Source organism: Artemia sp. Qi Xiang Cuo, chromosome 7, assembly GCF_049724085.1.
Source record: "Artemia sp. Qi Xiang Cuo chromosome 7, ASM4972408v1, whole genome shotgun sequence".
In the NCBI taxonomy this organism is placed as follows: domain Eukaryota; kingdom Metazoa; phylum Arthropoda; class Branchiopoda; order Anostraca; family Artemiidae; genus Artemia; species Artemia sp. Qi Xiang Cuo.
This window is the reverse complement of record NC_142800.1, coordinates 55860612-55994481: the sequence shown is the minus strand read 5'-3', so window position 1 is coordinate 55994481 and position 133870 is coordinate 55860612. Positions and strand designations below refer to the sequence as shown.

The 133870-nt window shown below is 35.2% G+C and overlaps 2 protein-coding genes across 5 annotated transcripts in view; both read left to right on the top strand.

The window, feature by feature from the left end:
* Window positions 1-26311: 26311 nt before the first annotated feature.
* Window positions 26312-78223, top strand: LOC148950464 (histone-lysine N-methyltransferase SMYD3-like). The gene is made up of 5 exons (XM_089091870.1): window positions 26312-26328; window positions 28696-28870; window positions 30204-30273; window positions 55296-55422; window positions 77406-78223. The coding sequence occupies exons 1-5, from the start codon at window positions 26312-26314 to the stop codon at window positions 77425-77427; spliced, it is 411 nt and encodes a 136-aa protein (XP_088947996.1). The 3' UTR covers window positions 77428-78223.
* A 26242-nt stretch (window positions 78224-104465) lies between these two features.
* LOC148950463 (beta-galactosidase-1-like protein 2) overlaps window positions 104466-133870 on the top strand; it is a 147807-nt gene continuing 118402 nt past the window's right edge. Inside the window, exon 1 of one of the 4 annotated variants that reach the window (XM_089092416.1) lies at window positions 104466-104543. In XM_089092416.1, the coding sequence (XP_088948542.1) occupies window positions 104495-104543 (49 nt within the window). In that variant the 5' untranslated portion in view covers window positions 104466-104494. Of the gene's footprint in view, window positions 104544-125453; window positions 125482-125517; window positions 125552-126182; window positions 126192-133870 lie in introns of those variants that run through there. The other 3 variants (XM_089092418.1, XM_089092417.1, XM_089092415.1) reach the window with 3 other exon arrangements.

The following is a 133870-nucleotide window of genomic DNA, read 5'->3' as shown; positions in this document are numbered from 1 at the left end:
TATAAACTCAGAAAAGGTGATACACATTACACCGCAACTGTGGCCGTCTTGCTGTGGGTGAAATTTGTAGCATAGCTCATTCAACTCCTCTCCCTGTCCAAGCAATCTCTTGCTTCTCATCCATTTCTCGAAAGCTGCCTTTTCTTCTTTCATTGAGCATGTTGTTGGATCAAACAAAACCACATCTTTTGACTTCCTATCAATTATTACTAGCCTCCAGTGATTGTGGCGTACGATTGGGAAAATCCAAATTTTCTTTTGCAGAGGCTTTAAATTTGTCTCTTTTCCGTCTAATACTTTGTCACCTCCAGAATACGAGTAGAGACTAATCACATCGTTAAGACTTTAGCTTTTGAAACTTAATTGTGATGGTACAGTCTATTATAACGTTATGTAGATTCGCTTTTTCGGAAACTGTTACGGCGTCCTTAATACATAATCTCTCAATTCCACCACAGACGGGTACTCTTCCTATGATTAGTACTGCTTCTCAACTGAATACTTTATATTCCTTCATAAAAGCATTGCATCGCTTTTGCTCACTTATGATGAAACTGCTATCGATTGCCATTTCAGTTTTTGGGTTCTTATAACTTTAAAATTTTTCTCCATTTTTTTCATTTGTTTTTATCAAATATTTTACATCAACTTTTATGTTCTTGGCTGGTGGCATCCAATAAAATTTGGAATTATTTATGTACACTTTTCTTTTCTTGTGCCACGATTCTTCTGTTTTATCCGGACTAGGGACTTTTTCAACACTTCCAGTTGATTCAGCTGATGAGTTCAAAACCGTTGAATTGTTAAGGGAAATGCTAGGGAATGACCTACACTTCATTTCGTTTTCCATGTTTTTCATCTCGTCGTGGTTTTTATCGCACATATTTATTCTAATGGTGCAGATATCTTTCACATTGACAAATGCTTTATCAACGAATAATGCGACATGGATAGGTCGCAGTGCTACTTTGAGGACCTGGTGTTTCAAAATCTTGAAGTAGTTTTCAACAGAAGAGTTAGTTAATCGATCTTTTTCTAATTTTTCTTTGGGCTTAGAGTTTGTCATAACTGCTGTAGAAAGTGGACAAGTTCTACGATAAGTTGCTTAGCCCTCTTGAAAACGTAATCGCTTTTGAATTCATTCCTCTCTTTTTTATCAGTGTTACATTTTTCTTCTTGGTAGTCATGATTTGAGTCGTTACTGTCGTCGTTCCACATATATTTATTAAACTGATTGTTGCCATCTTCTTTGGGCAAAGTAGCCAGATCGACCAACTTTGATTCTCTCTCCTGAAGATCTTTGTGATCATAGAAATCACTTGGTGTTTCCAACTTGGCTTCTTTGTCTCCTATCAACTCCTGAATATCTCTAATGTACCGCTTCGGTTTTCCCGTTATGGTCTCCTCTTGTAGAATCTATGCGAGTCTGCACCACCAATACTTGATTCTTTTGATGTTTTCCTGCTGTAATGTCCTGACAGTGCTGAATATGATAAACTCGCTGAAAACCCGTTGGTTATATGTTCTTCTTACGAAGTCACTTGTGAACTTCACGACGGGAGTGCCACAAAATATAATTCTGGTGATTGATGTGAAGCTGGATGGTGTTTCCTCTCTTGTCACAGTTCTGTAGCAGTGCTCCAAATAAGCTCGCACACTCATTTGGTTACATGCAAGGAGTAGGCCGTAAATTATTGCCCAAGAGAAATCGGTAACAGTGACTTGTATTTGGATTCTTGCAACTTGTCTCAGTTTTTTAAGGTAAAATCCCAGAACATAACTCATTTCTACATAATCGTGGTCGCTTAATAGGCAGTCGAAATAGGATACCGGTGGATTCCCTACTCCTTGTTCTGGCGAAACAAGGCTTTAAAGTAAAATGTGCTTACCTATATCTGGAATTTTCCGAACTACACTTCCAGTCGCGTCAAAGTTGAGAACTAAATTTTTTTTTCTTTTAGTTCCAAAGCCGCTAATCTTAGTTGTATTTCACAGCGTAATAGCAGTCGAAACGGGAGGCGGGACAATTGTTGAATATAGCCAGAAAGATGCTGAACCAAGTTTTCTGATTTTGCCGGTTTGAGGGCTTCGCTGTAGGTGGTTGATTGAATATAAAGCCACTGGAAAATGTCGTACTGTTTCCGCGCTTTCACATTGGCCTCATGCAACGCTTTTGTGTATGCTTTTATTGTGGGTGGACTGATTTCTTCATTATTTGTAAGTATTTCTGCTTTGTCCTTTACGTAGGTTTTGTAAACCCTCTCTATTTGAAGTTCGTTTTGCTTATCTATTCTATTAACACCAGTTAACAGAGTTTTTGCATTTTCGCCTCTAGGGTGGACAGTTTTACCTTTTCATTTGACATAGACGTCTAAATAATTTTGAACTCTATAAGTCTCACACGGGACTTCTACCAATTTTGCAAAAATAGGAGGCAGAGCAACCGTTTATTGTGCACCTACCGCTAGCAGTTGCATATCCCTCTCGCTTATGGATTCTTTTAAAAACTATGACACACCTCGCGCCGTTTTCAGCCAAACCGTTCCTAATAATTGACGTCCACTCTCTTGCCCTAATATCTCCTTTTTGGTCGAGGGCCCAGTTTCATTTCCCACTTTCAATAGATCTGCCATATTGGTTGAACTCCTGTAAAAAATAATAAAACGTTAAAGCAAACACTAGAGTTATGCTCTTCATTGTATGTGGGAACCAGAAGGACAGAATGTTAAAAATCATCAGACATATGATTGACCATTCAATTTTTAATTTCGTATTTCTTTATGCTGACATATATCACGAAATTAGATAAAACTAACATTTTTTCTCTGGAAACTGGGGTCGAAAAAAAAACTTTAGTTAACAAGAAAAGAAATGCTTTCTCATTCCTTATACCCTTGTTTTTCCCTGAATTACAGATTAATCGCGCTGGAGCAGATATTCAACTCCAATTTTCTTCCGAACCTCATGGCTACTCAACCACTTTTCTGTTGAATTATTTGGCTATTTTCACGTTCCACTTGACGCATGGTCCAATGGCCGACGTAGTCTGAGGGTCATTTGCAACCCAAATTTCCGCTCTTCTGACAACTTTCAAAATGCAATGAAAGGTTTTCCACATGTTTTTGAAATTAAAATGATAGTCTAAAAACCAGCAAAGTGCAAGGCAAAATTAACACTGCATGCCATCAGCATAATTTCTAAATAATAATTTGCCTTTTTGCTTTACTTAAACTGCCTGTCAAGATTTAAGGGGTGATAGTTTTTGTTCGTCTCAAGTTTAAACTCCGCTCTTTAATTTCATAGAAAAAACAGTTTTTCCTATTAATTATGTTTGAAGTTTTGAAATATTTTCTTTCCCTCTTCAGACACCTGTCGGACGGTGAAGGCGTCAAGTTAAGCAAAATATTGTCAGTGGTGACGGGGCATTTCACTCACAATTGCTCTGCAGGAAGAAGCTTTCTAATGCTAACAGAGAGATATCGATACCAAACGCTTGAGGAACTTCATGCTCATTGTTCAAAATTGCTTGAGAAATTTCGCCCGCTGCGGCAAAAGATCAAGTTACATCGAAAAAAAGTTTTCTGTACAGGAGAGATATATCCACTAAAGCACTAATCCCAAATAGATAATTCTAATTATATATTATCTTATGTAACTAAATGTGTCATTGTCTATCATCAAATTAATCCCTATTACGCAGGTAAATTGTACGATTGGATTTCTAAACTCTCAGGGTCCACCCCTATTTGAAGTGACGGCCAACCATTTGGCAGGGTGTTAATAGTTTGAAATTTTAACACTTCAAAGACTTATCGCGTATGCAAATTATGTGAATGATATATTCTTGAATTACCATGAAAGATTAATTACACTCTTGAAGGGTGAACCAACTGTAAAAAAAAAAGGTAAAGATTGCAGTTTCCAGCCTCAAACGTCCATACTGACGGTGCTAATCCCAGATTCTCTGCCCTCAGCCGGGAAGTGCAATGGGTGGTTTTTTTCTCCGTACCAATTGGATCTGGTTCTGCCACCTTTTTAAAATTGTCAATATATATTAAACCTTTTATTGGAAAATTTTCCTTGTTTTCATCGTCCATTGACGAAAAATTTTGAATTTTGCCCCTCCTAGGATTTTTCCGAATTTACGCAACTGAATCTGAGCTGACCTGACCACAGAATACCTACAATCTGCATGGATCGTTTTATTTGATATTTTCTATATAGGCTTCTGGTCTTGCGCAAACATGATGCATATTAATAACCAATGTAACCCTCAATCGCAAGCCTACGCATCCAGTATAAAAAAAAAAAAATAAATAAAAAATAAAAAGCTTTCCTCCAAACCTTTTTTTGACAACTCTCTGGATGGTTTTGGGGTGATGAGTGCAAGGTGCCGCCCAATACGTCAGTAGCATAGGTAAAATGCCAGTAAAATACGGAAAAGTTGTAAATTACGAAAAATGGTGAAATTGGTAAAATATCAATTTTAAGGGGAATCGATAGAATTACGGTAAAATAGGTAAACCTGGTACACCCCCCCCCCCTAGATACGGCCCTAGATCTGAGCCGGTGATACGGAAGACGACCACCCCTGGGAAAAAATAAGTTCACTCCTTACTTGCTCTACTTATATGAACCTAACTCACACAGATAAAAACTGAAAAACTGGGGCAAGGATTTGAAAAAGATTAAAGTTACAAACTTCAAATTTTGCAAATTTCTTCTTTCTCTGCCGCCATGGACTAGAAATCGGTATCTATTTAAAAAAAATTTATGTTACGGATGTAACTCAAAAGCTCGGTGACCTACACAAAAAGCTTTCTGCGGAAGCAGTGTATAAAATTGGCCCTGACCATGGTCTTTTTCAGTTTTTTTCTCAGAATAAGTTATATTGCTATTGTTTTGTTGAAGTTCTTTTTACTTTTTATTCTTTTCACTATATGTTTATACTCCACTTGTACTACTTGTTTTCTTGTAGTTGTGGGTAATAAATAAATGAATGAATGAAAAAGCTTACGAATAAATATTATTGTTGTTTCTTAGGATAATCCTGGTTTAGATTTTCTAGTATTGCCGACGTGATTTGCATGTCAGACCTCTGTCACGAATTTTGAAGTTGAATAAACCACCATCCAAATGTATACTAATTATGGTTGAAATTCTTGGGCTATTTATTTCGAGAATGAAAACAAAAGAACAGATAAGAAATAACGCAGCTACATACCGACACTCTACATGCTGGATCATGTTGCCGAGAAAATTGTTTATTTCAAAAACACATTTTTTAGGGCAACGGTGATAACTTTGATTAGAAGAACTTTAAAAAAACTTGGATCAAGAATGAACATAAATAGCTGTGGTGGCATCAGGTGCATTGGTGATGCAGTTAATTGTTGATATTTTTAAACAGTTCGTGGTAGCAAACTGGAAATAATGAGCGACCTGGCTCAATAGTATCCGAAACTCTGAAAATCGAAGTTTTGATAACAGTAGGTACATCAAAAGAATTAAATTTTTATGTTGATTTCAAAAATATAAGTATCATCAAGTTTAGTTAACCCATCAAAAGTTACGAGCCTGAAAAAATTTGCCTTATTTTTGAATAAAGGTGGAAACACCCCCTAAGAGTGGTAGAATCTGAATGAAAATCAAACCATCAGATTCAACTTATCATAAAACCCCATTGCATTTGTTTCAAGCTCCTAGCTTCAGAAATATGGAATTTTGTATTTTTTTTTTTGCCATAATAAATATCATGGATGCGTGTTTATTTTTTTTTTTTTCCCAGGGGGGATCGGATAGATCAAGTAGTCCTATTATATTATTAGAGAGCTCATTCTAACGGAAATTCAAAGCTCTATTGCCCATTTTGAGTCACAAAAGAAATTGGAGAGCAGCTTAGCCCCCTCCCGTGCTCATTTTTTCCGAAGTCACCTTATTAAAATTTTGAGATAGCCATTATGTTCAGCATAGTCAAAAATTTCATAAATATGTATTTGAGGATGACTTAATCCCCCATAGTTTCCGGGAGAAGGGTTACAAGTTATGAACTTTGCCCAGTGCTTACATATTGTATTAGTGTTTGTGACGCATAAAGACGTTTTCAGGAGGGATTTGTTTGGTGGGGGGGGTCGGAAGCAGGATACGTGGGAGAATCTTGAAAGGGAGGCTGGGTCCTTTGGGGAAGGAATATTTATATGAAGGGGGCGTCGGATTTCTCATCATTATTTAAAAAACTATCAGAAATTAAATTGAAAAAAGAACAAGTTTTTTCAACTAAAATTAAGGAGCAACTTTAAAATTTAAAACGAGAAGAAGCTATTACGTATATAAAGGGTTATCCCCCCAGTCAATAACTCTCTCTTTACGCCAAAGTTTTTTTTATTCTTTTAAAAATATCGATCTAAATACCAGGCCGGTGTTTCACCGGGAGATGTGATTCTACAAAAAATATAACTGTAGCGTAAAGAGCGAGGTATTGTCTTGGGGTTAAACCCCCTAATATACGTAATAATTTCTGTTTGTTTGAAAATTTAATGTTGCTCCTTGCTTTCTTGCTCCTTACTCTTTTTTTATTTCATTAGTGATAAAATTGAACTCGGCCAGTATGTGTCTCCAAGCCACATATTTGACCTTAAAAAAAACAACAGAATGGATTACACGTTTAGCTAAGACTCCATGGTGGAGAATGTTTTAAAATAACTAGAAATATCAATTACAAGCAAAATATTTTTCCACAATATATATATATATATATATATATATATATATATATATATATATATATATATATATATATATATATATATATATATATATATATATATATATATATATATATATATATATATATATATATATATATATATATATATATATATATATATTATAGATGTCAATTGAGGAAAATGACATTAACTTAAGGCAAAGTGAAACAGAAAGCACGAAGCTCAGTATGTTAGCCACAAAATGCTTAGATTAAAGTGGAGTTTTTTCCAAAGATATCAACTTCTGACAAGCAAAAATGACCACCCGACGTCACTATGTGAGTGCCAGCTGGCACGTCTTATATATATATATATATATATATATATATATATATATATATATATATATATATATATATATATATATATATATATATATATATATATATATATATATATATATATATATATATATAAAAAATATATATATATATATATATATATATATATATATATATATATATATATAGGTGAGAAAACGAGGATTTTAAACAATCAGACAAGATCTAGCCATCCGAAGGAAAGCTGCCTTCTTTTGAAAAATTTTCTCTTCCAGGAGAGCTGCCCTTTTCGGATGTTTTAATTATACAAAATACCACTAGCCTTGAATTTTCTATATACAAAAAGTTAACCCATAATGGTCGGTACCCGCATTTCCTGTCAAATCACCCTCCATCTCTCACAAGAGGAGTAATAATTCCTTTTTTCAACAGTTCTAAAAATCTGTTCGCATAATCATGTAAAATCTGAATTAAATTATGGCAAAGATATACTATTCTGCAATGGCTACCCAATTAACCTCATAAAAAATATCATAGATAGACCATTAAAAAAAAGATAAAACAAGAAAAAGGGGAGCCCGTCCCCCTTGATTCAGTTATTCCGGCAATTGAGAACAAAAATTTCACCGCCTTACCATACATCTTAAAACTTGAGACAAACAGAGAATGTTGCTGGCATTCGGCGAGAATATGGGCCACATCTTTAATACTTATATTACATCTGGGGCAAGAGTAATACGTATCGACAAAGTATGCACTGTGGCTTAGCAATAGGGGAGGGGGGGGGGTCTTTTGTATTAGCATTGAATTGAGAGATCAGTACTCAGACAAGATCCAGAACCGTGATCCAGTACAAGATAAGATCCAGAACCGTGACGCATACGCAGAATCTTCATTGCTTGCAAGTATTCGAATGGGTTTATTTAAAAGAAAAAAAAAAATGACTTTACAACATCGCTAATCACTTGTACTAAAAGATGTTTGTAAAAACTCCGAATATGAACATTTATTCTATGCAATTACATGATAATTGCACTTAAAACAACATTGTTCCAAATATTGCCATAATTAGAGCTCAACTTACCGGACTCGAAAACCAACGAACCTCCAAACAACACCCAACGAAATTATAATTATTATAATCATATTCAGCTGCAACTAAACCCTCCTCAAAAACAAAACTTAAGTGGCGTGGAATAATCCATTCAAAATATACACATCAAAACAATGGTTCTTTAGCGACTTACGAAAATCCTGCAAACCCCCAACATTCCTCAAATCCTCAGGCAAACTCTCCCAAACTAACGGAACAACATGGCGAATTGAAAACCTAGACCTAGACGTGACCATAGCTGGTCTTCGCACCAACTGAGAAGATCGTGTCAAATGATCGTGAGTAGAGACCAGACTAACATTCCTGAAAAACATGATGGTAACTCCGAAGCTAAATATTTAAACATAAACAGAGCATTATAGAAGACACATATTCCTGCTAACGGTAGAATTTTATACTCGCGGTAAAGATGCCTCACCGATACAGATAGGTCAATGTGATTACCATAAAGAACTCTAATTGCCATATTCTGTGTTACGCAGAGCGGATGGAGGTGAGTTACGAATGTTTTCGACCAAACCATACAACAGTAAATGAGATATGGTTGAACCATAGAAAAATACAACATTCTCAGAATTTCACACGGAAAAAGATACCTAAGTTTACGCATAATACCAATATTACGAGACAATTTGCTGTTAACAGATGCAATATGGTCATTAAAACTAAGGCTTTCATCAATTATAACACCAAGGTATCTAATACTAGTAGATCTTACAACAGTATGGTGCCCTACTTCTATACTATTAATCCATGGATAATGTCCAGTAATTCTACCATAAATCAAAAAATTCGACTTATTATGATTCAGTTTCAATTTATTTACTCGCATCCACTTTTCAATCGAAGAAATACCTTGTTTCAATATAGTCATCAACTCATTTTCAGTTCTAGCAGCTACGGTGAAATGGGCATCATCAGCAAAACATGGTAGAATTCCTTTAGTACCGTAAGTATCTAGGTCTAAAGAACAAGACACATTACTTGAAGCTCTACAAAGGTCATTAATATAAACCACAAACAACAAAGGGCCCAAAACGGAACCCTGGGGTACTCCAATCGAAATATATTCAATTTTAGATGTAACTCCATCCATCACGACACACTGAGTCCTTTCACTAAGAAAACTAACTATCACATTTAAAAAATCACCACGTATACCACTACTATATAGCTTTTGAACTAGTATATCATGATCAACCGAGTCAAATGCTTTAGTAATATCCAAAAATATCGAAGCTATCTTCAGACCCTTGTCTAAAGCATCATTAATAAAAGTTGTTAAAAACAAAACTCCATGCTCTGTAGAATGATGACTCCTAAACCCAAACTGACTAGAACTAAAAAATTTTCTTTTCTCGAAAAAACTTACCATCCTACTATGAATCAACTTTTCAAATACTCTAGAAATAAATGGCAGTAAAGAAATCGGTCTATAATCACTAAAACAATTCTTATCCCCTCCTTTAGATATCGGGATAACATTCGCGCACTTTAGACAATCAGGAAATATTCCAGCTTTTAAACAATTATTTATCAGTCCTAAAAATGACTAGATATAACAGGTAATATCGACTTCAAAACCTTCAACGAAATAAAATCGCCTCCTGATGCACCATTTTTCATATTATTTATAACATCAAATAATTCATCAATAGTTACAGATTTAAGGTACGCAGACACATCACAATCTTCAGGTAGGAACTGACGAAAATCTCCATCTTGATCAAATACTGGCACCGATGATAACACACGCTGCCCAATAGTAGCGAAGTGATTACACATCTCATCTGCAACATTATTATTCATTCCCATATTATCTGGACGGATCAAGACGCTACCAGGGCAAGTCACCGACATAATCAATTTCCAAGTCTTACTCGGGTTACCCTCAACTTTTTTAAATTTAACCTTATAATATTCTACCTTAGCCAGTCGGAGTGCAGCTTTTAACCTACTATTATAAAGTCTATATATTACTTTATCATGAGGATCATTGCTCCTTGTTGACAACTTATATAAAAAACGTCTTCTATTAACTGACTGTAACAAACTCTTTGTAATCCAAGGTTTATTCGGAGACACCCTTCTCTTCTGTATTCCTGACACTTCACAACATTCCAAAAACGTATCCTTAATCTTACCATACCAAAGCTCAAACTTCAAATTTAAATCTAAGTCTTCTTGTAAAAATTTAAAGTCTAACTGTTCTATCCTAAGCTTAAATCTTGAAATAGTATTTGAATCAACTATTAATTTCTTAGGCTTAGGGCGAGCATCACAATTAATATTAATATTCCTAAATATACCCGGAACTAATATAGCCAAACCAAAGTGATCCGAAACCTCATTTAACACAACACTCGACGAATCATGGGAAACATTCAAAAATACATTATCAATTAGAGATGAAGATGAATCCGTCACTCTAGTACAAATATTTACAGCAGGATGCATCCCATAACCTAACATTAAATTCAAAAAATTCCGGGCTTTTAAATTAGATGCTAACAATTTCAAATCAATGTTAAAATCTCCACACACAAAACACGGCATGTTCTTACGAGTTAGAAGGTCCATTTGTTGCTCTAATAATTCTAACAAACAATCTACACTAGCTGAAGGGGGGCGGTAACAAACAGCAATAAAAAATGGGTCACCATTCTTATCAACCTCCGTAACAAAACACTCAAAAGCCATCTCTTTATTAACAGACAAATCATCCCTAACCTTCACAGTCAAAGCAGTTCTAATATACAGGGCAAGTCCTCCATGCTGATGGTGAGTACGGTTCTTAACATACATATTATAATCTAAAATATCCAATAGTCCAGAATTATTATTCATTAACCATGTTTCAGTAAGTGCAAGAATATGAAAATCAGATAGCATACACAGCTCCGACAAATAATCCAATGTATTATTTAACCCCTGACAATTCAAATGAAAAATGCCAAGTTTATCCGGTGCCAGTCTAGTATGTAAATGAACTGGGCACTTATAATTAACCTTTGGAAAAACATCATCTACCCCCCTATCAAAATCCCTGTGAAGTACCCCTAATCCTAAATCCGAAACACTCAATGGATTATTCTCAAGCCAATCCAAACGATCATTACGAAAAATTACCATTTTTTATAAATATATATATATATATATATATATATAAAAGAAAAGGAGGGTAGTTGCAACCAAACCTAACCAACTGAATAACTTACTATAACTCGGAGGGTCGGTGGTCCCGTTTCCAACGTAATCGAAGCTCCAGAAAAAACACAATATAACCTAAAAATAATAAGAAACATATTAACAAAATAGCATAAATAAACAAACGAATACAAAAAAAGTGAAAAAATTGACACTAACACTAGCCTGTCACAATACAGGCTTACTGTTTCCATTACTGAATTCCAGAAAATTATAATTGAAGAAAACACAATGCTCTACCACTTACCCATTCTAAATTCTAACAAAAACTAAATAAATGAGGAAAAAAGAACAACTTTTCATTTTTTTTTCCATAAACACAAATACAAAAAAAAAAAAAAATAAAAATAACTTAACAAACTCTTAATTCATCATTCATGATATAACCATCTATTGGTCACATAACTCAGGGATAGGCTCATCTTAACCAAATTTTGCCACCACACCACCACGGTCGATCTGTATATATGGTGGAACTGTATTAGAAACCCATGATGAAACTCCAATAGCATTTAATCTAGATTTCTTTGCATACAACTTCCTTCGAGCTTCGCGAACTGATATTGGTGCATCATCACTAACAGATACATTTTTATGGTGTTCAATAACTTTACCTCGTAATTTCTTTCCGTTCTTAAGTACACCGACCTTCACATCTTGAAAACTAATATCAACTTTAAAATACTGTTGCTCCTTACGGATATTACCAACAACTTGAAACCTCGGGACCATGGACACACTTAGACCCTCCAAACACAACTGGTAAAAAAACGTTTCGGCTTGGGTGGTATTTTCGCAGGGAGCATTCCAAACGATAATATTCGTCTCTGTATGTCGATATTCAGATGCCCTAAGCCGACGAGACAGATCTGCACTCCCGGTTTCATACTTTTTCGTTGCACTAGCGATAATTGACATTTGATTTCTTAAGTTTAGAACATCAGATTCAAGCTGTGTAACACGCGAACTCGTAGTATTAACTTCTGATTTTAGCTCAGACTGTGTATTCTCCACTGATACCATACGATTTTCTAACATTTTTATACTATCGTTTATAGAGTCTAGTTTTTTACCATTTTCAGTAAGTATTGTTAGCATCTTAGCAAAATCATCCGCCAGGGTCTTCAGTGAAGCGACATCGTTATTCCCTTCAGATGAAACGGTCGAATTCAACAAACTGTTCTCAACAGACTGGGATCCTACTTGGACAGTTTTAGCAATCTTCCTTTTTGGCCCCATGGCAAGTGCAAATAAAATAAAATATGTAATCTCTCTTACCTATTTTGGCACCTATAATTTATCCACGTCGATGCGGACGTGCAGTTCGCTAAGCCACCGTTAATTTGGGCACGGCTAACACCCCTATCTCCTGCACCGACGACTTCCAACAGCGTTAGAATACCGACGCTACTTTAGGAATCACAACCAACTTTCAGGAATACTCTGTAGCGTTTGCAAAATTCAACTAATCAAATATTTGCATTTCATTCCATTCCTCAGGGCAAGCGGTAAAGACACCTGAACTACTCCTCAATCAGAGCTTGATTCATTGACTTTGGCCTATTTTCTTTTTTTGTCATAATTAAATGACGTAATCCAAGGTGTATAATCCCAAGCCAATTCAATGTTTCGCAATATCTTCACTGTCTAACAAATACACTTTTTACAAACCAATTAAATTCAAAGTTAAATCCAATTTGCGTTCTCACAGTTCAAAGGCTCATTCAGTACTGAATCAGTACTGAACATTGCTTGAATTATTTGAAGGAAAAAAAAAGAAAAAAAGAAAAAGGCTTTACAACACGCTAATCACTTGTACTAAAAGATGTTTGTAAAAACTCCGAATATGAGAATTTGTTCTACGCAATTACATGTTAATTGCAATTAAAACAACATTGTTCCAAATATTGCACTTATATTGAACCTTAAATTATACGAATAAAAAAGAAAAAAAAACACGATTCGGATATTTAGTATCCCTCGCTGGTTTTCCTATTTATCTTCTAAAAACAAACACGGTCATCAGGGTCGTATCTAGGATTTGTTTTCGAGGAGTTTAAAAAAAAATTACGGGGTGGCGAGAGAGTACAAAAAAATATCCTTTTTTGAAACTAGCCCAACGGACTTCAGCAAGATTACCTAACGGACTTCAGTTAGATTAAGGCACTTTTAAGATACTTTGAATTTGCGAGTCGAAGAAGTTTTTTAAAGGGGGTGGGGTTAAAAACCTGGTATCCCCCCTGGATAAGGCCCTGATGACCACAACTAAAAATATGAACACATGGATTTCGACTTCACATATTCAGGGCACACTGACGCTAAAAGGGGCTTCCTGGCAAAGAAAACAAAGAAAAAGCATTTCCACATTTCCAGGTATCGAAAAAAACCACACAAAATAGGACTAGTAGGAACCTTCGCAAACCAATAAAAATAAATAAATCAATCAATAAATCTTATGAAATAAATTCTAAAAACTTATAAACATAAATAAAAAAAATGAAAAATTATTTAATAAATATATAATTTAATAATAATTTGACAAATAATTAAAATAAATCTAATAAATTCATATCTAATAAATTTCAATAAAAACTAATGTTACTAAATTATAATCCACTAATAAACGTAAATGAAATGAACAATCCGAATAAGTAAATCCAATGACGGTGAATCTTTGAGTCTGCAAGGAGAATTCTCTTTTTCAAAGATGCCAGTTGAAAGTGGCGGTCGAACCTCATGTAACTTTATGAATGAAATTCCAATGACGGTGAATCTTCGAGTTTGCCAGGAGAGCTCTCTTTTTCAAACATGCCGGTTGATGCGACAAAGACAGCTACGAAACGGACTTAGAAGCTATGGAAGAGGTTGCCCTTTGGTACTAGTCAAGCATTCAAGTCGACGTGCTTGTGAATATCACACTGAAATAATTTTTCAAAGAAGCTCACGAACTGAAGAAGCCTAAGAACAAATATTGCATTCTTGACTCACCATAAATTTCATTACGGAATGTAATAATAATAATAATAAATTTATTATAAGCCAAAAAATAGGCCATACAACACAGTATTCTTAATTACACTCCACAAAAAAAATAACATGGAATCTAACTTCTCCCCCCCCCCAAAAAAAAATAAAAATAAATAAATAAAATAATTAAACAAATAAAATGAAATAAATAAATAAATAACTAAAAGAAAATAATAATAATAAATAAATAATAATCAAGTTTCACTTATTGCTGTCAACGCTTCATTTACATATTTACATAACTGCATGATTGTCCTTTTTACAGTCGTCTGCAGGATCCCCGGGAACTCCAAGCTACCACCCTCAAAATACTTTCCCCTTAACAGAGAAAGTTGCTGGCACTCGGCAAGAATATGGGCCACATCTTCAATACCTATATTACATCTGGGGCAAGAGTAATCCGCATCGACAAAGTATGCAATGCGGCTTAGCAATAGGGGAGGGGGGGGGGGTCTTTCGCATTAGCATTGCATTGAGAGATCAGTAAAAGTTCAAAAAAAGTTCAGTAAAAAAGGCATGGATCATTTAACGTTTCTCTTTAATAATAGCAAGCAAATGGTTTGAAAACAAAGATCTCTGCTGCGATGTGGCGAAAACTTCGACAATATAACTGTAATAGTTTGCCTGAGCATTTTTCGATTCTGAGCATTTTTTGTTTTCCCTCCAAAATTTACCCCCCCCCCGTCGCCTCGGCCCTCAGAAATGGGGGAAGGAGGGGCCGCTGAGCCTTCCCCTTGAGGCAGATCCCGTTTATTTTCGATTCTGAGTATTTTTGGGTTTCCCTCCAAAATTGACCCCCCCTCCCTTGCCCTCAAAAATGGGAGAAGGAGGGGCCGCTGAACCTTCCCCTTGAGGCAGACACTTTTATTTTCAATTCTGAGTATTTTTGTTTTTCCCTCCAAAATTGACCCCCACCTCCCCTGCCCTCAGAAATGGGGGAAGAAGGGGCCGCTGAGCCTTCCCCTTGAGGCAGATCACGCTTTATTTTCTAGTATGATCAATTTTTAGTGTCTCACCCAAATTTTCCCCCCACCTCCCCGGCCCTCAGAACTAGGTGCAGGCGGGGCCACTGAGCCTTCCCCGTGAGGCCGAGCACGTGGTATTTTAAATTCTGAGCATTTTTGGTTATCTCTCCAAAATTAACCCTCTCCCCTCATAATGGGGAGTCAGAGGGGTCTACGAGCTGTCCCCTTGACGCAGACCACAGTTATTTTCGATTGTTAGGTTTATTTTCATTGTAAGTATAATTTTATTTTTAAATTGGGTGCCGGATTCAAAGGTAAATATAAACCTGTGCTTGCTTGGGCCTTTGGGCGTTGGCCGTGCTTGGGCTTATGATGCCCTATAAAGTGTTTTTATTAAGTGAAAAATAATTAAAACTTACAATTTCGGCCAAATAAGTATTCAAATAATCAATTTATTGTGAGTATGATTTTATTTTTAACTTGGGCGCCAGATTCAAAGGTAATTATAAACCTTTTCTGAAACCGGATCTAGCTTCCAGGATCAAAGCCACATTTACTTTAGCGCCCAGGAACCCATAGGGCCCACAGCTCCCAACTTGGAAGATAAATACAAGCACACCAAAGTTTCAATTCATAAAACCAAACATTAAGTTATTTTACTTTTGGTACAGCAAATTCTTCCTCCTTCTTTAAATAGCGATTTTTACTGGAGGCAAAGAAGAAAAAGCGCAAGGTACTCGCGAACTCGCAAAATCCCATGCGATCTGGTGTTTATTTACCTTTGAATCTGGCGCTCAAGTTAAAAATAAAATTATACAGACAATAAATTGATTATTTGAATGCTTAGTTGGCCGACAATGTAAGTATGAATTATTTTCACTTGATAAAAACACTGTACTGGACATCATAAGCCCGAGCAAGGCAAACGCCCGCATGCATGTAATACAAGCATTTTTAATTTATCAGAACCCAAAAATGAATGACATTTGAAATATTTCTGAACACCCAGAAAGAACCCAAAGTTGATCTCTCCTGTAATTTGATATGTCTCTGCGAAATGTGTTTGCCGACAGAAGCCAAATATCATATCTAAAGTTAGCAAATCACAGAAGGTGCGGGTATACACAAAAGAATTCTACTGAGGGGGAGCCGGATTTTCCGCCATTATTTCGTAACAATCATAAATAAAATAAAAAAACATTTTTTTCCATCTTTTTTAAATTCATGCAATAGATTAGACTTAGAAAAGAAGCTGAGTTTTTTTTCAAACTCTAAGTTCAGTATAAGAAAAAATTGATTGCACAGGGCCTCGAACCCGGATTTCCCGCCTGACAGTCACGATCAGCGACCCTTATACCGTTGAGACACTAAGAGACTTATTCTTTTAGCTTGCTGTATCCATTTTTGACGCAAGCAAATTCCCACAAAACTTGATATTTGGTTTTTGGAAAATAGGGAAGGAAGGATCAGATTGAGCTGAAATTTTGAGGATAAGCTCCCAGGCCCAAAGTCTAAAGCTCTTTTTTGATCCTGGGCGCTTGGACTCAGGAAGCTGAGGAGCTAAAGTATCAAAGCTATAATCCTGGAAGCTAAATCCGGTTTCAGCAAATGTTTATATTTACCTTTGAATCTAGCGCCCAAGTTAAAAATAAAATTATACTGACAATAAATTGATTATTTGAATACTTATTTGGCCAAAAATATAAGTATGAATTATTTTTCACTTAATAAAAACACTGTATAGGGCATCATAAGCCTAAGCAAGGCCAACGCCCGCATGCATGTAATACAAGCATTTTTAATTTATCAGAACCCAAAAATGAACGACATATTTGAAATATTTCTGAACGCCCAGAAAGAACCCAAAGTTGATCTCTCCTGTAACTTGATATATCTCTGCAAAATGTGCTTGCCGACAGAAGCCAAATTTCCCTTCTTGTAACTTGATATGGTCTCTCTATGTCAAGTACCCTTTCCCGACACATTGGTTTGCTGACTCCAATCTTTGTGACTAGTAGAATTCTTTTATGCATGCCAGCATCATCTGTGATTTACAAACTTAAGTTAGGATAATTTTTTAAATCGGTATTTAAAGAAGAAAGAAAATTTTGCTGTACAAAAGGTAAAATAACTTAATATTTGGTTCTATGAATTGATACTTGAGTGTGCTTGTATTTATCTTTCAAGTTGGGAGCTGTGGGCGCTATGGGTTCTTGGGCACTAAAGTAAATGTTTTGGGTTCTTGGGCGCTAGTGGGAGCTGGGCTTTAAAGTATCGTTGGTCCCTGCAGGTAAGTCAATAAACTAAGAATTTCAAGTCTCTGATCTTAAATAATCTTAATAATAACCATATTGATGCATAGCTTAGACCTATATATGTCAACCTACCAGAATTGTGCTACTGGCTCACTATACTTTAAAACTAGGCTAAACAAAAAGGCAATAGGCCTATATAATATTCAAAAAAGTTTACCAGACCGGAAATTTTCAAGTCCCTGTTGAGGGCCCTGAAAATACCAACCCCTTGACACTACTTAAAATGTCCGGCAGGATATGAATATGGGAGAGTGATGAATATGACCAAAATTAACTCAGTTGTTCACTAGACCCGTTTTTTAGCACTAAAGGGCTGGGCACACGTAGCTGATTTCGGGAACTGATTTCCAAATCAGCGCCGATTTTAAAAGAAATCAGCGTCGATTTGAGGTTGAAAAATTTTCTAGTTTTCGGCGGCGATTTTCATCATGATCATCACCAAAAAATACGGATACAAATAAGTCAGCCAGAGATGTCTGTGGTGAAAGACTCCGCTACTGAGCTGAGAAATAAACTGAAAATTAAGCTGAGATCAATTTATGCAACTATTAATAAACTCCAGTTGACTATTTGTGTCCATGATTTTTTATTTTGAAAATCTTGCGCAAAAAAATTTTTCCTTCAAACAATTTTTCTTACCGCTATCGTTTGTCCACTGATGCTGAAATTGGTTTCTGAAATCAGCTACGTGTGCCAAGCCCTTAATATCTTTACATCTTTCTGCAAAGATTATCGTTTTTTAACTCATCTTTGTTCTAAGATCATACAGCTCACGGATGTTAGCAAAAAGAGTGAAGATCGCCACTGTTTTGCCATATAGAACAATGATGAGAGAACTTTGATGATCTACTCATCATTGTTTTCAGACCGCTGATCAGAGCAGAATGATGAAAGACGCTTGCAAATAACCGACAAAATATTTAAAATATTTGTTAAAATATTTCAATTTTAAATTTTTTCTTAAAAAATATATAAGATCTTAGGACTTTTTTTAGTGTAAAAACGCCCCTGCTGTGTTTCCAATTATCTTTTCAAACAATCTGTGAAATCTTGACAATTTTCGGAAGAAAATCGGGAAATGGCTCTCAGGATTTGGGAGAATATCAGAGACGGATCTATGATATTCTTGGTTGAATTTTCAGTAATATTGGTTGAATTTTCAGTAATATTTTTTTTTTGTTATATTTTTAGAGGTGTTCGAGTGATTTGCGAATAAAGTACAACATTTTAAAAGTTCAGAGTGCAGGTTTACTGGAGCCAGCTGTGATTCCGGAAAGAAAACTCGTCGATTAACTTTGTTAAAAATAACAAAAAGAAGCAGCTAGAAGCTTGAAATGTATTTAATTTTGAAACTAAGTGCAGTCATATTTATTCAGACTCTAAAGCTGTTTAATTAAGACATTTTTCTTCATCTACACCTAATTTTCCTCGTACTTGGAGGCTCAGCACGTCAGCCCGCTAAGTTCAGGACGGGGACAGTAAATTTGGAAGAATTACGGACACCAGGCCTGTGACCATTGAGTCTAAGCTAAGCAGATAATATTTTTTTACCACTATCCCCAGAGTTATTCACAAATGATAAAGAAAACATGCAAAGTCGCAGTTCATTAGTATTCATATAACTGAAAAAAACTATAAAAAATAGCAAAACATTTAGAGACCGCTTTACACTCATAATCTGTGTCTGTCATATGGCTTTTTAGATGAGCAGCTCACTCTGGTCATGTAGTAACTCAGCTGTGCTGCGGACGCCACTACTCCTTTTAGCCTCTTTCTGATGGGCAGGTCAACCGTCAGTGTTTCTGCTGTGACTCAGGCTCGTTTCAGTCTAATTTTCGTCTGAATTGTGGAAACCAAAGTTACTGTTATAAATCGAGTCCTTCTGTCAGTCCTTACTTTCTTGAGTAAGCTAAAAAGTCTTTCTAAAGTTACATTCGAAAATGGTGATGAAAACAAGTATTTTACAAACTTTGCTAAGTTTGGTTTTCACGGTGGTCCCTCGCACTCAAAGCCAATTGCCAGCAATCCATGGCTGTAAGAGTTACTGTTTTATCATCGTTGGCACTACTCTTTGTCAATGGTGCTTCTTGACCACCCGGGCAATGAATGGAATCTTAAATATGGGCCAGGGGTGGGTGGGTTTAGTGACTTAGCTTTTTCGGGTTTAAGCTTTTTCGTTTTCTTTTACTGGTTGTTAATGATCCTCGTTTTCATCCTTTATTCATGATTTTATGCTTTATAATACAGTGACAGGCCATGGCGGACTATATTCGTCAATTTCTGCTTACCCAATGTTACTTCATCAGTAACATTCTTATGCGGCATATTTTTCAGGAATGGGATTAATTTGTCAACCAGCGAAAATGGTAAATTGTTTTTAAAATGCTGAAAATTTGGAAGAATTACGGACACCAGGCCTGTGACCATTGAGTCTAAGTTAAGCGGATAATGTTTTTTTTTTTACCGCTATCCCCAGAGTTATTCACAAATGATAAAAAAAAACATGCAAAGTCGCAGTTCATTAGTATTCATATAACTGAAAAAAACTATAAAAAATAACAAAACTTTCAGAGACCGCTTTACACTCATAATCTGTTTCTGTCTTATGACTTTTTAGATGAGCAGCCCACTCTGATCATGTAGTAACTCAGCTGTGCTGGCAGACGCTACTACTCCTTTTAGCCTCTTTCTGAGGGGCAGGTCAACCGTCAGTGTTTCTGCTGTGACTCAGGCTCGTTTCAGTCCAATTTTCGTGTGAATTGTGGAAGCCAAAGTTACTGTTATAAAACGAGTCCTTCTGTCAGTGCTTACTTCCTTGAGTAAGCTAAACAGTCTTTCTGAAGTTACATTCGAAAATGGCCATGAAAACAAGTATTTTATAAACTTTGCTAAGTTTGGTTTTCACGGTGGTCCCTCGCACTCAAAGCCAATTGCCCGCAATCCATGGCTGTAAGAGTTACTGTTTTATCATCGTGGGCACTATCGGAATGTTCCTGCCACTCTTTGGCAATGGCGCTTCTTGACCACCCTGGAAATGAATGGCATCTTAAATATGGGCCAGGGGTGGGTGGGTTTAGTGACTTAGCTTTTTTGGGTTTAAGCTTTTTCGTTTTTTTTACTGGCTGTTAATGATCCTCGTTTTCATCCTTTATTCACGATTTTATGTTTTATAATACAGTGACAGGCCATGGCGGACTATATTCGTCAATTTCTGCTTACCCAATGTTACTTCATCAGTAACATTCTTATGCGGCATATTTTTCAGGAATGGGATTAATTTGTCAACCAGCGAAAATGGTAAATTGTTTTTAAAATGCTGCAATTTTCGTCTCTGTATCTTGTACTCGATCATTTGATGCAAACCCCGTCAGATTTACAGAGCAACTGCAGACAAAGTCTAATTTTTTTTCATATTTCTTTAAATTTGTAGTAGTTTTGGATCATTTTGAACCTACTGAATCAGCTGGATCGAGATAGTGCCAGTTCCCATCTTCTTGGTGCAAGCCGACACCTGTGGCTAGTTTATTAATTGAAAATAATTATTTAATCACAAACCCTGAATGTGTTCAAATAATAAAAACAGAATAATCAATGCAACCATTGTGAAATGGATAAAGGGCAATGTTCATACATATACCAATAAATTCAAATCGCGCGGCCTCAATTGCCTTGGGCGCTGGGGAAAATCCCTAAGAGACCAAAGACAACAGCCAGAAAAAAAAAGAATGACCACAAAGCAAAATCTTCCAGGGATCAAGTTTTCTTAAGATTTTCGGGGGATTCGGTAACTTCTTTTTTGTCGGGAGATGGATTAGAAATTCAGTAGATCTCCCGAAAAATCTGGAGAAGTGGAAAAACTGGCTCATTCAATTGAAAATTGGAGTGGCTAGTGCACTTTTTAATAGTCGGAAGTGATTGGAGGGCAACAAGCCACCCCCCCCGACCCCCCCAAACGCATTCCCCGAAACACATCCAATCAAAATTTTTAGATAGCCATTTTGTTCAGCATAGTTAATTTCCAGATAGAAAATATATTTTTGAGGAGGACAATCCCCCACAATCCTCAGGTCAAGGGTTTTATGTTATTCCCTGGGGGCATATAAGAACGATGTTGGCACAATGTATTATTTTATATTTTTTTTTCCTTTAGACCAGGGCACTTCGTATCGAAGATGTTGTCGCAGAAACTTCCAAAAGGGCTCGTTCAATTGAAAATCGGAGTGGCTTGTGCCCTTTTTAATAGTCGAAAGTGATTGGAAGGTAACTAACACCCCTTCCACGTCCACAATTTCCCGAAACACATCCAATCAAAATTTTGAGATAGCGATTTTTTTCAGCGTGGTTGATTTCCAGACAAAAATTATGTTTTTGAGGAGAACACTCCCCCACAGCCCTCAGGGGAATGGTTGTAAGTTATAAGGTTGTAACATATAAGGGTTTTATAGAAAGTGTTGTCGTAGAAACTTCAAAAAAGGCTCATTCGATTGGAAATTCAAAGGGCTAGTGCTTTTTTAATAGTCGAAAGTGGTTGGAGGGCAACTAACCCCCCTCTCACGCCCGCCATTTCCCCAAACACATCCAATCAAAACTTTAAGATAGCCATTTTGTTCAACGTAGTTGAAAGCTCTGGAAATTAGGTCTTTGAGGATGAAAACCCCCACAACCCTCAGGGCAAGGGTTTTAAGTTATGCCCTGGGGTCAAATAAGGTTTTTATAGAACGCGTTGTCGTAGAAAAAAAAATGGTAGAAAAACCAAAAAAGGCTCATGCGCCTGGAAATTGAAATGACTAGTGCCCTTTTTAACAGCTGAAAGTGATTGGAAGGCAACTCAGACCCCTTCCACGTCCACCCTTTCCCAAAACACATCCAATAAAATAGCCATTTTGTTCCACGCAGTTTAAAGTTCAAAATTATACCTTTGAGCAGGACACTCCCCCCACAGTCTTCAGGGCAAGGGTTATAACCTATGCCCTGGGGGCATATAAGTTTTTATTGAAATCTTCGTCGTAGAAACCTGAAAAAGGGCTCATTCCATTGGAAATTCAAAGGTCTAGTGCCCTTTTCAATTGTCGATGGTCCCGAAACACATCAAATCAAAATTTTGAGACAGCCATTGTGTTCAACTTAGTTGCAGGCTCTGGAAACTAGGTCTTTGTGAGTGACAACCCAACCACAGCCCTCAGGGCAAGGGTTATGAGTTATACCCTGTGGGCATATAAGGTTTTCATAGAAAGTGTTGTCGTAAAAACTTCAAAAAGGACTCATTTGATTTGAAACTGAAATGACTAGTGCTCTTTTTCATAGTGGAAATCGATTGAAAGGCAATTAACCCCCCTCTCACGCCCTTTATTTATCCAAACACATACAATCAAAATTTTGAGATAGTTATTTTGTTCAACCTAGTTGAAACTTCTGGAAACTAGGTCTTTGTGGATGACAACCAAGCCACAGCCCTCAGGGCAAGGGCTATAATTTATGCCCTGGGGGCAAATAAGGTTTTAATAGAAAGTGTTGTCGTAGAAACTTCAAAAAGGGCTCATTCGATTGGAAATTCATCTATCCAATCGAATTTCATCTTTCCAATTCGATGCCCTTTTAATAGTCGAAAGTGATTGGAAGGCTTGACATTTTTATAGTAAAGATCAATTTGGGTACAATGTATTATTATTTTTTTTTCTTTTGTTTAGACCAGGGCACTTTGTATCAAAGGAGTTGTCGTAGGAACTTTGAAAAGGGCTCATACGATTGAAAATTGACAACAAATATACTTTGACCTCATTTCACTCACTTCCGCTGAACTCTGCATCATAGTCAGATTTAGCTAGTTGCTCCACCCCGAAGGACTGAACAAGCAAAAATTACATCAAATAAAATGTATCAAATATGTATCAAAGCAAAAATGTATCAAATACTTTGATACATTTCTCAATAAGAAAAATAGGAATTGAATATTGACAGTGTTATAATGCACCAAATAAGAAAAAAGTTTCAATGAAGCAGAATTCAACTGGCCAAAAAAGCAAATAAAAAGAATAGTTCCATATAAAGAAATGAAAAGGACTCACTTGCCTTTTCAGCAAGTAATTCCATATAAAGAAGAATTAAAAAAAAAATATATATACACGAAAAAATGCATCGGCTAAATATACAAGTGCGCGTAAATTTGTTAGTATGCAATACTGTCATTAAAACCCAAGGATGTTCTGCAATAGAAGGTCCTCTTCAGTGTAGGTGCGTAAGCGGGATTCATTTAAGTCGTTTATTCCACCATTTCTCTTTTGCAAAGACAACAATCTGCAGATAATTCAAATTCTTTGCCAGTGTGTATTCTTTCATCTATTAACGATTTTTTTTTCTCCTTGTTTTCAACAGTACAGTCAAGATAATTGTCGAAACATCGATCTATTTATTGATTATTACCAACTGCAAATGAACAGTTAACAAGTGAAAACTTTGGATTCTTGATGATCTTGAACTAAAGCAAAGCTCATCAGTTTAAAAATCTTTAAAAAAGAGTAATACGGTCCCAATGTATTTTTTTTTCTGACCAAGGCACTTTGTATCAGAGCCCGACCAATAAATCTGCTGTCTGAAATTATTGGGTAGATATGGGGATCAGTTTTGGACATCATAAAAAAAGTATAAGATACTGGCCATTTTTTTTTTAATTTTGTTTTTACGCAACTTATTCAGAAGATGTTACCAGACTTCCTAATGTAATCTTTGCTTGTCCAGTCCTTGGGGGTGGAGCAACTAGCTAAATCTGACTATGGTGGAGAGAGCAGCGGAAGGGAGTCAAATGAGGTCAAAGTATATTTGTTGTCAATTTTCAATCGTATGAGCCCTTTTCAAAGTATTTGAGAAATGTATCAAAGTATCAAAGCATTATATTCAAAAGTAATTGGAGGTCAAATAGTCCCCCTCCCACCCCCACCCTCCCATTTGCCCATTATTTTTAAAAACTAAATGTTCCCTTAAGATTAAATCAAAATGCACTGTGTTAATGATAATTCCTAATAAGGTATCTCAGCACTATCCCAAGAACGACAGAGGGTATTATGTTCAAACTTTCGGGGCTACTTCTGCTCGTAAAATTTAACCAAATCAAAATAGTGTAAGTGTATCCACGCTATCAAAGAAAGTAAACAGATTTTTTGCAAATGGTATCAAGTTTTCTATTTCAAGTCAACCAGACAAGGTATGAAACTAAATTAAACACTACTATTTGTTTCCAGTTTTTCAAAAGGTTATATGTTGTTAAAAATTGCTGAAAATTTTTTCTCCAGCATACAAATAGCAGGCAAAACTATAAAGTCTTAAAAAACGAAAAGATTTAAAGTATTATTTTCTTTGTCCCTGAAAAAACTATCCCAATATAAAACGAACAGAAATTAATTAAAAAAATTCCACAAAATAAGTTTCCAAAGCAAAGTAAAGAACTCCATTAAACCAAAAATGGGCAAAATTAAATCAAATAATCTACCAAGCGTGGAACTACCACAAATCAGTATCGATAAATAAATGAAACCCAAAACGAACAGAAATTACAATAAATAACCGAGTCAAACTCAAAACGAGCAGAAATTAACATGAGTAGGGTTCAAAACCCCTATGCCTTCCAAAGGCCAGAACATAATTTGCACTTTACTGAAAAAAGATACAAACGAATATGCGTTGTTCCCGGAGCACAACAGATCCAGTATGGACCTTAATTTGCTCCGAAGTGCGAATTAAGGTAATTAAGGTAATCAGCCCTGATAAATATAACATTTATCAAAAACATCAATAAAAACATTGATCAGCTCTTAGGAGCTGGCAAGGACAAAATTCTTTAATCCAACGGGATTGGGCTTGTTAGGAACTAATTGCTTGAGAGTCGACATACCCTGGAAGGGTATCATATGTTCGTCAATTGAACAGTTTCCGTCACGTGGCAACTGGACACAGATATTCCTGAAGTTGTCAAGAATCGGCTGCACTTTCCGAATTCTATTTTTGTTTTTTTCTTCGTCTGAGATTTCTGAATCAACAACGAACTTCAGGTTTGACCGGATTGTGAAGAATCTTTCTCGCCTCATCTTTTACGATATGGTTTCCACCCTAATCTTCCAAGACCAGTACATGCAGATTCGAGGAAACTTGAGGTTCCCTATCAGGATGACAAAAAATTTTCAGCTCGTCTGGAGTTACATTTAAGCTTTTGTGGTGGGCCAACTGATAGCTGTAGTTCATGCAAAAAGCTGTTCGTTCAAAGAAGCTCTCCGGGTAATATTGCAAAAATAATTGTTCTGTACTCCAGTTGTCGTGCTCCTGGAAATGACCGGGGCCCACGTCCAAGCCACGATAATGATCGAACTGTATAGACTTCCTTCAGGACAAGGTTGTTTTTACTTTGTCAGCCTTCAAGCGCTTGGCACGGGTTGCTAAGGGTACGTCATCATCAGATTCTTCACTTTTAACATCTGGAAGAACAGCATAGCTGCTTGATGACGGAATGGCAGCAATAGCTGGTTTACCAGCAGAGTCTGAACACGACAAACAGTGGTTTTTTATCCATTCCTCATCATCATCTAAATCAGAGAGGTCCAGGTCGCTCTCATCGAGCATTCCGAGGGCGTCATCAAGGGAAAACACAATGAAGGAACAGGTTCAGTAAGCTTAAAACTAATAGGTTGTTGCCAATTTAGTAAATAAAACAATCACTGGCATCTGCTATCCCCATGAAAATCGAGATTTGAACTACGAAAAATCAACCCTAGCTTTTTACTCGATTGGAACCGCCTGTCCACAGACGTGGACATGGAGGTTTTCCAAGTTCCAAAAGATGACACTTACCAAACTAACTGCTTTTAACACGATCTAAGCACTGTCTACTATCAAAAGAGTACACCTGATTTTTTTCACAACTCGTTCTCACCACTTTCTTTTTTTTTCTTTTTTCTTACCTTTGCTTATTTTCATTTCCTTATTTTCGCCTTTTTTAGTTTGTAAGAACACCACAAAAAGTCGCAGAAACTTTTTGAAAAATATCACAGATGACATTTCAGGTTCAAAAAGTATGTTGAAACAACGAAACCTTTGCTAGATGATGAGGCCTTTGCACAAAAAATATTTTGCAAATGATCAATAAATCTATAGATACAATGAATGAGCTATTCAAATTATACAAAATTCTAATTTGAATCTCTATTTTATAGTCAAAAACTAAATATATTAACACATAACCAAGATGGTCCGGTTCGTGCTTTTAAGATTCGTGCTTTTGAACTTACCTTAAAAGGCGTGCAGGTCGTATATATTATGAAGTAGAAATTTGACTAACATGATTGACGAGTCAGAAACCTGTCCACACATCGCATATACCAGCAGTCATATTATGGAATCACTCATAGAATCATAGGTGACTGCACCCTGGTAAGATGCGACTGTCCTTGGTAAGTCAATGTACCGGTTAAACCGCACTGTATATTCATGCCTCAGGTGTAGGAATTATTGTAGGGTTCATATTGTGTATATATCCTTGTAGGGTTCAAACTGCATACACTATCACTACTAATTTCTGTTCGTTTTAAGTTTTAACGTCGTTCCTCACTTACAGTTAAAAAAACTTGTTTTTTTTTAATTTAATTATTGAACGTTTTTTAATTAATTCAGGTTTTGATTTTGGCACACCGTACATGAATAATTAAAACAAAATTTGCATATTAATTTTACTTTTGTTTGGTTAAATAGCTTTCTCGAAACTTGTTTAATTTTATTTACGAATGTTTTTATTAGTAATAAATATACATAACTTACGAATTAACTTACGTAACGAACTTCTATATTCATATAGTTTTAATACGTATATTAGGGGGTTCACCCCCTAGTCAATACCTTGCTGTTTAAGCTGAAGTTCGAATTTTGTTTCAATTTTGTAAAAAATGACCCCTTAATCACAAAGGCCGTTAATTAGAATAAATAGCTCTTATGAAAGTACTAAAAAATCTTTGGCTTAAAGAGCGAGGTATTGACTAGGGGGTGAACCCAATCATATATGTAATATTTTCAGTTCGTTTTAAGTTTTGATGTTGCTGCTTACTTTCAGTTGAAAAACTTGTTTTTTTTATATTTAATTTCTGGCCTTTTTTAAAATAATGTTGGGAAATCCGGCGTCCTCTACATAGCAATGTTCCTTCCCCCATGAAAACTTCCTTCATGGAAAGATCCTCCCATGTAACCCCCCACCCACTCATCCCCCCACTACCAGAAAAAATCCCCCCTGAAAACGTCTGTTTACTTCCCAAAAACCAATACTATATGTTAACATTGGGCAAAGTTCATAACTTTAAGCCCTCCCCCTGGGGACTTTGGGGGATTAAGTCATCCTCAAAGACATAGTTATCATATTTTAGACCGTGCTGAACAAAATGGCTGTTTCAAAATTTTGATCGGGTGACTTTGGGAAAAAAATGAGCGAGGGAGGGGGCCTAGTTGCCCTCCATTTCTTTGGTCATTTAAAATGAGCACTAGAACTTTCAATTTCCATTCCAATGAGCCTTCCCACAATATTCTAGGACCACTGGGTCGATACGATCCCCCCTGGGAAAAAAACAACAAATAAACACACATCTGTGATCTTTCTCATGGCAGAAAATGCAAAATTCCACATTTTTGTAGATAGGAGCTTGAAACCTCTACAGTAGGGTTCTCTGATGCGCTGAATATGATGGTGTGATTTTCATTAAGGTTCTATAGCTTTTAGGGGACCTTCCCCCCTTTTTTCTAAAATCAGCCAAATTTTCTCAGGCGCGTAATTTCTATGGGTAGAATTAAACTTGATGAAACTTATATATTTGAAATCAGCATTGAAATTTGATTCTAATGATGCATCTATTGGTATCAAAATACCGTTTTCTAGAGTTTCGGTTACCATTGAGCCGGTCGCTACTTACTTAAAGTTCGTTACCACGAACTGTTTGATATGCACTTGTATAACATGTACAATTTTCAATCATACATTATTAATTCTAATTTCAGGCCAACAAAGGTTTTTAGATGTAGTGGCTGTAAGTACATCTATTATTGTGATCGATCATGTCAAGGACAGGCATGGAAGACCCAAAAAGATGAGTGCCCTTGTCTGAAACAAGTGCAGCCTTGTGAAGTCTCAGACACAGTTAGACTATTGGGCAGGATTTTGTTCAAATTTAAGGTAACTGTTTGTTGTGTTTGTATTCAATTTTTTTGGAAAAATAGCATTTCGTTATGGTGTTCTTCCTAACTAAACATTAGGAGCTGCCAAATAATCCAGGGAACAGCTGGATTCAACCATTGTTTTCTAATAGTGTATATGCTATTGTACTGGATGATTAGTGATGTGAATGGTTTCAAACAACAAATAGGTTCAAGTAGTAAAAAATGATACAAAAAAAAACTTAATGAACAAACTCAAGTTGTATTCTTAAGTCCTTAACATGCTTTTGCTCAAGTCCTTAATATGTTTTCTTTTATTTATTCATTTATTTCTTGGTCGTTTTCAAGAGTTAGATTGTTGAGTTCAATGCACTCAACAATTACGAGCTCACCTCTCTGTTGGGGGCGTATTTTTTTGTCATTATGTTGTATTGTATTGACTTAAAACTGAATTCGTCTATTCATTCCCTCCTTTATAATTCACTCCAATTACTCCATTGCACCGGAATATCTGCATATGTTACATAGTGCATAATACCACAACAAATGTTAGTGATTCACTAGTATCACTACAAATTGTTATATTTCGAAATTCTAAGGAGTCATTGAGCAAAAACTTCATCTCTGTGTCAGGAAACAAAATCCACTAATTCTGTTTTCTCATCCTTAGACTATCAAAATGTCATCAGTGAGCTTTTAAAGTTCAGGCAGGCATAACACAACATATTCTAATTACAAGAAAGTCATTTTTAATCTCAAGTCTACTAATAAATGTAAGGAGGATGTTTTGAGATAAGCATCATATCTGTAGAAATAATTCCAAAATCAGACTATGAAGCATGCTAGTTAAGTTTGATGTGGCTAATGAAAATTTGAGTTTAAATGCCAGTTTATGTTTGCATTCTTTTCTGTTTTCTTTTGTGCAGCTTAAAAATAACGGAACATAACTTATTCTGTTGATTAATTAGGGCAAATTCAAGTTGAGACCTCTAGCAATTTCTTGAAAAATCAAACCTGTACCATGTAGGATTTCAGTAATTTATTTGATTGGTGAACAGAACTGCTGTAATTGATAAATTACAGGTTAAAACAAAACTTTACAAAAATTTGCTTTCAATAGAACTGATTTTTCTTTGGGGGGAGGGAGGGTGGATGAAGTGCCGTAAGATTTAATTTTCTTGTGACTTTCCTGAAAGTTTGATTAATCTCATATTCAAGTCAGCAAAGATCAGGATTTCAGCAGAAGTCTACACATTCTTGAATCCTGCTGGGTTCAACTGTGGGTTATAGTAATAGAACTTTCAGCTCCTAAAAGCCATAGTCTATTATCATTAACCGAATTTTTTATTTAGCGGAATGGGGACATGGAGGAGAATCGTATGTCGAATACAAGATCAAGACGATTCAAAGATCTTATGTCTCGTAAGTGTTCATTTTCTTTATTAATAATAACTTTTTCAAATTAATATCCATGGCGCTTGAAACACTAGGGAAACATGATTTACACAAATGTCAAAACTAGGCTCGAAAAGGTGTGACTAAAAAAAATGCACTAATTACACGATGATTGAAAGTGATAATATAAGCCAGTGAGGTGCCACATCACATTATCATCACACATTTTTATGCTCTAAAGCTTATAATTTTCTGACTTTTCTTTTTACTCAATTCGTTTAAATATAAGTAAAAACTGTTAGACGATAGAGGATTTTTTGATGGTAGAGAGCGTTGAGGAATATTGAGGGGAAAGTTGAACTAAATCGAAACCTACTATGTGCATACAGATTGTCAAAAGGGAGTATCTTTGGAACAGCTTATCGTATCAAGCTGAAATTTCTAGGGCATCATGAGGGGATGTTCAATTGACCAAAAGACAATATGTTCATACTACTACTGCTGCTGAAACTACTGTTACTACTTCTGTTAATTCAACACTGCTACTACTACTCTACTAATTTTACTATTACAATACTAGTACTACTAAGGCTAAGGGTATGAAGATGAAAATTTAAGAGCATTTTGAGTTGAAACTTGAATTGAATTAAAACGCACTATGTGCATACTGGTTGTTAAAAGGACGTATCTCAGGAATGGCTTAGGGATTATGTTGGAAGTTTCACGGAATGCTTAGGGAGAAGATTAATTGACCAAAAAGGCAACATGCGCATGCTACTATTATTATTAAAAACCACTACTGCTACTACTGCTACTCCAACTAATACTTCTATTGCAGCTACTACTAAGGCAAAGAGTATTAAGGTGAAAATTTCACGAATTACTGAGGGGCAAGTTGAAGCAAATTAGAACACGCTATAGACATATAGTTTATCACAAGGGCAAACTGGCAATATCAAAGGAACGACTTATAGTATTAAGTTTAAACTTCCGGTTCTGGATGAAGGGGATATTCAACTCATCAAAAGGTAATGTGTGTGTACTAGTTCTACTACTACTGTTAGTGCTACTACTAATCCTACTGTTACTATTACTACTAGTACTTCTACGATTACTACTGTGACTACCACAACAACTAAGGCTAAAGGTATGAAGGTGAAAATTTCTGGGAATATTGAGGGGGGAAGTTGAATTGAATCAAAATAGATTTTGTGCATGAAGGTCACTGTATCAAGATAATTAGCAGTAAGTTCACCGCAGATGATTTCTGGCTCTTCATTCTCGGTGCGAACAAACAGCTCCTTCCACACACTCTTTCAATAGTGCATACAAACAGCTCCTCTCATTTGATATGCCATCAGCGGTCCAATTACCCTGGAACACGTATTTTGGTAGAAACTTTTCTCAAAATGCCTTTGAAACCGACTCGAGGCTTCGAAACCTACTTGTAATCAGTGTTTCCACTTATCTTTTCAAACAATCTGTAAAATCTTGACAATTTTTGGGAGAAAATCGGAGGATGGCTCTCAGGATTCGGGAGAATGTCGAGAGAGGGATCTCAGGATTCGGTAGAATTTTCAGTAATATTTTATTCTGTGTTAAGTTTTTGAGGTGTTCGAGCGATTTGCGAATAAAACACAACATTCTAAAAGTTCAGAGTGCAGTTTTACTGGAGCCAGCTGCAATTCCGGAAAGAAAATTCATCGATTAACTTTGTTAAACATAACAAAAGAAGCAGCTAGAAGCTTGAAATGTATTTAATTTTGAAACTAAGTGCAGTCATATTACATTCAGTCTCTAAAGCTGTTTAATTAAGACATATTTCTTCATCTAGACCGAATTTTTCTCGCACTTAGAGGCTCCACATATCAGCCCGCTAAGTTCAGGACGGGGACAGAAAATCTGGAAGAATTACGGACGCCAGGCTAGTGACCATTGAGTCTAAGTTAAGCAGATAATGTTTTTTTTACCACCATCTCTAGAGTTATTCACAAATGATAAAGAAAACATTCAAATTCGCAGTTCATTAGTATTCATGTAACTGAAAAAAAGTATAAAAAATAGCAAAACGTTCAGAGACCGCATTACACTCATAATCTGTGTCTATCACATGGCTTTTTATATGAGCAGCCTACTCTGATCATGTAGTAACTCTGTACTACTCCTTTTAGCCTCTTTCTGAGGGGCAGGTCAACCATCAGTGTGCTTGCAGTAACTCCGGCTCGTTTCATTCCAATTTTCGTCTGAATTGTGGAAGCCAAAGTTACTGTTATCAAACGAGTCCTTCTGTCTGTCTTTACTTCCCTGAGTAAGGCACCTCTAGAAAATACTGTAGACAACCTTGACAGCAACGAAAAACGTTCAGTCTATACCATAAAGTTCATTATCCATGCTTCACAAAACAATACTTGTTTTTGGATGAACAAAAAGCTGCTTTTACTCGGCCGACTTTGCCTGAAAAAGCCATGATCAAGACAAGGTTTCATAAGTCACATACTGACTAGCAGAGACTAGAAGGCTACAGTTACAAAAGAAAGCTGTTTAAGGACTCATTTAAAAGCTAATATTTTTTACCTAATCGCTTTTTATAAATTTGACTTGATAGCATATTCCCACAAAGTACACTTACGGTTGTTTCCCTCATTTTTTCAAATGAAAAACGTGCCTTTTCTAATGAAAAGACAAAAAAAAGGGGGTTTGAACTTAGGCAGGAACAAAAAGACTAAGGGGACAAGGCCGCCTTTTCCCCTCAATTACCGCCATTAAAACTAGCGCACAGACTTCATCGCAGAGTGAAGTTTGAAGGTTCAGTTCAAAACTGTTGATCATTCAAGCTAAAAATTTGGTTGATTTCTAGTTGAAATATTTTTATTTTTAGTTGATTTGTTTTCGCAATAATCTTTTACTTTTAAAATGAGTAGGCGACTTATGAAACTTACTAAGAGGGTCTGGAAGGGGGAGTGTATGTGAGGGTTCTTATAAACCTCCAATTAAGGGCTTTAGACCAAAATTATTGCAATGGTACTGTTATATGCTTCCAAACTCTTCCTGTTAAGAAGTGGCACCAAAAGTGCCATTTTTAGTACTATATGGCACTTATGGATGATAAAATTGATAAAAAGCACGTAGATACGAGTAAAAGGTATAAAACAAGCCTTCCCTGGATATGTAACTAAAACCCGCTGGTTGTTGTAAGGTTCGGGTATTACCTTTCCTTTCATCTCCATGAAGTTACAAATTTCTTTCTTTAAATAAAAGAACCGTTGAAGCATTGATCGTTGGCTTAGCTATCTTGCTTCACAGTAATACATCACGTCTCCATTTTCAGCTTCCACATCTTCAAAAAACTTTTCAAACGGTATCCATTATTTCTCTCCACGATAAAACCTTGCAACGCAATGCTTCTTGATGGACAATACAGTGAAATGTATATGGAGCTTCAGGTCCGGACTCCAGAAGTTTGCTGTTGACTCTTCCAACGACACCTTTATTATGACCACGCATGTTTTTTTCCACCGTCCATGGTGATTCTGTTTAATTTATCCCAGCTCAAGCTGCATGAAACCAGAGCTTGTTCTAAGTAGTGAAATAAATCCTCCCCATTTGCAAAAAAATTCATACGCATAAAATTCTTCACAAATCCCTCGCCCAAATATTAGAAATTTTTCCGTATCCACACGTCCGTACTTTCGTCCATCGCAAGAGAGAAGTACGTAAAAGACTGCGGTTTGTCCTTAAGCTGTTCACACAAGTTAGCACCCAAGTCTTCGGTGCGGCGGGTGCAAGTTCTAGTAGAGATTAGTGTTTTCAGAAATATTTTTCTGTTCTGGGAATACTTCTTCCACAATAGCTAAGACACACTCTATGACAAGTTCGCTGTCGGTAGATTCACTGTCTTTGTAGCTGGCACGTAGGTGCAATTAGATGCCTAGTAAATCCCAAAACAAACAAATCCAACATGTCGTTTTTAAGCTTTTCTTCATGACCTCTAACAGTGCCAGTTATTCACTGACGCGTCGTCAAAGCAACACCTACCATGTTCTTTTTTTTATATCCTTTCTTTTTATAGGTAATTTTCGGTAATCGCTTTTAACCCGCGGCTCCAAAGCGTCCTCTACTTCTAGTAGGCCAAAAAATTCCTTATGAACTTTTTCAGTAGAGTAGTTCCATCATTTAAAAATCAAAACAAGAAACTTTGCTTTTTTTTATTCTAACACTGCCAAATTTATTTTCTGGCAGGAAAAATATTATTCACACTAATGAAACATTTGTCTTAGAACATTTACTTTTATGCCATCTTCAAAAAAAAACTTTGAAATAAACGACAGATGCTGCTGCTAATTACTGCATCATATTTATGCACTTATGGATTTATACATAAAATATATCAACAAAATACAAGAAAATTGAAAATATCCGTCCAAAACTGGTATTAGTTGTGCTAAAAAGGTGTTAATAAAATGATTTTGCACCTTTTTCTTTGTAAAAGAGATTTTATAAAAATTTCTTTATATACGAAGTCTAACGAGCCGTTTGAGATTGAGGTGTATTCTGATTCAAGCAAAGCCAACGCGTCTATGCTCTTGCAAAAACTGTGTGGGGGAGTGGGGTAAATTTGAATTTTTTTGGACGAAATTCTGATATGATTTTTCTATCTTGCTCCAAATGTTAATATTCAAGATGAACAAACACGATTTTTTGGTTTTTTGTAGATCTCCGTCAACTATAAGTTATCCTCAGTATCAAAGTACTGTATAGACTAATACTAACCTATGTCATTCAAAAAAGAAACATAAAAAACAAAGATACATTCATCAGCAAAAAGAAAAGACAGTATTTTACAAACTACAACAATCATAAATCAACCCCTTTAGGCTATCAAACTTTAAATGATCAGAAACTACTTTAAATGAAGAAATCGAGGGAAAAAACTTGAAATGATCACAACTACGATTCTCCAATAAAGTTCACATATCAGATCCAAGGTTTTTTTCAGGGATAAATTACAGATTTTGAAAAAATAACTCATCAAATTTTTTTTTATATGCATTTTTTACGTTTTACGAGTCCAACAGTTTTTTTCTTTTGGGGGGGGGGGGTCATTGTCTCTTTAATAAAGACGAAATATTTTGAACTGAAAATATCACTTTGACAATTCATTTTTCTGTATGAACAATATTTATATATATATATATATATATATATATATATATATATATATATATATATATATATATATATATATATATATATAAACTAAATATTTGAAATATTGGATTATTTTATAATTATACTTCTATTATTTAAATAGTACAGACCAATAGCCGCTTAGATGCAATGCTGCGACAAATCTTAATTCCAGGATTTGGACTCGTCGACATCACCTTTCCAACTGACTCAATCTTTTGAGGGTCTCTCAGTTATTTGTAAGTGAATTTATATAGAAAATTCAGCGAAATTCCCAGCATATACTGAACTAAATGTGAAAATGGCGTAAGTTCAATATTTCAGAAACTCTTACATTCGATTGAAACTACCCATAAAATGGTCAGGAGGGGGCCAAACGAAATCAATGCACTCGTGCATTGAGGAGTGGCGCCCCTCGAGGAAATTATAGCCTAGTAAACGACAGAGCATTCGCACGGGATTCTGACTAATGGACAATTCTTCTGGGATTGGTATGTTTTGATGGGCGTCTTGACAATTCTGATGGGCTGAAAAACCTCTTCCTAGCTAATTTATCTATTACGGGTTGCCTCCCCGTAGTAGCATAATATTTGTAGGCATGAATATATAATGAGTCGGAGGTAATAGGCTTGAGATTGTCTGTGCAGGATTTCGACTCTTGTTGATAGAAGAGCATCGCCAAGCGCTGAAAACCATGTTGTGACCAAAATGGGCCCAGGATTGCACAAAGCCTCCATTCATGGAGGTCCCAGGGACTTCTTGCTGTCCGGTTCTAAGCCGGCTTAAGCACTTCGGTGTAGACTTGAGAAGATATGTGATCTCCGTCCTGCACTGGTATCCGGGATCATTGCTTTTCCTGAGGCGAAACAAATTTCAATGATTTAAAGAACATGAAAATTGGAACTTGGAATGTTACGACATTAAAAAATGACTGTCGTATCGACATTTTGACTGACGAATTCAGACAATTCGAACTGGATCTATTAGGAGTTTCAGAAACTCATATCCCAGGGTTAGGAAGTATGAAAATAGGTGATATAGAATTTGTTTACTCAGGCAGGAAGGATGGGTTACATAGACAGGGAGTAGGGCTCATGATGAATAAGGAAGCTGCTAAGTCTTGTTTAGGCTGGGAAGGTATTAATAATAGAACACTAATTGCTCATTTTATGACTAGAAAGTTCAAGGTATCAGTTATAGTAGTATACGCCCCTGTAGAACCGACTGATGGAGATACTAGTGACTCAGATGAATTCTACTTACAGTTACAGGAGCAAATAGACAAGGTCCCACGTAGAAATATGATGTTATTGCTGGGAGATTTTAACGCCCAGGTTGGTAGAAATAAGGATAGATGGTATCCCAGCCTAGGTAAATTTGGTGTAGGAAAAGAAAACAGTAATGAATACAGACTTTTGCAATTTTGTAGGTATAACAATCTAGTTATAAAAAAATACGGTGTTTGGTCATAAAATGGCTCATAAGCTAACATGGTATTCACGTGATGGTAAGACAGCAAACCTTATTGATTATGTTATAGTAAATCGAAGACTGGCAGGATCAATACAAGATACTAGGGTATATAGGAGTGCTGTTATTTATGTTAAAAGTAAAGATCACCATCTAGTAGTGTCAAGGGTTAATTTAAAGCTGAAATATCGGAAGGGTAATTACCTCCCGGGAAGTTATGATGTTAGTAGACTCCAGGATAAAAATTTAAGAGAAACTTTCCAGGAACAGCTGAATACTAAACTTAAGAGTTTAAAATTTGATAATGTGGAAGATGGTTGGAATAATTTTAGAAAAATAATTTGTGAAGTTGCTGAAGGTGTCTAAGGGAAGAAAGCAAGAACTGCATCTAAGAGTATTAGTGAAAAAGCTTTAAGTTTAATAGAAATGAGAAAGGACTTGTACAAGAATTATCTGAGTGATAGATCATATGAAAACAAAAGGAATGTAAAAAAAGTGGAGAAAGCAATAAAATATGAACTACGGAGGTGTGAAGTGGAGGCCATGGATAAAACTTCCGAGGATCTAGAAGATGCAGCTAGACGGCATAATAGTAAAATATTGTACTGGCACGTTAACAAATTGAGAGGTAGTAGTCAATCCGGACTTCTCCCAGTTAAAGATAGGAATGGGGTGGCAATTAGCGATAAGACAAAAGCTAAAGCGAGATGGGCCGAACATTTTGAGAATTTGCTTAACCGAGATAGAGTTGCTGGAAAAAATATAGAGGAAAATGAATAAGTTTGTGATACCTTGGATGTGAAGGAAGATTTGTTTTTGTGAGGAGGAATTAGAAACAGTACTAAAAGGATTAAAGAATAATAAGGCTCCAGGTGCTGATAGGGTAGTAAATGAGTTTCTTAAATATGGTGGCTCTTAGGTTAGAAATAAGTTATTGGAGATTATGAATATGATTTTTGAAAAAGGGGAAGTACCTAACGATTTTAGGAAAACCTTAATTAAGCCACTTTATAAGAAAGGTGATAAGAGTGAGTGTGGTAATTATCGAGGCATTAGTCTGGTCTCTGTAGGTAGCAAATTGCTTAGTAATATTATACTTTTTAGACTGAGAGATGAGCAGTAGACAAAGTTTTAAGAGAAGAGCAGTGCGGTTTTAGAAAAGGTAGAGGATGTGTTGACCAAATTTTCACTCTTAGGTTAATAATTGAGAAGTGCCTAAGTTTTCAAACACCTTTGGTCCTCAGTTTTATAGATTATGAGCAAGCGTTCGATTCTGTTGATAGAGGAGCTTTAGTAAAGGTTTTATCCTTGTATGGTATACCAGACAAATACATTAAAGTGATTAGTGCTATGTACGAGAGTAACACTGCTGCGGTTAAGGTAGGAAATGAGGTTAGCAGCTGGTTTTGTATTAAATCAGGAGTTAAGCAGTGTTGTGTTCTATCCCCCTTTATATGGATTATTTTGATGGACTTTGTTTTAAGGAGCACAGGAAAGGCAATGGGAGACCACGGAATCAAATGGGGAGGAAAAAGTCTCCTGGACTTGGATTATGCTGATGATTTAAGCATCCTAGATGATAGTGTGAGCAAAATGAATGAAGTTTTAGAGGCTTTGCGAGTTCAGGGTGCTAGTATTGGTTTGAAAATTAATGTTAGGAAGACCAAGTCACTAAGGCTAGGAATAAGTGAAGATGAAAACGTGACGTTGGGTAATGAAAAGATTGATCAGGTGGGCAGTTTCACTTACCTTGGTAGTATTATTAGTAAAGATGGTGGGAGCAGTGAAGATGTTAAAAATAGAATAGCCAAGGCTCAGGGTGTTTTTTCACAGTTAAAAAAAGTCTGGAAGAATGGGAAGATAAGTCTGCAAACCAAGATTAGAATCTTAGAAGCTACAGTGATGACAGTGGTCAAATATGGCTCTGAAGCATGGACGCTCCGAAAAGCGGATGAAGATTTGCTAGATGTTTTCCAGAGAAATTGCTTAAGGATTGTTCTGGGTACCCGGCTGACTGACCGTATTTCAAACAATAGGCTATACGAAAAATGTGGTTCAATACCGCTTTCTAGGTCTATAATGAAAGAAAGGTTGAGGTGGTTAGGGCATGTTGTTCGGATGAGGGATGACAGATTGCCAAAGATTGTTCTTTTCGGCCAACCATCTAGGGCTAAACGGAAAGCAGGTCGTCCCGTCTGGGTTGGGAGGACGTCATAAAGAAAGATTTAAAGGAAATTAGAACTTCACGGAAGGGTGTAAAAAGGGAGGCTTTGAATAGATTGGGATGGAGAAGGAGCGTGCGTAGCTGTGTTGGTCTCAAGCGGCTTGGTGCTGAGCTGAGTTATTAGTAGTAGTAGTAATAAGGGTTAGCATCTGTCAGCTACTTTGAATGTTTTTATAGGTGACAGAAAAATAAAAATACCGAGCGAAACATTTCTTTGTACATGAAAATCTTTTTTTTTCCGAAATGAAGCGATTGACGATGATATCAGAAAAGATTTTAAACTTTAGAAATGTTATATTTGTATGAGAAGGTAAAATAAGACAGTGAAGTGAGGTTCCAAAGGTGTCCCCGCTCCCCACCGCCTCTCACCAGTGCATTTAAATCTAAAAAAAATTACACATTTATTTTGGCTATAAAGGTGTTGATGGCATAAAGTTCAACTCCAGAGAGGGGGGGGGGGATCCAAGATACAATAATGCTAAAATTGAAATAGTTACATCCCACCTCCTAACACAATTCATCGCTAGTCCGAACTTTCAACTTCGAACATGTGTCATTACTGGCTGATGGCGTAAAACCATGTTACCAATTTCCATAATATTCCCATAAATGATATTTCATATCTTTGCTACTATTTGGCAAAGCTAATTATTTATATATTAATTGTTTGTTTGACTTTATTTTTTTATTAAATTGTCTTAGTCCATTGATGCCAAAATTTTAATATTCGAAAAGTTCTTTAAACATATAACTTATTCAACGATTGGTCTATTTTATAATTATTATTCTATTAATTTAGCAGTATAGATGAGCGTAAACATACGGTACTTCTTTTTCTAGCATAAAAAAATTCTACGATTCCAAAACTATGATTTTGAGCAAGATCACCTTCCCAACTGACTCAACCTTTTTATCAGGGCTCCTTAAGTAATTCCTGACTCTAGCAACAGTAAGTAGTGAGTATATGATAAGCTATAAGAATACGAAATTATAAAGTTTTACTTAAACAAGCTTTTCAATATTTATTTAGATAAAGAGTAAATAAAATTTTGAATTTATTTTCTTGTTTACTTGTTTGTTGATTCAGGATGCGATTTCTTGGCTGAGAAGCAGAAGAGCTTGAATGAGCAGTAAATTCGTTTAGTGAAGGATGAGTAAAAAAGATAATTTATTGAAAAAAGGTAAAGGGTTCTATTTCTTTTAAAGTGTAAAAAAGGGGAGAAAGAACAAGAGGCATAAACAAGAATTTTACAGAGAATAAAACTAACTTAAGGTTAAGAACCCCTGATTTTTATTTTAACTTTACAATTACAAGAAGGCTGATCTGTTGCAGCAACTTTTTATGTAAGAATAAATGCCATTACACAAACAGACGGGCAACAGATAAAAGCTTACACTGATTTTTTCGAAATTTACTGCTTATCTCTTTTTACAACCTTGAAAAGAAAAAGGGCTTTAACTGATTGTATTTTAAAGACATGTAAAGAATTGATAAAAAAATAAATAAACAAAGAACAGGACTAAAACACATAACTGACCCTAAAAAAGAAAGAACCAAATTAATATTCAGTCTTCAATGAAGTTTGAGCATTAAAATGCTCAAATGGTTGACGGCTTCCGTCGAACGTAAAAGATTATTGCGAAAAGCAGAAGAACAAACTTTGAGAAACACAAAAGGATACTTTACTCATAATTATGACAAGGCGTCTGTCTATGAGTTTATAAAGTAAGCAAAAGGTTAAACATATTATATATATTCGATAATTAGGGTTAGATGCTTCTAAGGGGTGCTTAGCAGAATCATAAAACAAATGTGCATCCAATAATCGTTAGCGTTGACTATCAATGCTCTTTTCCCCTTCCATTTGTTTAGAAAACTAGAATAGACAGAATTTACTGGAGTCACTATGTATATTTTGATGAATTATGTTTTTTTTACTATTGAAAGCCATGTCTATTGCAACTATTTTTTTATGTTAAACTGAACGCCATTACACAAAAAGATGACAACAGTATAAAAGCTAACACGAACTTAGTTGCAAAATTTACTGCTCAGCTCATTAATTTCTTATCCTAGAAAAGAAAAAGGAAGTTAATCGATTGGAGATAAAAGACATGTAAAGAAGTGATAAAAAAATAAATAAACAAAGAACAGGGCTAAAACACATAACTGACCGTAAAAAAGAAAGAACCAAATTAATGTTCAGTCCTCAATAAAGTTTGAGCATTAAAATGCCCAAATGGTTGAATTCTTCCGTCGGACGTAAAAGATTATTACGAAAAGCAGAAGAACAAGCTTGGAGAAACACAAAAGGATACTTTACTAATAGTTATGACAAGGCGTCAGTCTATGAGTTTATAAAGTAAACAAAAGGTTAAAAATATTATATTTGTTCAATAATTAGGGTTAGAGGCCTCAAAGCGATGCTTATCAGAATCATTAAACAAATTTGCATCCAATAATCGTTAGCGTTGACTATCAATGCTCTTTTCCCCTTCCATTTGTTTAGAAAACTAGAATAGACAGAATTTACTAGAGTCACTATGTATATTTTGATGAATCATGATTTTTTTTTAGTATTGAAAGCCATGTCTATTGCAACTACTTTTTTATGTTAAACTGAACGCCATTACACAAAAAGATGACAACAGTATAAAAGCTAACACGAACTTAGTTGCAAAATTTACTGCTCAGCTCATTAATTTCTTAGCCTAGAAAAGAAAAAGGAAGTTAATCGATTGGAGATAAAAGACATGTAAAGAAGTGATTAAAAATAATAATAATAAACAAAGAAATATATATTTATACATATTTCGAAATACCTAGAAATATATATTAAATGTATCAGAAGAAATATGTATTCTCTTGAAATATGTTTTCATATTTTATGAGGTTTAGGGAAAACAGTATTCGGAATAGGGCTGCATGGGGGAAATTTAAGCCACAGTTGACGATAATTTTTTTCTAACGTTTTTTTCTTGTCTTTCTGCCCTTACAAGAAGATTTTTCCTCAAAGTTTAAAGTTTTATTTCATTGTTATTCATTCAACTAATATGTAATGCAGGTGTTGTCTTACAAGTAAACCATAAACCTAAAAAAAATATCATCTGAAAACAATTCTGTAATAATAATATTATAATATTTTTTTTAATTTAATTTGTTGAAAAAATTATAATTAATTTACCTAAAATTTTGAAATTCCGCTCTGAATTTTTTTTTTTTAGAAATTCTGATAAATCAACAAATCAATCAGTTTTCTTCCGCTTCTGGAGCCTTTCCTATCTTTTTAGAAAATTGAGTATTTCTGACCTATTTTTACAAGCTATCCAACAAATCACTCTACAAACTATCCAAAGAGATGTTGTGTATCTTAAAATGGACTTGACGAAGCAAGTCCATTTTATATTTATATATAAAATGGACTTATGTCTATTTTTAAGTTAGCGCCTCTTAAGTTTGAGTGAATTTCGGTTTAACAGCTTAGCTAAGCTTAAAGAAAAGATAAATGAAAACTGCATTAAAGTAATTGTAATTAAAGTTCATAATCACTCACCAAATGAAGTTTTGATTATAATCTCCGACAGTTCGGAGAGCCCTATTGAGTTGTGGGCTCTAACGTGGATTAATATTTTGTGTCAGGTTCCAATTCCTCCAGTTGATAAGTTACCGTTTCAGGATCTACTTCTGTTTTAAATATCTGTCCTGCTTGTCTCCAATAGGGGTCAAAGGTAGTGTTTTGGATCTGAGAAAGAAACACATTAAAAATGAACACTAATCGTCATTTTGTTATATACATAAATGTATATATATATATATATATATATATATATATATATATATATATATATATATATATATATATATATATATATATATATATATATATATATATATATATATATATATATATATATATATATATATATATATATATGTTTAGTCTTACCCATTAAACGTTATGCGCCTTAGAAAATTTGACTTATTTTCGAACAAAGAGAGAAACACCCCCTAAAAGTCATAGAACTTTAATGAAAATCACACCATCGGATTCAGCGTATCAGAGAACCCTATTGTAGAAGTTTTAAGCTCCTATCTGCAAAAATGTGGAATTTTGTATTTTTTGCCAGAAGAAAGATCACGGACGCGTGTTTTTTTTTATTATTATTATTAATTTATTTCCCCAGGGGTGATCGTATCGATCCAGTTGTCCTAGAATATCGTAAGAGTCATTTGAACGGAAATTAAAAGTTCTAGTGCCCTTTTCAAGTGACCAAAAAAAATTGGAGGGCAATTTGGCCCCCTCCCACGCTCATTTTTTCCCGAAGTCACCCAATTAAAATTTTGAGATACCAATTTTGTTCAGCATAGTCGAAAATATAATAAATATGTCTTTTAGGATGACTTAATCCCCCAAAGTTCCCAGGGGAAAGGCTGCAAGTTATGAACTTTGCTCATTGTTTACATATAGTATTGGTTATTGGGAAGTATACAGACATTTCCAGGAAGGATTTTTTTCTCGTGGGGGGGGGAGGCAGGGGGCTCGAGGAGGAGGTTACTCGGGAGAATCTTTTCTTGGGGTAAGGGACATTTATATGAAGGGGGCGCCGGATTTCCCAGCATTATTTAAAAAACGATCAGAAATTATATATAAAAAAAAACACGTTTTTTCAACTGAAAGTGAGAAGCAACATTAGAACTTAAAACGAACAGAAAGTATTACGTATATGAGTGGGTTCGCTCCAAGTCAGTACCTCGCTCTTTTCGCAACAGTTTTTTTAGTGCTTTCAAAAGAGCTATCTGTTCTAATTAAACGGCCTTTGTGATTCAGGGGTTTGTGAATTAATTTTTTTTGACTTTTAACGTAAGGAGCGTGGTATTGACTAAAGGGAGAACCCCCTCATATACGTAATAACATATACGTAAAAAAAACAAAAAAAACAAGCGATACGGCTCAATAGTAATCGAAACTTTTAAAAACGGAATTTTGATGTCAATAAATGTATCAAAAGAATGGGCTTATAATGCTGATTCTAAATATATAAATTTTATTAAGTTAAGTATTACTCATCAAAGGCTACGAGCCTGAGAAAATTTACATGATTTTTTATAGAGGGGGGAAACATCCCCTACAAGTGAAAGAATTTTAATGAAAATCACATCGTCAGATTCAGCGTATCAGAAAACTCTATTACATACGTTTCAATCTCATATCTGCAAAAAACTGCAACTTTGTATTTTTTGCCAGAAGAAAAATATACGAATATAGAAGGTCGTTACGTAAGTTAATTTGTAAATTACATCAGAATCAAGTTTAGAGACAGCCATTTAGCAAAAGAAAAGTAAAATTTTTATAAAAATTTTGTTTACTTATTCAATGACGGTGAGCCAAATAAAATATGCATTAACTAAAAAATGATCAGAAATTAAATAAAAAAACAAGTTTTTAAACTGAAAGTAAGGAGCGACATTAAAACTTAAAACGAAAAGAAATTATTCCGTATATGAAAGGGGCTGTCCCCTCCTCACCGCCTCGCGCTTTACGATAAATTTTTACTCTGTCTCACAACTTTATTTTTTAAAACAATAAAAAACTTTAGCGTAAAGAGCGAGGCGTTGAGGAGGGGAAAGCCCCTTTTTAATGTCGCTCCTTACTTTCAGTTTAAAAAACTTGTTTTTTTATTTAATAAATAAAAAGGATTCACCGATGGCCCATTCTTTAGAGGGGTTTCCGAAGTTTCAACGCCATTTAGCGTTTGGTAACAACTGACATTTTCAACCTCAACGCCATTTAGCGTTTGGTAACAACTGACATTTTCTCAAGCCTCGTAATCGTTTCTCTGTCAGAAAATGAGAGCAGATACCTATTACTACCCTTATCGTACCAATTAGACGGTTAAATTATTTATTTCTATTATTCAACTGAAAAAAAAAACATAACTAGTAAAACTTAGATAGTAGATTTAAATTAAACGAGAGAAAAATAAAAGCCAACACCCAATTTCCCAGATATCTTAGAAAAGCAATCTAATTTCTAATAATTTGGGCCTGATGGATATTCAGTTTTGATGAGACTTACACCATCAGGAAGTGTAAATTTTCTTTTTCCTATTAATCGGAGCAGAATTTTCTAATCTAACTTCAGGAAAAGTCAGTCCCTAAAAATGTTTTAGCCTACCTGCTCAAAAAATACTGAAAATCAGTTCAAAGGAATCATTCTTTGGTTGATCTGGTCACTTTGGGAATTCCTGTCCTGTCACCCACCTTGATTGACAGATAAGCCAAGAAAAGGTAACTAGATTTTTATGTCTGTATCCATACTTGTAAGCTTCCCGCTTTTTCAGTTTTCTACTTGAGAATCCAAATATTGGATTCTAAGTAAAATTTTGGACACAATTTGATTATTTAATTAATTCAACCGAACGCCTCCAACAAGAGGCCCGTTCGAACGCCGCCGAAGTGTCGTAACACCGCCGGCGCGCCGCTGCCAGTAGAGGCAGCGGCGTTTGGTCGACTTTAAATTAATTTTGCGCCAATTCTTTATTGCGTCAACCGCAAAGTCGGAGCTTTTCCTTCTCGTGTGGTTTAGTATTTCGATTTTCATGATTAGAAATCAAGCAGGGCTTTCACTATCCCCAAATTGCCGGGTATTTCCCCGGAAATCTATGCGTCACCCCCAAAAATCACGCAATCACGGTGTTGCCCCTAGCGATTTATCACCAGTGACTTTCCCTGCCAAATAATACTTTGCATACCATGATTCTTCACTGCTCTCTTGTTAATTAATTTTTGTCTCTTTTGTTACTTTGCATAAAAACCAGACAGATGCAATATGCAATTGCAAATATTGCAATATACACAGTTCTTCATATGTTGACAAAAAAAAGTATCGCCTTATGAAATGAGTTTAAATCATTTCGAATCAGGTTTCCCAATCGCTATTTCTTACATCATTCGTAGTCAAGAATTTTATTTTCAAGTTGAATAGAATTATAGAAGGCATTCACTACTTTACAGCTTCAGCCTTCACTTGGATTTTGAAATTGACAGCCGACAGATTGTTTCTACTGCTGAATTTTAAATTTGCAGATTTTTTTTGTGTGCTGTTTTTAGATAAGATTTTCTTAATTTTTAATACTCAAATGTCGAACGCCTGATAAAAATACAATCTTCTTTCTGAAACATTTTTACCCCCTCCCCCCCCAAAAACAACCTTCTATTGAGACGAAATTTAGCTATAGACTAAGCTAATGTACAAGGTTGGGGAATTAAAGATTGAGCCGGAAGTTACACCAAAAATATGATTCATAAATAAATTGTAAATTGCCTACAGGGGGGGGGATAGGGGGCTATAATTTTTAAATGATAATACCTCCTTTTTTTATTGAAAGCAGGGGTGCCAAAAAGATAATTATTTTTTTCATTTAAAGTGGAGACAGAAGAAAATGATATCAAATTCCCTGGGAAACCATTGAAATATTTTGATAGACCCAGGCCCCCCCCCCCTATTAGGACTTTTTCATCGTATTGGGTATTTTCCAAATTCTCACAGGCTACTGGCCTAATATGACTTGTGTGTGTGCTCCCTTTTAATTAGATTCTTTGGATCTTATTGAATGCCACGGCGAATCTATGACTCAGTTTTCCAATAATTTGAGGTATATCTAAATAATTTTGTTGTTATCTTTGTACCCCTTTACTGTTACCCTCAACTTTTTTTCAAGGAACAATAAGCTGTTTAAAGTTATTTTGCGTTTTTTTTTTAACCATGTAGTGACCTATTTAATCATTAATTAAATCATTTTTCTAATGAAAGCTGAAACTTTATACTATCAAGGTGGTATCCAGAGGGGGGGGGAGTAGGGATGTATTACATTTAAATGATAATATCTTGAAATTTTTTTTTATTGAAAGAAGGGATCCCTAAAAGTTAACTTTTTTTTTTATTTAAAGCAGAGACGGCATCCTATCAAGGTGGTATCCAGAGGGGGGGGGGGGAGGGGTAGTGAGCTATCATATTTAAATGATAATACCTCGATTGATTTTTAGAGTAGGGGTGCCTGGTCCAGTTCCCAGGTTACATTAAAAGGCCAGGTCATAATAAAAGCTTTTAGTTTGGGAGGTTCAAGGAGGATTCTTTGACAGTCTTATGACATCAGGGTACTAGATGTTGCAACGTTCTTACGTATCTACAGTGGTTTAAAAAATTCAATCACCCCACAAATGATTACCAAAAATATGCACAAATATAACAAATGTAACATTTGGAATATTATAACACTTTTTTCAAAGCTTTGAAGAAAAGCAAAGAAGGCTAAATACCCCTAACTACACTTCAAACCTATTTTAAAAAGAAACTCTTGGGAGATTTCCATGGAAATGACCATAACAGAAGCTTTGAGCCTGGGTGGGGATCAAAGAGGAGTCTTTTGAGTATTTTGATCACAGGTGACTTATTGTTGCGACTTTCTTAAATTTTGTAATTTTTGTGAGCATTTGGAAATCAAAGCTTAAACTCAATAACTGATACTAAGTATCCTAACATTTTGCTTGGATTAAAAGCGAAAGACCAGGATGAAAATCCTCACATCTTCCTGGAGCTACTTCAGTCTGCATATTATTTCATTTAATTACATTTAAAACGGATATGCTTTCATTTTTTACCTAAGAAAATAGCTGGCACTTCATTATTCTTCATACCAAATAAACCATTAAGTGTTTTCTGTGTCATTGTAATTGAAGTCTTCTCATGTGCAGTGTTCATCATATATGTTTCAATTTGATAAATTTACTCCTTTTATATGCAGTTTATAATTTTACTGATATTATTTATTTATCATTTTATAATTTGTAATGAATCCCCCCCCCCAAAAAATTTTTTTTTTAATAATATCCAAAAGAGCAGTCAAAATTACTAAAACAGCAGCACTTCAGCCTTAGCCTACAGGACATATAGTCTATAAAGAAGCCAAAAAAGGTTTAAAATTTTTTTTTTTTAATTTGTTATTGAAAACTAGTTTTTAATACACTGTTTTTTACAGTAATTTTTCTCTTTTATTATGAAAATTTTAAATGCATTTAAGCCAATGCATAGAATGTATTTAAACATCAGAGAACACTACTGTGGAGGTTGTGATGCCTTCAGCCACATAGAAGACTGTCATACAGAACTTGCATCCACATGAACATTAATATCAGTCTCTGTCCACCCAAATTTCTTTAGTAAAATCATCATACAGAAAAGTTGAGGCATTATGCTTAAAGTGGTTGCTCTTACCTGTCACATTTTCGAAGGTAGCTCGAGCAGGTGGTTCAGGTGGAGAAGCTGGGTTCCAGGAAATCCAATTTTCCGCCTTCACTGTAAAAAAAAATGTTTGATTTTTAACAAAATGTTTGGCTGGAATTTATACAGCTCCGATAGCATCCTATCAAGATGGTATCCAGAAGGGGGGGGGTAGTGATCGAGAATATTTAAATGATAATACCGCGAGTTTGTTAATAAGTTAATTTTTTTTTATTCAAAGCAGAGACGGTATCCTATAAAGATGACTCAGTTTTCCAATTATTTGAGGTATATCTTAATAATTTCGCCTTTGTTGTTGTTGTATTTGTACCCCCCCCCCCCCCAAAAAAAAAAACCTTATATTTAGACTAAATTTAGCTACAGACTAAGATAATTTACAAGGTTGGGTAATTAAATATTTAGACGAATGTTACCCCAAAAATATTATTAATGAATAAATTTTAAATTTTTTCCTATAGGGGGGGGGGGAATAGAGGGCTATCATTTTTAAATTATAAAACCTAATTTTTTTTATTGAAAGCAGGGATGCCAAAAAGATAATTATTTTTTTAATTTAAAGTGAATACAGAAGAAAATGATATCAAATTCCCTGGGAAACCATTGATATATTTTGATAGACCCTGCCCCCCCCCCCCTATTAGGACTTGTTCATTATATTGGGTATTTTGCGATTTCTCATATGCTACTAGCCTAACTTGGTTTTGTGTGTGCTCCCTTTTAATTAGATTCTTTGGATCTTATTGAATGCAACGGCGAATCTATGACTCAGTTTTCCAATAATTTGAGGTATATCTGAATAATTTCGACATTTTTGTTGTTGTCTTTGTACCTCTATACTATTACCCTATTGACTTTGTCTCATAACTTTATTTTTTAAAACAATAAAAAACTTTAGCGTAAAGAGCGAAGTGTTGAGGAGGGCCCCTTTCATATACGGAATAATTTCTGTTCGTTTTAAGTTTTAATGTCGCTCCTTACTTTCAGTTTAAAAATATTTTTTTTTTTTATTTAATCCAATAAAGGCTGCATTGGGTGAAAAATTGATAAGAACGATTCGTCCATTAATTTCAGTACACTGAAAAATACTGCTGCTTTTATTCATGATTTAGACAACATCATGCAAATATATAACCAACGACCTCATCGATCTCTGTCCTATGTTAGCCCTCAGGAAGTTCATTGCAGTGAAAATACATTTGACACTTTTCTTAAACAATATTCCAGCGAAAAAAAAAAAAATTGTGAAGAAAAAATTCGATGTTGGCAATTCTGTTCGAATTAATAGAACCAGCAATATTTTTGAAAAGAGGAATTATTTATGGAGCACTGAACTTTTTAAAGTTACAAAAATCCTAGACATCGAGCCCACGACATATCGGCTGCGAGACACCAAAGATAAAGAGATTCTCGGTGTTTCTTATGAATATGAACTACAAAAAGTTAGAAACAGTAGTCAAATTTATCAAATTGAAAAGATATTAAAGAGCCGTACTCCTAGGGGTAAGAGACAGTTGCTTGTTCGTTGGCTAGGATACGACTCTGATTTTGATTCTTGGGTTGCAGTTGAAGACGTTAGCAAACCCAATGACATAGATATTTCTATGTGACATTCATATCCAATGTCTACAACCCTCTCTCCTACTATGAAATTCGATGGCTCGTATGAAGTGGCTCTTGTCGACTGTATTCTCAAAAATACCAATGATATCCTGAGAAAAGATCGCAAATACGATACAAAAATTAGACCCTATGATTGGCCGCCAGCCAATCAGGATGTAAATTTGGCACAATTTAAGTTTAAGGGACTTCTTGCTGTATTAGAAGGTAGCTAATTTAGGTAAATGGTAATGGTCAATTAAGGCTAATTCAGGATTACTTCAGGAAGATTTTGCTAGTAAATGAATCGAGCTTATAATGTTTAACAATGAAACACAGAACCAGCAGAAATTACAATAATTGTATAAAATCGTTGTTTTTCAATTCCACTTCCTTTGGTAGCTTTTTGATAATCAGAGTACTTTTTGCGTATGACATAAAGTACAATCCAGGAGTCAAGCGATATTCAAGAACGCCAGAAAAGCTGGGTTGCCCTCCATTCACTTTTGAATCTTACAAAGGACACTAAATATTTTCATTTCCAATTGAATTAGCTCTTTTTGAAGTTTTTACGACACCCCCTTCTATACAAAATGCATTGGCAAAACAAAAAATATTGTGTCAACATCGTTTTCTACTTCAGCAATGCTAATGCACTTCATATGATTTCTGTGGTGGTCGGTGTTTACGCTCCTTCCCCAGAATTCCTCCAAGTGGAAAATACCCCCCAAAACCACGTGCAAAATACCCTCGAGGAAAATAATCCCTTGGAAAATTACCCCCTCTCCCCGAGGCTGGTTGGTCTCCAATCACTTTTGACTTATAAAAAAGGACTAGAACTCTCAATTTCTGATCTAATAAGTACCTTCCGAAGTTTCTGCGACCATGAGGTGGAGGTTTGAACGAGCAAGGGGAAGTTCCCTGTCTATACGCAATAAGTTCGGCTCATTTTGGGGTTTAGTGTTCCTCTTTACTAACAGAATAACAGCATAGACCAGAAACATTCCCAGAAGTCATAAGGGAGTAGATAGTAATTTCAGATTTTGTTTATGCGTCTTTTAAAGTTTCTTTTGTATTTTCAACAGCGGGGGGTGTATTTTACACGAATTGATATTTTTCTGGGGGATTTTCCCAGGGAGAAAACGCATAGAACTGGTTTCAGGTCATTTTGAATTTTAATTATTATAGGAATTTATATCCGCTGAATTTATTCCAGGATTGTTATATATTCTTTGGACTATTTTGTGCAAAATGGCTATCTCATAATTTTGATCAGATGTATTTGGGAAAGAGAGCCGCAGGGCGGAGAGGAGGGCTTTTCCTCGAATCATTTTTGGCTCTTAAAAGGGAACTACAAATTTAAATTTCCAATCCAATAAGCCTTTTTCTAAAGTTTACAAAACCCCCCCTCCCATAAAAAAACCTTATAAAGGTCTTGTTATGTGATCTTTGGAATTTGTTTTGAACAAAATGGCTATCTCAAAATTTCTACCAGATTCATTTGGGGAAAAGATGAAGTGGTGGAGGGGGGGTGCTAGTTGCTCTCTGATCATTTTTGATCTTTATAAGGGCATTCGAAATTTCTTATAGTACTAATTTGCAACTATTAAAACTTTTAACCCTTGCCCTGAGGGCTTTTGAAGGGGGTGTTTTATCCACAAAGACATAATCACTGGCCCTTCAACTATGTTGAAAAAAAAAATGGCTATCTCAAATTTTTTATTGTATGATTTGGGAGAAAAATGGGTGTTGAAGGGGACTGGTTGCCCTCCAATCAGTTTTGAATCTTAAAAAGGGAAGTAGAACTTCCAATTCTCAATTGAATGAACTCCTTTCAAAGTTTATACGACAACTTCTTCTATACAATGTAGGGCCCGACCAATATGGATTTTTGGGGTCCGATACCAATACAATACCAATGTTTTTTTACAATAAATTCCCCTAAAAAAAAAAAAAAAAAAAAAAAAACATCATCTAAAGTTTTTAAAAACAATCAAACCAAATGAATTTCTAGGCTGGACCATAGTTCTATTTGAAGACGGTTTAATTACATTAACACAAATACATGACAATTTTATTGAAAGAGGCGAAAGAAATTTATTGAAACTGGTTGTTCGAAACACAACAACAATATAAATAGTGGAAATTTACATTTTAATCATTAACATATTAGTCAGAACCCTTTACTTTACATTCATTTGATATGGTCTCTTACTAAGAAATCAATGGTAGGCACATTGGATACAGGGGTGCAACATTTTAAGTTTGGAGGAGGAATCTAAAGGTTGTGTCGACAAGATTGTCTAGTATGCCAAAAAGTACTGACACATGAACTAAATTTCCAAACTGCACCCCTGACTACATGTCATGGTTTTAACCGATTTAATCCTGGATATTTCACCCACGCAGCTGAACATTCATTAAACAAAAATGTATTATTTATTGTAGTTGTTTTAGTAGAAGTTGTACGTTCTTGAACCCACCATATTTCGAACATTGCTGGACCAGGTCCAAGTGTGTTGTGTATTGACAAGAAATATACTTCGACCTCATTTGACTCACCTCCGCTGCTCTCTCCACCATAGTCAGATTTAGCTAGTTGCTCCACCCCTAAGGACTGGACAAGCAAAAATTACATTAGGAAGTCTGGTAACATCTTCTGAATAAGTTGCGTAAAAAAAAAATAAAAAAAAATGGCCAGTATCTTATACTTTTTTATGATGTCCAAAACTGACCCCCATGTCTACCCAATAATTTCAGACAGCGGATTTATTGGTCGGGCCCTGATACAAAGTGCCTTGGTCAGAAAAAAAAAATACATTGGGACCGTATTACTCTTTTTTAAAAATTTTCAAACTGATGAGCTTTGCTTTAATTCTAGATCATCAAGAATCCAAAGTTTTCATTTGTTAACTTTTCATTTGCAGTTGGTAATAATCGATAAATAGATCGATGTTTCGATAATTATCTTGTCTGTACTGTTGAAAACAAGGAGACAAAAAAATTGTTTATAGATGAAAGAATACACACTGGCAAAGAATTTGAATTATCTGCAGATCGTTGTCTTTGCAAAAGCGAAATGGTGGAATAAACGACTTAAATGAATCCCGCTTACGCACCTACACTGAAGAGGACCTTCTATTGCAGAACATCCTTGGATTTTAAAGACAGTATTGCATACTAACAAATTTTCGCGCACTTGTATATTTAGTCAATGCATTTTTTCATGTATATATATTTTTTTTAATTTTCCTTTATATGGAATTACTTGCTGAAAAGGCAAGTAAGTCCTTTTCATTTCTTTATATGGAACTTCTTTTTATTTGCTTTTTTGGCCAGTTGAATTCTGCTTCATTGAAACTTTTTTCTTATTTGTTGCATTATAACACTGTCAATATTCTATTCCTATTTTTCTTATTGAGAAATGTATCAAAGTATTTTTTTAGGTGGGGGGAGGGGAGGGGAATATTTCAAATATTTGAAATTATTCGAAACCCATAAAATCTTTAAGCAAATATTTAATTCGATATTTCATAACTTCTGAACTGCAGTGAATCACCTAATTTTGGATCTTGTGCAGTGCGGTGGGGGCCCTGAGATATGCAGTTTTCGTTTCAAGCTTCTGATATTACTAAATTACATTTTTTTTAAGCCTACTCATGCCTCCGTGACCAAGTGCGTAAACATGAGGTTCGGACAGTTCAATAAACAATTTTCAAGCGGCACACAACTTGTCTTTATTAACCTAAGAAATGATGAAATGACCGCATAACGAAAGCCCCATTTGAAGTGAATCTTTACACATTTACGCTTTATTGTTATTTCATCATCTTTGATACTAACGTTTTGTCTCTATGATCAATGATCAAGGATTGCTTTTGTACGGAATGTGGCCCTCATAATGTCAAGACGTTTTCTTTTAAGTATTATCATACTTTTTGGGAATCTTCCTTTTTTTTCTTTTTTCATAAAAAGAAGATTCTTATGGGCCTCTTATTTCTAGATAAGGTGCGGTGTATTTTCAGTATTTAACCCATTTCGTAATATTGTTTATTTTTTATACTAAAATGCTGAAAATCAAAAGCTTAAGTTTAGTAAAAGAAAGCTGTTATTTTTTCATGACTACAACACAGCTGAATTGTATTTCGTCACCAACCGTTTTGTACAGTCAATGTTGTTGATAGCCTTACGCTTATTGCCCAATGGAAAAGTTAAGAAAAACTTTCAAAAGTGACCACAATTGCTAGCTATCAGTACTTTGGTTCTCAGTTCTCAGAGGCACTTTTGATATCCTATTGCTGTCAATGGCCGCCATTACAGGGTGTCAACGCTTCGGGTGCTGAATTTGTTAATATTTGAACAATTTGCAAATATTTTAATCAGAATCAATTTTCGATTTAGTCCATCGTTCTATCAAAAATTGTTTCCTACAAAGTAGTTGAAATAAGGATAAGACCAACTGTGTATTCTTTGTTAATATTTTGAGCAATTTGCAGATATTTTGATTGTAAAAGTATTTTAAGATCTTTCGAATCGCAGATTTGACACTTAACATTTCTGGAAACATACAATATTTTCTTAATAAAGAATCTTCTTATGGACCTCTCACTTCTAAATAGAGAACGCAAAACCCATTTCGTAATATCGTTAAGTGGTTCTTCGCTTAAAAAAAATAAAATAAAACCTTAAGTTTATTTAAAAAAAGATGGCTACTTGTTTGATATATCCCCCCGCAGCTCAAGCTGTTCATGCATTGACGCACTGTAAACCGGTTTTTTTTCGCTAGCTTCTTTTAACTTAATGTGAGAAAAGACAAAGAGAATTGACAGAATAGATGGGAAATATATAATTTGGGCTATATGTTTGCACATTAGGGGTGAGGGTAAAGTATTTGGACAGCGTGAAGTCAGAAAACAATTCTTACATCATAATATCAGAATAGTTGTAGCTAACACATTTTGCATGTAGACCCGCATAAAGCCCAAATTTGTTTCCGAAGAATTATATTTTCTGTCGTACTTATGTATATTTTATTAGGATTAACCTAACTTCAATTCTTGAGCTGCAGGGGGTATATCATACAAGTACCAAAAGATCCATGTTTCATTAGCTGAGTTAAAGCTCGGTATTTACTGTTTTGAGCATTTAATGTTTTCTCAGCTCATAGAAGCATACTTAATAGCTTGTTGCAAATAATGACCTCTATTGTTGGTTGTCAATATTTTGATTCTAAATATATTGTTGATATGTCGTTGCTATTATTTTTTTAGGAGGTGAAGAAGTAAAGATCCTTGAATCCATTTGGTTTCTTTACACACATGCCACTGGTCGATCAAAAATTGTATTATATAAAGTCGAAGTTGAAAGAGGAATGACATGGCAAACGGCATATTCTAGGTAATTTTATACGCAGTCTTGTCGTAATTATGTGTTTAGATGGGTTTGTCAAAAATATTTCCTTCCAGGAAGCTTTACGAAAGACACTCTAAATTATTCAAAGTTGTTTTACTGTTTCTTTGCAATTATAGCAGCACGTTGTAATTGATTGGTCTATAGGATACCCCTCTTCTGCAATTGAGAACCACCAGTTTACCTGGCAACGTCAACTCTGTTTAGAATTTTCTCCAGAAAGAGATTATGTAGTAAACGTATAGGACTAGCACTTAAACATCACTGTACATAGTTTTATGAAATATGAAGCAAATTAGTTTAGTTATATGAAGCTTTAAAATAAATATCAAAAACATTTTTCGGCAATAAGAAGCTTCAATAAGGCTAAATACCCCTAACTACTCTTGAAAGCAATTTTAATAAGACACTCTTTGGAGATTTCCATGGATATGACCATAGCAGAAGCTTTGAGCCTGGTTCGGGGATCAAAGAGGAATCTTTGATTATTTTGACCACAGGTGACTCATTGTTGCGACTTTCTTAAATTTGGTAATTTTTGTGAGCATTTGGAAATCAAAGCTTATACTCAATAAATGATACTAAGCGTCCTAACATTTTGCTTGGATTAAAAATGACAAACTAGGATGAAAATCTCAACATCTTCCTGGAGCTACTTCAGTCTGCACATTATTTCATATAATTACATTTAAAACGGACGAGCTTTTCATTTTTTACCTAAGAAAATAGCCGGCACTTCATTTTTCTTCTTACCGAATAAACCATTAACTGTTTCTTGTTTCATTGTAATTGAAGTGTTAATCATGTATTTTTCAATTTGATAAATTTACTCCTTTTATAATTTGACTGATATTATGTATTTATCAGTTTATAATTTGGAATGAATCCCCAAAAGAAAAAATGAATAATATCCAAAAGAGCAGCCAAAAGCAATAAAAAAAACAGCAGTTCAGCCTTAGCCTACATGACATATATTCTATAAAGATGCCAAAAAAACTTTAAAATGTTTTTTTTTTTAAATTGTTATTAAACAACGGTTTTTAATAAAATAAACCTTTTTGGGAATCCAAAAGAGCAAAAAAAACAAAAAACAATCAATATCAAAGTTGCCTATTTAAACTGTTTTAAAGGTGACAAAACAGATATAGGCAAAGGGCATTATGAAAAAATTAAGCTTTTGAGTTCAAAGTTATATTCAAAGTTTTTAACCAGATAACTGACGAATTTTGATATACGGTATTTGAGGTTTTGTATGCAGTAATGCTTGATGAAAAATATATTAATTTTGATAATTATTTATTTTAAGAATGCATAGCTAATAGATACTTCAACTACTCGTATTATGCAAGGGTTCGGAAACGCCACAGCCATTTCGTTTCTACCAGATTTCTACTTCTCTTGATGAATAACGAAGAAGAACAGTTTCCAACCAGCGACTTTTGTGAATTTTTTAACTCATGAATAGGCTCGAATCTGTTGTAAATTTAAGCTGTGATTTAAGAAAGACTGATGAAAACATTAATGTTTGCGGCCAACATTGATCGCACCGGCGGCGCGCCGCCGATATCTTACCGGCGATGCGCCACCAACATCTTACCGGCGGCATGGCGCACTGTTTTTGGCCCCGCCACCGCCGGTCTTCCCTCATCGGCGCGGTGCCGGGGTCTACTTTGTACCCCTTTACTATTACCCTCAATTTTTTTTTTCAAGGAACACTAAGCTGTTTAACGTTATTTCGCGTGTTTGTTTGAACCATAGAGTGACCTAGTTAATCATTAAATAAATTATTTTTTTAATGTAAAGTTGAGAGGGTATCCTAGCAAGGTGGTATCCAGAGGGGGGTGGGGTGGGGTAGGGAGGTATTACATTTAAATGATAATATCTCGAATTTTTTTTATAATGAAAGCAGGGATTCAAAAAAGTTAATTTTTTTTAATTTAAAGCAGAGACGGCATCCAGAGGGGGGGGGGGGAGCTATCATATTTAAATGATAATACCTCGATTTTTTTTTGAAAGCAGGGATGCCAATAAATTATTTTTTTTTATTTAAAGCAGAGACGGTATCCTATCAAGATGATGGTATCCAGAGGGGGGGGCGTAGGGAGCTATTATATTTAAGTGATAGTACCTTGATTTTTTTTTATTGAAAGTAGGGATGCCAAAAAGCTATTTTTTTTAATTTAAGTAGAGACGGTATTCTATTAAGGTGGTATCCAGAGGGGGGGGGGGCGGGCGGTAGGGAGATAATATATTTAAACGATAGTATGTCAAATTTATTTGTTTTTTAAAGCAGAGATGCCAAAAAGTTAATCAATTTTTTTAATTTACAGCAGAGAAGGTACCTTATCAAGGTGCATGGTATCCAGGGGGGGGGGGGTTAGGGAAGTATGATATTTAAATGATAATATCTTGAATTTTTTATTGAAAGCAGGGATGACAAAAAATTAATTTTTTTTTTTTAATTTAAAGCAGAGATGGTATCCAGAGGGGGGAGGGGTGCATAGGGAGTTATTATATAAGTGATAGTAAATTGATTTTTTTTTTTAAAGCATGGATTGAAAACATCAATTTTTTTTAATTTAAAGTAGGTACGGTAACCAATCAAGCTGGTATCCCGAGGTGGGGGCAGAGGGAGTTACTATATTTTAGAGATAGTACTTTGATTTTTTTTATTGAAAGCAGCGATACCAAAAAGTTTTTTTTTTTAATTTGACTCAGTGAAGTTCTAAGGAACCATTGGGGTCTAGGGGGTGGGGGGTAGGGAATTATTATTTTCAAATAATAATATCTTGAATTTTCTTATCGAAAGCAGCCTCAGGCCACACAAAGTGGATTGGTTCATTTTTATTCATGACAATTATAGCCACATCCCGCAGTTAGAATAGACTTCCAAGTTTGACTGAAGGAATTTTTTTCGACCAGTTGACCCCTAGATTTTTTGTCCCTCCACACTATTTTGAAAAATACCTTTTTTTACACATACTAATATTTGGACTGTCATTACCAGCTTACTCGTCACGCGTTGCCATGATCTTAAAAGAAAGGAAATTCAATGAGAATACCCTTAAGGAAAATTTCTAAACGTTCACTATCTTAGTTAAAAGTTTTAAAGTCATAATGTTTTCATTTTAGTTTAATTATAATTGAGAAACAAATTCGAATCATACAAGATTATGTTGAATTGCTTTGAGGCTGTGGGGGATTAAGTCATCCTCAAAGATATGGTTATTGTACTTTTCGACCATAGTGAACAAAATGGTAATCTCAACATTTTGATCGGGTGACTTTGGGAAAACATTAACGTGGGAAGGGGTCTAGTTGCCCTCCCTTTTTTTTACTTAAAAAGGCCACTAGAACTTTTTAATTTCTGTTCAAATGAACACTGGGGGGGGGGGGGTTCAAGATTTCATTATTTTACACCAACGGTTATCAGTAATCAAATCAACACAACTAGTATTTATGATAGATAAAAAGATAAAAAATAAAATAAATACACAAATAAAGAGACAAAACTCATACTCAAAAATATTAATTATCTAAGCATTGATGTCAAAATCCTTTGGTATTAGTGCCTTCAAATCTACCCACAAGTCTTCAACTTTGACCCAACAAAAGCTGCTCAAAGCAACCCTGTTGCTGACCAAAGAAGCAGTGGTTTGAAGGCCTATCTGAGTTCCTGATGATGGCAAACATCAGACTGAGGAAAATGCTTGCCATGGACCGAAGTGGATAGGAGGCAGACATCACTCCCTAGGCCAAACTAAAAACTCCTTGCCGTTAGGGGGGGGTATTTTATTTGTCAAAAAAATAAACAAAACCATTAAATAAACATAAAATTTTCAATCTAAGTGTCTGTTTTTCTTCTACAATCTTTTTCTTTCTAAAAAGATGCTATTCTAGACCTTTGGTGCCTGTTGTCCATATTTAGATAGTTTAGTTTAATCAAAATATTTATCTGAAATAAGGAGCTGTTCAACTAATTTGTGGGTGGTGGAGGGCTATTTAATTTTTGCAACAATGTTTAGTTCTTAGAAAACACAGCCTTAGGTAGGATGAAAAAGGCTTTCTGGCCTTTCTTGCAGTGGCCAAGCAAGTTGGGTCATTTAGAAACCTGACATTTTTTATTGACTTTGACTGACATGCAAACTTTGACTGAAAAAACTTGACTGACTTGATGAACTTTTAAACTGAAAAATATCATTGGTGGATGCCAAACAATACACAAAAAAATGTCCACTGTTATTCATGAGCCAATTTAATTGAATTCACATAAAGTGTATTTTCAAACATTTGCTTAGAGCTAAGACAGGGGCCTAGGGTCAAGTTTTCTGCCATATATCCCTATTCCTTAGTTTACCCATCCCCTTAATCCCCTATTTTTTCTCTGTTATCCTATCCTTACCCCATATCTAAATTTTAGTAAAAAACATTTTACCTTAATTTTGGCTTTTCTATCTCTTTTTCATTTGCTCTGAATTTTATACATTTTCTATTATTCCATTTGAATTTTAAGCCTTATCAAGGACTTCTTCTTCAAAACAAAAGTTTATGACTTAACCCTATCCAACAAAGTTGTTCCAACATGAAACCAACTTTTTATATTTTTTTTTTTACCATGATATGTGGTTAAAATAATGAACCACTGGTCTAGCATATGCCTAGCAACACTATCTGACGAGCAAAATTTTATAGGCAGCCTAACTGACACCTAGTGAGGTGACACCTAGTATTTAGATTGGACCACGTGCTGTTTTTTAATAAAAAGTAAGAAAGATTAAAATACTTAGAAATAGTGGTATCTTTAATGTTGTTTTCCTGTCAATTTGTTCTTTGTGTAGTCAAGTACAAGTTAGTAGCATCACAGTTTCAGATATGAAGCACAATAAGGAGATATTGGACATGAGAGGCTGGTCATCCCCAATGACCACCTTGCAGCATATGCTAAAGTGTTTTTTTTGGCATGGTTTGAGCTTGAGACCACTAAAGCAGCTCAACGAAAAAATGAAACTCAAGCAATTTCCACAAAACTGAGTATAGTATCTAAAATCTTAAAATAAATTTGTTCATTTTTATTTTTAATTCTAAATTCTTGATCTGATTGACCACATTGTATTTCAAACAAACTTATAAGCTACTCAGAAAGGTGTTTTGTTCACCCCAATTACTTAAGATGAAATGGAAGTTTTTTTTGCAATAAATATGCTTATGGGTGTCAGACAGTACCATCTTATCAAGATTTCTGGTCAAGTCACAATGAACTCAGAAATAATTACATCCCTGGACTGATGAATATATGTCATTTCTGCTGGCTTCTTGCTCATGTTCATCTCAATGACAATTTGATCTTACCCTGGAAAGGAAGTGACAACTATGACAAACTCTACAAGATCAGACGCTCTGATTGACAAACTACGCTCAAGACTTTGTAATCCGAGAAAAGGATGTTGATATAGAATTTAGTCACTCTGATACTTAGATTTTGTCAATTTTATCCGACATATCCGATAAAGGATGTTGTTAAAGCATTTATTCATTCTGAAATTTGGATTTTTTCAATTTTATTTTAAGCCTCTAAAGTAGAATTTTGGAAAATTTTGAGTTTGGGGGGAAGGGGGATTTTAAAAAACATATCCCCATGACATAAATTGTCCTCTAAAGTCGATTCTGATGTTTGTAGCGCTTTAGAAATAATTTAAAAAAGCCTCTAACATAGAATTATGGAAAATTTTGAGTTTGGAGGGAAGGGGGATTTTAAAAAACATCTCCCCATGACATAAATTGTCCTCTAAAGTCGATTCTGATGTTTGTAGCGCATTAGAAATACTTTAAAAAAGCCTCTAACATAGAATTTTGGAAAATTTTGAGTTTGGGGGGAAGGGGTATATTAAAAACATCTCCCTAAGACATAAATTGTCCTCTAAAGTCGATTCTGATGTTTGTAGCGCTTTAGAAATATTCTAAAAAGGCCTCTAAAGTAGAATTTTGGAAAATTTTGAGTTTGGGGGGAAGGGGGATTTTAAAAAACATCTCCCCATGACATAAATTGTCCTCTAAAGTCGATTCTGATGTTTGTAGCGCTTTAGAAATACTTTAAAAAAGCCTCTAACATAGAATTTTGGAAAATTTTGAGTTTGGGGGGAGGGGGTATTTTAAAAAACATCTCCCTAAGACATAAATTTTCCTCTAAACTCGATTCTGATGTTTGTAGCGCTTTAGAAATATTTTAAAAAAGCCTCTAACATAGAATTTTGGAAAATTTTGAGTTTGGGGGGAAGGGGGATTTCAAAAACATCTCCCAAAGACATAAATTGTCCTCTAAAGTAGATTCTGATGTTTGTAGCACTTTAGAAATATTTTAAAAAGGCCTCTAAATTAGAATTTTGGAAAATTTTGAGTTTGGGGGGAAGGGGGATTTTAAAAAACATGTCCCTATGACATAAATTGTCCTCGAAAGTCGATTCTGATGTTTGTAGCGCATTAGAAATATTTTAAAAAAGCCTCTAACATAGAATTTTGGAAAATTTTGAGTTTGGGGGGAAGGGGGATTTCAAAAACATCTCCCTAAGACATAAATTGTCCTCTAAAGTCGATTCTGATGTTTGTAGCGCTTTAGAAATATTCTAAAAAGGCCTCTAAAGTAGAATTTTGGAAAATTTTGAGTTTGGGGGGAAGGGGGATTTTAAAAAACATCTCCCCATGACATAAATTGTCCTCTAAAGTCGATTCTGATGTTTGTAGCGCTTTAGAAATACTTTAAAAAATCCTCTAACATAGAATTTTGGAAAATTTTGAGGTTGGGGGGAGGGGGTATTTTAAAAAACATCTCCCTAAGACATAAATTGTCCTCTAAACTCGATTATGATGTTTGTAGCGCTTTAGAAATATTTTAAAAAAGCCTCTAACATAGAATTTTGGAAAATTTTGTGTTTGGGGGGACGGGGGATTTCAAAAACATCTACCTAAGACATAACTTGTCCTCTAAAGTCGATTCTGATGTTTGTAGCACTTTAGAAATATTTTAAAAAGGCCTCTAAAGTATAATTTTGGAAAATTTTGTGTTTGGGGGGAAGGGGGATTTCAAAAAATCTCCCTAAGACATAAATTGTCATCTAAAGTCGATTCTGATGTTTGTAGCGCGTTAGAAATATTTTAAAAAAGCCTCTAACATATAATTTTGGAAAATTTTGAGTTTGGGGGGAAGGGGGATTTCAAAAACATCTCCCTAAGACATAAATTGTAGTCTAAAGTCGATTCTGATGTTTGTAGCGCTTTAGAAATATTTTAAAAAGGCCTCTAAAGTAGAATTTTGGAAATACCTCAGATGGTTTTGAAGCGTAGTGTGTTGTTACTAATAGTAGTAGTAGTATTTTCATGTTTTTTGCAAGCCGTTCATAATATACCTTAAATGCATTCAGATATTTTCAACTGTTGAATGTAGACAAAACGATACTCTTAGCTAAAATAATTAGAAATTGCGATAAAATGTTTGTGGAAAAGCTGAAAAAAAAAAACTACTATTGTTACAGCTGCTTAAAGTGAAATTCGAGTCGCATATGCTTGGGTATTAACCGTTTGAACTTGAGAAACATTTAAATATATCTTTTGTTGATTTTCATTTTAATGATAACAATAGCCTTGGTTTCCAAAATATAATGTATTAAAAACATTAAAAATGCAGGATGTACGATCAGTTGATTCTTGTGATTAGAGCCATGAATACATCAATCCGATACTTAGATTTTGTCAATTTTATCCCATGTATTCGAGAAAGGGTTTTTGATATAGAATTTAATCAAACTGATACTTAGATTTTGTCAATTTTATCCGATATACTCGACAAATGATGTTGATAATACATTTAGAGGGTGTTGATAAAGCATTTATTCACTCTGATACTTAGATTTTGTCAATTTTATCCCATGTATCCAAGAAAGGGATTTTGATATATAATTTAATCACTCTGACACTTAGATTTTATCCGAGATATCCGACAAAGGATGCTGATAAAGCATTTATTCACTCTGATACTTAGATTTTGTCAATTTTATCCGATGTATCTGATAGATGATGTTGATAAAAAAATTATTCACTCTAACACTTAGATTTTGTCAATTATATTGGATGTATCTGACAGAAGATGGTGATAAAAAAATTATTCACTCTGAAACTTAGATTTTGTCAATTTTATCCGACATGTCAATTTTAACTGACATATCCGACAAATGATGTTGAAAATGCATTTATTCACTCTGATACTTAGATTTTGTCAATTATATTCGATGTATCTGACAATAGATGTTGATATAAAAAATTTATTCACTCTGACGCTTAGATTTTTTCAATTTTATCCCACGTATTCGAGAAAGGGTTGTTGATATAGAATTTAATCAATCCGATACTTAGATTTTGTCAATTTTATCCGATATTTTATCCTATGTATCCGAGCAAGGGATGTTGATATAGAATTTAATCACTCTGATACTTAGAGTTTATCCGAGATATCCAACAAAGGTTGCTGATAAAGCATTGAATCACTCTGATACTTAGCTTTTATCAATTTTATTCGATGTATTTGACAGATGATGTTGATAATAAAATTATTCAGTCTAACACTTAGATTTTGTCAATTAGATTGGATGTATCTGACAAAGGATATTGATAAAAAAATTATTCACTCTGACACTTAGATTTTGTCAATTTTATCCGACATGTCAATTTTAACTGACATATTCGACAAATGATGTTGATATGATTCACTCTGATACTTAGATTTTGTTAATTATATTCGATGTATCTGACAATAGATATTGATATAAAAAATTTATTCACTCTGACGCTTAGATTTTTTCAATTTTATCCCACGTATTCGAGAAAGGGATGTTGATATAGAATTTAATCAATCTGATACTTATATTTTGTCGATTTTATCCCAAATATACTAGAAATGGATGTTTATATAGAATTTAATCCCTCTTATACTTAGAGTTCATCTAAGATGTTCAAAAAAGGTTACTGATAAAGCACTTAATAACTCTGATACTTAGATTTTATAAATTTTATCTGATATATTTGACAGATGATGTTGATAAAAAAATTATTCACTCTAACACTTAGATTTTGTCAATTATATTGGGTGTATCTGACAAAAGATATTGATAAAAAAATTATTCACTCTGAAACTTAGATTTTGTCAATTTTATCCGACATGTCAATTTTAACTGACATATTCAACAAAGGATGTTTATAATGCATTTATTCACTCTGATACTTAGATTTTGTCAATCATATTCAATGTATCTAACAATAGATATTGAAAAAAAAAATTTATTCATTCCAACACTTAGATTTTTTCAATTTATCCTTTTGTATTTTAGAAAGTGTAGATGATACAGACTTCAATCCATCTGATTATTAGATTTTGTACATTTTCTCCCGATTATTCAATAAAGGGTTGTTAGTATAGAATTGAATCAGTCTGATGATAAGATTTCGTCATTTCTATCTGATATACCTCACAAATGATGTTGATAAAAAATTAAACAAGAAAAACGGGTTTTAATTTCTATAAAGCAGTGAATACAAAACACTTAATTAAACAAAAATACTCCGAATATTTCGGCCCCACATCCGGGAGCCTTTCTCAACGGCTCCCGTTGAGAAAAGTTTTATATACGAATTCACCAACGGTAAAAATCGAGAAATGGGCAGCAATGACACTTAAACCATTATTATATCTCCAAAATTCGTATGTAAAAAACTCTGAATTTTTAAAAGATAAACTTATAAGTGTAGAAATATCAGAAGAATCTAGATTGTTCAGTTTTGATATAAAATCCATGTATACGTATATTCCTGTCGATAAATCGTTTAGTATTTTATCCAAAAAACTTGAGGAACGTAAAAATGAGATAGAAGAATTATCTTCGGGAATTGAAGTGGAAACTATATTACATTTAGTCAGAATAACTAGCAGGTATACTAATTACTTCACGTTTAGAGATAATTTTTACCATCAAATAAGGGGATTGGCAATGGGAGGGCCTTTAAGTTCGTTATTAGCAAATATTTATGTAGAGTATGTGGAAAATTTAGCTATAGAAACATATTTTTTAAAACCTAAATTTTAGGACAGATACAAGGATAATATTTTAGTTATTTGGAATTACGGAGAATCACAAATTGAAGGTTTTTTGGAACATTTAAATAATCTGAGAGGAGAATTAATTTTTACAATTAAAAAGGAAACAGAGAATAAGTTAACTAGCGTTTTCAATTTACTGTAAACCGACTAATAACAACCGTTACTTGTCTTTCACATCAAATCATCCGATCCAGGTACAAAGGGGTGTGGTTATTTCTTCAGTTGATAGGGTATTAGAATTAGCATCACCAGAATGCATAAGCAATGACTAATTTTTATTAAGGATATTCTAGCAGGTAATGGCTATCCGGAAAATATGATTTCTCAAATAATTGAAAAAAGGAAAAAAAAGTTGACGGAACCAAAAATATTAGAAGAAGATGGGTCAAATCAAGAAACAAATTACATAACTTTGCCTTTTATCCCAATATTATCACAAAAATTAAGAAGAGAATTAAAACATAATATAAACACAGCATTTAAATCAGGACAAAATATAAGCTCGTTGTTATATAAAGGGAAAGACAAGGTACCGAGAAATTTGCAAAAGGGAGTATACAAAATTCCATGCTCTTGTGGTAAATTTTATGTGGGAAGAACACAACAGATTTTAGAAAATAGGCTACAGCAACACAAGAATGCCGTAGATTGCGCTCTAAAACAAAACAAAACACCAGAAACGTTTGAGTCAGCTGTTGCAGAACATCTTTATAATTTTCCTCATCACAGTATTTTATTTGATCAAACAAAAATAGTAGATACGTCTGTAGGACTTTTACAAAGCTTCAGGGAAATTATAGAAATAAAAAAGATAATATATGGGGGTATTAGTATCAATAGAGATGAAGGGGATTTTAGGATCAATTCGATTTGTAATAGTTTAATTAAAAAGCAGGTAAAATTTTCAACCAGTACTATTTTTGATAATAGTTAGGATACGAATGATGACCTTGTGGACAAAGGTCAGACTGGGTTAAATGCTGGGAAAGCTAAACGAACTGCAGCTAAGCTTGCAAGCAAACGAATCTGTGAAATTTAAAATTCAAACATTGGGTGATGAACTTGTGAGATCTATTTAATGGTTATGGGCCAGGGGTTAGCTGAACTTTTTTGTTTTAGTTTAAGTATAAATATATTTTCATTTTTTGACAGATTTCCATTTATATTCTGTGAGAAGGTGTGTTCCAATCAATATAAGCATTCGATTTTGTTTATACGCCAGGGAATGGGATTGTTTATTTAATATGTGAGTTTTCTTTTCCTATTTGATTTATATTTTTTATTTTGTTTGTTTAGTATGTTTTTTATGTTGATATAAGAAATTTTTTTTTGTTTTTTTTTCTGTTGAGAAAGGCTCCCGGATGTGGGGCCGAAATATTCGGAGTATTTTTGTTTAATTAAGTGTTTTGTATTCACTGCTTGATAGAAATTAAAACCCGTTTTTCTTGTTTATTTTTTTTGTAAATGGAAAAGCAGTGTGGTCTAAGAAATTATTTACGTCTAGCCTATGGGTGGCAAAAGACCAATTCAATTTTATTAGTTTTGAATTTAGCAAAAAAACATGCCAACAGCACTCCATAATTCTCAATTTTCCAGATTTCTTAGCACTTTATGTTTGAAATATCAAATTAGGGGAAGGATAATTTTGTCTGTGATATTTGTAACCCTCCTTTTTATTCTTATTCTCCCCCCCCCTTCCCCCTTGAAAAACGCTCCTGTGCAAGTTCTAAAATCCCTAATTCCACCCCAGCTGGCCGTAATAATTTAGTTAATCATTAAATAAAGTTTGTTCTTATAGTACAATTACAGACCTTGAATAATGTATTTTCAATAACAAAGACAGAACCCCTACAATTTCCCAGATTTCTCGGTGCTTCTTGTTAAAGTATCAATTCTTCCTGTTTCTTACAGTCTTTCCTCTTCCAAATTCAATCTAAACAATTTCAGATTCTAAAATTTGCGCCTAAAAATATACCACCAAATCAACCAGCCCTAAAATGACCCAAAATTCCAGCTGAAATTGTTGCTACACAGATTCCACAACTACTAAAAAATCACTGTAATATCTGAGACCAAAATTGCAGCACACTCTCCCCCACCCCGCTTTGTCGAAAGCTTCGCTCTTTATCCCTCATATGAAATGTGGCTGAAGCGTTTATAGGAAAATGTTTCAGATCCCTCCCTAGTAATGAAAGGACATATGTACACCCAAAATAATAACCTGAAGTACTTTTCTCCTCTTCCGATTTTTAACCCTTCGGGGTTGATCAATTCCATGTTTGAAATCAAACTTGGGTCTCGTACCTCGGCCTACATGTAAGGACTAAGGGAGCCTTAAATCTAGCGTATAATTCAGGCTGCTTTGTTGCCATTTTGCTGCCATGTTGAGGTAGTATCACAGTTTTGGGCTGCTCTGCCAATGTCTCTACAAGAGGAATAAGTTACTTTTTCCAATTGATTACACAACCATAATTTAACCAAATTCATAGGCGTGAGGGAAACGGTTTGCCTGTAAGCTCGGTTCAAAGAGACTCACAGGAGAAATCATGGCAATGCAATAAAAGTGACACGAAATAATTTAATGATAATAAATTCAAAGAAAACTACTGGCTCACACACAGACAGCTCTAAATCAAAGTTGGATTAGAGCTTTTATATGGTTCATTTAAAAAACATTTTCTTCGAAACAAGTTTTACAAAAACAAGTAAAAAATTTGGTATCTGATTGGTATCATAATTCCGTTTTTTAGAGTTCCTTACTTTTTTAGAGTTCCTCCTTACTTACAACTTACACTTTGTTACCATAAAATATTTGATCAACTCAGAATTAGTTTTGCAAGCTAATGTTGAAGTGAATCAATAAATTAGGATAGATATTAATTTTACATTAGTTTTGCAAGCTAATGTTGAAGTGAAGCAATAAATTAGGCTAGACATTAATCTTACATTAGTTTTACAAGCTAATGTTGAAGTGAATCAATAAATTAGGCTAGATGTTAATTGGCCTCCCTCTGGCAATTCAGCGTGTCCCCAAGTGGCGGTAGGGGAACACCCTACAGATTTGTAGGGTACCTCCACAGAAGGCAAGGACCAAGGGGGGACCTTGTCCCTGGGGGTCCATAATAGAAACTGGGGCACCCTCACCCGGGGTCATAAATACAGGCGGAGGAGGAAGAAGACCCCTCAAATGTACACTCAAAAGGGCCCACTGGTTTGTCCGCAAGTCCCAGTAGTTACAAACCTCCCAGTAATGGGTTAAATTGCATGGTGATGAACATCAGAACATCATAGCATGGGGAATCCTCTATTGCAGGACAACTGCGGCAGGGCGCAAGATCCAGGTCTATTGACAACGGCCTCTGCAAAGGGCTACCTCGACCCTTTTGGGGTACCTGCAAGACTGGAGACCTTGCGGTCAACTCTATTCCTACTTGAGGAGTGGCACTCCTCAAGGAAATTATAGCCTAGTAAAAGACAAAGCATTCGCAGGGGATTCTGACTAATGTATAATTCTTCTGAGCTTGGTATGTTTTGACGGGCGTTTTCAAGCTGAAAAACCTCTTCCTAGGTGATTTATCTATAGGCATGAATATATAATGAGTCGGTGGTAATAGGCTTGAGATTGTCTGTGCAGGATTTCGACTCTTGTTTATAGAAGAGCATCGCCAAGTGCTGAAAACCATGTTGTGACCAAGATGGGTCTCTAAAGAACATGAAAATTGGAACTTGGAATGTTACGACGTTAAAAAATGACTGTCATATCAACGTTTTGACTGACGAATTCAGACGATTCGAACTGGATTTATTAGGAGTTTCAGAAACTCATATCCCAGGTGTAGGAAGTATGAAATTAGGTGATATAGAATTTGTTTACTCAGGTAGGAAGGATGGGGCAGATAGACAGGGAGTAGGACTCATGCTGAATAAAGAAGCTGCTAAATCTTGTTTGGGCTGGGAATGTATTAATAATAGAATACTAATTGCTCATTTTATGACTAAAAAGTTCAGAGTATCAGTTATAGTAGCATATGCCCCTGCAGAACCGACTGATGGAGATACTAGTGACTCAGATGAATTTTACTTAAAGCTATAGGAACAAATAGACACGGTCCCAGGTAGAAATATGATGTTTTTACTGGGAGATTTTAACGCCCAGATTGGTAGAAATTGAGATAGATGGTATCCCGGCCTAGGTAAATCTGGTGTAGGAAAAGAAAACAGTAATGGATACAGACTTTTGCAATTTTGTAGGTATAGCAATCTAGTTATAACCAATACGGTGTTTGGTCATAAAATGGCTCATAAGTTAACATGGTATTCATGTAATGGTAAGACAGAAAGCCTTATTGATTATGTTATTGTAAACCGAAGACTGGCAGGATCAATACAAGATACTAGGGTATATAGGAGTGCCGTTATTGATGTTTAGAGTAAAGATCACCATTTAGTAGTGTCTAGGGTTAATTTAAAGCTGAAATTTCGGAGGGGTAACTGCCTTCTGTGAAATTGTGATATTGGTAGACTCCAGGATAAGAATTCGATAGAATCTTCTCAGGAACAGTTGAATACTAAACTTGAGAGTTTAAAATTAGACAATATTGAAGATGGTTGGAATAATTTTAAAAAAAAATAATTTGTGAAGTTGCTGAAGGTGTCTTAGGGAAGAAAGCTAGAACTGCTGCTAAGAATATTAGTGAAAAAGCCTTATGTTTGATAAAAAGGAGAAAGGACTTGTACAAGAATTACCTTAGTGATAGATCATATGAAAACAAAAGGAATGTAAAGAAAGTGGAGAAAGCATTAAAATATGAACTTAGGAGGTGTGACGTAGAGGCCATAGATAAATTTGCCGAGGATCTGGAAGATGCAGCTAGACGGCATAATAGTAAAGTATTGTACTGGCATGTTAACAAACTGAGAGGGAGTAGTCAATGCGGACTTGGCCCAGTTATAGATAGGAATGGGGCCGCAATTAGCGATAAGTAAAAAACTAAAGGATGATGGGCCGAACATTTTGAGAATTTGCTTAACCGAGATAGTTATTATGAATACGATTTTTGAAAAACGGGAAGTACCTAACGATTTTAAGAAAACCTTAATTAAGCCACTTTATAAGAAAGCTGATAAAAGTGAGTGTGGTAATTATCGAGGGATTAGTCTGGTCTCTGTTGGTAGTATATTACTTAGTAATATGATGTTATTTTAGACTGAGAGATGCCGTCTAGGGCTAAACGGAAAGCAGGTCGTCCACGTCTGGGGTGGGACGACGTCATAAAGAAAGATTTAAAGGAAATGGGAACTTCATGGGCGAGCTTAAAAAGGGAGGCTTTGAATATACTGGGATGGAGGAGGAGCGTGCGTAGCTGTATTAGCCTCAGGCGGTTTGGTGCTGCGGTGAGTTGTTAGTGGTAGTAGTTGTAGGCGTCCCCACGGAAAATACTTTCCCACCTGAAAATTCCCTCCCGTGAAAAATATACCTGGAAATAGTTCCCTCCTCAGCAGCTGGCTGGTTTCCAATCACTTTTGATCAAATATTTTGTGGTAACAAAGTGCAAGTAAGGAGGAAACCGGCGCAATACCGACCAAAACTCTAAAAAACGGAATTATGATATCAATCAGATACCAAATTTCTTACTTGTTTATATAACACTTGTTTCAAAGAAAATGTTTTTTAAATGAACCGTATAAAAGCTCTAATCCAACTTTTATTTAGAGCTTTCTGTTTGTGAGCCAGTAGTTTTCTTTGAATTTATTATCATTAAATTATTTCGTGTTACTTTTATTGCATTGCCATGATTTCTCCTGTGAGTCTCTTTGAACCGAGCTTACAGGCAAACCGTTTCCCTCACGCCTATGAATTTGGTTAAATATGAATGATTCTAAATCAGTGTGTGAAGCTGCCATAGCTTCTGATTTACAATCTATCCAAATTGACCTTGATAGTCTAGTTGGCCTTAAACATGGCTCCTTGTCATTAATGTTGGTTTATGGCATGTGCTCAATTTTGGTAAATATTGCCAATATCAATAGTATTTCCTTCAATGCCCTTTTTGCAGTTTCTGATAAAAGAGATCTTTAGGTCATTTTTGATGACAGATTCATTTTTAGCACCCTTGCCTAGATTATTTCATCATCTGCTTTTCAATCACTTGGTATCGCCAAGGAGAATCTAAGCCACCATAAAAAAACGTTCACAAAATTGTATACTGCACTTGCTTGACCACAAATTGAGATGGGAATGTCTTCGGCATCCCCTTTTTTCAAAAGCCTAAACAAGTTCTTGAAAAAGTTGGACTAAGATGACAAGTGGATTGTAGCAATAGTCTTATGAAGAATATCTGAACCAGCTTAAACTCCCTACAATTACATATAGAAGAAAAGGAGGAGAAATGATTCTAGATCACAAACTTGTTTTGTATGTCCTAGAAAAGTGTCTGTTTTTTATGTCTTTTCCTTTTACTTTCTTTTGTTACTCTACTTTTTAATAATGTTATTGGGTCAAAAATAAATTATTACTTCTATATATAATTCATACTTCTCTACTGAATTCTCCCCACCAGATGCCGCGATATAATCCGAATATGAAGATAAGCTTGAAAAATTTCTGAAAAGTTGTCTAACCGACAATTTTGCTGTTTCAGTTGATTCTGTACTGAGAGCAATCCAACGCCTAAAGCGTAAGAAATCTTCTCGCATCGATAAAACGAGCACTCTTCACATTCTGCATGGAAGCGAGCTACTGGTAAACCATAGTGCTCTTTTGATGCAGATAATTGCTACCCAAGGAGTTGTACCTTCTTCTTTCTCAATTGGAGATCTTACTTCAATTCCAAAGAAAGGTAAACTTGCTACCCAGTGCTCGTCCTTCCTCCTTATAACAGCGGCTACTACTTTCTGTAAGCTTTTCGAACTTCTGTTCACTGACCATCTGAACGCGAAATGCTATGTTCCACCTTACCAATTTGGATTCCAGCCACGTCTCGGTTGTGCCCACGCTTTGTCAGTTGTCGCGAGCGCATTGATCGATGCTGATGCATCAGGTGAAACTCTCGTGTTGACCGGGAATGATGTTCGTAAAGTGTTCGACTCTCTCATTCACGCCACTATACTACACCATGCATCAAAACGTGGAGCGAGCCCTCCATATATCAGTCCTTCGAGACATGAATTATCGTCTTAAAGTTCGCCTAATACTTCCCCAATAGCTATAGTTGACAGCTCTCAAGTCTATGCACCAACCCCTACTATTTTTGTCAATGTCAAAAAAGGTACCCGCCGAGGTGGTGTTTCATCCCCTTCACTCTTCAATAATGGAGTTCTTGATGCACAGTCAACTGTTCCCACATCTTTCATCTTTACACAAGAATATTAAAAATGCGTAAAATTAGGGTTGAGAAACATTAGATAATATGTCATAAAACTTACAGTGACATGATCGTCAACCAAAGACTCATCGAATAGATTGACTAAATGAAGATCCTTTCCTAAAATACAAAATCAAATAAGTAAAATACCGATCACTAAAACCAGTAAAAAACCAACTTAATACACTATAAGGTCGAAACACAAAGAGCATAAGAGACCAAATTCTCCATAATAAAGGCCCTAAACAATTTTTTTTATTCGACTCTCAAATTTAATGAAGAAGAGCACATGTGATACAAAAAAAAAGACGACTTGAACCAATTAGTGGGAAAGAATTGAATGAACTTGTAAAATCACAACAACGGAAGGGGGCGGATCAAGTAGAATATAATGGGTGGGTAGCAAAAATGATAGAATTTTATGATTGGGTAGAAATGAGGCTTTGAATAAAAAATTGGAGATAAAAATAGAGATAAAAACAAGTAGAAGTAGGATCAAGTAGGGCGGATTATAGTAATAATATAAATGATTACAAAAAAAATTATGAGCCAGACATTGGTTGGAATTTTTTCTTTTCGGAACAAGTTACAGTAAAAACTAAAATAGTAAGAAAAGGGGAATCTGAAAACTAACAAGGCAACATAAAAACTAATAAGGCTATTGGAAAGCGGAGATTTGAAGAGATTGTAAAGCAAACTTAGTTTCAATTTTTTTTCCTCTTTGGGACAATATTAGAAGAACAAAATCACTAAAAACTGACAGGCCATAAATAACAAGCCATGACATATAAAGCCTAGACACATAGCCATAACAAGCCATGACTAACCATCTTTCTAATTATCTTATGAGGAAGGAATTACGTGCCGAAATTGCACAAATTTGACAGTTACTATTAATTCGCTCCAAACGGTTTTCATTGAATCAAGAATTTTCGTTTGTTATCAAAATAAAACATATTCCCTTTTCTAACTTCTAAAAATTAAGCACGTCAGCAGATGTTGGGGTAGGGGGGGGGGGTGTTTGTCCTATAGATTTTTCAACTCCCCAATTTTGATTTTGGTATATTTATTGAAAACAATTTTTTTTTCATTCTTTTTTAAACCATTGGAAAAAAACAAAATTAAACCCCTTCCATTTTGAAAATTTGCCTCCGCTATATTTTTGTGAATTGGCAGCCCTGGTAGCAACAGTTAAAATACAGAGGTTAACAAAAACTATGCTTTTCAATTTTCCGACGGCTATAAAAATTTTCTTTCCTATTAATAAGACGCTCTTAATAACAGTAAAAAAAGAAAAACATCTTTTTCTTTACTTCAGTTTTCCTCTACAATTTGTCTTGTAACATAACGCACCTTGAACTATCGTAGCCGAACTTCACCATGTCTATCGTCTTTTTGTCTAGAGGTAAGTCATATTTAGAGGAAAATTTAAATTTCATTAGTGGTAACGGAGACCACTAGACATTTGTCAATCATAAGCAATCAATACGGCAATAACTATGAAACTTGTACCGATTCACAGCCGAAGATGCACATACTCTGTCAGAAGTATAGAGTGGCTTACAACTTAATACTAGCAAATACAGAAAAAAACACCAGTAATTTTTGAATTGGCAAACACACTAAAAAAGCTATTGTAAAAGACAAAATTGGGTATTTTTCAGCCAACCAGATAAATAGTGTCACTAGTTTAACCAAGCTCATATACACACTAAAAAAAAAAAAAAAAAATCCAATTTAGCCGTGAATGAAGGGTAAACTTACTTTGGATAGGAACGCCATCCTTTAGCCAAAAAAATTGTGGTTCTGGATTGGCCGTTGGAAAGCATCGTAGTCTAAATGGAACATCGAATGTGGCATACTACTCTATAGGGACTTCCATCCATTTTATAGAATCAACGGGGATAAGCTTGACCGATGCACTCAGAGTTCCGGAATCGGCGTAGACTTACTATAATTTATGTATACATCAGTATTAGTTAATGACAGAATAAAAAATTAATTGTGGTCTTAGCTCACCGCCATTTTCTACCTCTTCATTTACGTCTCGGGTCGAAATCCTTTTAAAAAAATCCTAATTCAGCTTCACTTTCAAAAACACATGTATAGTACTAAAAGCGAGAAAAGTGATTGGTCCAGACTAATAATAGAATGTAAACAGATACAAACAATAAAAAAAGCAAATTTCTATGATTATAAGCAACAAGTTAGTTGAGATTGAATGGGTCTTTTCAGTAAAAAATTTCTAACAAGAACACAGGGTTATCAATTTCAATGACCATTACCCCTACACGTCGACTATGCTATGATCAAAAGAACAAATCTCATTTTTAGTGAAGGCTATAAACATCTAATTTATGTTTGATTGACACTTGTTAAGAATCCAGTAGTCATGTGATAAGTGAAGTCTCGTTAATACTAATGGAATAAAACAAAATAGGATAAAAATATAATAGTTATATTTTATTTTTATATTTTATAAAAATATAAAAATATAATAAAAATATAAAAATATATTAGTTCAAAAACAAATTTGGGCTTCAATAGGTTTCAGTATTAATCTTCTTGGATTAGAGCTAAAACTTTCTTAGACATTATGGATAATTGCTCCTTGTTAGACTTTTATTCTGTTATTCCAGGTGTTTATTTCCATCTTTTTCAACCATCTACCTTTTATGAACTACTTATTTAGCCTTTTACCTGTTTACAACTGCGTTTTCAACCATCCGCTTTTCAGCCATATTTAGTTTAAATTTGAAGTTCAAGGGGGGGGGGGGGGGTACCTGAATTGAAGTGACCAGGTAAGGTTATAGTATATAGCTGAAAACTTACTTTAGTTAGTAGGTGGACGTTAATCTAAACAAATCTACTGCGTAAAGTTAGCAAATGCTACTCGTTCTGTAGTATTTGAAATATTAAATATATATAACTGAAAAAAAAGCAGACTGACTAATTTCTAAGAAGACAGCAGATTAAATAGTTTAGATAGCTTAAAATAATATTATCTCTGTCAGGGTGTAACCAGATAGATGTATAGACTGAGGGGTAGGGGGCTTAACTAAGAGCAACACATATCCTTACTATTCTTTTTCAAACAACGAACACTGAAAATAATTATTTGTTAAGGGTATAACACTTCAGAAAACTACCCATAGTACATGTCTCTGCCCTTGACAAATCCAAAATTATCCCAAAACTATGGGCCTTTTTTAACCGAATTATCAAATAGACTTTCTTATTATTATTGCCCCCCTCACCGAAAAAACACCTACGTATGTTGCTTTATCACTCACCCTACCCTGGCTGAACATTTTTTTGTACAATTATACATCTTGAGTAGGACATTTTTAATAATAAAAAAAAAACATGACTATTAATTCATTCAAATATTTCTCAAAATGTCGATTGGAACTATAATGTTTAAAACAGTCATATTAGCTCTAAAATAACCTGCACAATCCTTATCAGAAACTGTTATTTTCTGAATAGTTTAAATAAAAATTAAAGTAAGATTTGGGGGGAGATTATGTTACCAAATCCCATTTCTAAGCAAAACTATTTATCTATTTTCATACGTGTTGCTACGTGGTAACATTGATGAAAATGTGATACTGCCCTAAAAACTTCATAATTTCAAAATATCTAAAAAAAAAAAAAAAATCCAAGAAAATCATAGGTTTCAGGTCTGATTAGATTCAAAATGGCACCAGAGAAGCTAGAAATGTATCCGATTCCGGAAAACCGTATCTGGAAAATTGATATCCGTTTTTTTTAGGAAACAGACGTTAAGATATGAGATGTGGTAGGGGAGTTGTGTTCCCACCTGACACTTAACTGAAGGGTCTGCAAAACCCGGGTCCGGAATATGAAGCTATTCCGAGTGCAGAGCAAGTAGACCCCTCCAGTTTGGTCACGGAAACGGAGGAGGGAAGAAACGCTTAGAATACAGCAGGAGTGAAAAAAATCCTCACCTTAAAAGTACCTCTCGTCAATTATAAACTTCATTAGTTTTTGTTGCACAACTTTTTAGAATGGACTGGGAAGTCTTGTCATAGCTTGTAGAGATTGGAAAAGATATCTAGATAAACGACAGAAAACAGAAGCAGACTCCTACTTTTTATTCATGGGTGCACAATAGTTTTTTTATTATGGGTTGACATATGTCCTTTCCTTACTAAGGAGGGATCAGAAATATTTTCCTATGCAGGCTGGAGGGGGGGGTAGGTTTTATAGGTAAATCAAATATACATATATATGACCATCATCCTACTGGGGGGGGGGGGTGGCAGTCTAGCACTTCTTCCTGTAGTGTTACCCTGCCAGAAACTATGCCATGTTATGTAAAGAGTTGATGTATAAAAGAGGAGATGGAAAGTGTTTTCAGAGATCTCCTCCACAGGCAAGTCCCTGGTCCCTGTAGGCTCTAGTCCCATGACTATTGATTGCTTGTTTTTTTTTTGTTACAGAATAAGCGTGACAGAAAATTAAGAAAGTCAAGCAACACCTTGTGGAAATTGATTTTGAGTATAGTATGAAACCATATTTTCTTTCTATATTAATGACGCACTGCTAGTTGTTCTTATGAATTTAAGAAAAGGGTGTATATTTCCTCCCTGCTATCACTGTTATTGTACTTCCCATTCTTTTCGTTTGCAGTGATTGTGGTTCTTGTTGTTTTTATCACCAATAAAAAATGTGCTGGCATTGTTTAATTGTCTTCTCATTGACTCCTCATAATGTAACATATTATATTCTTTTCATACTATTTAAAAGAAATAGTTTTTTCAACTGAAAGTAAAGAGCAACATTAAACCCTAAAACAAACAGAAATTGTTGTGCATATGAGGGGTAAAGCTCCTCCTCAACACGTCGCTCTTTACGCTAAAGTTTTTTAGAACTTTAAAAAAGCTTCTCATTTTGGGTATTTTAGCCAAAATGAAAATTACAGTGAAATAAAATCTTGAACTGATGAGCGTTCAGTAATTATTACTATTACATATCAAATATCCAGATTAATTTTGTTAGTTCTTTTCAAGACTGTTCAAGACACATACAGCTTTCAGTAAAAAACCAATGACACAGTAGGCATATATGCAAAAAGTTCCAAAGCAGCCATTAGCAGAACTCAACAAGATTCCAAATGTTGCCAACAAATTCAAGGATAATGGAAGCACTAGCATTTTCTGTAAAAATATAGCAACAGATTTCACTCAGCCATGAAAACTGCCAAGTAGCATTGGCTACTATACTACCACACTTTTTGCATGCATGGTACTAGGCTTTGGACTTTTAGTTAGGAAAGTCAGTAACCAAACTCTTGTTTGTGGTGATTTTTGTTTGTTTTAGCTAAGTGTGTATATTCAATTTAAGTTTTACTTGTTTTAAGATTTATTTATAAATTGGTATCTGTTGCATGTTTGTTTGCTATGATTCTTTATTTAGTTTATGTTTTTTTTTACTTTTAATTTTTATAAGAATTTATTTCTGTTGATTTTATGTTTAATATGGCCTTTACTTTTCTTTGAAAACTTCTTTTTTGGAAAGTTTTTACAAATTAATTTTTGTTTGGTTTTGATTGCCAAAGTTTCAAGTTTTTCAAGTTATCAAAACTAGTATCAAATTAACAATAAACAATTTACAGCCCTTACCCTGCACATCAAAGTTAATCACTGAATTGAAGTATTATAGTATCAAAGTAACAATGAGTGTTGGGGTTCCACCCCTTGTTTCTTTTCTTTTCTTTTCAGATAATTGACCTATTTTCTTTTTTGTAATTACAGTTGCCTATTAGATAATTTTCAATTGTAAGTTAAACTTGTCGTCAAGGCAACCATTTTTCAAGAGAAAATTTATTGACGGGATTATAATTTGGTATGAGCCATCACATGGGCTTGCTAAAATTCAAGTCATTGATTCTGAAAATATGTGTAGGGCAAATTCAATTCAGGGATTCAATACATTTGATTGGCCACTTCACACTGGGCCACACCCCAAGTGCCAAGATTCTTTTAGTGTTCAAATATTGTTTTTTAGTCTGTATTGAGAGTCGACTTTCAGACCCCGTGTGGGGATTTATTTGTGTGTTTTTGTGTACCATTTTGGAATATTACAAGTAAGCTATATTCTACAGCTTTGTAAAATATTTTTCCAGGAACCCAGACAGGGTAGGAAAAGAGTTGCGAGAAATACCGTAATTTATTATATCAACAGGGGGATTTGTTTACCCTCCGAGGAGATAGCTAGAGATTTTAGTCGTGACCCAGGTTGGGCACCCTTGGCCTAGAGTTTGTCCTTTTGACCGTTCGATCACGTTTCCATACCCTTAAGTAGGGTATACCGTAAATTGGGTACAAACATACTCTACATTTACAGGATAGTAGTGGTAAGCGCGGACATTCCATTACAATATTTGGCACCAGTGAGGCGTCCCCTCCAGTAAGTGGTGTAGCACCATTTTTGTGCCAAAAAGTGGTAACAGTACTATCATGCCACTAGAACACTAGTGGCAGCAACAAAGGTCCTATCGGTAAAACGGATAGTATAAGAATTCCGCGTTTTCAAAGATACCAGTGAAAGTTAGCCTACAGTATAGGCTATAGGCTGTAAAAATCTGCATGGAAAACAGATTTGAAAGATTGAGAATTTAAAATTTGATGAGCCAGGCTCCTACCTAGGAACGACGCAGTGCAGGAGAAAGGGTATAACCCCCTTCCACAACCTCCTTTCATCAAGATTGGGCTGAACCTAAACGCCCAAATATAGAAATTAGAGAAAATTACAAAAATCGACCATTTTTTACAGGAATAGCCAGACAACTGTGAGATTTTTAGAATAAAAAGAAATAACGTGAAATGAATTGAGTTTGAGTTTACAGTGGGGGAATCTCTCTGTATTAGAAAGTATTACAGGGTAAGAACAGATAAGAGAAATTGCGAGTCGGGTTATTATTTAAGTGAATTGGTGGACTTAATAATCTTCCGTGACAAAGGTTATAAGATAATTGAAGACCGCAAATTAGGAAAATTTGTCAGTTTTGTGCACATATTTGACGAAGAAGGAGAGGAGGAGAAGGAAGTAGATGACATTGGGAGATGTTTTGCAGGGTAGTTCCCCTGTTTGAGTTTAGTCTAGCCAATCCACTAATGAAATATTTGTGCAGTTATTCAGTTTACTTTCTTGTCCAAACCTTGCTATTTCGTTTTTTGGAGATATATTTCACTTATGTAAAATTGCTTGCTGTGAAAGAAGCCGTTATTCTCTAATTCTTTCTTCAAGAATTATTTCTTCAAGATTTCATTCTTCAAGTCATTCATTCTTCAAGAATTGCATTTGCTAAAGAAAATAAGTTATACAGAGAATTTGTCTGTAAACCTAAAGAGCGTATTCGGAATATAGAAATTGAATTAAATTTGACTTGCAACTCTACTTGGGAGGAAGATATCACTCTTCCTAGAGCAATAGAGAGAAAGAGTATGAGGAGGTACAGAATAAAGAGAAACAAACCTACAAAGAGGTAAATAAAAAGGCTAACAAAATACAACTGGAAATTATTGGAAAGTATCTTTTACTAAATGAAAAAAAAACTCTAGAACACGAAAAGTATACACCTCTACTTTACACAAAATAGTAGATGAGAAAATAGAGGAGGAAAGACAAGAGCGTATAGAGGCATAAAGAAAAGCCTGAGAGCAAAAAGAGGGGGAAGATAGAAAAGAAAGAGAGAAAGAAAGGAAGCAAGAGAAAATAAATATTAAAACAAATTACAATTAGATGGGGTGTGCCTAGCTAACATAAATAAAATGAATTTTAGGGGGGACAAAGAGGTCCAAGATTCATGAGGAAAAAACAAGATGATCACAAAATAGAGTTGAATGACCTACAATAGGTTGGGAGATGATGATTGTTGGGTTGGAAAAACTTGGGAGGAATCTGATATTACTTCTAACAACTTTAAGGGAGGTTTGGTCTCTTCCGCAGGGTAGCAGCCCCTTTGGGGAGCCATGAATGATGGACGGTTTGCTCAACGAACAACTGGTTACCCGGTTCTAACCCTGTTGCCGAGATTTTTCCTCTCTAATATGAAGTCCTTGGGGGATACTCTCTCCCAGTCACTTTTTATTTCACCCAAACCCATGTTCAGTAGCCCTATTCATAGTCTTTACTCTTCATGGGAATTGACAATTATTTCGGGTAAGCCTTATTAGGCATCCAAATTTCATCTTCAGTTGGTATCACTTCTATTCATTATCTGATTATCCTACGGGAGAGAACCCAGAATGAACTGATTAATAATTTGCTCAAACTGTTAGCTGATTTCCCTATACCCCTCTCGGTTAGACTGGCCAGTGTATTTTTGGGCTTGGAGTATTTGAAATTATGCCAAGGGCCAAATTACATTTTAAGCAAGATGTGGTGTTGTTGCCACTGATGGAAATTAAGAGGCTAGTCCAGCCAATTTTTCATGATGGCTGACATCATTGAATGTCCCAGAAACTGATTCTCTACTTCTCTCAAATGTAAATTCGTGAGAGTAAGAAAAGTTTTATCTTTGATTGTGCTGAGCACAATTATTTTCTGTGAATCTTGGGGACTTCAATTTTGAAAACCTTATGCAGATGACAATAGATACCATGGTGGTTCTACAGTAGAAACGTGTGGATGACAACAGATCCAGAGCCAATTGGTGGAAGCACAGGCATTGGTGGATGAAAGAAGACAAATGAATTTTGTAAAGTTGAAGTTCAGTGTCATGATTGTAAGGGTGGATCAGCGTGGCGCATGGGTGGTCATTTATCTTACGTGGGGAGGTGTTGGGGTTCCACCCCTTATTTCTTTTCTTTTCAGATAAATGACCTATTTTCTTTTCTGTAATTACAGTTGCCTATAAGATAATTTTCAATTGTAAGTTAAACTTGTTGTCAAGGCAACCATTTTGCAAGGGACCTATAAATTAATGATTTATAATTTGGTACGAGTCATCACATGGACTTGCTAAAATTCAAGCCATTGATTTTGAAAATATGAGTAGAGAAAATTGAATTGAGGGACTCGCTACATTTGATTGGCCCGCATCATACTTGGCCACAACCCCAAGTGCAAAGGTTCTTTTAGTGTTAAATATTATTTTTAGTCTGTATTGAGAGTTGACTTTGACACCCTGTGTGGGGATTTATATATGTGTTTTTGTGTACTTTTTTGAAAGATTAAAAGTAAGCTATTTTCTACAAAACAAATTTGATTTTTTTGTGAACAGGAAAGTCTCATCCTGATGTTGGGGGGCTATTAGCATCAATAGGTGTGATTATCAGACCTAAGACAGGTTTCGCTAAATACTTGGGACTTTTGCTTGATGAAAATCTTTCTTTTAAACATCATGTGAATGCTGTATATTTGAAAGTTTTGAGGAATGTTGATGATTAAAAAACTTGAACATTTTCCCCCCAATAAAACTTTATGCCTGCTTTATTTTTCTCTGATCCAATCTCATCTCAAATATTGTTCAATAGTTTGGATATCAACATTTAAAATTCATACTCAAAGATTGAAAAAAATTAATGATAAAGCTTTTTTACTTATACAAGATGGGGATTTACAGTCAACAGATAATTTACATAACATTGCTTGCTCTATTTTTGTGCACTGATTTCATCATGGCCTTTTACCTGAGTGGCTATCTAATTTGTTTCAAAATATATCAAATCTCCATAATGTAATTATTAGAACTGCAGATCACTTTAACGTTACTTCTACACATTCCGTAAGATCCGATTTTTCTATTGATATAGTTTACTGTAAGATGTGGAAAGCACTACCTAAGTATGTAAAAGAGAAGAGGTGAATAGAACCATTTAAATTAGTGAAAAATAGTATTGTGGGTAATTGGGTTGGTTGTTTTTTTTCTTGGGTGAGGGACGGGGAATTGTTTAGGGAAAGGTAGTTAAAGATAGGTTTAAGGGAATTATGTTGTTTTGGGTTCATTTCCTTTTACTGATTTGGTTGATTTTGATAGATGGGTCTCATTTTTGGTAGTGGAGTGGATGGATTTGAATGCTCACATAAACTCCAGCAATTTATGTTACCTCAACAGGCATGGCCTACAGGAAAAGTGTTTAGTATTTTACAGTGTTTACTTAAAGGTTGTATCTTTTTTGTCTGAATTTTTTATATGCTTATTGAATCAATTATTATTAATAAAACTGAATTGACAATTGAAAAGCTAATGAGACATAGCTGAAGTTTATACAACCCCCCTTCCATGAAAACATTATATGTTAATAAGGGACAGCTTGGATTCAGCAAAGTTTTGAATTGTAAAATTCAGTGTTATTTTTTGTTGATGTTATTCAAAAACACACCCTTAAATTGAAATGGGAGGAAAATGGTTTATATTTCAGTTGCCAAAATGAGGTTAGAATTCTTATAAATAAGTATTTTTGGATTGTATTACTCTTGTGTGGTTATAATAATGAAATATCTTTGGCACCCCTTCAATGGCTCAAGATTTTTTTTTTTTTTACCCCAGGAGCAATTATTGAATTATGAAAGAGCATAAAAAAGGCATCAAATGACCCACTACAAATTTACCATACATTTCTTAAATTCAGAAAAAAACCACTGATATGAGTTTTAACTCTGGTTTGCATTTTAGAACTAAAACCAGAGAAAAATAAACTAATAATTGAAAAATAAGGTAAAATATTCTTTTGTCAAAGTTTCAATAGCCTAGGTGTAGGCTATTGACCTGTCAAGTAGGCAAATTTAAGACTTAGAAATCAGAAGATGGTTAACACAGAAACTTGGTAATACCTTCCAAGAGTATGTTTTTTGGCCCTGGATTCATTAATGAAGGCTGCACTTTCTGGTAAATTTCTAGGTGGCCCTATAATTTAGCTAGTATGAAAGTGAAAGCATCATTATAATCCAATAATTGCTTCTGGGGCTAATTGCATCTTGAGAACTTAAAGGGGCCCTGAAGGTATTTTATATGAATTATGAAAGAGCATAAAAAAAACATAAAATTATGTTTTCACTTTCACCTATCTAAATTAGGCTTTACAATGAATTTACCCCCCCCCCTCTCCCAAATGTGCAAATATATACCCTAATTGTTAACAGCAAACTTTTGAATAGCAAAATTCAGCACTGTTTTTGTTGATGGTATTTAAAAAACTTGAAACAGTAGGACAATGGTTTGAAATCAAGTATTTTGCAGGTTAGGTTATAACTTCTTTGGGTGATTACAAAGATGAAATACCTTTGGGGCCCCTTTAAGGGCTCAAGATGCAACTAGCCCCAGAAGCAATTGTTGCATTATGAAACAGAATAAAAAAAGGTATCAAATGATGTTTTCACTTTCATTCTAGCTAAATTATAGGGCCACCTAGAAATTTACCCACTTTCCTAACCCCTTTCAAAAATAGCAAAAAGTAGCTAAACTAGAGTTTTACTAGTTAAACAGAGCTAAACTAGGGATGTAGTAGGTTTTAGACTTTTAAAGTGAGAGAAGGAGGCAATACCCAAACTTTTGTTTGTAGTGACTTTTGTTCATTTGAGATTTGTACTATATTGAACAAAATGGTTATTTCAAAATTTTTATTGGAAGTATTTGTGGAAAAAGGGTGTGAGAGAGGAGGGGCTAGTTGCCTTTGATCTCACTTGACTCTTAAGAAGAGAACTAAAACTTTCTATTTAAAAGGTTGTTTCTATTTTATAGGTAATTATGAATTAAGTGCTACTGAGATTAATTGTGGCATACCACAAGGTTCAACACTTGTGCCACTCTTTTTTATTATTCAAATCAATGATATAAAGTGTATTTGCATAGACCACCAAGTAGCTGTTGCTTGCTCTGTGCTATTAATTTATCTGTTGAGGAAGAAAAGTCTGGTGATGACCTGGTGCAAAGTTTTGCTGATGATACAGCAATTAGAATAGCTGATGATGATTTTTTTTCACTTTACAATAAACTTCAATTAGCTATTGGGTAATTTTGTGGACTAAAATTAACTTAACATTCCTTCTACACCTTGCATAAGATCTAATTTTTCTATTGATATAGTCTGCTCTAGAGTGTGGAATGTGTTGCCTAAAGATTTAAAAAGAGAAGAGGTCAGTGGGATCATTTAAATTTGTAATAAAAAAAAGTATTTTGGGTCATTGGGTTGATTGGTTTTTTGTTTGTTTTTTTTTCTTGGGGGAGGGTGAATGGGCAAGCGAAAGGTTTGCAGGGTAGTTAAAGATAGGTTAAAGGGAATTATGTTGTTTTGGGTTCATTTCCTTTTATTGATTTTGATGATTTTGGTAGCTGGGTCTCATTTTTGGTAGTGTGGAGTGGATGGATTTGAATGCTCATGTAAATTGCAGCAATTTGTTACCTCAACAGGCTATGGCCTAGAGGAAGAGTGTTTAGTATTTTAAAGTGTTTACTTTAAGATTCTATATTTGTTGTCTTAATTTTTTATATTCTTATTGAATCTATTATTAATAAAACTGAGCCCTTGAAGGTATCAAAACAAAAGTTTAGGTATTGCCTACTTCTCTCATTGTGAAAGTCTAAAACCTACTGCATCATTGGCTATTTTTTACATAAAACTATATGCATCTTGAACAGTCTTGGAAAGTATAAACAACATCAAATTGAATATTTGATATCTTGAACCCTTAAAAGGGCCCTGAAGGTATTTTATATGAATTATGAAAGAGCATTATTTTAGAAAGAACTAATAAATTAAACTGAATATTTGATTTATGTTTATATTAATTGCTGAAAGCTCATCAGTTCAAAATTTTACTATAATTTCAATGTTTATTTTTAATATTAAGTACAAAAGAAAATATTTGAATTAAATTGGTTTTCAGTAAAGTGCTAATGATGCAGTAGGTTTTAGACTTTTACAATAAGAGAAGGGGGCAATACCAAAACTCTTGTTTGTAGTGATTTTTGTTTGTTTCAATTGTTTTAAGATTTATTTATTCATTTACATTAATATGTATTGTATGTTTGTTTGGATTGGTTGTTTTTTTATTTTTTTTTTTTTTTAAACTTCATTTATACTTCAATAGCAAAATTTTTTTTTTTTTTTAAGCTTAATTTTTATATTCAATCTAAGCATTACTTGCTTTAAGATCTATTTATTCATTTATATTATTACTTATATGTTTCTTGCTATGATTGTTTATTTAATTTTTGTTTGTTTTGGGTTTCATTTATTCTTTAATAGTAATTTCTGGTTGTTTTGAGTTTGAATGTTAACAGGTATTTGTATCTGCAACTTGTATACTATTTGTAAGCTTAAGTTTAAAATGGCCTTTACTTTTCTATGAAAAACTTATTTTTTGGAAAGTTTTTTTTTTTTAAACTAATATTTGATGATAGCTAACCAGTTTGACATGCAATTAGTAAAAATGCAACTAGCCCCAGAAGCAATTACTGTTTGCATATTAATGTTTGCATATTAGGGGGGGATGGGGGTAAATTTTATTTCTGATGTAAAACTAAACTGTCCCCGACCCCCCTAATTTGCAAATATATACCCTTAATTGGTATATATAAGAGTGGGGGTAACTTTCATTTCCAACAAAAAAAATGATTAGGCTAGCATATTATATTTGGAAAGAGCATAAAAAAAGGCATCAAATGGTATGTTTAATTTATTCATTAGTTAATAATATGAACAACAAAAAATTTACCCAAATGATGTTTTCACTTTCATCCTAGGCTAGCTAAATTAAAGGGCCACCTAGAAATTTACCCACTTTCCTAACCTAACTTCTTTCAAAAATAGCAAAAATTATCTAAACTAGAATTTTACCTTTTATTAAAAGAAAATATTCAAGATGTGTTTGGCATAGGATCTAATATCAATACCAATCATTCAAAAAACCTTTGCTTTCTTGTTAAAAGGTGGGAGTAAAGTGAGGTTTGGGCATAGCACTGACAAAAAAAGAGCATGACATACATCCAAATTTGTGATGATACAAGCAATCTTCAAGAAGAATAAGGGGGAAACAACATGGGGTAAATTTATACCAAATCATATTATTGAGTTAGGAATAAAGTGAATACACCATTCAATGCCTTTTTTTTATGCTGATTACAAATATAAAAATCATTTCTATCGGAAATGAATTTTGGTAAAGTTCTACCAAGTAATATTATTGAGTTAGGACTAAAGTGAATACACCATTTGATGCCTTTTTTATGCTGATTATTAATATAATAATAATTTATATTGGAAATTAATTACCGCCCCCCCCCAGAATAGGCCAAATCAGGTTTAGGTTAGGTATATATCGGGGGGGGGGGGCTGAAATTCATTTCCAATAGAGATGCTTATTATATTTGTAATCAGCATAAAAAAAGGCATTGAATGGTGTATTCACTTTATTCCTAACTCAATAATATGATTCGGTAGAACTTTACCTGAATTTCAGCCCCCCCCCCCTATATATGCCAATTCAGGGTTAGGTTAGGTGGTAAAAATATATACCCTGAATTGGCATATATAGGGGGGAGGAGGCTGAAATTCATTTCTGATAGAAATGATTACTTTATTCATAATCAGCATAAAAAAAGGTGGTAAAATTCTACTTTAGCTACTTTTGGCCATCTTGGAAAGGGGCTAGGTTAGGAAAATGAAAATTTCAGGGATGAGTCTACAGGCTAAAGTATGCCCTGGGAAGGTATTTTGAAGGGTAAATATACCATTTGATGCCTTTTTTTATGCTGATTACAAATATAATAATCATTTCTATTGGAAATGAATTTTAGCCCCCCCCCCCGCATATATATGCCAATTCAGGGTATACATTTCTACATTAGGGGGGGGGGTACAGTTTAAACTTACCTCCCTTTTACATCATAAATGTAAAATCCCCCTTTGCCCCAAACTCAAAATTTTCCAAAATTCTACTTTAGAAGCTTTTTAAATATTTCTAAAGCACTAATAGATAGAGTACTGAAAATATCAGAATCGACTTCAGAGGACAAATTATGTTATGGGAAGATGTTTTTGAAATCACCCTTCCCCCCAAACTCAAAATTTTCCTAAATTCTATTTTAGAAACTTTTTTAAATATTTGTAAAGCGCTAAGACAGAGTGCTACAAACATCAGAATCAACTTTAGAGGACAATTTATGTCATGGGAAGATGTTTTTGAAATCCCCCTTCCCCCCAAACTGCCATGGTTATAATACAACTCTAAGACTGCCTCAACAGTAGAAAATTGAATCATTCTGCTTGTTAAGTCCCAGGTTATTTAAATATTTAAAAAGCTTCTAAAGTAGAATTTTGGAAATTTTATGTTTGGGGGGAAGGGGGATTTCAAAAACATCCTTTGAAATCCCCATAATATAAATTGCCCTATGAAGTCGATCATGATATTTTTAGCACTCTATATAGTAGTGCTTTACAAATATTTAAAAAGCTTCTTAAGTAGAATTTTAGAAATTATTGAGTTTTGGGGAGGGGGGATTACAAAAACATCTTCCCATGACACAACTTGTCTTCTAAAGTCAATTGTCTGTAGCGCTCTATCTATTAGTGCTTTAGAAATATTTTAAAAGCTTCTAAAGTAGAATTTTGAGTTTGGGGGGAAGGGGGATTTCAAAAACATCTTCCCATAATATAATTTGTCCTCTGAAGTCGATTCTGATATTTGTAGCGCTCTATCAATTAGTGCTTTAGAAATATTTAAAAAGCTTCTGAAGTAAAATTTTGGGAAATATTTGAGTTTAGGGCGAAGGGGGATTTCAAAAACATAGTCCCATAACATAATTTTTTCGGTTAATTTGATTACAATATCTTTAGTGCTTCGGTGTATTAGCGCTTTAGAAATAATTAAAAAAGCTTCTAAAGTAGAATTTTGAAACATGTCGAGTTTGGGGGAAGGGGGATTTAAAAATCATCTTCCCATAGCATAATTTGTCCTCTAAAGCTGATTCTGATGTTATTAGTGCTATATGTCTTAGTGCTTTAGAAATATTTAAAAAAAAGCTTCTAAAGTAAAATTCTGAGTTTGGGGGGAAGGGGGATTTCAAAAACATCTTCCCATAATTATTTGTCCTCTAAAGTTGTGCTCTATGTCTTAGCGCTTTAGAAATATTTAAAAAAGCTTCTAAAGTAAAATTTTAGAAAATTTTGAGTTTGGGGCAAAGGGGGATTTCAAAAACATCTTCCCATGACATAAATTGTCCTCTTAAGTCAATTCTGATGTTTGTAGCGCTCTGTGTCTTACCTAGACCCCAGCACCATGCCAGCACATCAACCAAACACTGCCAACAAGAGGCTTGGTTGACCGCCACTGAAGTGTTAAAACCTTGCTGGCGTGCCGCCAGAAGATGCAGTGGTGTTTGGTTGATTTTGAATTAATTTTGCGGCAATTCTTTATTGTGTCAACCACAAAGTTGAAGCTTTTCTTTTCTCATATGGTTTAAGTATTTCGATTTTCCTGATTAGAAATCAAGCAGGGCTTGCACTATTCCCAAATTGTCGGGGACTCCCCCAAAAATCTCTGTACCACCCCAAAAAAAATTTAGGTCCTCAAATCCCCGAAACTCATCCAATCATGTTGCCACCCCTAGAGATTTATCCCTAGTGACTATCTCTGCAAAGTATTACTTTGTATACCAAAATTCTTCACTACTCTCTTGTATGTTAATTGTTGTCTCTTGTGTTATTTGCATATAAACCAGACATATGTAATTGCAATATACACGGTTCTTCATATGCTGACAAAAGTATTGTCTTTATGAGATTAAGTAATAAAATTAAGTTTTTTTTTTAACTGAAAGTAAGGACTGACATTAAAACTTAAAACAAACAGCAATTATACCATATATGAAAGGGACTGTCCCCTCCTTCACACCTTGCTCTTTATGTTACTTTAGCATAAAGAGCTAGGAGTTGAGAAGAGAACAGTCCTTTTCATATACGGAATAATAACTGCTCATTTTAAGTTTTTATGTTGCTCCTTACTTTCAGTTAATAAAACTTGTTTTTTATTTAATTTCTGAATGTTTTTCAACTAATGCTGGTTTGATTTTGGCTCCCAGTGCATGAAAAATTAAAACACAATTGGCATATTAGTTTTGGCAGATTTATTCAAGATCTTTACACTAAAGCTGTTAGCACTTTTAAAAAAGCTTCCTATTCTAGTTAAAAAGCCCCTTTTTTCAATTTTAGTAAACAGTCAAACTTTACGATAAAGAATAAGGTATTGAGGAGGGGCAATCCTTCATATATGGCATAATTTCTGTTTGTTTTTTGAATAATGCTGCTAAATCTGGCTCACCCTCTATGAAATATACCCCTCCCCCTCATGGAACTCCTCCATGGAAATTTCATCCAACATAATGTGTACCTCCCCAGGTAAAATTCTACTTTAGCTACTTTTGACTATCTTAGAAAGGGGTTAGGTTAAGAAAATGAAACTTTCAGGGATGGGTCTACAGACTAAAGTGTGTCCTGGGAAGGTATTTTGAAGTACCTACCTCCACTCATTCTCCCTCTAGAGGGTTCTAACCTTTGATGACCTTTAAAAATCTGTGAGTTATAGAAGTGAAACCATGCAAAATAGGTCTTCTACTTAAATGAAGTACAACATAATTGGTTTCAGCTTCACTACTTTGCTCAATCCCAATTTATAAGGTTTTAAAGATGTGCAAATACATTTTCTAAATTTTGGAAATAAAACATTGATATGGCTTAAAATTCGGCTCAAATAACTGAAATTGCATTTTCAGAGCTAAAGCCAGAGAAAAAGAAACTGGTAACTGAAAATTAAGGTAAAATTGTTTTGTCAAAATTTCAATGGGTAGGCTATAGACCTGTCATGTAGGCAAATTTCAGGACCCTCTGGAGGGAGTAGGGTAATAGACCTCTTTTTGGGAAAGACAACTTTTCTTTGGCATTCTGGAAAAATAGCAATGGGTTTTTGGACCACCCTCTTTTACTATAACATGAAGCAATGTGAGAGCAGTGACAAGAACCCCACCTTCTTGATCAAATTTTCACCAATGATTTGTCAGCATAAATTGAAAATGTGGTCTCTGTTTTGAAAAGCAATTGAAAAGAAAAACTATATTCAAATATTTGTGATTTACAGAATAAATATCAAGCAATAAAAGTTACATTTCTAGAATCAGAAGAAAATCAGCTTTCTGTCAATATATGAATAAAACTGAAACACTAAAAGGATATATGCACGAAAATAGGATAATTGGTATTTCCAAAAAGAGGTCCCTGCAGGTAAGTCAATAAACTAATAGTTTCAAGTGGTTGATCTTAAATAATCTGAATAATAACCATATTGATGCATAGCTTAGGCTTTTAGCTATTCATTAATATACCTAATCTTTCTCAATTCTTCTTTGGTAACAAGATGTGAGGGTTTTAGTTTTACATAATTTTGCTCAATTGGATACTGGTTTTTTACCCTAGGAGTTGAAGTAGGTACTTCAAAACACCTTCCCAGGACATACTTTGGCCTGTAGACCTATCCCTGAAAGTTTCAGTTTCCTAACCCAACTCCATTCCAAGATAGGCTAGTCAAAAGTAGCTAAAGTAGAATTTTACCAAAACTTGGTCAATATATACACAATAATTTTTTTTATTTTGTACTAAAGTGAATATATCATTCAATGCCTTTTTTATGCTTTTTAAGAATATGATACGAATTTCAAGTAGAAATGAATTACAGCCCCCCCCCCCCCCTATATAGGCTTTCCGTCCCTTAACCCGGAATTGGCATAGCTAGGGGGGGGGGGGGCTCAAACTCATTTCCACTATAAATGAGTATTATTTTTATAACAAGCATAAAAAAAAGGCATCACATGGTGTATTCACTTTAGTCCTAACTCAATAATATGATTTGGTAGTTATTTACCATTTTACCTTCATTTCCAACAAAAATAATTATTATATTAGTAAAGAACATAAAAAAGGCATCAAGTGGTATATTCACTTTAGTTGTAAGTCATTAGGCTAATATGAATTGGTAAAAATTTACTGGCTAATTTAAAGATTTGTATATGCTATATATACACTCAAATAAGCCATCTGGTGGTATCCTATCTAGAAATACTATTGAAACTTTTAAAGGAGCTAATTTGGTTAGAAATTAAAAGTTCTAGCACTATTTTTAAGCATCAAAAAACAGAAGAGATCAAGTAGCCTTCCTCCCAAGCACATTCAAAGTTGAGACACATCTAGTCAAAATTTTGTGACAGCTGTTTATTCAGAAGAGTAGAATGCTCTAGGCCTAGTTACTAATGTCTAGGGATATTGAGTAGTAACATAGGCCTATGGCAACCTCCCAGAATTGTGCTACTGGCTCACTATGCTTTAAAACTAGGCTAAACAAAAAGGCAATAGGCCTATAGGCTATAATATTCAACACAGTTTACCAGACCGGAAATTTTCAGGTCCCTGTTGAGGGACCTGAAAATACCTTGCACCCAGTGCTTCCACTTTGTTCCTACTAGATTTCTGCTCCGTCTTTTTGAAAATCCTGAAAATTCCGACACCCGACCACAGAAAATCCGACAATTTTTCCGACACTGTGGAAGTCCGAACTCCAACAAATGTTTGACTCGAACCGAAAAATCTGACAAAAGTCCGATTTCAAGAATGAAGCTTCTCATTTTCTACACTATTTATAGACCTTCAGAACGGCTCAAAATGGTTTCTCAAACGTCTTCTTCTGCAAATGATTTTGGCAATTTCAACTTGCTGTTGTGTTAGGCTGAAAAGGATGCAGTGAGTTGCCTTTTAGTTCCCCGATCCGATCCCACTACTCCAGCTTTCATCCTTTTGGCCCTTCTTTTAGCACGCACCCACGCTAAAAATTCCTTGCGCTGACGACGCAGCTATTTGCGGTTCAGACGTCATGGACCATTAGCCAAGACACTATGTCTTCAAAACGCCGTCAACCGCTTCAAGAAAAAAATGAATTTGCACCGAATTCGGAATTTTGACGAAGAAAGAGCGCCTGTAAAAGCTCGAACAGCAACAGCAAGCTTATAAGAAAATCAAAATATATTTTCTTGTGATTATTATCTCTTCTAATCAGCAGTTGTACCAAACCAATTCTGCTCAAGTCATCCTCAGGGCTATACTGTGGTTTTTATCCTCCCCATAGTATAGTGCAGACGGTTTGATATCATCTATTTTCCCTTCTTGTTCTTAGTTTTATTTTTGTGTTTAAAGCTTTTTCCAATAGGCAATAATTAGAAGTCCTCCAAAAAAAAGTCCCCCCAGATCCCAAATCAAATTCCAGTGAAAGTGTCATAGTGAAAGATACCCATCCTGGCTGGTCAAGCACCCTATCTCAAAGTTCTAATGATAGCTCCAATTCGGAGAATAGGACAGTGATAAGTGTAGGGGCTAATGTAACCATAAACGATGATAATGGGTTTAAAGAGGTCCTCTCTAGAAGTTCTAAAAAAAGGAAAAAATCTCCCCAATTAAAAGCATTTCCCCTCTCCCTGCCCAAGTTCCTCCCTCCAAAAACATAGGAATCTACCTTAAAATTACTCCCACTACCCCCTTTGAAATAAAAATGATCACTGCAATAAGAGTTGCAATTTTAAATTGCTAAAATCAATGTTCTCTCTTGACATTAACCGTGATGGATCTCTGCTAATAGCTGTAGAAGATCAGAAATCAGCAGATACAATAATTAACCTTAAATCCCTTCTGAATACCCCAATTATTGCATCTAATTGGAACCCAAAACAATCACCAACAAAAATAGTAGTTTATAATGTTCCCCCAGAGATATCTACTCAGGAGTTAAAAGAAGGCCTCTCAGATAGGGCTGGAAACACAATCCCAGTTGAGGATGTTACCCAACTTGGAATACCTAACTCTAATGTCCTAAAAACTAGTAGATCCTTCTTATTCACACTAAAGGATAAAATTTATATCCCAGAAAAATTATTCCTATTTGGGCAAATCAAACCACACAAGGAATACAAACCTAAGCCTATTCAGTGTCAGAAGTGTTTCAAACTGGGACACACGACAAACAAATGAAATGAAATTCTCTAAGAGTGTAGTAATTGTAAATCTTTCCATCCTAAAGAGCTGACAACTTGCAACAACACTCAGCCTACATGCATCAATTGCAAAGGCCCACATGAATCTACAAACAAATCATTATGCCCTGCATACAAGAAAAGAGCTCTAACACTCCAAATATCAACAAAGAAGGCCATCCCTTATCCCTTTGCAGCAATGGAAGCAAATGCTGCCCAACAATACCAAATAAAGCCTGTAATGAAACAAACCAAAACCCCCAAGTCAAATGCCCCCAATGCATCAAGCACCCCATATAAAACACCATCTTCTAAGCCCCCTAGCTCAAATCCCTATCAGAAGGAATCACCAAGCCAACAAGCCTCATTTTCCGGTGAGATGAAGCCAGCCTGGCCCTCCCTCCCAAGCAGAAACACTACCAGGAATCAATCCCTTAACCAACAAACAGGATGCACTACCAAAAATGCAATCCCCAAATATATGCTTATTCATTCTAAACTGTAATGCAGTTCAGGCCATGAACATGCATCAACTACAGAAAACAAAAATTATTGCAGAATTGGCAAAAATCTACATCCCAGATGATATGCTCATTCAAGCAAAAAAAGATATTGCTTTACTTTTAACAAAGCTGAACATTGATACACAGTCATATGAAGAATAAATCAACAACACAACATTTATCAATACTCCAATGGAATGTAAGATCACTCAGAAAATAAGCTAAATGAACTAATATCATTTATGAATAATAATTCCATTAATATTCCTTGCCTCCAGGAAACTCATTTAACCCAAAATCAACAAATTAAGTCTCTGGGATATACTATCCTGAGAAAGGATAGATCTTCAGAGAGAAAAGGAGGTGGTGTAGCTTTATTAGTTAATAATAATACAAAATTTTGTGGCATCAATTTTCCAGATTTTGAAAATGATGTTGATGTAATTGGTATAAGTGTTTGGATGAATAATTTGAAAACCTTCATAATAAGCTTTTATAACCCTAATGGCCAAACTACAGATGCCAAGGATTTCTTTAATTATATAAATAATTCTAATATGTTAAATAATATCATTATTTGTGGTGATTTCAATGCCCACAGCCTTTTGTGGGGGAATAAACCAGCAAATAAAGCTGGTAAATTTATTGAGCACATGACTTCAAATAATAATGAATTAGCTGTTGCTACCCCTCCAAACCTGAATACATATTTCAACCCCAAAAGTGGCAAAGTCTCCACAATTGACCTACAAATTGTGTCATTAAATTTTTCGAACAAAATTTACATAAATAAAATTGATAGTCTATGTACAGACCACTTTGCTATAGTTTGCTCCCTAAATAAACCTGCTGAAACTTCATCTCATACCTCCAAATATATCAACACTAAAGCAAATTGGTCTATGTTCCAAAATGAGCTAAATGATGAAATTACAAGTTTCACCCAAAGTTCATGCATATCTAACACAACAGTTGACACACATGCTGAAGCTTTGACATCTTTACTAATAAATACAGCTAATCATGCTATCCCAAGGACAACACCTAAGAAAACATTCCCTAAACAAATTCCTAAAGCATGGTGGACAAATGAGTGCCTAAATAAATGGAGGATAAAAAGGCAGCTAGGACAGAATTCATAAAAAAACCAACACTTACTACATATTTAAAAAAATTACAAGCAGAATCTAATCTAAAAAGGACTATAATAGATGCTAAATATAAATATTGGAATAATTTTGCAAATAATCTCTCCAGAGAAATGCATGAGCCAATTATACATAAAGTCATAAGCCATATCTGTGGGAAAAATACTTCTCCCAACCCACTCCTGTATGAGCTTATACATAATAATACCCATTATGAAAATGCTATTGAAAAGGCTAACCTATTTGCAACTCTTTTTGTTAATAAGCTAACATCAAATAATCAAAGCAAAATGTCCACAATTCCTATGAAACCTAGTTACCAACCAAGCACAGGATACGAGTACATAACTAATCCATTTTCAATCCAGTAATTGAATAATGCAATACATCATATTAGGTCTAAAACTAGCAGTAGCTATGACAATATGCACCCTACATGGATAAAGAATCTCATACCATCATACAAACAAGAACTGCTAAATTGTTATAATCACACTTGGGCATCTTCTATGTTCCCCAATATATGGAAATGTTCATCCCTCCTACCAATCCTAAAAAAAAATAAACCCAAAGATAACCCTGAGTCTTATAGGCCCATAATGATTACACCTGTGAGGGGGAAAATAATGGAGCAAATGATTTATCACAGACTTCTGGTTTTTTGAGAAAAATAACATGATCCCACACACTCAAACTGGATTCAGGAAATACCACTCCTCAACAGATGCTTTCATTTTGCTAACAAATGCAATAAATGAATCTTTCTAAAAAAATAATATCCTAGTGGCAGCTTTCCTAGATTTTTAAGGAGCATATGACAATGTGAACCACCAAATCCTTTTAAATAAACTTGCAAACCTTGGAGTACCACCTAAGCTAGTATCCTTTGTTAAATCCTTCATAGAAGTACGAAGTTTCATTGTTTGTGTTGGTTCAGCCTCTTCACCCCAAAAGACAATATCCAAAGAACTACCTCAGGGAGCAGTCCTCAGTTGCCTCCTATTTGCCCTATATCTCTGGGACATGAACCTACCCCACACGAATCTACAATATGCTGATAATCTGGTGCTATGGTCATCTGGCATCACCTTTCAGATAGCACAGTCAAATCTGCAAAAGTCACTTTTCCAGTTTGAAAAAGTCTCTCAACATTCAGATTTACCCATTGCACCCACCAAGTCAAAAATAATCCAATTTCACCGGAAGCGAAACCATGTTAATGCAAAACAAACTCTAAATAAAACAGCTATCCCAGAAGAAAATAATATTAATTACCTAGGTCTCATGCTTGACCAAAAACTTAATTTCCACCTCCACATTTCAAACACAATAAAAAAAAGCTATATAAAAGTAAATATACTAAAAAGACTTCTTTCCACACCCTGGGGTTGTAAGGAGAAAACCTTACTCCAGTTTTATAAATCACATATAAGACCCCATATTGACTATGGGCTAATTGTCTATGGTGCATGTGCAAAGACCCAGATGCAAAAAATTGAAACAACACAAAATGATATAAAACGTCTCATATTTGGTCTTAGGAAACCCACAAGCACCAAGTTTCTGCTTATGGAGAGTGGATTAACAACAATAAGGGAGAGATGTAGCTTTCTCTTGATAAAACATCTTACAAAAATTGAATCAAATAGCTCACACACATTACATAATTGGTTAAGAAATCCATCCATGTATAGAGGTATTGCAGATGAGTATGCCAATATTCAAAAGAAGTTCCCTGTACCAGTAAAGTCTATTGCACCTACTTTCCCCCAATCCCCTCCATGGAATTGGTCATTTCCCATGATAAATACTGAATTTTCAAAATGGAATAAAAATTTAACCCCCATTGCTTTTGTCCAGAAAAAATTTGCTGAACTTAATACAATTACCTATAAAAATCACTTCCAAATATTTGGTGATGGGTCAAAAATGAATGAGAAGGTTGCAAGTGGTGTTTTCCTTCCTCGCCTCAAAATTGCAATGGGCGAGAGATTACTTAATAATTTATCTATAATGTCTGCTGAGTTAGATGCCATAATCATGTCATTAGAAAATCTTAAGAAAAACCAATCTTTGATAGAAAATTCGAATAATATTATCATCTATTCCGACTCTTTATCAAGCCTTGAGTAGCTGGCCTCAGCTCCTCAATATAAGTTGGACATTGACACTTATCATTGTCACAGCATTACTGATAATCTTGCTTCAAGTGGCATAAAAACTTACTTTCAGTACATTCCTAGCCACTCTGGCATAAGTGGTAATCATCAGGTTGATGAAATAGCAAAAAATGCTATAAATATTGACCAGCCAAGTGGGAGACCAATCCCAATTAGAGATATTTAGCGATGGAGGCTATCAGATTTTAATTTTAATAAGATTAATCCTATCCTTTCCCCCTTTCCCAATAAGTATCTTTCTAAAATTTATCATAGAATTCGTTCTGGAACAAATGGACTAAATTTCCTTGCATTCTCATATAAGCTTTCTAATTCAAGTGGTTCAATTCCCCTGTCCCCTCTTTGCAGGCATCGTAATATGAATAATGAAAAAATTGACCATTGCCTATTTGAATGTAATATGCTGACGTCTGCACAACATACCTTGCTTTCTAAACTGTTAAAATACTTCAAACACCAAAAAATCCCACAATCAGCCAAGAGCCTAGCCAACTATACCTGCACACAGAGCATAGAAATCAACATCTATCATCTTATATTTGAACTCCTAGAGTTGAAAGATCTGCTGAAAGATATCTGAATATATATAATAAATATGAGGCAACCAAGCCTGTAGCTCTGTAGCCCACAGAGTGAAGCAAAAGGAAATGGGCTAAGTAGTTTTTACTGAAAAGCCCGCTTTGCTGTTAAATAGAAGAAGAAGAAGACGAAAAACCGAAATTGTGAACCAAAATCCCTCTTCTGGGTGTAAAAAAAGCCTGTGTATTTTGTTTTCCATACTATTTTACCTTCTGCTATACCTATTTTTCCATCGGATCAAATGGCCAAGAGCAACTTCTACTTCTTCTTGGGCTGCTGTGTAGCGATATTGACCACGTTTTAGACAGTGTTATACCTTATGGGCCTAATGGTCCAGTCCAGTAAAGGCTCTCTACGAAGGTGACAAACACGGTGAATATTTCAAAAATGCTTATCTCCTCATAAGTATTCATTTATTGGAAAACTGGCATCACAAATCAGACTATTAATGTAAACAAAAATGGCAGTCTTTGGCCATAGTTTTGCATATTCAAAAGAAGAACAAAAAACAGAACAAAAAATGCTGTTGCTGCTGCCTTGTAGATTGCACAAGTCCATAGGACTATGCCCAAACGAGCGATGTAAGCCTGATTGTAGAAGCATAAGAATATGTATCTGTTTTCTGCTCTCAAGATCAGCCCGGCGATTCTCACTGTGTACAAGACATCCAAAACAGTGGAAAGGTAATGCAAAACAGGGTTTTTGATTTCTGTTTTCTTTTAGGAGAGAAACTTGCAGCTTAAACATTCACTTATGCTCATTACCCTCTTACGTCGTTCATCTGCACCTAACTTAACCTAAAGCAGCAGTTCCACTCGACTGAACACACTCGTCTGCCGTCGCGTTTGCTCTAACACACTTGAGTCGTGTTTATTTGGGAGCCTCGCTAGCTAATTAGCTGGTCACAAGTATATTTACATTAAATCCCGACGGTTACTGCCTGAGAGTGGTAAGGGTAAAACTTTTGAGCGAATTCCTATGATCTGTTTTCACGTCTTTCTACGTAGAAAAGAACCGCTCTACAACTGCGTTCTAAAACGGCCAGGTCAAAAGATACTGCACAACCCCAACTATGGTGGGGAATCTCTGCGTACCATTTGGAGTTTTCAAAGAAGCCACATGAAGCCAGAAATTGCAGACGTCACATCTGGAAGATCAAAGATCAGTAGACTCCGCCATTCTTCGTAATTTTTCGTGCAACCCACGATGGTGCCTTACACCGCTGAAGGCTCTTTTGGAGAAAAGTGACAGCACTTATATATAAAGCTTTCACAGGGTCAAGTATTTCGCACAATGTAAACAGTTCATCTTCAAATGAAAATCGCAGCTTGATTTGCTTCACCGCCTCTACATACAACTTCTGAGCAAAATCACAGATGACTTTCACTTCACGTTCATCTACTTTTTTACTCGGGTCTGAGTGCAAGGTCTGAAGAGACTCGTGAGCTGCGACTCCCAAGTACACATTTTCCACTGCAAGGTATTCAATTGCGTTGTCAGGGTCAAGATTCAAAAGCGAGATTGATATGACGTAGCTGGTCTTCATGAAATTCATGGCCAGTTTTCTCAAGAGTATCTCCACCTCTATTTTTATTAATGGAACAAAGGTTTTTCACTTTGAAAAAGAAGATTGAAATCTGTAAACAGTTCCAGTACATAGAGCTGGAACTCAAGCTGAATCCAAAGCAGTGGATTCTTTAGGGCTTGCCATGCCCAGTTGTTTGCATGAGTGGGATCTTCAGCTACAACTAACTAAAATTAGCTACAAAGTGCATCCCAAATTTGCAATAGTCGCTGAACGCACATCCGAAGTGATAGCCAACGTGTCTGATCTGGGGTAAGCACATTCAGGACTGGGGTGTCAGTAAATAGCTGATGTAGTTCAAACTCAGAGCGCCTTTTGTCACTCATGTTGAAGTGATTGTATACAGTCCAATGTAGATCTTCCAGTTGCTTTGGCAATTGTTTTCAAGCATAAGAAACAACCAAATGAATGGAATGGCTGCTGCACTTGACACAACATCACAGATGGGAATTTTTCTTTGATTCTGCTGACAACAGAGTTCTCACACCCAAACATAGTATTGCAAGTGTCTTCACAGAACCCAACGCAGTTCTCCGTAGGTATCTTTTTATCTTCAAAAACTTTGCATAGCTGATTGAAAATAGTTTCTGCCTTCCCGTTGGAACACTCAACCATATCTAGAAGTTCAACTTGTACTTCGAAATCCTTATTGGAGAACAAAACTGCAATTGCAAGTTGTTTTTTTACTGCCACATCAGTTGTTTCATCAATACTGATAGAAAAAGATGTCAATCTCAAATGGTCACACAGTACTTCATTGTAGTGCGGTCCTAATGCCTGTCTGATCATATTTGTTACATTTTGCTTGATCAGCCTAATTTTTTCAACAACAGCCTTGTGTGGCAAACTTTTCAGAAAAGGTACAAGAGTTTCTACAAATCATAAGGGCAGATTGTTTTCGACAATGAAAGCAGCCAACTTGGCCTTTAGGCTTTCTTCTTCGTTTTTGTCTGTGGTAAGGACATGATCAATCCTTGTAGTGAGCTTTCTTGGAGCCTCTAATTTCCTTACACTTTCACTGTGCTTTGCACTCTTTGCATATTTTCGGAGTTCGGATTTACCACAACACAAGGACTGACTGCAGTGCAAACAGAAAGTCTTTTCATCAGAAGACTTGTCCTTTGCAAGCCACCCTTTATATTCAGGGACGTTCAGCCAGCTGTGTCTGAATTTGGCTTTTTTCTTCTTAGCCTTCTTTCTTGGGAAGGATTTTTTCTTCTCCTTTTCTTTTCCGCCTTTCTTCTCCACTAAGATATTCAATGTCAGTTTCAGAAGATGACGAGCTGTCCGACATGATGGTACTTCTTACAAGCAGACTTGATAAGTAAAATGTAATAAGTGTATTACAGCAAAGGATCTATAAAGTATGCTTAACTTCAAAAAGAAAGAAATTCACTGTTGAAAGCTGGTCTTCTTAAATCAGAATTTGATTTTAACAGAGATATTAGCAAAAGATGAACCTGTGAAGCACATTAAATAATTGTGTAGATGATATTGAATTAATCTTGTAGATGATAGGTTTGCTGTTTTCAATACAGTTTGACTGAATATTTGTAGCTTTCTTAATCTCAATAGTAAAAAAAAAGAAAAGAAAAACGAATATGAATTAAATAGCCTATGACGCTTTTTGATATATTACAACAATACGATAGTGAGAGTAGCTTTAAAGGAAATTGAAACCCTCTTGACCTTTTAATCCTTCCATGTAGGATATCCTAGTTATGGTCAGTCAGGAACTCCACTCTTTTGAGACTATTGCGCAATAGAGCCAACTCTGCCTGATAAGTGGATATGCTACTACTTAGTGAATGCCCAAAACGAGATACAGTCCCGAGAGAGCTAATTTCAACTCAGGAAAAGATCTACCAATTTTTGTCCTAAGTGGAAGTTAGCTGTGCTTGGGAATAATTTCTCTTTGGGCATTACTGACAAGAGACAGATTTTCTCATTAGAGGACGTTTCCTAGGTTGGGTGGTGATCACAAAATCGTAGAGTTCCTGACCGGTTAGCTATAGCCTACTGCTCAGAGAAACTCTTTTTTTTTTTCTCCTTCCATACCCCAGTTCCAGACAAATGCAGCCCATGCAGGGTACATGTAGGGTACATGTAGGCTATCCTGCTTGATGCAGAATCCATTTATTCTGTCCTGAGTGGCCATAGTGCTGCTCAGGATTGCTACGATGGTTCAAGTGTGCTTTGCAGATCAATTCTGAACAAATTCTGGGTAATTTCTCTGTTAGAATTAAACTTGACTTCAAGAAGATTGCCAGAATTACCAGTCTTTTACCGATCTACATACCTAGACCCAGACCCAACTCGCATTCTTCTTTTGAGTACGCTATTTTGAGATTTTAAAACATTCTGAACCTGTGAAGCACATGGTGTCACTAAACCATGTTGGCCTAGCTCTCCTGTAGGCTACTATGTTGGCAATAGACTTTCTAATCTTATACTGCCATTGGAAAAAATTCTCACCTCAACTTTCCTCAGATCTTGGAATTAACTGAAATATCAAAGCAGATTGAAGCACAGCATGTGTAAATTTTCAAAAATTGTGCCTTGTCAAACTGTCGCCGCTAACACTAATGACTTTCTGAAAATCCCTAACAGAATTGGCCTTCCAATTTTACTAGTTTGAAAATCCTTTTTTATTGGAGTTGGAGACTCCAGTAGTCTAGAAAAATACACAAATCTGAAAAATATCTGTTTTTTACTGAAAATCCGACAAAATTCCGAAGTCCGACAAGATTTTTTTGTCCGACAAGAGGGCCGAAAATCCGACAATGTCGGAAAAATCCGACAAAGTGGAAGCACTGCTTGCACCAACCCCTTAAATTACTTAAAATGTCCGGCAGGATATGGAATATGTGAGAGTGATGAATATGACCAAAATTAACTCAGTTCTTCACTAGGCCCGTTTTTCAAGGAGGCACACTTGTGCCTCTATAAAAAGGCGACCCACCACAATGTTAAGCGATTTCAGGTCCTAGAGGTCGCAGAGAGACGGCGGCAATCGCATTTTGTAGCCCAAGCTCAAACTAAGAAACTTGCAAAATTTCATTCTCCTCCGACTTTATCTTCATGGGATATACTGGGCCGGAAGTTTGGACCCTCCCACAACAGGCCCCCTTTAACGTTGTCCGATTGGGCTGAAATTTCGAGGTTAAGCTTTCCTAGGGCCCGGGAGCTTATCCTCGAAATTTCAGCTCAATCCGATCACTCCTTTCCTGTTTTCAACAAACTGTGCCTACAGGCCACAGTTGGCAACGGATCCGGTTGAATGAGGACTCATTCGAAGCAGAATTCGACCTGTTAGGGCCTTTTGATATTTTCAGACCGAAAAAATTATCCCACGAATTTACATTTACGAAAAACCTTAGTTTTTTTCAAACAATACAGATAAACAGGTTAGACATGCTTTGTTATGAAAATATCTGCGCGTCAATTTTCATAATGAAGCATGTCTAACCTGTTTATGTGTATTATTTGAAAAAAACTACGTTTTCTAAAGAGTTAAAGAGGCTGAGTTACAAGGTCAACCCTTAAAACGTACAGGGATTAGGAGGCACAGTTGAGGGGCTGTTAAAGAGGCTGAGTCACAAGTTCGAACCTTAAAACGTACAGGGATTAGGAGGCACCCTGTACGACGTGATTTGAGTATTCAGGAATTAAAAGCCTTAACACAAGAATGTTCAAGAGCGGGGGGTTTGGGGGCGGCAGCCCCCCAACTTTAACACCTGACACGATCAGCTAAAAGTTAGTCAAGCAATAATAAGTAATAAACTGTACAAAAACGTGCAGAAATTATTTGAAAAAAACTACGTTTTCTAAAGAGTTAAAGAGGCTGAGTTACAAGGTCGAACCTTAAAACGTACAGGGATTAGGAGGCACAGTTGGGGGGCTGCCGCCCCCAAACCCCCGCTTTCGCAGCCTTTAAATAAAAAAAAATATTAAACTGAAAGTAAGGAGCGACATTAAATCTTAAAACGAACAGAAATTATTCCGTATATGAAAGAGGCTGTGCCCTCCTCAACGCCTCGCTCTTTACGCTAAAGTTTCTATTGTTTAAAAAAAGAGTTGTGAGAAAGTCAAACTTTAGCGTAAAGAGCGAGGCGTTGAGGAGGGCACAGCCTCTTTCATATACGGAATAATTTCTGTTCGTTTTAAGATTTAATGTCGCTCCTTACTTTCAGTTAAAATTTTTTTTTTTTTATTTAAAGGCTGCGAAAGCGGGGGTTTGGGGGTGGCAGCCCCCCAACTGTGCCTCCTAATCCCTGTACGTTTTAAGGTTCGTCCTTGTAACTCAGCCTCTTTAACTCTTTAGAAAACGTAGTTTTTTTCAAATAATTAGCACTAAAGGGCTGGGCACATGTAGCTGATTTTGGGAACTGATTTCCAAATCAGCGCCGATTTTAAAAGAAATCAACTTCGATTTGATGTTGAAAATTTTCTAGTTTTCGGCGCCGATTTTCATCATGATCATCACCAAAAAAATAGGGATAAAAATAAAGAGTCAGCCAGAGATGTCTGTGGTGAAAGACCCCGTTACTGAGCTGAGAAATAAACTGAAAAGTAAGCTGAGATCAATTATGCAACTATTAATAAACTCCAGTTGACTATTTGTGTCCATGATTTTTTGTTTTGAAAATCTCGCCCAATAAAATTTTCTTTCAACCAATTTTTCTTACCGCTATCGTTTGTCCACTGATGCTGAAATTGGTTCCCGAAATCAGCTACGTGTGCCCAGCCCTTCAGATCTTTACATCTTTCTGCAAAGATTATCGTTTTTCAACTCATCTTTGTTCTAAGATCTTACAGCTCACCGATGTTAGCAAAAAGAGTGAAGATCGCCACTGTTTTGCCTAGAACAATGATGAGAGAACTTTGATGATCTACTCATCATTGTTCTCAGACCGCTGATCAGAGCAGAATGATGAAAGACGTTTGCACAAAAACGACAAAGATGTAAGATCTTTGTTCAAAGATTTCACTTTTAAATGTTTTCTGACAAAAGATGTAAGATCTTAGCACATTGATTAGTGAAAAAACGCCCCTACTGTGTTTCCAATTATCTTTTCAAACAATCTGTGAAATCTTGACAATTTTCGAAAGAAAATCGGGAGATGGCTCTCAGGATTTGGGAGAATATCAGAGACGGATCTCACGATTCGTTTGAATTTTCAGTAATATTTTTTTTTATGTTAAGTTTTTGGAGGTGTTTGAGTGATTTGTGAATAAAGTACAACATTCTAAAAGTTCAGAGTGCAGGTTTACTGGAGCCAGCTGTGATTCCGGAAAGAAAACTCGTCGATTAACTTTGTTAAACATACCAAAAGGAAGCAGCTAGAAGCTTGAAATGTATTTAATTTTGAAACTAAGTGCAGTCATATTTATTCAGACTCTAAAGCTGTTTAATTAAGACATTTTTCTTCATCTACACCTAATTTTTCTCGCACTTAGAGGCTCAGCACGTCAGCCCGCTAAGTTCAGGACGGGGACAGAAAATTTGGAAGAATTACGGACACCAGGCCTGTGACCATTGAGTCTAAGCTAAGCAGATAATGTTTTTTTTTACCACTATCCCGAGAGTTATTCACAAATGATAAAGAAAACATGCAAAGTCGCAGTTCATTAGTGTTCATATAACTGAAAAAAATATAAAAAATAGCAAAACTTTCAGAGACCGCTTTACACTCATAATCTGTGTCTCTTATGGCTTTTTAGATGAGCAGCTTACTCTGATCATGTAGTAACTCAGCTGTGCTGGCAGACGCTACTACTCCTTTTAGCCTCTTTCTGAGGGGCAGGTCAACCGTCAGTGTGTCGGGTGTAACTCCGGCTCGTTTCAGTCCAATTTTCGTCTGAATTGTGGAAGCCAAAGTTACTGTTATAAAACGAGTCCTTCTGTCAGTCCTTACTTCCTTGAGTAAGCTAAAAATTCTTTCTGAAGTTACATTCGAAAATGGTGATGAAAACAAGTATTTTACAAACTTTGCTAAGTTTGGTTTCCACGGTGGTCCCTCGCACTCAAAGCCAATTGCCCGCAATCCATGGCTGTAAGAGTTACTGTTTTATCATCGTGGGCACTATCGGAATGTTCCTGCCACTCTTTGTCAATGGCGCTTCTTGACCACCCTGGCAATGAGTGGCATCTTAAATATGGGCCAGGGGTGGGTGGGTTTAGTGACTTAGCTTTTTTGGGTTTAAGCTTTTTCGTTTTTTTTTACTGGCTGTTAATGGTCCTCGTTTTCATCCTTTCTTCATGATTTTATGCTTTATAATACAGTGACAGGCCATGGCGGACTATATTCATCAATTTCTGCTTGCCCAATCTTACTTTATCAGTAACATTCTTATGCGCCATATTTTTCAGGAATGGGATTAATTTGTCAACCAGCGAAAATGGTAAATTGTTTTTAAAATGCTGCAATTTTCGTCTCTGTATCTTGTACTCGATCATTTGATGCAAACCCCGTCAGATTTACAGAGCAACTGCAGACAAAGTCTAATTTTTTTTCATATTTCTTTAAATTTGTAGTAGTTTTGGATCATTTTGAACCTACTGAATCAGCTGGACCGAGATAGTGCTAGTTCCCATCTTCTTGGTGCAAGCCGACACCTGTGGCTAGTTTATTAATTGAAAATAATTAGTTAATTACAAACCCTGAATGTGTTCAAATAATCAAAAACAGAAAATCAATGCAACCATTGTGAAATGGATAAAGGGCAATGTTCATACATATACCAATAAATTCAAATCGCGCTGCCTCAATTGCCTTGGGCGCTGGGGAAAATCCTTAAGAGACCAAAGACAACAACCAGAAAAAAAAGAATGACCACAAAGCAAAATTTTCCAGGGATCAAGTTTTCTTAAGATTTTCGGGAGATTCGGTAACTTCCTTTTTTTGTCGGGAGATGGATTAGAAATTCAGTAGATCTGCTGAAAAATCTGGAAAAGTGGAAAAACTGGCTCATTCAATTGAAAATTGGAGTGGCTAGTGCCCTTTTTAATAGTCGGAAGTGATTGGAGGGCAACAAGCCACCCCCCCGACCCCCCAAACGCATTCCCCGAAACACATCCAATCAAAATTTTTAGATAGCCATTTTGTTCAGCATAGTTAATTTCCAGATAGAAAATATATTTTGAGGAGGACAATCCCCCACAATCCTCAGGTCAAGGGTTTTATGTTATTCCCTGGGGGTATATAAGAACGATGTTGGCACAATGTATTATTTTATATTTTTTCCCTTTAGACCAGGGCACTTCGTATCGAAGAAGTTGTCGTAGAAACTTCCAAAAGATCTCATTCAATTGGAAATTGGAGTGGCTTGTGCCCTTTTTAATAGTCGAAAGTGATTGGAAGGCAACTAACACTCCTTCCACGCCCACCATTTCCCGAAACACATCCAATCAAAATTTTGAGGTAGCCGTTTTGTTCAGCGTGGTGGATTTCCAGACAAAAATTATCTTTTTGAGGAGAACACTCCGCCACAGCCCTCAGGGCAATGGTTGTAAGCTATGCCCTGGGGGCATATAAGGTTTTTATAGAAGGCGTTTTTTGAAATTATTTAGTAAGGGCTCAATCGATTAGAAATTCCAAGGATTGGTGCCCTTTTCAAAAGAAAAGAGTGATTGGAGGGTAACTAACCCCCCCTCTCACACTAACCTTGTTCCCAAACACATCCAATCAAAATTTTAAGATAGCCATTTTTCTCAACGTAGTTGAAAGTTCTGGAAATTAGGTCTTTGATGATGATAACCCCCACAGCCCTCAGGGCAAGGGTTTTAAGTTATGCCCTGGGGTCAAATAAGGTTTTTATAGAACGCGTTGTCGTAGAAAAAAAAATAGGTAAAAAAAACAAAAAGGGCTCATGCGCCTGGAAATTGAAATGACTAGTGCCCTTTTTAATAGCCGAAAGTGATTGGAAGGCAACTCACACCCCTTCCACGTCCACCCTTTCCCAAAACACATTCAATCAGAATTTTGAGATAGCCATTTTGTTCCACGCAGTTTAAAGTTCAAAATTATACCTTTGAGCAGGACACTCCCCCCACAGTCTTCAGGGCAAGGGTTATAACTTATACCCTGGGGGTATATAACTTTTTATTGAAATCTTCGTCGTAGAAACTTGAAATAGGGCTCATTCCATTGGAAATTCAAAGGTCTAGTGCCCTTTTTAATAGTCTAAGGTCCCCAAACACATCCAATCAAAATTTTGAGATAGCCATTGTGTTCTACTTAGTTGAAGGCTCTGGAAACTAGGTCTTTGTGAGTGACAACCCAACCACAGCCCTCAGGGCAAGGGTTATACGTTATACCCTGTGGGCAAATAAGGTTTTCATAGAAAGTGTTGTCGTAGAAACTTCAAAAAGGACTCATTTGATTGGAAATTGAAATGACTAGTGCCCTTTTTAATAGTCGAAATTGATTGAAGGGCAATTAACCCCCCTCTCACGCCCTTTATTTATCCAAACACATACAATCAAAATTTTGAGACTGCCATTTTGTTCAACCTAGTTGAAACTTCTGGAAACTAGGTCTTTGAGGATGACAACCAAACCACAGCCCTCAGGGCAAGGGCTATAATTTATGCCCTGGGGGCAAATAAGGTTTTAATAGAAAGGGTTGTCGTAGAAACTTCAAAAAGGGCTCATTCGATTGGAAATTCATCTTTCCAATCGAATTTCATTTTTCCAATTCGATTGGAAATTGAAATGTCTTGTGCCCTTTTAATAGTCGAAAGTGATTGGAAGGCTTGACATTTTTATAGTAAAGATCGATGTGGGTACAATGTATTTTTTTTTCCTTTTTTTGTTTTCTTTAGACCAGGGCACTTCGTCTCTAAGGAGTTGTCGTAGGAACTTTGAAAAGGGCTCATACGATTGAAAATTGACAACAAATATACTTTGACCTCATTTCACTCACTTCCGCTGCTCTCTCCACCATAGTCAGATTTAGCTAGTTGCTCCACCCCGAAGGACTGGACAAGCAAAAATTACATCAAATAAAATGTATCAAATATGTATCAAAGCAAAAATGTATCAAATACTTTGATACATTTCTCAATAAGAAAAATAGGAATTGAATATTGACAGTCTTATAATGCAACAAATAAGAAAAAAGTTTCAATGAAGCAGAATTCAACTGGCCAAAAAAGCAAATAAAAAGAATAGTTCCATATAAAGAAATGAAAAGGACTAACTTGCCTTTTCAGCAAGTAATTCCATATAAAGAAAAATTAAAAAAAATATATACATGATAAAATGCATCGGCTAAATATGCAAGTGCGCGAAAATTTGTTAGTATGCAATACTGTCATTAAAACCCAAGGATGTTCTGCAATAGAAGGTCCTCTTCAGTGTAGGTGCGTAAGCGGGATTCATTTAAGTCGTTTATTCCACCATTTCTCTTTTGCAAAGACAACCATCTGCAGATAATTCAAATGCTTTGCCAGTGTGTATTCTTTCATCTATAAACGATTTTTTTTCCTCCTTGTTTTCAACAGTACAGTCAAGATAATTGTCGAAACATCGATCTATTTATTGATTATTACCAACTGCAAATGAACAGTTAACAAATGAAAACTTTGGATTCTTGATGATCTTGAATTAAAGCAAAGCTCATCAGTTTAAAAATCTTTAAAAAAGAGTAATACGGTCCCAATGTATTTTTTTTTCTGACCAAGGAACTTTGTATCAGGGCCCGACCAATAAATCCGCTGTCTGAAATTATTGGATAGATATGGGGGTCAGTTTTGGGCATCATAAAAAAGTATAAGATACTGGCCAATTTTTTTTAATTTTGTTTTTACGCAACTTATTCAGAAGATGTTACCAGACTTCCTAATGTAATTATTGCTTGTCCAGTCCTTGGGAGTGGAGCAACTATCTAAATCTGACTATGGTGGAGAGAGCAGCGGAAGTGAGTCAAATGAGGTCAAAGTATATTTGTTGTCAATTTTCAATCGTATGAGCCCTTTTCGAAGTATTTGAGAAATGTATCAAAGTATCAAAGTTTTATATTCAAAAGTGATTGGAGGTCAACTAGTCCCCCTCCCCCGCCCCCCCTCCCATTTGCCCATTATGTTTAAAAACCAAATGTTCCCTTAAGATTAAATCAAAATGCACTGTGTTAATGATAATTCCCAATAAGGTATCTCAGCAGTATCCCAAGAACGACTGAGGGAACTATATTCAAACTTTCGGGGCTACTTCTGCTCGTAAAATTTAACCAAATCAAAATAGTGTAAGTGTATCTACGCTATCAATGAAAGTAAACAGAACTTTTTTTGCGAATGGTATCCAGTTTTCTATTTCATGTCAACTAGTGGAGGTATGAAACTAAACTAAACACCACTATTTGTGTCCGGGTTTTTACAAGTTTGAATGTTGTTAAAAATTGCTGAAAAGTTTTCCCGAGCATACAAATAGTAAGCTAAAATATGAAGTCTTTAAAAAAATGATAAAGATTCAGAAATTAATTTATTCTTCCCTGAAAAGACTGTGTAAATATAAAACGAACAGAAATGAGTTTTAGAAAATTTTCACAAAATAAGTTTTTCAAAGCAAAGTAAAGAACTCCATTAAACCAAAAATGAGCAAAAATAAAATCAAATAATCTACCAAGCGTGGAACTACCACAAATCAGTATCGATAAATAAATGAAACTCAAAACGAACAGAAACTAGAATAAATAACCGAGTCAAACTCAAAACAAGCAGAAATTAACATGATTAGGGTTCAAAACCCCTATGCTTTCCCGAGGCTAGAACATAATTTGCACTTTACTGAAAAAAGATACAAACGAATGTGCATTGTCTGTTTAATATACCTATACTGATATTTTGTAATAAAAATGTTGATATTATTTGATTTATTAAAGTTATAAAAGTAAAAACATTTATATTTATCAGCTTTGATAAATATAACATTTATCAAAAACATCAATAAAAACATTCATCAGCCCTTAGGAGCTGGCAAGGACAAAATTCTGTAATCCAACGGGATTGGGCTTGTTAGGAACTAATTGCTTGAGAGTCGACATACCCTGGAAGGGTATCATCTGTTCGTCAATTGAACAGTTTCCGTCACGTGGCAACTGGACACAGATATTCCTGAAGTTGTCAAGAATCGGCTGCACTTTCCGAATTCTATTTTTGTTTTTTTCTTCGTCTGAGATTTCTGAATCAACAACGAACTTCAGGTTTGACCGGATTGTGAAGAATCTTCCTCGCCTCATCTTTTGCGATATGGTTTCCACCCTAAGCTTCCCAGACCAGTACATGCGGATTCAAGGAAACTTGAGGCTCCCCATCAGGATGACAATGCCAACAAAATTTTCAGCTCGTCTGAAGTTATATTTAAGCTTTTGTGGTGGGCCAACTGATAGTTGTAGTTCATGGAAAAAGCTTTACGTTCAAAGAAGCTCTCCGGGTAATATTGCAAAAAGAATTGTTCTGTACTCCAGTCGTCGTGGTCCTGGAAATGACCGGGGCAAACGTCCGGGCCACGATAATGATCGAACCGTCGAGACTTCCTCCAGGACAAGGTTGCTGCTACTTTGTCAGCCTTTAAGCGTTTGGCACGGGTTGCTAAGGGTACGTCATCATCAGATTCATCACTTTTAACATCTGGAAGAACAGCATAGCTGCTTGATGACGGAATGGCAGCAATAGCTGGTTCACCATCATAGTGTGAACACGACAAACAGTTGTTTTTTATCCATTCCTCATCATTATCTAAATCAGAGAGGTCCAGGTCACTCTCATCGAACATTCCGAGGGCGTCATCAAGGGAATCTAGCCAACAATTTTCTTGAGGCGAGTGATTATTGTGCTAAAAGCTGTTTTTTTCGTAATTTTAGTCACTAAAAGTTTCCTTGGTTTTTGCCGTCACTTCTGGCTTCTAGAGGAAATACATAAAATATTAGAGTCAGCATTATAGACCTCCAAGCCTGTAAGTCCAATTTCAAGAAAGTAAGTTAATGTATTTTAAAGATTATCAAAAATGTGAACAGTTTTTTTCTGCTTCATTAGGAATTCCTTGGATATATATTCTCCATTAAATCTGTTAGAAGTAGTTAACTGTTTCAATTCTGAAAGACCAAAATAATTCAATGAACAGATCCTTGAAAACACATTCTATTAAAATAAATCCCTTTATTTTATTATCAAGGACTTGGAGATGGTTCTGATACGCAAAAAAATTTAGCGGATATGTTTGATGCACATATTACTGTTTTAGTTACATTATTAAATGATAAAGAAATGTAAAGTTGTATTATTTTTTAATTGCCTTTTTCTTATACTACTTGACTGTCCATATAGTTTTTCCTATCTTTTTTCAGACAAATTTTTTTTTTTTGGATGATCAGTTATTTCCTGTAATCTGTTTTAGTTTGGCCATGAGGGGAGTATGAAACAGGGTTGTTAGAAGTTCAGTTACGCTTCAAGCTGTTTTTTTTTTTTAACAAGATGTAAAAGTTATTTCTTATGGATTTGTCTGAAACCAGGAAAGGTTCACTCTGAATTTTTAAATCATTAAATTCTTACTTTCAAAACTTGTCTCCTTCATTGCTGTTGTAGAAAAAATATGAAGATAAAGTCTCCTAATAAAAGCTAATTACTTTACTCATTAAATTGTTCGGAAAATTAACTGAAATTGTTTAGGTTGGAACTATATTGCCATGGCACTTGACTTGGCAGCTGTGTTGGCCTCAGGTGGCTTGGTGTTGTGGTGAGTTGCTATGAATTTCAAACGGATTCGTAGTAAAACCAGAATCGACTGATTATGTCCCAGTGCCTAATTAAGCGATTTGTGGGTTCAAGGCAAGCGCGAAACTATGTAATCCGTATATTACTGGTTATATATTTAATTTGAATCATATATATATATATATATATATATATATATATATATATATATATATATATATATATATATATATATATATATATATATATATATATATATATATATATATATATATATATATATATATATATATATATATATATATATATATATATATATATATATATATATATATATATATATATATATATATATATATATATATATATATATATATATATATATATATATATATATATATATATATATATATATAAATGTTTATGGAGGTGGAGCCAAGTTTCCTGGCATTATTAAAAAAAAACATCAGAAATTAAATTTAAGAAAAAACAGGTTTTTTCAACTGAAAGTAATGAGCAACATCAAAACTTGAAACGAACAAAAATTATTACGTATATGAAGGAGGTTGCCCCTTCTCAACACCTTGCTCTTTACGCTAAAGTTTTTTGTCCCAATTATTTAAGAACAACTACTGTAACACAAGGGTCGTTTAATTAGCTCAATTAGAAGCTTTTTTTAAGTACTAAGAAAAATTAGCGTAAAGAGCCAGGTGTTAAGGAAGGGCCAAAGAGAGAGAGAAATTCATTTTTAATTAAAGACCAATATTCACAAAAAAAAGTCAATATCTCACAGTCCTACCACGTGAAAATCTATACAGATTTGTTTGTGGCAGGACTCAATACTTTACTCACTTACTACATTGAAGAGAAAAAATGCAGTTTCATAAATAAAAAATAAACCTCGTGAGAACTGTGAACCAATACTTACAGAAGACAGCTGTTCATAAAAAATTTCATATACGTAATAATTTTTGTTTTTATCTTTTGATTTTGTTCTTTATTTTCAGTTGAAAGGACTTGTTTTGTTTTTTTAATTTAATATGCCAACAAGTCAAACAGAATGTATTTCATCTGCCACTCAGGATTTAGGTTTACAAAATTTATAGAAACCTACTAAATTTTTATGGTTATCTCAAATTTAGGTACTAGGCTTCCTTGTGATCACTTCAATAGTTTTTTTTCCAGGGCTAATGAATATTTGTAAAACTTAGCGATAAGAGATATATAAAGAGTGATTAAAAAAAATCGCTATCACAATCCTAGCTGGGCCGAATTCGTATTGCGGGGTCAAAAGACGAATAAAACCAAAAAATAAGTTTAAATGCGATCATACAAGCGAAACTGGCAAACAACGTGCCGCCATTTTATCAAAATTTTAAAGAAATTAAAAACATGTATATACATTTACGAGCCATGGGATGTAAAGAAATTAAACAAATAAAACTATTAAATTCTTGTATGTTTGCAGTATTTTACAGTAAAATTTTAATATTTAAGCCTTATTTTTATTTTACATGTACCGAATATGACAAATTGTAAAGCTTCCAAAATTCGCTATAATTTTTACCCATCAAAATGCCTAAATATAACTAACATGGCAACTCTGCCTTCTAGCATGCATTAAACGTCATAACATATAGCCAAAAGGCGTCCAAATACCCGACCCTCTTTTTTAACATCAAGGAGGCACACTTGTGCCTCTATAAAGAGGCGACCCACCACAATGTTAAGAGATTTCAGGTCCTAGAGGTCGCAGAGAGACGGCGGTAATTGCATTTTGTAGCCCAAGCTCAAACTAAGAAACTTGCAAAATTTCATCCTCCTCCGACTTTATCTTCATGGGGTAAACTGGGCCGGAAGTTTGGACCTTCCCACCGCAGCCCCCCTTTAACGTTGTCCGATTGGGCTTAAATTTAGAGGTTAAGCTTTCCTAGGACCCGGGAGCTTATCCTCGAAATTTCAGCTCAATCCGATCCCTCCTTCCCTGTTTTCAAAAAACCAAATATAGCCACTTAAAATTCATCTCTTTTTTTTTTTGTTATCCACGCCTACAGGCCACAGTTGGCCACGGAGCCGGTTGAATGAGGACTCATTCGAAGCAGAATTCGACCTGTTAGGGCCTTTTGATATTTTCAAACCGAAAAAATTATCCCCCGAATTTACATTTACGAAAAACCTCGTTTTCCTATATTAGCCCATGTTAATTTTTCCCTCCACAACCCCCCTTTAACGTTGTCTGATCGGGCTGAAATTTAGAGGATAAGCTTTCCTGGGGCCTGGGAGCTTATCGTCGAAATTTCAGCTCAATCTGATCACTCCTTCCCTGTTTTCCAAAAACCACATATCAAGATTTTTGGGAATTTGCTTGCGTCGAAAATACCTTCTATTTGCTAAACAACAATTACTATTGTGTTTGTATAGTCCAGAGGCTGAGACTTCAGACTTTCAAGCGGAAAACTCGGGTTCGATTCACCATCAGAGCAACTTTATTATATACTTTGAAAAGAAACTCAGTTTCTTTTTTAAATTATTTGAAAAAAATTACGTTTTCTAATGAGTTAAAGAGGCTGAGTTACAAGGTCGACCCTTAAAACGTACAGGGATTAGGAGGCACAGTTGGGGGGCTGTTAAAGAGGCTGAGTCACAAGTTCGAACCTTAAAACGTACAGGGATTAGGAGGCACCCTGTACGACGTGATTTGAGTATTCAGGAATTAAAAGCCTTAACACAAGAATGTTCAAGAGCGGGGGTTTGGGGGCGGAAGCCCCCCAACTTTAACTCCTGACACGATCAGCTAACAGTTAGTCAAGCAATAATAAGTAATAAACTGTACAAAAACGTGCAGAAATTATTTGAAAAAAACTACGTTTTCTAAAGAGTTAAAGAGGCTGAGTTACAAGGTCGAACCTTAAAACGTACAGGGATTAGGAGGCACAGTTGGGGCTGCCGCCCCCAAACCCCTCGCTTTCGCAGCCTTTAAATATAAAAAAAATTTCTTTAAACTGAAAGTAAGGAGCGACATTAAAACTTAAAACGAACAGAAATTATTCCGTATATGAAAGAGGCTGTGCCCTCCTCAACGCCTCGCTCTTTACGCTAAAGTTTTTATTGTTTAAAAAAAGAGTTGTGAGAAAGTCAAACTTTAGCGTAAAGAGCGAGGCGTTGAGGAGGGCACAGCCTCTTTCTTATACGGAATAATTTCTGTTCGTTTTAAGTGTTAATGTCGCTCCTTACTTTCAGTTTAAAGAAATTTTTTTTTATATTTAAAGGCTGCGAAAGCGGGGGTTTGGGGGCGGCAGCCCCCAACTGTGCCTCCTAATCCCTGTACGTTTTAAGGTTCGACCTTGTAACTCAGCCTCTTTAACTCTTTAGAAAACGTAGTTTTTTTCAAATAATTGCGAGATAGGACAGATGGACATCTGTATGATAATACTTCTTATCTGTGGTCTGTAACTACAAAAAGTCCATGCTAGTGTTTCAATAAACTCAACAGAAACTTTATGAGCGCATGGACCTATAAAAATAAAAACATCTTCTCATAACATAATTTGTCCTCTAAAAACAATTTGGATTTTTTTTACTGGTCTAGGCTATCTCTTGTCAAATCCTTTCCCTAATTAATACAGTTTAAATGGCTTATCAACACACTCTTCTGCCCCATGGCATTTGCGTGCTACCCTTAAAGGGGTTATGATAAGCAAAGTTGTGACATCACAAACCGGTTTCACAAGCAGGTCAGCTATATAGTAAGTAAGTTTAAAGGGATGAATGTTAACTTAAAATAGGATTTTGGAATATATTTTAATGAACAAGGTTAAAAGCTGAAGTTGTGTAAGGTAAGCAGTGGTTTATAGCCTAATTATGATAGTAATATAGGATAGAATGTGAGCTAAAACAACTAGTAATGTGCAGTAATTTACCATTATATAGAGGGGGGAGGAGTGGAGATAGGTACTTAAAAGTACCTTCCCGGGACAAACCTTAGCATGTAAATCCATCCCTGAAAGTTTCATTTTCCTAACCCAACCCCTTTCCAAGATAGCCAAAAGTAACTAAAGTAGAATTTTACCTTGGGGACTTTTGATATGTTGTACAGAATTGTTTTTTCTACAAGACGGTGTAAAAATCTTTTATATTGCAGTTTTGTCCCAGAGTTTCGTAGATTTACTGGACTATTTCTGATCGTTTTGAGTTTGAATTATTATCGGTTTTTATATCTGCTGATCTTTAGTTATATGTGGTATTTACCTATGTTCGAAAAACTTCTTGTTTTGCAAATTTTTTAATTAATTTTTGTTCGTTTCTGATTGTCAAAGTTCCAAATTTTTCAACATTCTCCAATTTAACATCAATTTGTTTCTCAACTATGCAGTTTCATCGAAGTACCAAAACATCAAAATGAAGTTTTTTTAATATTAGGGTTTCAAAGTTCAATAACCTCCTCAGCGTTCCCTGAAAGTATTCACAAGCAGGCCAGGATTTACCAATTGGCCAATTAGGCCCAGGCCTAGAGGTGCAAAATGCAAGGGGGCGAAATAAATTATAACTGAGTGATTTTTTTCTTATAAATCGGGATTGATGTGATTATCGTCACAGTACCAAGTGCGCTCCATCGCCGCGCAAATTACGCCTCAGAAATCACGAAGCATGCAAGTGAGCTGTTGAGTTTTTATCCCGATGATCTTGAGCCTGTGATTGTAGATGAATGCTTACACTTGAAAACCCTCCTGGTACAAAATACTGATAAAGGAAAAAAAACATGACTAACTGACGTTAGCAAAGTTTTGTGTCATTTTGATGCAGTTGACATCTATCCAAACATCTATCTTAGCGTGCCTGCCAAAAAGTGCACAAGAGAAAGATCCTTTTCCACCCTTTGTTGGGTGAAGAATTACTTAAGATCATCAATCATTTACGACAGATTACCGTCATTACCCCCTGCTGACTAGTGAGGAAAGGCTGACTCAAGAGATGCCGTACGATGACATCATAGACACCTTCACACAAAAAAAACAAGGAGGAAAACATTATTAATTGACTTAGGAGATACTTGACAAAACTTGACCCTCCCCCCAATGGTTTTAATGCGGAGTGGAGAAAACATTTGGGCCAGAAGCGTCAAACTTTTAAACCCGGCCCTGGCCACATGTTGATGTAGTAGCAGTCGCAAGCAGTCGCAGTCATAGTTACAAGTCGTCCAAGTAGTTATAGCCGTCCAGGTGCAATCGAGCTTATATGAAATTAGCTTTTCTGGTAGTTCTGAAGTACCACATTACTTGAAATATGCATGGATGTTAAGATTATGATATGAAATTAGCTTATCCGGTAATTCTAAAGTATCTTTCCCTGCATCAATACAGCAATTGAAAAATGCTTCTTCCAAAAGACTAACAATAATTCGAATCATTCAACGTTTCCAAATTGTGTTATCTTTAGACCCATAAAATTTTGACAAAATCTTTTTTTTCGCTGTTTCCAGCTTAACTTATCTTTTTAAAACATCCTAGAAAGTAGATAGAAAAACTTTTAAATAATAACAGTTTACAGGATATTTTGAAGGATTTTTAATTGGCGAATAGTAAAGAATCTAAATATGACAGTCTTTTCCATAAGAACTGAATTCTGAATTTTTATGATTTTAAAATATGTACTTGGTTATTTAACATTTTATTCAAGCAGTTTGACCAAACAAATTTTATTTTCAGTTTCCTTGTTACTTAAAAATCAAGTGTGTCTAGCCACAAACAAAAAGTAAATACAAATGTCCAAATGAGCAATTTCTTGCAACGGGAAATTTGGTGTTTGTCCTCGTCTGTCTTCAGTTCTTCTAAAAACTACTTTGACTTAGATCCTTCAACGGTTAGTGGTGTATAGGGTAGGAATTGTTGATATCCACGTCGGACAAGCTTGAACAAGAGACCAAAGCTCATTGAGGGATGATCGTGTTACTAGTGCCTCATCTTCAAGGGGAAAAACTCTATATAGGTGTTGGATACTCTATCATCCTATCAAATTGCGAGTAACATCATAGGTAATCATAGGCAGTGCAATAGCGCTGCCTCAGCAAAGAACGATGTTGGCACAATGTATTATTTATTTGTTTCTTTGTTTGAACAAAGGCAATTTGTATCGAACGAGTTGTCGTAGAAACTTCAAAAATCGCTCATTCGATTGGAAATTGGAATGGCTTGTGCCCTTTTTAATAGACGAAAGTGATTGGAAGGCAACTAACACCCCTTCTACGCTAACCATTTTTCCAAATACACCCAATCAAAATTTTGCGATAGCCATTCTGTTAAACGAAGTTGAAAGATCTGGAAAATATCTCTTTGAGGACGACAAACCCCCACAGCCCTCAGGGCAAGGGTTGTGAGTTATGCCCTAGGGGCATATACTTTTTATAGAAAGCGTTGTCGTAGAAACTTCAAAAAGGGTTCATTCGATTGGAAATTCAAAGGGCTAGTGCCCTTTTTGACGGTGAAAAGTGATTGCAGGGCAACTATCCCCCACCCCCTTATGCCCACCATTTCCCCAAACACATCCAATGAAAATTTTGAGAAGAATATTTTTTTCAACGTAATTGAAAGGTCTGGAAATTATGTCCTTGAAGATGACACTCCCCCCCCCCCCCAAAGCCCTGAAGGCAAGGTTTGTAAGTTATGCCCTCGGGGCATATAAGGTTTTTATAGAAAGCATTGTCGTTGAAACTTTAAAAAGGGCTCATTCGATTAGAAATTGAAAGGGCTAGTACTCTTTTTAATGGTCGAAACGGCTTGGAGGGCAACTATCCCCCCTCTCATGCCCATCATTTCCCCAAACACGGCCTATCAAAATTTTGAAATAGCAATTCTGTTCAACGTAATTGAAAGTTCTCGAAATTAGGTCTTTGAAGATGATAACCTCCTCAGGGCAAGGGTTGTAAGTTATGCCCTGGGGACATATAAATTGTTTATAGAAAGTGTTGTCGTAACTTCAAACAGGGCTCATTCGATAGGAAATTGAAAGGGCTAGTGCCCTTTTTAATTGTCAAAAGTGATTAGAGGGCAACTAACCCCCCTCTCAAGCCCTCCATTTCCCCAAACACATCCAATCAAAATTTGAGATGGGTATTTTCTTCAACGTAATCAAAAGATCCGGAAATTATTTCTTTTAGGATAACACTCCCGCAACATCCCCCGGAGCAAGGGTTGTAAGTTATACCCTGGGGGCATATACGTAATTTATAGAAAGTGTTGTCGTACAAACTCCAAAAATTGCTCATTTAATTGGAAATTATAAGGGCTTGTGCCCTTTTTAATAGCCTAAAGTGATGGAAAGGCAACTAGTTAGTTTTTGGAAAGGCATGTCTGCCTAGAGTCTCAGGCATGTTGACCAATAATTTAAAATTGACATAGGACCGTTAGATTTCCTGAAATGAGAGGCAAACAAGGCACGCCCGCCTATGGTCTTAACAAAGATGACTAAGAATTTAGAATTGACATAGGACTAACCTGACAACCGGACAAGTATGTGTCCAATAAGATAGTCATACTTACTCCCACCATTTACCCGTGCAGCAGCCATTTTAATATTTGCCTCTCAATTACTTGGACAATCTGTCTTGGCTTTTCTCTTTCCACAATTAGCCATGTCTTAATGCAACATACTACAATATACTTGATAACTTCAAGTCAACCCTTTCTCTGAGGGCTGTGAGGGGTGTTCTCATAGACCTAATTTCCAGAACTTTCAACTACGCTAAACAAAATAGCTATCTCAAAATTTTGATTGGATGTGTCTGGGGAAATGGTGGGCGTGACAGAGGCGTTAGTTGCCCTCCAATCACTTCCGACTATTAAAAAGGCTACTAGCCCTTTCAATTTTTAATCGAATCAGCCCTTTTCAAGTTTTGACGACAACGCTTTCTATAAAAACCTTATATGCGCTAGGGCATAACTTACAACCCTTGACCTGAGGGCTATGAGGGGGTTGTCATCCTCAAAGATATAATTTCCGGACCCTTCAATTATTTTTAACAAAATGACTATCTAAATATTTGGATTGGGTGAGTTTGGGAAAATGGTGGGCATGAGAGAGGGGTTACTTGCCATCCAATCACTTTCGACTAACAAAAAGGACATTAGCTGTTTCAATTACCAATCGAATGATTCTTTTTTGAAGTTTCTACGACAAAGCTTTCTATAAAAAAAAGCCTTATATGCCCCCAGGGCATAACTTACATCCCTTGCCCTGAGGGCTGAGGGGGGAGTGCCATCCTCAAAAACACTATTTCCGGACTTTTTAACTACGTTACACAAAAGGGCTATCTCAAAATGTTGACTAAGTGTGTTGGGGCAAACGGTAGGTGTGAGAGGGGTGTTAGTTATCCTCCAATCACTTTCAGCTATTTAAAACGCCACAAGCTCTTCTTATTTCCACTCGAATGAGCCCTTTTTGAAGTTTCTGCAATATCGCAATCTATAAAAACCTTATATGCCCCCAGGGCACAACTTATAACCCTTGCCCAGAGGGCTCTGAGGGGATTATCATCCTCAACGACCTAATTTTATAAACTTTGAACTACATTGAACAAAATGGCAATCTAAGAATGTTGATTGGATGTGTTTGGGAAAAGGTGGGCGTGATAGGAGGGTTAGTTGCCCTCAAATCACTTTCGACTATTAAAAAGGGCACTAGCCCTTTCAATTTCCAATCAAAAGAGACCTTTTTCAAGTCTCGACGACAAAGCTTTCAATAAAAAATTATATGCTCCCAGGGCATAACTTACAACCCTTACCCTGAGGGCTGTGGGGGGGAGTGTCATCCTCAAATATATAATTTTTGGACCTTTCAGCTACTTTGAACATAATGACCATCTCAAAATTTTGATTGGATGTGTTTGGATAAATGGTGAGCGTGGAAAGTGTGTTAGTTGCCTTCCAATCACTTTCGACTATTAAAAAAGGTGCTAGCCATTTCAATTTACAGTTAATTGAGCCCTTTTTGAAGTTTCTACGACAACACTTTCTATAAAAAAAAACTTATTTGCCCCCAGGGCATAGCTTACAACACTTTCCTTGGGGGCTGGGGGGGGTGTCATCCTTTAAGACCTAATTTCCATAGCTTTCAACAACGTTGAAAAGAATGGCTATTTCAAAATTTTGTTTGGATGTGTTTGGGGAAAAGGTCGACGTGAGAGGGGGGTTAATGGCCCTCCAATCACTTTTGACTATTAAAAAGGGCACTAGCCCTTTGAATTTCCAATCGAAGGAGCCTTTTTTGAAGCACCTACAACAACACTTTCTATAAAAACCTTATATGCCCCCAGGACATAACTTACAATCCTTGCCATGAGGGCTGTGGGGGAGTGTCCTCCTCAAAAATATAATTTATATTTGGAAATCAACTACTTTGAACAAAATGACTATCTCAAAATTGTGATTGGATTTGTTTGGGGAAATGGTGGGCGTGGAAGGGGTGTTAATTGCCTTCCAATCACTTTCGACTATTAAAAAGGGCAGGAGCCACTCCAATTTCCAATCGAATGAGCCCTTTTTGAAGTTTCTACGAAAACTCCTTCGATACGAAGTGGCCTGGTCTAAGACCAAGAAAAAAAAACTCATTGTGCTAACATCGTTCTTTACTTAGGCAGAGCTATTGCGCTGCCTATGATGGAGTTCTTTACTTTTTTTGAAAAACTTATTTTGTGGAATAAGTTTTTTAAATGAATCGTTATCAAATCCAAGTAGCCTATTCTCTACAACTCTAGATAGGCCCAAGTATTTGTATCTATATTTCAATACGGAGATTATGCTGCTGTTGAACAGGTGCAGTTTCATCTTCAGACAGTATTTGCTATATTTCCAAACGTGACTTAATTGAGAGAATGCTGCACGTGGATATACAATTCGAAGAATGATCTCTCTATCACAACTGTCATTTTGGGCTACTATACTACCTAGATAGTTGAATTCATTTACTTCTTCGATTTCAGTTTTCCCAGGTTTAAGACCTGCATCTAGCAAAGTGATAATATTGTTTGACATTGCTTTGGTCTTTGTCACATTTGATTGGCTTTTGAAGCTAGATCCTTGATGTTCCGTTGCATGGCGTTTATCCAATGAATAGGGGAAGCTTTCATTGGCAAAGTTGCAATAACAAAATTGTCTTTGAGGGTTCAACTGTACCCCACCACAGAAGTTGCAACATATTAAAACAAAGTATATGATTATGGCAAATCAGATTAGGAGCCATCCTTGCCTCACACTAGATTAAACAGCAAACCAGTCCGTCTGCCCTTTTTCAGCTTGTACTGAAGACAACTGCCCGTCATGCATCTTTGATCATATTTATAACTTTTTCCAGGATTCCATAAAACCCCCCCCCAAAATTCCACATTATTCTATGATGTATTGAATCAGAAGCTTTCAGAAAGTTTGTGAAGATCAAAATGATCAGTAGATACTGTTCGTTCGATTCTTCATTCAGCACCAAAAAGTGAAGGTAAGGTTGTAACACGATCAATTTAGCTGAAAACCATGTTATCCATTTGATAGCATAAAATCTACTTGTCCTTGAATTCCATTTAGCAAATTATTATATTCCGTCAAACAAAGACCATCAGGCTTGGTTTTATTCTAATTAGCCATCGTTCTAAAGTTTTCATCATTTCCACCAAGTTTATTTTAATTCAAAGATTTATAAATGAGCATGTCAACAGGACTTGCAGGTGATTGGGCAACTGTTCAATAAATTAACTGTTTTGATTGTTCAATAAATTAATTTAAGTCAAGAAAAGCATCATATTCCCATTTTATTGCATGTTCTCCCATAGGCTTTGCCGTGTTCCTTAGTACAAAGTCCCTCATTATGATTAACATGTATAATAGTAAAACATAACCTTGCCTAGATACTGATTGAAATCAAACTAGCTACATTTCTCATTTCTTACTTTAATGTAACAATATTGTCATGGTATATAGCACGTATTACTTCAATGTAATAAGAAGTAATTTGTTTATTCTGTATCATAGGCAGCGCGCTAGCGCTGCCTAAGTAGAGAACGATGTGGGCACAATGTGTTTTTTTTTCTTCAGCCAGGCGCTTCGTATTGAAAGAGTTGTCGTAGAAACTTCGAAAAGACCTCAGTCGATTGGAAATTGGAGTGGCTAGTGCCCTTTGTAATAGTCGAAAGTGATTGGAGGGCAACTAGCCCCCCCCCACGCCCATCTCTCCCCCAAACATATCCAATCAAAATTTCGAGATACCCAGTTTGTTCTTCTTAGTTGATTTCCAGATAGAAAATATGTTTTTGAGGTGGACCCTCCCCCACAACCCTCGGGACAAGGGTTTTAAGTTGTCCCTGAGGGCATATAAGAACGATGTTGGCACAATGTACTATTTATTATTTTTTTTCCTTTAGAGCTGGGCACTTCATATGGAAATGGTCGTCTTAGAAACTTCAAAAGGGGCTCATTCGATTGGAAATTGAGAGTTCTAGTGCCGTTTTTAATAGTCGAAAGTGATTGGAGGGCAATTAGCCCCCCCACGCCCATTGTTCCCCCAAACACATCCAATCAAAATTTTGAGATAGCATTTTGTTCAGCGTAGTTGATTTCCAGATAGAAAATATGTTTTTGAGGAGGACAATCCCCAAAACCCTCAGGGCAAGGGTTTTAAGTTATGCCCTGGGGGCATATAAGGTTTTTATAGAAGGTGTTGTCGTAGAAACTTTCAAAACATGCTCATTCGATTGGAAATTCGAAGGGCTAGTGCCCTTTTAATTGTCGAAAGTGTTTGGAGGGCAACTAGCCACCCCCACGCCCATCATTCCCCCAAACACATCCTATAAATTTTTTTTTATTGAATTAGCATACAGAAATTTTTTATTTTTTAACAGAAATTAGCATAAGTTGGGTGCAAAACCCCTATGCCTTCGCAAGGCCAGAACAAAATTTGCACTTTACTGAAAAAATACAAATGAATGTGCATTGTCCGTTTAATATGCATATACTGATATGTAGTAATCAAAATGTTAGTATTATTTGATTTATGAAAGTTATAAAAGTAAGAACATTTACATTTTTTCAGTAAAGTTCAAATTTTGTTCTGGCCTTGGGAAGGCATAGGGGTTTTGCACCAAACTTATGCTAATTTCTGCTCGTTTTGAGTTTGACTCGGCTAATTATTGTAATTTCTGTTCGTTTTGGGTTTCATTTATTTATCGATGCTGATTTGTGGTAGTTACACGCTTGGTAGATTATTTGATTTTATTTTTGCTCATTTTTTGTTTAATGGAGTTCTTTACTTTTCTTTGAAAAACTTATTTTGTGGAAAAAGTTTTTAAATTAATATCATACAATGATAAGATCTTTATTGTAGCTCTTCTATCAAATGAAGTTATTGACTGAATGGCGTGAATTTACTGTAGAAATTCTTTTCACCCCACCTTTACAAAATCCTCCTTTTTTTGGATTTCTTAGCATTGTTACATTTTTTCCAAACAACTGTACAAATAAACTTGATGCAGGTATTTAGGGCGTAGCATGACAGAAAAAAGACACCAGAAGTGACTTTTCGTAAATCGGAGTGACAACAAAAGCACTTTTTAGACCTACATTTGATAGTTTTCAGGAGCGTTCCCGGCAATCGATTTCTATTTCTGAAAATTCAAATGTTTTACATAAGCCAACATAGAAACTTTAATAAGTTGATATATTGAGAAACCATTGAATGAGGACCTAAGTGACATCAACTATCAAGAAAGGTCCGAAATCCTGCTGCTGCTAGAAACTTAAAGATAAGATGGATTATAACTGTACTGCTGTAAAAAAAGAAGAAAACAGAAAGGAAAATGAAACTTTCAGGGATGGGTCTACAGGCTAAAAGTATGTCCTGAGATGGTTTTTTGAAGTACCTACTTCCACTCCTTCTCCCTCTAGAGGGTCCTGATCTTTGATGACCTATAAAAATCTATGTGTTATAAAGGTGAAACCTTGCAAAATAGATAGGCCTATTCTGTATAAATGATGTACAACAAAATTCTTTTCAGTTTCATTACTTTGTTCAATCCCAATTTATAAAGTTTTAAAGATATGCAAATATATTTCCTAAATTTTGAAAAAAAACAAACATTGATATGGCTTAAAATTCTACTCAAATAGTAGAAATTGCATTTTCAGAACTAAAAGGCTTGGCACACATAGCTGATTTTGGGAACCAATTTCAGCTTCAGTAGACAAACAATAGCAGTAAGAAAAATTTGTTGAAAGAAAAATATTTTGTGCAAGATTTTCAAACCAAAGAATCATGGACATAAATAGTCAACTTGGAGTTTGCCCTACAACAAAATTATTTTCAGCTTCACAACTTTGCTCAATCCTAATTTATAAAGTTTTAAAGATGTGCAAATACATTTCCTAAATTTTGAAAAAAACACTGATATGGCTTAAAATTCTACTCAAATAACACAAATTGCATTTTCAGAACTGAAGCTAGAGAAAAAGAAACTCATAACTGCAAATTAAGGTAAAATATTGTTTTGTAAAAATTTCAATAGGTCATGTAGGCAAATTTCAGTACCCTCTAGAGAGAGGAGTGGGGGTAGGTACTTCTAAATACCTTCCTGTTACATACTTTGGTAAATTTTTGTTTGTTCATATTATTGACTTAAAAATAAAGTAAACATACCACTTGATGCGTTTTTTTATGCTCTGTCCAATGTAATAATCATTTTCTTTGGAAATAAATTTAACCAACACCCCTATATATACCAATTCAGGGTATATATTTGCACATTAGGGGGGTTGGGGTAAATTTTATTTCTCATGTAAATGAGAGGTAAGTTTAAACTTTCCCCCAACCCCATCCATTCTAATGTGCAAGTATATACCTTGAATTGGTATATACAGGGGTGGGAGTAAATTTTTTGTTATTCACATTATTGACTTATGAATAAAGTAAACATGCCACTTGATGCCTTTTTTATGCTCTTTCCAAATATAATAATCACTTTTGTTGGAAATGAATTTTACCCCCACCCCTATATATAACAATTCAGGGTATATATTTGCACATTAGGGGGATGGGGGGAAAGTTTAAACTTACCTCTCATATACAGGCATGTTCCCAATACAACAAGAAGTTAATAATATTTAATAAAAATTGAATATTTTGTTCCAGGTGAGAGTGAATTAACAGCTGGAATGATTAAAAATTAAATTTTTGTGAATATGGTTAACTAGCATCTTTAGTGAATTAACTTCTGTACATTCATCATCAAAGTGGGAAAAATGGAGGCAAATGACCAATCTAAAAGTAAATAATGGGTATTAAGGGATCAAAACTCATATTTTTCATATTTTACTCATTCCTCACTAAAATTACTCATGTTTTAATAATAAATTACAATGCATATTAAGGCATTAGTTGATAAACTGTTCCAGGTTGACAGTTAATTTGTATTAAATTTGAAGTAAATACAAATTAAATTGCAATTTCCACCTGGAACACACCCTACATCAGAAATGAAATTTACCCCCACCCTCCCTAATGTGCAAATATATACCCTGAATTGGTATATATATGGGTGGGGGAAAGTTCATTTCTGACAAAAATGATTATTATATTTAGAAAGAGCATAAAAAAAGGCATTGAGTGGTATGCTTACTTTATTTTTAAGTCAATAATATGAACAAAAAAAAATTTACCAGGATGAGGGTAAAATTCATTTCCAATAAAAATGATTGTTATATTTGGAAAGAGCATGAAAAAGGTATCAAGTGGTATTTTTAATTTATTCATTAGTCAATAATATGAACAACAAAAAATTTACCCATACTTTAACCTGTAGAGCCACCCTTGAAAGTTTAATTTTCATAACTTAATGCCTTTCCAAGATAGCTAAAAGTAGCTAAAGTAGAATTTTACCCTCACCTCTTCAGCAAGAAATAGTATAGAATTATTAAGAATACTTCACAAAATTTAAATACTTAGGCTAGGCTAAGTAATTCCTTAACACATATCAATAAATTTTAGCCCTCCACCCTCTAATGGACAAATACATAGCCCAAATGATGTAAGACTAGAATTAGGGCTATTGACAATGAAGCATGCAAATAAAACAATTCTTACTTTATTATATACCAAAAAATTGTGACTAATATAATTTGAAGGTGCTTGCACTGTATTTTACTCCCAACCCCCCTATCACCCTAACTTGCAAATACATAGCCAAATATTATATTTCTCATATGTTTTGTATTTTTTGATTTCATCAGCATTGATTGGAATTATGAACTCATGGGCTGAAACTCAATTGGCACATGCACAAGAAATATTTAAGTTTAGCTATATATTTGCACATCAGGGGTAGAGGCTGGTGGCAAAATGTATTGGAAGTGCCTTAAAAGTGTGCTAATTACTATTTCTCTGCATAATATAAAGTAAGAATTGTTTTCTTAAAATGTTTCCTTCTCAATAGCCCCAATGTTAGGCTTGCACCACCCAGATTATATATAATCAAAGAATTTTTGACAAGGTCATCTCTTTTGTTTATGCTGCTTGTTGCAATTGGCATGCTTCTTTGTCTTCAAATTAATATGAAGAAAGATTTTGCCTAGCCTATAGAAAATACACTAAGTGTAGAAACATATTTTGGGCTATGTATTTATCCATTAGGGAGGATTAGGGAGTGAAGTTTATTTGTACACCTTAAGGAATAATATAGCCCAAGTAAGTATTTAGAATTTGAAAAGTATTTTTCATAGCTTATCATTCTAGAGGGTAAAATCCTAAACTGATACCAAACACAGTATTTTTAAGTATTACTTTTGATAAATATATTCAAGATTCCATAACTGACATAGGGGCAAGGTGAAAAGTCTAGTCTAGGGTAAAGGCACCAATGATTTGACAGTTTTTGTAAAAAAAACACATTTTTTTCTACTCTGGAAGGCCAAACTTGAAGACTTATGATTTGAAAAGGGTTTCAGTATGTAAGAAAATATCTAGGAATTTTACTGTTTGTTCGGGAGTCTGAAGTTTTATCAGAAAAGGATACCAAATTCCAATTTTCTGACATTGGACTGTTTTCACTTACAAATTTGATAGAACAAAAAAGTTACCTGTTTTTGACATTAGTTGGAACCCAATTCAACAGGTGTCAAAATACTCGGGGAACACTTGTGGGCAGATCCTTGTGCATTTGACATGCCTATTATTTTTACTTTATTTCTCTTCAACTTTGTTTAATTTGTAAACATAGAAAACCCTATTGAGAAAGTGGAAGCAAAAAACTGAAAAAATTGTCTCAGATATAGGAACAAAATTGGATAGTCATATGGAGTGTAATCATGTGACCTAGGTCATATGCCTTTTTTCTCACATTTTCGCATATTGGCCACAAGAATAGTATCTCCAAATGCTATCTGGAATGGTCCAGTTCCTCTCGGCTCTAATGGTCCAGCAAAGATATCTTTGGTGTTCACAGTGAAAATGCTGTCAACATTTGGTAATTTAAAAGTTAATCTGCCATCTTAATCCACTTTAAAAATTTTAGTTTTGACTATCCTTTGTCTGCAAAGTCCAGAATCCTTGAAATATGCATGTTCAACTTAAGATTATTAGAGATTTGTGACACCAAGGAGTTTAACATGTTTCATTAAAATTTTAGGTGGGATAGGGTCTAAAAAACTGGGAGTGGATTTCACAAATTTCAAGAAGTTTATTGTTCTTATAATTGACTTAGTGGAATTTACATTAGTATGTAAATTCTTAGCCTTGTTCTAAACATGGATAGGATTTTGATGGGGCTACTTTTGATATTTCTGTGACATATTTCAAGCATCAGCAGGTAATCTACACATTAATACCTTTGAGGGAATCTCCTACCAATTTCATGAACAAATACTAGACATAAGAGTAGGCCTAACAAGGTTCCTTAAAAAATTCTGCACCAAGTAGGGAGAGGATCAGAGAGAACATTTTGTATTTTACAACTTGGGATCTATTTGAAAGAAAATACTTACTAAGAGAGGATCAACTTCAAAGTTATTCAGTGATAAACAAATTAGGATGTTGTGATCAACCAACTCAAATGCTTAAAAATATGAAGTACACCAGTCAACTTCAAAGTTATTCAGTGATAAACAAATTAGGATGTTGTGATCAACCAACTCAAATGCTTAAAAATATAAACATGGTGTGAGGCCAAGTGGTAGTTCCTCAGATAATGTCAAAATTTAGCATCAAGTCAGTAAAAGTACAATTTAATAAAACCCTTTTTTTTTATGTTTTTTTTTTCATGTGAAATATTATTAGAAATAATAATCATGAAAATCTCTTGTTGAGAAAATACCCATAAATTTGACAACTGTTTTCGTCAAAGGACTCTTGGATTTTGACACTAATTGTTTCTCATCTGTTTTACATGTTCAGTGAAGTTTTGACAGAGTCACCTATATTTTGACAGGGCCTGTTGCTGTCTGTCAAAAAATTTGACAAGGTTACTACAAGATATTCTCAAAAGAAATTATTCTCATCATTGAAGCTAATATCTACGTTTGAATTTGGCTGAAGGAAAATTTTTGTCAGCCTTGTATTCCACTACATCAGACAAGAATTTTTCGACACTTGGAACATAGTTTTGTCAATATAATATTAGCTGTCATTTTAATTTGATTTTATCACGAAGAAGCCAACGTGGCTACATTTTAGAGAAGATCAGATGTATTTTGATGCATTGGTGCTGATCCCAACTATTTTTGCTAAAAAATAACCAAGTAATGACAGTTTGAACATAAATTGATTGAATTGAATATTCTTTTCTTATCTCAGTGTATTGGATATAGTATTGATGTTTTGCATTGTCAAAATGTAATGACAGCTTCAAAAGATGGGGTTCCAAGTCACAACTAAGCAGAGTTACCTGTTTTGAAGGAAAATTTCAACAGTGGTTCCAAAATTGTACTGTCAAATCATTGGTACCTTTACCCTACTTGATTCCTTTTTTTTATGCTTGTCAAGATATGATAATCAGTCCACTTTCATGTAACAAATTTAACATTCATTTGTGTTGGAAATGAACTTTTGTCATAAACTGGAAGAAATTAATGTTGTCATTGCATCTACAATACCATCCATCTTTAGAAAAGGGTTTTCTTTCCTTTTAAGTGAACTTTACTCCAACCCCTAAATATACCAATTCAGGTTATATATTTGCCCATTAGGGGGATTCTCTATTTCTCCATCATTTCCAATCTAGTCATATGTTATAGCCCCTATATTAAACCAGTTATTTCCTTATCATAGAATTTATATCTGGATGTGATTGAGCAGGCTACATAATTTACCAAAATATTATTTGGAATGGCTTAAAAATTAGATAATAATGGATAGAAGCATGGTAATCTAATTGATAGAAACATCCTACATGTAGGCTATATGAGGGACCATCAGGGGAAAATGTACATTTGCAAGTAAATTGAGTACAGTAGAAAAGGGTAACTTTGAACTAAAAATTGTGAAAAATCAAGGTTATTTTGTAATAATTTTCTTTACTACTACTACTAATAACTCACCGCAGCACCAAGCCGCCTGAGGCCAACACAGCTTCGCACGATCCTCCTCCACCCCACTCTATTCAAAGCCTCCCTTTTTACACCCGCCCACGAAGTTCCCAGATCCTTTAAATCTTTCTTTATGACGTCCTACCATGCCAGACGGGGACGACCTGCTTTCCGTTTAGCCCTAGATGGTTGCCCGAAAAGAACAACCTTCGGCAATCTGTCATCCTTCATCCGCACAACGTGCCCTAACCACCACAACCTTTCTTTCATTATAGCCCTAGGGAGCGGTATTGAACCACACCTTTCGCACAGTCTATTGTTTGAAATACAGTCAGTCAGCCAGGTACCCAGAACAATCCTTAAGCAATTTCTCTGGAAAACATCTAGCAAATCTTCATCCGCTTTTCGGAGCGGCCATGCTTCAGAGACATGTTTGACCACTGTCATTATTGGGGCTTCTAATATTCTAATCTTGGTTTGCAGACTTATCTTTCTATTCTTCCAGACTTGTTTTAACAGTGTAAAAACACCCCGAGCCTTGACTATTCTATTTTTAACATCTTCACTGCTCCCACCATCTTTACTAATAATCCTATCAAGATAAGTGAAGCTGCCCACCTGATCAATCTTTTCATTACTCAACGTCACCTTTTCATCTTCACTTATTCCTAGCCTTAGTGACTTAGTCTTCCTAACATTAATTTTCAAACCAATTCTAGCACCCTGAACTCGCAAAACCTCTAAAACGTCATTCATTTTGCTCACACTTTCATCTAGGATACTTAAATCATTAGCATAATCCATGTCCTTGAGACTTTTTCCTTCCCATTTGATTCCGTGGTCTCCCATTGCCTTTCCTGTACTCCTTAAGACAAAGTCCATCAAAATAATCCATATAAAGGGTGATAGAACACAACCCTGCTTAACTCCTGATTTAATGCAAAACCAGCTGCTAACCTCATTTCCTACCTTAACCGCAGCAGTGTTATTCTCGTACATAGCACTGATCACATTAATGTATTTGTCTGGTATACCATACAAGGATAAAAGCTTTACTAAAGCTCTTCTATCGACAGAATCGAACGCTTGCTCGTAATCTGAAACTAATAATAAAACTGAAACGTAATAAAACTGAGGACCAAAGGTGTTTGAAAACTCAGGCACTTCTCAATTATTAGCCTAAGAGTGAAAATTTAGTTGACACATCCTCTACCTTTTCTAAAACCGCACTGCTCTTCTCTTAAAACTTTGTCTATGGCATCTCTCAGTCTAAAAAGTATCATATTACTAAGAAATTTATTTCCCACAGAGACCAGACTATTGCCTCGATAATTACCACAATCACTTTTATCACCTTTATCATATAGTGGCTTAATTAAGGTTTTCCTAAAATCGTTAGGTACTTCCCCTTTTTCAAAAATCATATTCATAATCTTCAATAACTTATTTCTAACCTCAGAGCCACCATATTTAAGAAACTCATTTACCACCCTATCAGCACCTGGAGCCTTATTATTCTTTAATCCTTTTAGTACTGTTGCTAATTCCTCCTCACAAAACAAATCTTCCTTCACATCCAAGGTATCACAAACTTTTTCATTTTCCTCTATATTTTTTCCTGCAACTCTATCTTGGTTAAGCAAGTTCTCAAAGTGTTTGGCCCATCTCTCTTTAGTTTTTTCCTTATCGCTAATTGCGACCCCATTCCTATCTTTAACTGGGCCAAGTCCGGATTGACTAATCCCTCTCAATTTGTTAACGTGCCAGTACAATATTTTACTATTATGCCGTCTAGCTGCATCTTCCAGATCTTCGGCAATTTTATCCATGGCCTCCACTTCACACCTCCTTACTTAATATTTTAATGCTTTCTTTCTTCTCTTTCCATTCCTTTTGTTTCTATATGATCTACCACTCAGATAATTATTGTACAAGTCCTGTCTTCTTTCTATTAAACATAAATCTTTTTCGCAGATATTCTTAGCTGCAGTCCTAGATTTCTTCACTAAAACACCTTCAGCAACTTCATAAATTATTTTTTTAAAATTATTCCAACCATCTTCCACATTATCAAATTTTAAACTCTTAAGTTTAGTATTCAACTGTTCCTGGAAAGTTTCTCTCAAATTATCATCCTGGAGTTTACCAACATCATAACTTCCCGGGAGGTAGTTACCCTTCCGATATTTCAGCTTTAAATTAACCCTTGACACTACTAGATGGTGACTTTTACTTTTAACATCGATAACGGCACTCCTATGTAACCTAGTATCTTGTAATGATCCTTCCAGTCTTTGTTCCACAATAAAGTGATCCATTAGGTTTGCTGTCTTGCCATAACGTGAATACCATGTTAACTTATGGGCTATTTTTTGATCAAACACCGCACTTGTTATACCTAGATTGTTATACCTACAAAATTGCAACAGTCTGTATCCATTACTGTTTTCTTTTCCTACACCAAATTGATCTAGGCTGGGATACCATCAATCCCTATTTTTACCAAACTGGGCATTAAAATCTCCCAGCAATAGCGTAATATTTCTACCTGGGACCTTGTCTATTTGCTCCTGTAACTATAAGTAAAATTCATCTGAGTCCCTAGTATCTCAGTCTGTTGGTTCTACAGGGGCATATACT

Coding starts and splice junctions, on each gene's coding strand:
- LOC148950464 (XM_089091870.1), top strand. Junction 28,871..30,203: donor GGATTTTGTTCAAATTTAAG/GTAACTGTTTGT, acceptor TTTTTTATTTAG/CGGAATGGGGACATGGAGGA. Junction 30,274..55,295: donor ATTCAAAGATCTTATGTCTC/GTAAGTGTTCAT, acceptor TTATTTTTTTAG/GAGGTGAAGAAGTAAAGATC.